At 44.7% G+C, this 144,179-nt stretch overlaps 1 protein-coding gene and 1 pseudogene across 1 annotated transcript; one reads left to right on the forward strand and one right to left on the reverse strand.

Moving 5' to 3' along the window:
* Positions 1-5,382: 5,382 nt before the first annotated feature.
* On the reverse strand, positions 5,383-106,716 carry FA2H (fatty acid 2-hydroxylase). The gene is made up of 7 exons (XM_061594259.1): positions 106,271-106,716; positions 62,976-63,068; positions 34,057-34,199; positions 32,578-32,684; positions 23,984-24,156; positions 19,729-19,981; positions 5,383-6,824 (listed from the first exon to the last, which is right to left on the reverse strand). Exons 1-7 carry the CDS (start codon positions 106,568-106,570, stop codon positions 6,745-6,747), a joined length of 1,149 nt encoding a protein of 382 aa, XP_061450243.1. The 5' UTR covers positions 106,571-106,716; the 3' UTR covers positions 5,383-6,744.
* On the forward strand, positions 35,849-35,967 carry LOC133369502 (5S ribosomal RNA; annotated as a pseudogene).
* Positions 106,717-144,179: the final 37,463 nt, after the last annotated feature.

Consider the following 144,179-nt stretch of genomic DNA (forward strand, 5'->3'; position numbering starts at 1 on the left):
TATACCACATCCTTACCTCTCCCAGCCAGCCTATTGGAGTAACAAACCACCAAAAATGCAGGCATAACTAAATTCACCCCATAAGAGTCAATGGAAGGGCAAAAAATAACTTGTACTCTGCTTCTTCAGCCAACCCCAGCCATACACACCCTGAGCAGAAGCAGTTTAGGATGAGCTTTACTTACACAGGAGACATGTGAGCATTACCTGCCCCTTAGCATATCAGCCTGTTAAGAATTGCTCTGCTCTTCCTCTGTGCATGAATCATAGAATTGTAGAATTGGAAAGGGCTTATATGGCTCAATGCAGGAAGTCAAGTTCAAGCATCCCGACAGGCTCACCATGAAAACCCATTAGTCAGGATCAACTTGAAGGCAGTCCATTTCCATTTTCGCTCACTAGTATGGAGTATTGGCACCTCTTTTGGGCTGCCCATGGCAGCCATTTTGTGTTGGCACCCACACCAGTCTTATCAAGGTACGAGTACCTCACTTTTTACCCCCCCCCCAAAAAAAGCACTGGAGATGCCTACCTTTCCCATGGGAGTGGTCTTAAGTGTCTGATATCAGCATGCTGTGAAGGGGGGTGTAACTGGGAGGAGCATTCTCTTTTGTCTTTCTACCCACGTTGTCCGTGCCCCCGCCGAGGTGAGGCTTCCTTGTGTGCCAGTGGCATGGCCTCATTGACCCCTGCTAGGAACCAGTCCGGGCTTGAGCTGGCTTTCCAATTCTTACTGGCAGAGCAGTTGCACTTGGTGACCACCCCCCAGTAAAATAAAATGGGGAGGGGATTCAGGGAAAGAAGATTTGCTAGACAAAGGAAATTTGAATGTGCTTAGATCACCAAGTGCCGTACATACGAGTTTTCCAGGACCTCAGAAAACTAGCAGCAAAATCCTAATAATGTCTACTGAGCTGTAAGTCCTACTGGATTCAGTTAGACTTATTCCCAGGTAAGTGAGGTTACCTACCCACTCAGGTAAATAAGAGTGAGCAATAACTGCTAGTTGTTAAGTAATAACAAATCTGTGTTCATCTCATTCTAACCTCATTTTCCTTCCGGATGTTCCAGGTAGCACCAGAATAAGACTAAAATGCGCCTCAAGCATGCCACAGATGTACCTGGACACTCAATGGCTGATTTTCATCATTGTTAACAAAATTGATAAAGGGCATCCAAACTCTTAAAGAAGTGTCTTTCTTGTCTTGTCTTCTTGCCACCCTCAGATTTTGGGGAGCTTCTCCAATAAGACAACCTGCCGAACTCTTTTACACAATTGTTCCAAAGTTACTTGTTTGAACTCCTTCCAATTCCATGCTATCACTGTTCTTACAGCTGAAAATAACTGATTCTGCAATTCCTTAAGCCCTACCTAACTCAGTGAGACTTACTTCTGAGTAGTCCTGTACAGGGTTATGCTTTCACACTTACTTGGAAGTAAGGTGACAGCTGCATGAAGATGATTTCTAGAAGGAGAGATGAAAGCTTCACAAATTGGAGTTCGGGGGGGGGGTTGGGGGAGGGGCAAGGAAATCAACCAGGCAATTTGCATCAGGTGAAGACATCCTTGACCCTTCCCTGACCGCTGGTGTAGGCAGACAGCAGGCGATATGGAAACAGATCAAAGCGAAGTGAACTGTACACTAAGGTGCAAGCTCAAATTGAAGTGGGGGGAAACTGACCTCACTGCATTTTAGGCTGGCAATGTGTATATTCACAGCCTAACTTAACCCAGCTTCTGACCAAGAGGAGGTGCAAAGCCAGATGTTGCAGCCACCTCCCCCTGTGGTCTCAGAGAAATGGGAGTTCCTAGGTGGGCCATGCTTTCATTTTGGGTTCCTCCTGCCATCTTTCCTTGGGGCACCAACTGCAGCCACTCCTGAGGGATGGTGATTGGCCACTGTGACACCTTCCCTGATGAAAGCCTCACGCTGGGCTGCTGCCATGTTCTTTTCCTCCGTGGTGTTGCTTGCGAAAAGTGGAACTGATCCACAATGAGGCAGCAAGATTGTCCTGCTCTCCCCTACACCTTCCCTCCCCTTCACCCAGAACAAAAGTCTCAGATATATCACTGTCACACACATACACATTTCAAAAGGTTTATTTTTCAAAATATACATTGTCTATGTACAATTATCTTATGTCTACAATTTTATATAACTTCATTCTTACTTTTTAAAAAATATTTCTGCAGTAAACATAGGGGGTGGAGATAAACCACAAGATCAAGCAAAACAAAACAAAAACCCCAGTGACATCTCTTTGCAGTTGCCTTTGTTGGAGATAAAAAACTCCAAGTTGGGGGGGGGGTTAGAAAAACCATTCAGGTAAGAATGTGGGTAGCAAAGAAAAGCCAATACAAGGTTAGAATTGACGTGACAAAACCCACAGGGCACCCCTACGCTTGGTTGGACTAGGGAAGGAGACAATGGGAAGCTCATTTGTTTTTGTGATGGGGAGCTGGAAAAGAGATTACCTGCTTCCTTCCCCAAACTAGCTCCTCAAGATTCCACCCCATTAGAAATGAAATCCCAAAGACCGAAAGAAAGGAGTATAATCAGCAGAAGCTTTGGAAGGACTTCAAATGCCTTGTGGCTGCATGTTGCCTTGAAAAAAAATCATGGCGCAGCTGATGCTGCTGGGTTTGAAATTAACCCGTTTATGCAGCTGGTGGAAACTCACCAAAGGAGTGGGGATCTAGAGGGATCTTATATGGCTCAGGACCTCTAATACCTAAATGGCTGCCTTTCCCCTTATGAATTTGGTATTGTCATCTGAGGCCTTTCTCTGTGTGCCACCTCCAAGGGAGGTTTGGGATCTTGAGCCTTTTTTCTGTAGTAGCTCCACATCAATGGCATGCTCTCCGCAGGGAGGCCCCTCCTGGCACCAACTTTGTCATCATTTCAGCACCAGGCAAAGATGTTTTTGTTTTGCACTTGGGCAGCAATGATGAGATGCTTTTGCTCTGTGCATGTTTTTAATATGTTTATGTATTTTTAATACTGTATTTTATTCATGTTGTAAATCACCTTGGGACTTTTTGCTGTGGGAAGCAATTCATACATTCAGCGAACCTACCTCTAACCTGGCTTAGAGGTATCACAGTTCACTGCAGATGCTATCGGACTGGGCATGAAGCCCTGTAAGGGAAACCAGCAGCAAAGCCAGCTTCCAGGAGATGTTAGATGATCCTGGAGGACTCATCAGGGACTTCCCCTGCTTTAGCAGGCTCTTGATGTAACTTTTATATTGCTCTGTCAATACTAGTGAGCATTTCTACACCACTGACCTGATCTGCTTTAATAGCAGGGAGACCAAATGCAAACGCAGATGGGGCTCCTGCACCTTTAATAGTTGTATACAGGAGAGAATCTCAGCAAGTGTAGCTTCTCCAGAACTATTGAAGGTGCAGGAGTCCTGGCCTCCTTGGTATCTGGTCACCCAATTTAAACAAGTGATTCCCTCTCCCCAGAGAACTGAAGTTCTGGGTGGGGTGGGATTCCAATAAGGCCCTCTAGCAGAGAGTTCATAGCATTGTCTCCAAATGACAATTCCTAGGATTCTTCTGGGAATACCACGGTATACGGTCATTGTCTAGTACAATATAAAATCAGCATTGTTTTGTAGCGTAGAGAGGCTCACAGATCAAAGTTAAAGCAAGGGGAGAGCAGGATTATCCTCTCCTCTTTAAAAAGTAGCACACTTATCTACAGGCATACCCCGCTTAACGTCGCTTCACTTAATGTCACCTTGCTATAACATACATGCTCCATACGTCCCGATACCCCGCTTAACGTTCGCGCGCTCCGCAATAACGTACACCTTATTGGCATGACGCCGCTGCCGTCTAGTGGTGATTGCGTGCAGTACAAGTGAAGACAATTGCTTCACTTAAAAGTTTATTTTCGCTTAAAGTATACTCTCCAGTCCCACTGCAAACGTTAAAGCGGGGCATGCCTATACTCTGAAATGCTTTTCCCTGCACATTAGGGCCTCCGCTCCACTCATTCGGGGGGGGGGGAAGAGAGGATGGGTGAGAAGACATCCCATCTGGGATAGCCCCATCATCCTCCTTTTTAGTGGGAACCAGAGGAAGAGCTTCTCTGACCTCATGCAGGCTGCAATCCAATACATGTCTACTCAGAAGTTCAGTGGGGCTTACTCCCAGGTATGTATTGCATTGCAGCCAGAGTGTGTGAATGGTACAGAATAAAGCCATTTACTCCCAACTAAGCCATACTGCCCCTGAATATGTCAATGCAGCCCCCAGAGGTAAAAAAAGAGGGAGGAAGAGCGGGGGCACAGCTTGGCAAACTATCTAGCAGGTGGCGGCCTTCATCCTACCCGTTTATCAGTACAAAGGACCACATTTGCCATGGGGCATAATTTGTTGTGCTTTGGCAGGGAAGAGAAAGGAAGAAAAGAATTCTGAACCGAAAGAGCGAAGGGGAAGAGAGTGTTGCCTCTTCCAGAGGAGCCAGAAGGCACCAGCAGTGACCTCCCCTCATTGCAGCTATTTGGCCCTTTCTGGCAGAAGAAGGGCCTTGGAGTCAGATGCAAGAGAGCATCCTAGCCCTGGCGGGTGCCTGCCAAGAACCCTGCCAGCTCTGCTCTCTTGCAATAGCTGCTCCACCCCGTCCTGAGAGGTCACAGCCCTCTGTCTCCTTGGCCTGGAGTCACCGGCAAAATAAGATGGGAACCGAAGGCCAAGCCCCCAAAGCATAGTTGAAGATGCTCCCCTTGCATGGAAAAGCCCAATGAGCAGGATCAGACCAGCTGCAGAGCAATTTGAGTTTTTAGGGGGACAATCTTGGAGGTCATCATCACATCTTAGGCCACTTCTAAGCTTGTTTATTGAGCATACGTGCTGATTTATTTGCAGGGATGTTAGACAACTTTGGCTCTTTATCGAATGTCCATTCTGGATTGTTTGTGGTAAGGTTATACAACTTTGTGTCGAGCAATTGTCACCCCACACTTCCCTGTGCATTTTCCCATTATTGTAAAAAAGTCCAGGGAGGGAGTTTATTGGGCAAGAGTGCCAAATCCACTTTACTTGAGCAACCTGAACTTTCTGCTTTGTGACTGAACTTCACTCACAAAGTAGTGTGAGTCCTGAAGCGCCCTTACTGATCTGAGACGGCAGGATGACATGCTGCTTACAAGTAAGAGTGGACTTGGGAACACAACCTATGTGGCTGATGCAGAGAAGACTCCAGCTAGGTCTTCTCCCACAAATGGTGGCAAAGAACCCCCATTTGGAAAGAAAGTACCACCCCCATTTAGAAAAAACAGCATACCAATTAGTGTTGCAAAAATAACATACTGTAGAATTAAACAATCCTGTTCATTGTTTTTGCAATTATTGCCTGTAATTGTCCCTAAGTGGACTAAGTCATTTTATTTTATTTTGTATTTCATGTGTAGCTGTTATGGACCACTGGCATTTTCTCAAATGTCATGATGATTAAGGCACATGCTAGAACAGGTTAAAGACTGTCACCCCATCAGAGGAAGAGAAGTAAGGCATGTAAGTGGACTCAGAATACAACTCATTAGCAGCCCAATGTGGATTTGCAAATTAACTGGAATGTGAAAGCTATGGAGTAATACAAACCAAAGCTGAATTAAGTTTACTCAATACAATCTTCTGAAGAGTTCTAGACAGTATCCTTTTGGAAAGATTAGAACTATTTGTATTTGACTTGAGTTAAATTGTTTTCTGCAATATATAATTTGTGCCACATTAATTTATCTGTTATTTTGCATAAAGGGACCCATTCTTCTTTCTGCCCATTCAAAACTTGGAATACCCTTTCTTTCTGCCATGGTTCTTCTTTAAACCCCTACCTCTGCCTTCGCTGACTGTGGTCTTTAACTCAGTCACTCCCCTAAACTCCCAGCAATTTTGAATCAGGCTGTATTATGTTTCCACTCCACCCCCAAATTCTGGGTTGAGAAATTGCATTGGGGTGGGAGGGGGACAAGTTAGGGCCTCTTTGGTGCCAGGTCCTCTGTCTTTGGACAGGTAGCTAGTCCTGATGGCCTCTTAGATCACGTCCAGCTCCAGCGACTCGTATCCAATAATTGCATAGCAAAATCCAGAATCCAGAGCTCTGCAGAGATCAGAATCTCACCCAGCATGAAAAGGGTAGCCACTCCATTCCCCTTATAGATCAGGGTTGCTGCCAGCTTCTGGGAAATCAATATCCCTTCACCCTAATAATTCCCTTGGGAGGTCAATCAAGTGGGTGGCATCATGCAATTTGAATGCATCATGCAAGAAGGATGCTGACACAGCTATATCTGGTACCAGTATATAACCCTCACCCACCACCCAAACATTCTGCTAAATACCAGGGACACTAACAGCCGGAGCAGTTTGCATGCCACTTTACACATCACAGGATATGAATCCTAGTCATTTGTTGCATATGCTCAAAAATAAGATTGTTACTTATGTGGATCGTGAGGCGTTTCAAATATAGCCCTCAGCTGAGCTGGGCAGTTTGCCTCTTGCAATCTCACCCTGGCTGTGATGCTCAATGGTGCCACTCTGCTGTTTTCCCTCCATTAGTGTCTGCAGAGTTCTAGGGTTCCTCCCAGAAGATGAGCTGCGCAGAGGTACCAAGTGTCCGGGTCCTAGGCTTCTTTCAGTTCTCCAAAGTCCCACTGGATGGCAGCAGAGGGCTGCAAGAAGAGTGCAACACAGGAGCCAAAGACCACACAGGGGAACAGCAGGTGCTAGTCTTCCTTCTCAAAGGTTTCCTCTGGGATTAGTGTCCGAAATGGATAGTCCCAGAATGTGCTTGTTATGCCAAAGCCTGAAACGGAGAAGAGATGAGGGAGAAAAGCAGAGCTCTTTATTCAGCATTCATCCCGATCTGCTTGTATACACCTTATACAGAGGTTAGCCACATTTATACTACACATTTAAAGCAGTATCATATAACTTTAAACAGTCATAGCTTCCCCCAAGGAATCCTGGGAAGGGTAGTTTGTGAAGGGTGCTGTCAAGTTCGACCGTCTTCTCGGCGCTCTGCCAGGGCCGTGGCTGACCCCGCTGGGGCCGATCCGAGGACCTCACTAAACCATCCAATCGGTAGTAGCGACGGGCGGTGTGTACAAAGGGCAGGGACTTAATCAACGCGAGCTTATGACCCACACTTACTGGGAATTCCTCGTTCATGGGGAAGAATTGCAATCCCCGATCCCCATCACGAATGGGGTTCAACGGGTTACCCGCACCTGTCGGCGTAGGGTAGACACACGCTGAGCCAGTCAGTGTAGCGCGCGTGCAGCCCCGGACATCTAAGGGCATCACAGACCTGTTATTGCTCAATCTCGGGTGGCTGAACGCCACTTGTTCCTCTAAGAAGGCTTATCCAACACCAGCGACTAAACAAAATAGCAACGGCAGAGCTAGTGGTGGTCTTTGTATCCTCATCTCTGATGATTTGCCAGCAGTGATTCATTTCTTATCATCTCCATGCGAATACTTTGCCCAAGGTTTGAGGATTGTTAGTGAACTGACGGGCCCACATTATTATAAATGTTTACTTTCCTCCTCATAAAGCTAGGACTTTAACCTTCAATAATATTTGGGACCAATTATCTGAATTCCTTGTTCGTGTGGAATGCCAATATCCTGAACATGGAATGATTATCTGTGGGGATTTTAACGCTCGGATGGGCTCTGGTAGCATGAATGAATTCTTATTAAATCATGGCCCAGTCACGTCATACCCTTTAGAACTTAGGAATTCCCGAGACAGAACGTCAAACAAACAAGGGTTGAGGTTAATGGAATTAATCTCTGCCCATCAGCTAATATGTTTACATGGCTCTCAGATAGATAAATCTAATGGTGCTTTCACTTATTTTTCCGGCCGGGGAGCCAGCATAGTAGATTATATGCTGGTGTCTGGTACATTACTCACGAGGGTGGATGGGTTTTTTCTATTGGATAGAATTGAAAGCGACCATTTCCCCCTGTTAACGATTTTAAATCTTTTGCATCCACTGATCTTACCGATACTACCAATCTCGGATGATCTTCAGATCGCAGACTGCAGAGTACGCTGGTCTATAAATTTACATTCCCTTATTTGTCAATTTTTTGAGTCATCTACCATTTCCGAAGTTAGGCAGGCAGTTTTGGAATCGAAAATAGATGTTGTCATAGCTTATGAACAAATTATATCTATACTTAAACCAATGCTAATTAAGAAAAATCGCCCTGGCACAACACAGCCCAGGGGCAAAAGCTGGTTTGATCAAGAGTGTAAAATAGCTAAGCGCCAATTAATTAAATTCACTCGTAATTTAATACGGGATCCTACTTCCTTTAAACATCACCAACTTAGCAAGCTGCGCTCTTCATACAAATCATTAATTAGGCATAAAAAAGAAATGTATGCTAGTTTACAGTGGCAGCGACTTTATCAAGCTTGGCTGGATGGCAACGATCGCCTTTTCTGGGAGCTGGTTGCTGCCGGATCTGGTGTCTACAGACATTTTGCATCTAATAATATTACCCCTTTAAAGTGGAAGGAACATTTTGGTAAGCTATATGCTGCCCCAGTCAAACCTGGTATTGCTTATCCAGTTTACTATGAGCCTGTTTCCACTAACTGGCCCCCGGTTACCCCAGCCCATGTTAGAACACTTATTTCTTCATTAAAAAAGGGTAAGGCGCCGGGGGAAGATATGGCCCCCTCTGAACTCTTTATAGAATTCCCAGATTGGTGGGCACCCATCCTGGCTAAACTTTTTACAAAGATCAACAACACAGGTATAATGCCAGATGGATGGAAACAGAGCATAGTTATACCTATTCACAAAAAAGGTAAGAAGGAGGATCCGAAAACTTTCATCCTATTAGTTTACTAGACATAGGGGCAAAGTTATATAGTAAGTTCCTTCTACAAAAATTGGAAGAATGGGAAGTGGAAAACCAGATTATCGCTCCGGAACAGGTGGGGTTCCGCAAAGGACAGAGCACATTAGATCATTGTGCCACTCTTTATTTCCTTGCAAGACAATCGGTGGCTGGCCCTACAAAACATCTATACGCCGCTTTTGTTGATCTTGCGGCGGCGTTTGACTCTGTTGATAGAGATCGTTTATGGGCCAAGCTGTTGGGTACTAATATCAACAAACGTCTACTATATCTAATCAAAGAATTATATTCTAATAACACCCTTAAAATTAGAGTGGGTAACAACCTGACTGACCCAATAGCAGTGGGGAAAGGTGTTAGACAAGGCTGCCTGCTGGCGCCTACTCTATTTAATCTATATCTGAATTATACAGTACATGAAATGGAGAGTTTAAAATTTTTTCCACCCTCTGCAGGTAATAGAAAGATCACCACTCTTTTATATGCAGATGATATGATCCTCCTTTCTAATACTCCTATAGGTTTGAGAAGGCTATTGTCAAAGTTAAACTGCTATTGTAACAACGAAGGCCTGCAAATCAATTATAGGAAAACAAAAATAATGGTTTTCGGCAAGAGATATCAAAAGCATAAATGGTCTATTGGGAACCATCCAATAGACCAATGCAGATCATTTAAGTATCTTGGAATTAACTTTCAAGACACCTTAGCTTGGAAAACTCATTTGTCGGCCATTAAATTGTCGGCCGCTAAAGCGATAGGTTCCTTACTAAAATTTTACAGGACGGAAGGGGGGCATATGGTGGCCCCAGCTCTAAAAAATTTTCAAAATAAGATTTTGTCCCAGATTACATATGGGGCGCCAATTTGGGGTTGGTCAGTACCTTCCTTTTCTGTGTTAGATGCTATTCAAAATAATTTCATTAGACATCTTTTAAATCTTCCGCCGGGTACCCCATCTGCGCTTTTAAGAGCCGAAACTGGTTTACTCCCAGTTAGCGCTTATATACACAAATCTTTATTACGCTACTGGGCTATCTTAGAAAACTCGTCTTTAAGGATATTGGTGAGATTTGTTTTGACGTGGCAGTAGTAAGTAACTACTGGTCCTCCAAATTTCGGTTTATCCTTTCACAATATCATATTCCCATACATACAATTTCTGAGCTTTACAGGTATAATATACATGACCATATAGTGAATCACTGTGTGTGGCTGGATGGCTTGTCAATTTTAAACTCGAAGTTTTCTAGATGGTACAGTTCATTTAAATTTGATCATAAACTGGCAAATTATTTAACATATCAATTCCCGGTAAAATTAAGAAAATTCATTTACTGCGTTGAGATTTCAAACTATGACAACTGCATGGTTAGAAGGGCGTTATCAACATACCTCATATGAACAACGCTTATGTATATGCCAAACTGGGAATGTGGAAGATCTATCTCATTATTTATTTGATTGCCTCATCTACTCCCATCCCAGATCTGTGTTCCTTAATATCTTAATAAACCGCCAAGGGCCTGGCTTGGATGATCATTTTATCCCATTTTATCCCCAGCTGATAGCCATCAGCCTCAAGTAACACATCATTGGCTGGCAGCAGTAGCTGGGAGGAACCAGCCACACATATAAAGTCAGAGCACCCTAGCGAGGGAGCCTGCTCCACGAGCTAGAGGGAGCCCCAGCTGACGAAGCGTCAAGGCCCCAGCTGACAAAGCGTCAAGGCGAGTTAAGCAGCAGAGCGAAAAGAGGGTAAGTAGCTCCCATTTAGTCCATTATTTAATTAAAGTAAAACAGCTCAGAGCAATAAGTAATAAGGGCAGCCCAAGGTCACCCTGAGCTAGGAGCCAAATCCTGAAAGAACCTATATCTTAGGAGACAGATCCTAGGAGAAGGAAGCCTATAGAAAGCTAGTTTTCAACACCACCCTAGCAGGAAAGCTTCAGGGGACACTGTAAACAAGGCTAAATTCCAGTCGGAGAGAAAGGGGAAAAGGAAACTCCACCGACACATACAGGGAGAGAGTCAGCTCAGTCCTTGCTAAAAAGGGCAGCTTCAGCCTTCCTGAAACACAACCACAAGCTCTGTTTCCCTAGGTTAAAGAAAGGTCAGGCTGTTCTAGGTGGGAAAACAACAAACAAAAAAGACTTGCCTGGAAGGCGCAGCCCCTTGATTAGATTAAAAGCAGCCAAAAGCTTAAACAGCCCCGCCCCTCCCTCAGGAAGGAAGCCTGCCTTCCTGCCTTCAAAGGAAGGAAGCCTGAGAGAATACTAAAGAGTTAAGCCCCAGCTGATAGCCATCAGCCTCAAGTAACACATCATTGGCTGGCAGCAGTAGCTGGGAGGAACCAGCCACACATATAAAGTCAGAGCACCCTAGCGAGGGAGCCTGCTCCACGAGCTAGAGGGAGCCCCAGCTGACAAAGCGTCAAGGCGAGTTAAGCAGCAGAGCGAGTTCGGCAGCAGGGCAAGGAGGCCAGGGCCCCCCACTCTGCCCGTCTGTTCCCTGACCTCAACTAAACCGCAGTCTCCAACCCATTGACGTAATAAACCTTAAACAAAACTATGCAGGTAAGAAGCCAGCAGGGGTGTGGGGGCTTTCCAGTGTTTTGCACCGCCTGCAGCATGTACGACTATCTGCCTGTTGGACAGCAGTCGTGGGTGTGCTCTCGGTGCAATGAGCTCCTGGCTCTCCGGGAACGACTTCATTTCCTTGAGGCCAAGGTGGCGGACCTGGAAAAGCTGAGAGAGGCAGAGAGGTGTGTGGAGGAGGCCTTCAGGGACGTTATAGCTGTGTCCCACTCCAACGATGATAGCTCTCCTGCTATCATGGAGAACGATGGTCTCGGGGAAGGAGAGCATCCAGCTGAGGAAGAGGGAAACGATCCCTTAGAAGGGACCCATTCCTTGGGGGATGAGCAGCTATCCTCTCGTGCCGAGGATATATCTCCAGGGGGTGGAGGGATCCTTGTAGTGGGTGATTCGATCATTAGGAACATAGACAGTGGGGTGTGTGATGGGCGTGTAGACCGCAAGGTGTTTTCTCTGCCCGGTGCAAAGGTTGCGGATATCGCCCGTCGTTTAGATAGTTTGGTAGACAGTGCTGGGAAGGAGTCAGTGGTCGTGGTGCACGTTGGCACCAACGACATGGGGAAATGCAGCCGTGAGGTCCTGGAAGCAAAATTTAGGTTGCTAGGTAGGATGCTGAAAGCCAGGACCTCCAAGGTGGCTTTCTCTGAAATGCTACCGGTTCCACACGCAGGACCAGCCAGACAGGCCCAGCTTCGCAGTCTCAATGCGTGGATGAGACGATGGTGTCGGGTGGAAGGGTTCGGATTTGTTAGGCACTGGGGAACATTTTGGGACAAGCCGGGCCTGTACAAAAGGGACGGGCTCCACTTGAACCAGAATGGAACCAGACTGCTGGCACTTAAAATTAAAAAGGTAGCAGAGCAGCTTTTAAACTGACTGAGGGGGGAAACCCGACAGGAGCTGAGAAAGGTCCGGTTCGGAATAAACCTCCCCCCTGGGATAAAAACCAAAGAAATGAGGAAATTTTAAAAGGGGTAGGCCTAGAAGTAGGCATTGTGAGAGCAGGGGCACAGGATATAAATTCAGAAGAGCAAAATTACCACAGGCCTAACCACAAGTGCCAAAGACACTTGAAGAGAGACACTGTTTACAAGTGCCTGTACGCTAATGCTAGGAGCCTCCGAACCAAGATGGGAGAACTGGAGTGCTTGGTCTTAGAGGAGAGCATTGATATAGTGAGCATAACGGAGACCTGGTGGAATGGAGAAAACCAGTGGGATACGGTTATCCCTGGATATAAACTATATCGGAAGGACAGGGAAGGACGTATTGGTGGCGGAGTCGCTCTATATGTGAAAGAAGGCATTGAATCCAGCAAGCTCGAAACCCCAAAAGAGGCAGACTCCTCCACAGAATCGTTGTGGGTGGTGATACCGTGCCCCAGGAGGGACTTAATACTGGGAACAATCTATCGTCCCCCCTGATCAAAATGCTCAGGGAAACCTTGAGATGAGATATGAAATTGAGGAAGCATCCAAACTAGGAAAGGTGGTAGTAATGGGTGACTTCAACTACCCGGACATAGACTGGCTGCATATGTGTTCCAGTCATGACAAAGAAGCAAAGTTTCTAGATATTCTAAATGACTATTCCTTAGATCAGTTGGTCATGGAACCGACCAGAGGGACGGCAACCCTGGACTTAATCCTCAGTGGGGACCGGGACCTGGTGCGAGATGTAAGTGTTGTTGAACCGATTGGGAGCAGTGACCACAGTGCTATTAAATTAAACATACATGTAACAGGCCAATTGCCACGAAAATCCAACACGGTCACATTTGACTTCAAAAGAGGAAACTTCACAAAAATGAGGGGATTGGTAAAAAGAAAGCTGAAAAACAAAGTCCAGAGGGCCACATCACTCGAAAATGCTTGGAACACTATATTAGAAGCTCAACTGGAGTGCATACCACAGATCAGAAAAGGTACCGCCAGGGCCAAGAAGATGCCAGCATGGTTAACGAGCAAAGTCAAGGAAGCTCTTAGAGGCAAAAAGTCTTCCTTCAGAAAATGGAAGTCTTGTCCGAATGAAGAAGATAAAAAAGAACACAAACTCTGGCAAAAGAAATGCAAGAAGACAATAAGGGATGCTAAAAAAGAATTTGAGGAGCACATTGCTAAGAACATAAAAACCAACAACAAAAAATTCTATAAATACATTCAAAGCAGACCATCTAGGGAGACGATTGGACCCTTGGATGATAAGGGAGTCAAAGGTGTACTAAAGAACGATAAGGAGATTGCAGAGAAGCTAAATGAATTCTTTGCATCTGTCTTCACAGTGGAAGATATAGGGCAGATCCCTGAACCTGAACTAACATTTGCAGGAAGGGATTCTGAGGAACTGAGACAAATAGTGGTAACGAGAGAGGAAGTTCTAAGCTTAATGGACAATATAAAAACTGACAAATCACCGGGCCCGGATGGCATCCACCCGAGAGTTCTCAAAGAACTCAAAGGTGAAATTGCTGATCTGCTAACTAAAATATGTAACTTGTCCCTTGGGTCCTCCTCCGTGCCTGAGGACTGGAAAGTGGCAAATGTAACGCCAATCTTCAAAAAGGGATCCAGAGGGGATCCCGGAAATTCCAGGCCAGTTAGCTTAACTTCTGTCCCTGGAAAACTGGTAGAAAGTATTATTAAAGCTAGATTAACTAAGCACATAGAAGAACAAGCCTTGCTGAAACACAGCCAGCATGGCTTCTGCAAGGGAAAGTCCTGTCTCAGTAACCTATTAGAATTCTTTGAGAGTGTCAACAAGCATATAGATAGAGGTGATCCAGTGGACATAGTGTACTTAGACTTTCAAAAAGCCTTTGACAAGGTACCTCACCAAAGGCTTCTGAGGAAGCTTAGCAGTCATGGAATAAGAGGAGAGGTCCTCTTGTGGATAAGGAATTGGTTAAGAAGCAGAAAGCAGAGAGTAGGAATAAACGGACAGTTCTCCCAATGGAGGGCTGTAGAAAGTGGAGTCCCTCAAGGATCAGTATTGGGACCTGTACTTTTCAACTTGTTCATTAATGACCTAGAATTAGGAGTGAGCAGTGAAGTGGCCAAGTTTGCTGACGACACTAAATTGTTCAGGGTTGTTAAAACAAAAAGGGATTGCGAAGAGCTCCAAAAAGACCTCTCCAAACTGAGTGAATGGGCGGAAAAATGGCAAATGCAATTCAATATAAACAAGTGTAAAATTATGCATATTGGAGCAAAAAATCTTAATTTCACATATACGCTCATGGGGTCTGAACTGGCGGTGACCGACCAGGAGAGAGACCTCGGGGTTGTAGTGGACAGCACGATGAAAATGTCGACCCAATCTGCAGCAGCTGTGAAAAAGGCAAATTCCATGCTAGCGATAATTAGGAAAGGTATTGAAAATAAAACAGCCGATATCATAATGCCGTTGTATAAATCTATGGTGCGGCCGCATTTGGAATACTGTGTACAGTTCTGGTCACCTCATCTCAGAAAGGATATTATAGAGTTGGAAAAGGTTCAGAAGAGGGCAACCAGAATGATCAAGGGGATGGAGCAACTCCCTTACGAGGAAAGGTTGCAGCATTTGGGGCTTTTTAGTTTGGAGAAGAGGCGGGTCAGAGGAGACATGATAGAAGTGTATAAAATTATGCATGGCATTGAGAAAGTGGATAGAGAAAAGTTCTTCTCCCTCTCTCATAATACTAGAACTCGTGGACATTCAAAGAAGCTGAATGTTGGAAGATTCAGGACAGACAAAAGGAAGTACTTCTTTACTCAGCGCATAGTTAAACTATGGAATTTGCTCCCACAAGATGCAGTAATGGCCACCAGCTTGGACGGCTTTAAAAGAAGATTAGACAAATTCATGGAGGACAGGGCTATCAATGGCTACTAGCCGTGATGGCTGTGCTGTGCCACCCTAGTCAGAGGCAGCATGCTTCTGAAAACCAGTTGCCGGAAGCCTCAGGAGGGGAGAGTGTTCTTGCACTCGGGTTCTGTTTGCGGGCTTCCACCAGGCACCTGGTTGGCCACTGTGAGAACAGGATGCTGGACTAGAAGGGCCACTGGCCTGATCCAGCAGGCTCTTCTTATGTTCTTATGTTCTTTTAGGAGATAATGATTATAGGATTTCTTATTATCTGGCTGGATTTGCCTTCGCTGCTCAAAACCTGAGGGCTAAATTCTTAACTACAATGGATTTACAGTCAGCTTAAGGCTTATTGGTTTTAATGTCCTATTTGGGTTTTATTTTTCATTGCAAATTTTAATTGTGTTGTTATTGCTCCGCTGATGTTTTAACTTTGTATGCACGTTGCGATGGCCTAAGGCCTGCAATAAAGTGATGATGATGATGATGATGGTGAAGGGTGCTGAGAGTTGTTAGGAGAGCCCTCTTCCCCTCACAGAGCTTTAGTTCCCAAATTTCTCTTGGAAGAGGGACTCAGTGTTAAACCACTCTGGGAGTGGTAGCTGTGTGAGGGGAACAGGGGTCTTCTGATCACTCTCAGAACCCATAACAAGTTACAGTTCCCAGGATGCTTTGGGGGCAGCCATGACTGTATAAAGTGGTATGATACTGTTTTAAATGTATAGCACTGATGGTGTCTAGATCCAGTCCTCATTAAGTATTCATTCTGATTTGAATGAATTCTTGATTTTAACAGAAGCAAAAGCTGAGAGTAGCCGTACGCGCACCCTGGACTTCAGGAAAGCTGATTTCAGTAAACTCAGAGCAATTGTAAGTATGGTTCCATGGCAAGCGACCCTAATGAGAAAAGGAGTCCAAAATGGGTGGGAGTTTCTAAAAAAGGAAATTCTAAAAGCGCAATGGCAAGCAATTCCAACAAGGAAAAAGGTGGGGAAACAGCAGAAGAAGCCAATGTGGCTTCACAAAAAGCTTAGAGCTGACCTGAAAACAAAAAAGGACACATACAGGAAGTGGAAAGAAGGCCAGACCACAAAGGAAGAGTACAGGCAGGTAGCACGGAATTGCAGGGATGGCATCAGGAAGGCTAAAGCTGAGAATGAGCTGAGGTTAGCGAGGGATGCTAAAAGCAACAAAAAAGCTTTCTTCAGGTAAAAGACAAAGAAGAGAAATGGTGGTTAAGCTACTCAATGAGGATGGCAAAATGATAACAGATGACAAAGAAAAGGCAGAAGTGCTCAATTCCTACTTTGGCTCAGTCTTCTCCCAAAAAAGGGTCTATGACCCTCCCGGGAAACATGAAGTAGAAGGGGCAGGATTGGAGCTTGAGCTTGACAGACAAATGGTCAAGGAATACCTAATCATTTTGAATGAGTTCAAATCAGCAGGGCCCGATAAACTGCATCCTAGAGTATTGAAGGAACTAGCTGAAGAACTCTCAGAACCGCTGTCTATTATCTTTGCAAAATCGTGGAGGACTGGTGAAGTGCCGGATGACTGGAGGAGAGCTAATGTTGTCCCTATCTTCAAAAAGGGCAAAAAGGAGGAACTGGGGAACTACAGACCAGTTAGCCTAACATCAATTCCTGGAAAAACTCTGGAGCAGATTATAAAGCAGTCAATCTGTAAGCACCTTGAAAACAATGCAGTGATTACTAGGAGCCAACATGGATTTATGAACAACAAATCCTGCCAAACTAATCTTATCTCATTTTTTGATCGGGTAACCTCCCTTGTAGACTATGGGAATGCTGTGGTCATAATATACCTCGACTTCAGCAAAGCTTTTGACAAAGTGCCCCATGATATTCTGATTAGCAAGCTAGCTAAATGTGGGCTGGATGATGGATCCACAGCTGGCTCCAGAATCGTACTCAAAGAGTGCTTATCAATGGTTCCTTCTCAAACCGGGCAGAAGTAACAAGTGCAGTCCTGGGTCCAGTGCTCTTCAACATTTTTATTAACAACTTGGATGAGGAGGTAGAGAACGCTTATTAAATTTGCAGATGATACAAAATTGGGGGACATAGCTAATACCATGGAAGACAGAAACAAAATGCAAAGGGACCTTGATAGGCTGGAGCATTGGGCTGAAAACAACAGAATGAAATTCAACAGGGATAAATACAAAGTTCTACACTTAGGAAAAATAAACTAAATGCACAGTTATAAAATGGGGGATACTTGGCTCAGCCATACAACATGTGAGAAGGATCTTGGAATTGTCGTTGATCACAAGCTGAATATGAGTCAGTGTGATGTGGCTGCAAAAAAGGCAAATGCTATATTAGGCTGCATTAACAGAAGTATAGTATCGTGTGAAGTATTAGTTCCCCTCTATTCAGCACTGGTTAGGCCTCATCTTGAATACTGCGTCCAGTTCCGGTCTCCGCACTTCAAGAAGGATGCAGACAAACTGAAACAGGTTCAGAGGAGGGCAACAAGGATGATCAAGGGACTAGAAACCAAGCCCTATGAGGAGAGACTGAAAGAACTGGAGAAGAGAAGACTGAGGGGAGATATGATAGCACTCTTCAAGTACATGAAAGGTTGTCACACAAAGGAGGGCTGGGATATCTTCTCAATTACTCCACAGTACAGGACACGGAATAATGGGCTCAAGTTGCAGGAAGCCAGATTTCGACTGCACATCAGGAAAAAATGTCTAACTGTTAGAGCAGTGGCGTCACTAGGGTTGGTGTCACCCAGTGCGGTAACTCATGGTGTCACCCCCATGGACCTCCTGCCGTACCAGACCATACAGAATCCTTAGTAATGTTTTTTGTACTAATGTTACTCGTAAATCGTACTTCCCGTATATCACTGAATGTAATGGCAATAGTAGTGACATAAACAACTAGCAAAATTAAAATTACACCTTTAAATTACAATATTATACGCACAGCCTAAATGTATTTACATTTATACATACTGCCTAATTGTTTTAAAAATAGGATTGGAGAGGAAGGGAAAGATTTACAACACAAACACAATTCTTTGTTATGTTTACTCAGAAGTCCCATTAATTTACAGCACAATCCTTACCATGTCTACTCAAAAGTAAGTCCTAATGAATTCAATGGGGTTTACTCCAGGTACATGGGATCAGCATTCCTTTACTCCCAGAAAAGCAAGTATTGGATTAAAGCTTTCATATTGGAAAGGTTTTCAAAGCACTGCCCTCTCCAACAGCCCAGGGTCTGACTGCGTGCTACACACAAGAGAAAAAAAACTTTAACCCATATTCTTACTTACTCAAACTGAAGACCTCAAAACCACCATTTTGACGTTGTAATGAAGCCTAAGCACTGCCTGGGTCAACAAATCACAAGCCTGGCTCCCCTTATTGGCTACAATCCTGAAAGGGTGGAATTAGAGGCCAGAGCTTGGAAAAGTTATTTTTGGGAACTATAACTCCCATCAGCCCAATCCAGTGGCCAGGCTGGCTGGGGCTGATGGGAGCTGTAGTTTAAAAAAGTAACTTTTCCAAGCTTTGGCGAAAAGCTGTTATACAGATCGGTTAAAAAACAGATTAAACAGTTGCAGGGGGGCTGATGTTTTGGTGTATATCTCGGGAACCAGAGGACCTAGAAACTTAGTGTTTTTTTAAAAATTGAAGCTGAAAGTCCGGAGATTAAGGTAAGTTAGCTGGAGACCCGGAGGGGACCCCCCACAACCTCTGTTAGAAGCGTACAATGGAACCAATTACCTAGAACGACACTGGAGGCCTTCAAGAGGCAGCTGGAGAGCCATCTGTCGGGAATGCTTTGGTTTGGATTCCTGCATTGAGCAGGGGGTTGGACTTGATGGCCTTATAGTCCCCTTCCAACTCTACTATTCTGTGATTGCAAGGCACTTATACAACAACGACCATTTGTTCATCCTGTACTTTTCAATGCATTTCGCCATCACTTTCCAAACCACAAAAAATCTGTTTCTTTTAGATTTCTTGTGCCAGAGTAACAGAGGACTTCAATCCACTTTAACTGCACAAACCTGAAGTTTTGGTATGTGCTCGAATCCCTCCTGCAAAATAGTGGCACCAGTTTTTGCACTGAGCAACCCTGAGAGAAGAGATCAGCAAGCAGGGGGTAAAAAGTGCATTCTGCTTTGGTTTTGCTAGATTTATTCTTTTCTTTTTTTTTAAGCAGAATTTTGTATATCGCTTAGATCAGAGCCCTCCAGATATTGTAGGACTTCAACTCTCACTAGCCTCAAGCCCAACGGTCAGGGATAATGGGAGCCACACTTCAACCACATCTGGAGGCGCACAGGACCCCTCTCCCTGTGGTAATGGCTATTCAGGAGGCAAGAGCCACCTATTACCTGCTTTCTGGTGTTCAAAATGGTGCTTCACATGGTAGGACTTCAGTTTGTACAGGTAGCTGCCTTTCTTTGGTGACCCGTAATGCAAGTAATAGTGCATCATGTCATAGACAACGTAGCCAAAGAGCCCCCCGGCCAAGAGGGAGAGCGCAAATGCTTCAGGGAATAAGATATAGGTAAGGACATAGAAAAAGGCCACAACCAGGGAAGCTGGGACAGGCGGAAAAACCAGGCGGGAGTCATCAAACGGAGACTGAAAGAGAATCACAAGGAACAGAATTAGTTATTGGCAGTTTAACTGACACCGGTGAGACTGAGGAACAGCCCATGGTTTGGAGACAAACTATTCATGATGCAGAAGAGCCCTCGGCTGTCCCAGTAAACCATGGTTTATTACTTGGACGGGAAACCTGTGGCCCTCCAGATGTTAAATTACAATTCCCATCATTCCCATGCTGGTTGGGGCTGATGGGAATTGGAGTTCAACAACATCTAGAGGGCCACAGATCCCTCAGTCCTAGTTTACTGTGATGGGACCAAGCCACAGTATGTCTCGAGCTCACACACTCCTTCCTCCCCTTCTGGCCAGCTTCAAGGAGGAGACCTGAAGCTTTTGCTCATTTTTGATTAACCACAGTTGAGAGTTACATCCAAACCCTAAACTGTGGTTAATCTTAACTATGGATAGTTCAAACAAACCAGCTTCATAACCCATGTGTTGAGGTTAGCTTGTTTCAGAGAAACCATAGTTAAGATTAACCAGAGTTTGTCAGGTTCAGGCAAAATGACAAGCAGTAGCTAATCAAAACAGAAATTTCTAGACCACTTGCAACCACACCACAGAAGAAGGAGAGAAGGGGCTACAGATCTTTCCCACAATGATAAACCATGTTTTATCATGGCATTTGAGTACATCCCTTGTTTTTACTAAAAAATAGTGGCAGTGTTGAGATTCTGTGAATTTGGCTGAGTGCATATCTTTTTCTCCACAGGACATTTTTCAAATCCAAGCGTCTCCCTCCTCTTTGCAGTTTTCCCAATTGTGGGGTGAAATAGATGGGTTGCCTTATTTTTCACCATGCATAAGTGCACACAGACACACACACCCCAAACCTTGTTGGGGTGGGGTGATTTTTAGCTGAAAAATAAGCGAGTTCAATAGCCTCTCTCCATATACAGTGCCTTGCAAAAGTAATCAGACCCCTGACCAATGCTCTCATATTACTGAATTACAAATGGTACATTGTAATTTCGTTCTGTATGATATTTTATTTTGAAACACTGAAACTCAAAATCAATTATTGTAAGGTGACATTGGTTTTATGTTGAGAAATGTCTGTAAGAAACAGAAAAAACTGAAACACGTTGCTTGCATAAATATTCAACCCCCACACATTAATATTTGGTAGAGCCACTTTTGCCGCAATAACAGCTTTAAGTCTTTTGGGGTAGGTATGTACCAGCTTTGCACAGTGTTGGGAGGGATTTTGGCCCATTTTTCTTGGTAGATTCGCTCCAGGTTATTCAGGTCGGTTGGATGTCGCTTGTGGACCGCAATTTTCAAAGAGCGCCACAGACCCTAAATGGGATTGAGATCAGGACTCTGACTGAGCCACTGCTGGACATTCACCTTTTTGTTCTTGAGCCACTCCAATGTTGCTCTGGCCTTGTGCTTGGGATCACTGTCTTGCTGAAAAGGGAATTTCCTCCCAAGCTTCAGTTTTTGAGCGGACTGAAGCAGGTTCTCTTGCAGTATTTCCCTGTATTTTGCTCCATCCATTCTTCCTTCGATTTTAGCAAGATGCCCAGTCCCTGCTGATGAGAAGCATCCCCACAGCATGATGCTGCCACCACCATACTTCACTGTAGAGATGGTGTGTCTTGAGGCATGGACAGTGTTAGGTTTGTGCCACACATCGCACTTTGAGCTTTGGCCAAAAAGCTCTCTCTTGGTCTCATCTGACCACAAAACCTTTTCCCATATCACAGCTGGGGCACTCTCCTGCTTTCTGGCAAACTCCATATGTGCTTTCAGATACTACTTTTTGAGTAACGGCTTCTTTCTTGCCACCCTCCCATACAGGCCAGTGTTATGCAGAGCTCTTGATATGGTTGTCTGGTGCACCATTACTCCACTCCCAGCCACTGAACTCTGTAGCTCCTTCAAAGTGATTGTTGGCCTCTCTGTGGCTTCTCTCACAAGTCTCCTTCTTGTTCGAGTGCAGAGTTTTGAGGGACAGCCCTTTCTTGGCAGTGCCTGGGTGGTGTGACGCAGCTTCCACTTCCTGATTACTGATCCAACTGTGCTCACTGGGATATCCAAACACTTGGATACGGTATTAGTTTGCACCCTTTCCCTAATCCATGCATTTGTATTACATTATTTCTCACGTCTGTAGAATGCTCTTCAGTCTTCATTTTCCTTGAGATCCACAGCCTGACCAATGATCCTTCAACAGTGGCGGTTTTATCCTGACAGTGTGACAGCAACTTTAATGGTTCACAGGTGTAGGCCAATGGTATGGTAATTGTGTCCTCGATAGAGCAGTTTCTTCCATCTGTGTAAACTGGGAGCTTCCACAGCACAGGGGTTGAATACACGTTTCAGTTTTTTTTGTTTCTTACCAACATCTCCCAACATAAAACCAATGTCACTTTATAATAATTGATTTTGAGTTTCAGTGTTTCAAAATAAAATATCATACAGAATGAAATTACAATGTACCATTTGTAATTCAGTAATATGAGAGCAATGGTCAGGGGTCTGATTACTTTTACAAGGCACTGTATGCCCTTCCTCCACCCCTAGCCAGTCCATAGTTTGGTCTTTTAGAATGATGGGGATACCCTAACCCCAGATCTCCATGTAATGTGTAGTTCAACCCCTAGTTCAGGTCATAGACCTTCAGCTGTCAGCAGCTACTCCAGATTTGGCTATTCCTGCTTTCACACAAGGAAGGGCACTTATTTTCTATGGGGTGACAGTGCAGCAACCCACAGGATGCATGTCCAAACGTCAGAGTGTGCGCATTCTTAGAATACTGCTCCTGACGTGTTCTTGCAAGCAGCATTGTCCTTCGGCTGCCTCCAAGACACAAACATAGAGAGCTTCCTGATCCAGATTCCAGAGTCAGGCCATTGGTCCAAATAAGCCCCATCTTTTCTGTACTGACTGGGAGTGGCTCACAAGCATTTCCGATAAGGATCTATCGTTACCCAACCTGGAGGTGGCGGGCATTGAACCTGGGACCTTTTGCACACAATGCATCTGCTCCACCACTGAACGATGCTCCTACCTCCAGATAGGAAGTTGCCTTATACAGAAGGAGATCACTGCCTTGTTCCGCACAGCCGTGTCTCTATACTGACTGGCACATTGGGGGCAAATTGGCAGGTTCTTTCCGCAGCCCTTCCTGGTGATGCCAGGGATTGAACCGGAGACCTTTGGCATGTAAAAAATGTCCTCTGCCCCTGAGCTAAGGCCCTTCTCCAAGTGAAGGATGGGAAATTGCATCAGGACAGTAGGCTGGATCCAGAAGTGGTTCAACTTCAAAAGGTGATTCAGCGTCTAATCAGGAGCTCGTGATTCTTTCCTTTGCAGTTCTGGCTTTCATTTAAGCCCAAAGCAGAACGTGTACTTGGGGCTGAATCTGATGCTGAATGCTGTCCCTGCTTTCATCAAGGGCAGGCTCCGCCCCACGCAGTTCCAGCTGGGAGCTCCTCATTAGAGCTGATCCCAGCAGGGTTTGCACTGGGCACCAGCCCTCCTCAAAGGCTTCCCTGTTGCTCCTCTGCTGCCATGGATTTACCTGCCCCACGCCTGATGATGTCACATGACATCAGGTGTGGGGCAGGTGGGCATGGCTGGAGGGAAACGAGGCCAAAGGTTTCCCATGCTTGCCACAGAAAGAGCCTAACGACAGCCTTGCAAATGCGAGAACCCTCGTTTGCACGTGGTAGCTCAGTTGAGCCTGGAGTCTGGGATCTCCAGACCTGCGAGGTGGGCTGAGTGCTCTCGGAGCTCAGAAAGGCTGCTGATCTCTTTCTTCGGCCTCCACCCGCCACGGTCTCCTCATGGTGTTTGCTTGCCAAATATCCCACCCTGCAAAGGGACCTCCATCTATCTAAGGCAGCCTTCCCAAACCTGGTGCCCTCTGGCTGTTCTGGACTATCCAGCGCGACGGGAACATGGCCGCTCCGGCTAAGGTTGATATGAGTTGTGGCTTCAGGTTGGTTCCCATTGTAGCTCATTTACCTTGTGATGCTGGCCATGCAGCAAGAAGTGCAGGGTGATCAGGTAATAGCTGTTCGCAGGCGGGTTCATGTGGAAGACGAAGCGGTGGATGATATATTCTAAGAAGGACCAGATACACATTCCCACAATAAAGAGCAACAGGAACCAGTATTTGTGAACACAGATGGAGTATGCTACACAGCAGGAAGGAAAACGGAGTGGTCAGCACACAATACACTCTGAACCTACTGCAAGGAAGGGCCGCATATAAATCTAATAAATAAATAAATAAAATAAATAAATAATACCACCTCAGTCCTTAAGGGGGAGGACTTGCTCGAAGGACATAAGCGCCAACACAGCTGGGACACGACACCACACAGCCCCGTCTGGCCCAGCCACCTGTTTCCAGCACTGGCTAGCCCAGGAGTCCCTGTTTAGATTTTTGAGCAAGTGCCCACAAGTGCCAACTTGTCATTTCTCTTTCCCTCCCTCACATCAGCCCCCCCTTCACGCACACTTCACTTTTCCAAGCGATCTCGGTAAAAGTTCGATACAGCAGAATTAATATGAGCTTTGAAAAGCACGTAGAGCGGAAAAAGAGGGAAAGAGTGTCCCCTCTTCCAACTTCCTCCTTCTGCTCCATGTACTTTTGAAGTGAGAAAAAGGTAGCCATCCTCATGACCAAGGGGAGGGTGAAAGGGTGGGTGGGCACCCAGGTGGGTGGGCACCCAGGTGGGTGGGCACCCAGAGAAGATCTTGGCACCACTGCACACACAGGTGCTATGGTGGCAACCCCTGAACTAGCCAGATGTCTCTTCTGCGATATCTAGAAGAAGGTTATGAAGCCAAGAGACCTTCACGATTTGTCTCCATCATCTGGTATTCACAGATATACTGCTTCTGAACAAGGAGGTTCCATTTAGCTGTCATGTTGTTGACAGGCCCCCATAACTCTCCCCCTTCCAAATCACTGTGAAAATTAGACCTGTGGCAGCACCCATGGGTGCTGCAAAATTATTAAAAGGCTTGAGCTACAGGCCCGTCACACAAATTTGCATAAGCTAATTTAGGAGGATTTAGGTCAATGTTCAGAAGGAAAGCTGTCCTGTAAGTAAACGTCTTTTAAAAAATAATTAAACGTTTTTAAAAAGGAGGGGGCAGGAAATCCTGAGCCTGGTGCAAAAAATCCTTCACCTTCACGAAAATACCCCTGGCAACACCAGTCCTCAAACATGCCCAGGATAGGATAGTTCTCTGGCTCTTTCCTCTGCCAGCATGCCTCAACCCGGGATACTTTCATCTCTGCCTTTTGTGTAAGAGAAATCCTCAGGCTAGAAGCTGGAGCTCTTTCATTCTGAAGCTGCAGCTCATGGCTGGCAACTGAAACTCACTCCATTCCTCAGCCAGAATTTTGCTTGCTTCCAGATATTATTCGTTTATGTAGAATCGCTTCCCACGCCAGGAAGCACCCCAAAGCAATTTACAATACAATAAAAACATACACAGAACAACTGCAAATATAAAAACAATTAAAAACAATTATAGATAGACAGATATAGATGTATACCATATAAAACAACAACAGCACCACAAATTTGAAATCAGTTCAAATGCAACTGGGATCTGTACTGGGAGATTCAGTGGAGATCACAGAACATGACAAGAGCCCTGATGCTGGATCAGGCCAATGGCCCATCTAGTCCAGAATCCTGCTCTTCTCACAGTGGCCAACCAGGTCCCTTTGGGAAGTCCAAAAGCAGGACCTGAGCAGGCCTGGCACCAGACCGCCATGGACCCCCGCTCTCCCCACACACGCGTGTGTGCTTTAATACACCTGGTCATGACACCTCTTGCATCAAGGTGGCAGCAGGGCATCAACATGTCAGCGCACGTGCCTGCAATCACCCAAGATGGCAGCAGGGCATCAACATGCTCTTGTTGCCATCTTGGGTACTGGCACGCGATGCAAGAGGTGATGCAACCAGGCCTATGTAAGTGCGCACCAGCTGCAGGTGCATGCAGGCGCGGTGTTGCCTTGGAGAGTGGAGCTCCCACTTAGTGATCTGCGCCACCATCCGGTCACGCTCCGTGACCCAATGCTGGTAAAGATCCTGGAGCAGGAGTCCCACCCCCCCAGCCTCAGCCAGAGGGGCCCTTGGCCAGTGCCCGACCTGGCCGCCCACAAGTGCCGGGCCTGGACTTGAGCATTCCCCCCCACTTATGATTCTCAGCAACTGACAGTGGAGGTAGCACATAGCCAGGTTGGGAAACCTCGGCCTCTGTGTAAGCTTCCATGCAGCAAGAGGGGAAGTTGCCATCTGAAGTTGGAAAAGGATGGGAGTACTGAACTCTGTCCCCTGCTTTCTCCCATAAATCCTCCCCCGTTACCTGAAACGAGGGTAGATTGGCCACTACTTGAATAAAATCTGAGTATGACGTCTCTGCCTAGATGCTAGTTTAGAAAGAATTGGTATAATTTGCATAAAGACCCAATGCATCTCACTCGAGCGGAACACGGGAAGCTGCCCTTACACCAAGCCAGACCATTGGTTCATCCAGCCCGGTGGTGTCGACACTGACTGGCAGCAGTGCCCCACAGTCTCAGGCAGAAGTCTTTGCTTCCAGCCTTGTCTGGATGGGCTGGGAACTGACCCTGGCACCTTCTGCAAAGCAGAGGCTGAGCTAGGGCCCCTTCCCCAAACCAAACACTCTGGGATGTAAAAATGGACATGGACTGCCTTCAAGTCGATCCCGGCTGATGGCGACCCTATGAACAGGGTTTTCATGGTAAGCGGTATTCAGAGGGGATTTACCATTGCCTTCCTCTGAGGCTGAGAGGCAGTGACTGGCCCAAGGTCACCCAGTCAGCTTCATGGCTGTGTGGGGATTCGAACCCCGGTCTCCCAGGTCCTAGTCCAGCACCTTAACCACTACACCACACGGGCTCTTCTGGGACATACGGAGCAGCCTTCAACCAAATCAGACTGTTGGCCCATCTAGCTCCCTCGTCATGGTTTCAGATGGGATATTCCCAGCCTGATACTCCCAAGGGATCCAGGCAGGAGGGTGCTAGCCTGCCAGTGTGGTGCTTGGCTGGGTGTGAGGAGGAACAGAGAACAGAAAGCTTCTCTGCAAGAGGAACTGCCCAGGAGCTGGTACTGAATGGCACCCCGGGCAAAGAAAAACAGCCCTGCAGAGAACAAGGGACAACGCGGAGTCTGACTCAGCGAGATGGAGGCTGCTGGCTCGGCACAAGCCCTTCTCTGTGCAGGGTCTGCTGAGGGTGGGGGTGAAGGGGAGCTGCTCAGACAATAGCAGCTTTCTCTGGTCCCGACTGAAGGACTCCTGATGATCATTGCTGCGGCCTGCTGAGACGCCCTACTCCTCTGACGGCAGATATTTTGAAGGGGTGGTGTGGGGAAGGACTCGCTAGGAAGGAAAGGCCAGAGCTTGGAAAAGTTACTTTTTTTGAACTACAACTCCCATCAGCCCACTCCAGTGGCCATGCTGGCTGGGGCTGATGGGAGTTGTAGTTCAAAAAAAGTAACTTTGCCAAGCTCTGGGAAAGGCACACTGCCTATGCTCAGGAGTACTCTCTTCAAGGCAAATCCCCATGCACCAAAGCTGAGCTCTGGCACAAAAGAGAAGCCCTGGGAGCTCCAGTTAAACAGTGAAGTGCCCTAGCTCGGTGGTGAAGCATCTGCTTTGCATGCAGAAAGTCCCAGGTTCAAATCCAGGTTGAACCCACTCTGAATCCCTGGAGAGCTGCTGCCTGTCAGTGTAGACAGCACTGAGTTAGTGGCCTGACAGCTTCCTATGGTCCTTCCTATGATATCACTGGGAGCAGGACCAGACCCCGAGTCCTAGTGGCTCAGTGGCACCCAAGGGTCTCACAGTGGCTATCAGCGGGATCCAACCGATGTCCCTTCACTGACAAAAGGAATTCGTCAACAGGACAGGGAGAAAAGCCATTTTCAAACATTTGCCCTGCAGCCCCTCCTCCCAAAACTCTGTTCCGGGGTGTTGGGGGACCCTCCAGAGCAGATCTTAAGGTGAGGTGAGCTGCTGGTGTGAAAGAAGAAACTGCCAAACATCACCTCCCTCTCCATCAGTGAAGAAGGGACACCAACTGGATGCTACCGTGAGCCACTCTGGCCTAGGAAGAGTTTCTTAGATGTTTGCACCCGGAAAAATGGAGAAAAAAGGAATTAAATATCTGGTCCAAAAATGGGGGTCATGCGTGAGAACACTTCACTTGCTGAAGTCTACTGAGGCCACATCCACACAGCACATTTAAGGCACTATGATACCACTTGGAACAGCCATGGCTTCCCCCAAAGAATCCTGGGTTTGTGAAGGGTGCTGAGATTAGGAGGCCCCTCTTCCCCCCACAGAGCTACAATTCCCAGAGTGGGTTAACAATCAAACTCTCTTCCCAGGGAACTCTGGGAACTGTCGCTCTGTGAGGGGAAGAGGGGTCTCCTCACAACTCTCAGCACCCTTCACAAAGTACAGTTCCCAGGATTCTTTGGGGGAAGCCATGGCTGTTTAAAGTGGTATCATAGCGCCTTAAATGGGTTCTGTGGATGTGGCCTCTAATACAGTTGCCATTTACACAGTACCCCTTTCTACTGGAAAGGAGGAAGAGATGATGGCATCTATTGGGTGGAGGGTGGGAAGGTTAGTAGGCTCTTTCTAGCAATGTATAAGGAAAGAATCTACTTTATTGGGGGGGAGGAAGCAGGCATCAAGGGGGTAAAAGGGCAAACTTAGCTGGCTTGGCTCCAAGCGGCTCCACCTGAGGTTCCCAAAAGTCAGCAGCACGGAGCTGAGCAGCTCACAGCCAAGCCAGGCATTGCCTCCAAAAGGGCGCCACATTTCCCCGCACACCATTTTTTAAAAAGCCACTTCCAGAGCGGCCGTTGGAAACAGGGGAATGGCAAAAGGCTTCTCCACCTACGGCTGGCTTGCTCCAAATTACCCCTACCGCCAATAAGGTAGGGATGGAAAAGAATTTTGTTCAATTCACATTAAAGGCATCAACCCTAATTCACACTTCCCAAACTAATACATGGATCAGAGCAAAATTATCCTTTGGATTTCACACTTTTTCCAATTTTCCTACTCAGTTCTTGGCTTAAAAAAAAAAGTAATACAGAAATAAGGTCTGTTTTTATGATGTTTTAAAGTGTTTTTAGCGCTTTTGTTTGCCACCTTGGGCTCCTGCTGGGAGGAAGGGCAGGATATAAATCAAATAAATAAATATACATGTTGAAATGAAATACATGATTAAATATGCCTTTTGTGATGAAATGTGTATTTAAATAAAAAGAGTGGTTATTCAATGCTATACTTACTTAGAATAGACTCATCGAAGTTAATGGACATGACCAAGTGAGGTTCATTAATTTCAGTGGGTCTACTTGGAATAGAGTTAGCAGAATACTACCCAAATTGTATACAGATTTTTTAAAAACACATAAATGGGGAAATAGGAAGGAGCAGACTGCTGAATGAACACATGCAAAACTGACACAGACCAGAAGCCATCTGATCCAGTCATCCCTACCCTCATCCCAGCTTCTGCCCCCCTCCAAATGCAAGAGCCAGTGTGGGATATATAGTGGTTAGAGTGCTGGACTAGGACCTGGGAGACCAGGGTTCAAATCCCCACTCAGCCATGAAGCTCTCTGGGTGACCTTGGGCCAATCACTGTCTCTCAGCCTAGCCCAACTCACAGGATTGTTGTGAATATAAAATGGGGAAGGGGAGAACTTTGAGCTCCTTGGAGGAGAAGTGGGATATAAATGCAATAATAAATAATAATAAATAAAAGCAAAGACGGATTTAGAAGCTGAGCTGATGTGGCTGCAAAAAAGGCAAATGCTATTTTAGGCTGCATCAACAGAAGTTTAGTTTCCAAATCACGTGAACTATTAGTTCCCCTCTATTCGGCACTGGTTAGGCCTCATCTTGAGTACTGCGTTCAATTCTGGACACCACAATTTAAGAAGGATGCAGACAAACTGGAACGGGTTCAGAGGAGGGCAACTAAGATGATCAGGAGACTTTGGAAAGAAAGCCCTATGAGAAGAGACTGAAAGAACTGGGCGTGTTAAGCCTGGAGAAGAGAAGACTGAGGGGAGATATGATAGCACTCTGCAAGTACATGAAAGGTTGTCACACAGAGGAGGGCCGGGATCTCTTCTCGATCGTCCCAGAGTGCAGGACACAGAATAATGGGTTCAAGTTGCAGGAAGCCAGATTTCAACTATCAGGAAAAAACTCTTAACTGTTAGAGTGGTATGACAACAGAATCAATGACCTAGGGAGGTGGTGGGCTGTCTGACACTGGATACATTTAAGAAGCAGCTGGACAGCCACCTGTCGGGTATGCTTTAAGATGGATTCCTGTATTGAGCAGAGGGTTGGACTCTATGGACTTATAGACCCCTTCCAATTCTACAATTCTATGATTCCATGAAAAGAGCAGATTGGGAAAGGGATATATGATTCGTTTTCTTCTCGCTCCTTCCAAAGACAAGAAGTGACTTTCCCCATTTTGAAAGAGGTGCTGGGCTAATATTACACCAGTACCTGAATGCACCATTTGGTTTGACCCCAAGGGTCACCTTTCACGCCACCTTTTCTCCATGGGAAAGTTAGAGATAGAGCTCAGCGCAGAGCTTCAAGGCAAGATTGCTCCTCTGACCCTCTTTCCCCACCATCTGAAAGCCACACATGCTGCTAATGCACCATGCGCCCACGTGTGAATATGCCTTTTATTTATTTCTTTATTATATTTATATCCAGGCCTGGTGCCAGAGGAAGGCCAGGTTGGGCATGGGCCCAAGGGCCCCTGTGGCTCATAGGGGTCGCTGCCTAAATCTATAGGCTGGGGCTGGGAGGGTGGAGCTCCGCAATCTGCACCAGAGTCAGGTCGCGGGGCATGATTTGCAGCCTGGCATAAATAATAATAAAATGTTATTTATGAGTCGCCTATCTGGCCGAATTAACGGTCACTCTAGGCGATGTACACTGACACAATAAAATACAATATAAAACAAGAAAACCACATTCAATAATTAAACTAAACAACATTAAAAACTAACCCATCCCAGAAATCCCATAGGCCTGCCTGAACAACCAGGTCTTCAAGGCCCGGCGGAAACCTATCAGGGAGGGGGCATGACGCAGATCGAAAGGAAGGGAATTCCAGAGGGCGGGGGCCACAACCGAGAAGGCCCTCTCTCTGGTCCGCACCAGCCTAGCTGTTTTAACTGGTGGGACCGAGAGAAGGTCTTGTGTGGCTGATCTTGTCAGGCAGCATAATTGGTGATGCTGGAGGCGCTCCTTTAAATAAACTGGGCCGAAACCGTATAGGGCTTTAAAGGTCAGCACCAACACCTTGAATTGGGCCCGGTAGATAACTGGTAGCCAGTGAAGATCTATTAACACTGGAGTGATATGATCACGTCGACGGCTATGCGTAATCAAATGCGCTGCCGCATTCTGTACCAGCTGTAACTTCCGGACCGTTTTCAAGGGTAACCCCACGTAGAGCGCATTACAGTAGTCTAAGCGGGAGGAGACCAGAGCATGTATCACCCGTGGGAGCAGATGGGCAGGAAGGTAGGGTTGCAGCCTCCGTATCAGATGAAGTTGATACCAAGCCGCCCGGCTCACTGCCGAAACCTGAGCCTCCATGGACAGCTGGGAGTCAAGAATGACCCCAAGGCTGCGGACCTGGTCTTTCAGGGGCAATTTTACCCCATTAAACACCAGGTCTATATCTCCCAACCTTCTCTTGTCCCCCAGGAGCAACACCTCAGTCTTGTCGGGGTTCAGTTTCAGCCTATTCCTTCCCATCCATTCACTTACGGAGTCCAGGCACTTGGAAATGGTCTCCACAGCCAACTCTGGTGAGGACTTAAACGAGAGATAGAGCTGAGTGTCATCTGCATATTGGTGACACTGCAGCCCAAATCTCCTGATGATGGCCCCCAGCGGCTTTACATAGATATTGAATAGCATGGGGGAAAGGATAGAACCCTGTGGCACTCCACAATTGAGAGTTGACGTGCACCACAAATCACGCTCCGCAACCCAACGCTGGTGCGGATTATGGAGCAGCAGCTCCGTCCTCATAGACAGTCCTCCCCCATGCAGCCAGCACAGCTTAAATAGGCCCAGCTGCCCCACTTCCCGTGTTGCCATGTCAGTGTGTGTGCACTAGTGCACTGACATGAAAACGCAAAAGGCTGGGCGGCTGGGCCTATTTAACCCCATGCCAGCTGCAGGGGTGGTAGTACTTGAGAGCGCACTCATGCCAGAAGCCAGCCCTGTTTATATCCCACCTTTCTCCAAGGAGCTCAAGGTGGTGTATAAACATGATTCCTCCGTTACCCATTTTATCCTCACAACCCTGTGAGGTAGGTGAGGCTGACAGACAGTGACTGGCCCAAGGGCACCCAGTGAGCTTCACAGCTGGGCAGGGATCTGAACCCTGGTCTCCCAGGTCCCAGTCCAAGCACTACACCACACTGGCCTTTCTGTCCCCTTAGTACACTGCTAAACAAAATGAGAGAGACTGACAGATTCAGCACAGCCACCTGTTGTGAATGTCGAAAACAGCCTGGTATCGCCCTGGGCAAGAGTTGTGTAGGAGTACCAGGTGAGATAAAGCACCACTGGAATCCAGACCACACAGACTACATACCTGGAAGGGGGGAAAAAAAACTGGTTTAGATTCATAATGTTAACTGCCTTCTGCTGGGTGAGGAAGAGCCTTTGTGATCTGAAGCCACAAATCTGGTGTGCAAATCTAAGCTGCAGAGTAGGCAGGCATTCCTCTCAAGACTGACCTTCATCTTCTGCTAAAGAGGCAGAACTAGCAAGAACGACTCTGCTTGATCCATGAGCTGCACCGAAGGAAGGAGCCCTTTCAGTGTCTCAGAAGAGTGCTGAGGTGCCTTTTGAGAAGATTTGGGCTCACTTTTGGGAATCACCATAGTATGAGGTCAGGAATGAGTTATCCCCACACCATCCCAAAGTCCAAACTGGTTGGGGGTCAGAGTTTTGATCACTTCCTGCCTTTCTTTTGATGTTGTATAGCCAGGGCTAGCACCAAGCATGACTGGGTCCTCGAGCACGAGACGTCCCTGGGCCCATGTTGTCATGTTCCCCCCTACCCCTTCCCAATGCAGGTGGTGGGGGCTTAAAGAGCCCCCGCCCACCTGCCCACCCCACCTACCTGCTGCACTGCCAGATTGCAGAGCAGGAGCTCCACCCTTCCAGCCTACGGATGGGCCTTTCAGGGGCCGTTTCGGGCGGCAGGGGACCTCGGCCAATGCCCAACCTGGCTGCCAGCTGGAGTCTGGCCTGTGTATAGAGGCCTTCCCAACCTGATGCCCTCCAGATGTTTTAGATTACAACTCTCATCAGCCCCAGCCAGCATGGCCGTATGATGCCAGGGCTGATGGGAACTTTAGTTCAATAAATCTGGGGGGCATGTGGTCAAGGAAAGTTGGTGTATAGCTGGACATGTTTACACAATTCACCAAAAACTATTTGCAGTGTGCCTATTCTCTGCAAATAATTAGCATACCTAGGTCCAAATGTAACACACATAGCTGTTTACTTGAAAATACTTACACAATTGTGTGAACAACATCACATCTAGCTTTGTCCCAAGATCCATACAGCCAACTGGGGTGATGAATGGATGATGATGATTCCTTAGTGGGGGTGGACAGTTAAGCCTGGACTAGAGCAGGGGTTGCCAATGTGGTGCCCTCCCGATGTTGTTGGACCTCAAACAGCACTGCTAAGTGTCAGAGATGATGGGACTTATTGCCTAAAATCTGGAAGGCGCCACTTTGGCTAATCCTCAGCTAGATGCCATTCTGCTCCCTTCAAAACCAGTGCTTCTGTGACAGCTGCACACCACCTACTGAGGTTTACCAAGTGACAGCCAAAAGGCAGCGTCACAGTTCAGAGCCACACAACCTAACACAACATCCTCCACCTGTCCAGACTGATGTGGATTTCCTAGCTGCTAGCGGCTGATGCCCCCTCCCCCCAAGACTCACCATGATGTTTTGGATAAAGTCTCAATGAAATCCGAGTGGAATAAGCGAATGGGCCGATCTACTGGCTGATGCACCCATTCCTCATACTTCTCCCCCAAGTGGCCCACTTGCCACAGCAAAGGCTTACTCCAGTCCACAAGGTCCTAGAGAAGAGAAAGAGAGCACAGCATTATAGCAAGAACCTGCTGCCTTTGCACCTGCCCCAGCTGGCTGGTCAGAGCCATCACCCAGGACCTTCCCATGAAGCATTTCCAGATGTCTTCCATCCTTGGAGGCACTGTCAGGCCTGTGTGCACATATCATGGGTTGTATTAGGTGAAGTTGTCCCGTTTGCACAAGGACCTCCACATGTGCAAATGGACTTTCTCTCCTTCTCCTCTTCCCATGAGCCCCTGTGGCCACACTAAATCTGCTCCAGAGAGTTGGGGAGGAACCCTGAACAGAGGGGGGGGAGGCACAGGGAGAGGAGAGGGAGGTTCTGTTGCGTAGGCACTAATGGGACAACATCATTGGGTACAAAAATAACAGAATATGATGGGGTTGCAGAATTCCATTTCTAGAGAGTCTCACTTTTCTTTTAGAAGAAACATCCCAGCTATCTAGCCACAATGGGAGGGGTGGCTAAGCCCCAGTTTGGGAACCTGATGCAGCCACCCAAGACTGTTCTGATCTTGGTGGTGGGATTTTAATTTTTTTTTAAGTACATACAACATTGGACCCAGTGCCCTCACAGAGATGTAATTTGCCCCCTACCCGGTCAGATGGATTATTTGATGAGCCGAAGGGGTGGGTGCACCTGTGTGTGTGTGTCTTTATGTATGCACGCAAGATTGTGCAAGGTAGCCACACCCACTTTTGGCCACACCCACTGCTGGCATGCACCCCCAGAGGGTTGGCCAAGTGTGAATGTGGCCCTTGATCCAGAAGAGGATACTCACCCTTGCCTTATGGCTACAAAGGTACAGTATATGGGCAATACTTTTAGAAATCGCAGAGTTCTGAGGGGAGGCAACTCTTTCCATTTCAGTTTCTCAGTTGCCCACATTTCCAAATCAGTATGTGATTTTAAAAAAAAGGCCTCATGAAGATTCATCAGCATTTGAGTGCAAATTTCTCCAAATCACACCTTTTTGTTTGCAATTTTGCCTAATATACATACTTTTGCAAAGCAGTTTTCCATAACGGAATGCATTTTTGTATGCTATTTTCACCAGAGTATGTATTTTTATGCACACTTTACCCCAGCATATGCATCTCTGTACACATTACTTAGCCAGAGAACTGCATTGCAAAATTTGAAAAAATGTGAATTTCGAAGGATGGCTGTGTTTTGGTTTGCATATTATTTTAGAAAGGGTGCATTAGGGGGCTTCACCTTTAAATGTGAACTGAATCAATTTTCTCCCCAATCTCTAGGAGAAGCTGAGTAACATTTCCTAGTCGAGGATGGAAGCTCAGTGTTATACAGTCCCAAGTATAACAAGGATTATGTAAAATACCTCACAGAGGAGATACCAAAACTAGTAGATAGATTAGTGGATAAAAAAAACAAGCTAGTAAGTAAAAAACTAGTAAATAAAACTGGTAATTAAAAATCTAGTAAGTAAAAATATCGCACAAAAGAATGTATCCCAGTTCAGTTAATTTGCCTAATCTATAACAGTACCTCCCAAACTCCCCCCCCATGGACCACTTGAAAAGACCACTAAATGATTTTTCTGCCTGTTATAGTAATTCCACAGAATTCATACTGTAATACAATGCATTAAAATAAAATACAGTATAAGAACTAACCTACAACCATACTACCCTGAACACACCCGATCTCATCTGATCTCGGAAGCTAAGCAGGGTCAGGTGTGGTCAGTACTTGGATGGGAGACTGCTTGGGAAAACCGGGCGCCATAGGCTTAGAGGAAGGCAATAGTAAGCCACCTCTGAATACCTCTTACCAGAAAAACCCTATGAATACATCCAAAAGATTCATAGGGTTGCCATAAATTGTCATTCACTTGAAGGCATATAAAAACAACATAAGAACTAACAGAAGCAATAACAATACAATTAAAAATCAAAATGAATATTCAATGTGATAGATGTGCTGTCTCCAATCTTCAACCACAAATCCACAGACACACTGAGGACCACCTGAATGATGCTCACGGACTACTGATAATCCACGGACCATAGTTTGGGAACCCCTGATAAATCCAGATTGCAGAATTCAACTTTCATTGGAGAAGAATTTCACTTAAAAAGCCCAAACATATATTATTAGTTATTGTTATCATTCATTTATATAGCGCCATCAAATGCACGTGGTACTCTACATAAAATAAAATAGTAAAAACAAGTCCCTGCCAAAAAAGACGTACAATCTATATAAAATAAAATGAGGGAAACAAAGGAGGGGAGGGGAAAGCCCTTAGTGTAGTTTTGCCATGATGTTTTATAGGAAATACCCAAGAAATAATTTGGATGTTGTTATAGGGCGACTATCCGATTGCTATGAAAGAGATTTGGTTTGGTCAAAAAAGGGTTCATGGGGCTAGAACGACTGTTTGAAGTTCCTTAACAGTGATCGACCAAGCTGCTAAGGAAATGACAGGCAAATGGCCCAGAATACCCATGTAATAGCTGGATCATCTTGGAGAGTTCTGAAAGGGGGTAGGGCTCATATCATCATCATCATCTGTTCATTACTTTCTATGTCACTTCTTAAAGCAACTTAATAATAATAATAATAATAATAATAATAATAAACAACTTTATTTTTACCCCGCCCTTTTCCCAAATAGGACTCAGAGCGGCTTACAACTAAAAACAAAATAATAAGATACAGAACAATTTATCAAACGTTTAAAATTTGTAACAGAATGAAATATAAGAACAGAAGTGTTCATCCATCAACAAGAATACACAGGACAAATCACCCTGCATCCCTGCTAAGGATGATGCCACCTGGGTTCTCCTTAGGCATAAACCAGCCTTCCCCAACCTGGTGCCCTCCTGGTGTCTTGACCTCTGACTCCCATCAGCCCCAGCCAACACAGCTCCCAGCTCCCAGGAAGAGTGCTGCCGTTGCTGCTGCCACCACCTCTGTTGACCCGCCCAACTTCATGCCCCACCTTAAGGCCTGCCAAAATGGGCCCCGTACTTAATTTTTTTTTCAAAATACAGAAACCCCTAACAAGAATCACAAAGACAGCCAATATTCCCCCCATCCCATCCCAACACACACAAAAACTACTTATAGTTTCTGTAACTGTATGGGTGTGTGTGGCTGTTATTTTATTACTTTGTTTTTATGGTATGATATATTTACTTTTTTTTCCACAGTGTTGTAAGTCACTTGAAACCTTTGGGTAACAAGCGACTAATAAATCTAATAAATAATAACACAACCAGAGCTTGGAATATTACTTTTAAAAAAGAATAAATTACAATTACCGCTGCATGGCCCCAAGAAGGAATAAATTACCATTACAATTACAATTGTTCTGAAAGGAATTGATTACTTTACTGTTACCCAAAAGCAATCACTACAATTACAGTTAAGTTACTTAAAAAAACAACCTAGAGTGCCTACAAAGTACTTGCCTTGGCTGCTGCAGACCTAAGTAGCCTAAAACAACATTAAAAATAAACAGAGAGAGAGGGGGGTAGTAGAATGGTCTCTCCACTGGTAAGGGAGGTGGGGAGGCAGGAGGAGGCCACCACTCAGATCCTTGTGCATCAAACCAAGTGCAACCCCCCCTCCCACATACACACACTCTCAGCCAGCAAGAGTCATCTCTCTTATTCAACTGCCTCCCAGACCCTGCCCTGCCACTAAGATGCACCCACCCAAGAAAACATTTTTCCCCGGGGGGGCAAAAAAGTTAAAACACTGCAAATGCAGCAAAGTAGCCAGGGTGGACAGCAGAGGCCACTTTGCACGCCAAGTGCAAAGACAGTATTAACACACACACACACACGTCATCGCCTCTCACCTCCACAGTTCTTTATCTCCATTCTGCTGCTGCCTCCTTCTCCTCCTTCATCCACGTCCTTGCCCTCCACTCCATTCTTCTCCACCACTGTCCATTTTTGAAACAATTTAAATTTTTCTCCCCACTCCAGCCCCATCTCGCTCTCCACCTCTTTCCTCACTGCATCCTCCCTACCCACAGAGTATGAGGGAAGAGCAACTCTGTGCAGAAGCCCAGTTTGAGGCATATTATTTTCATGCATGAATCAAGAGGAGCAGAAAACGTCTCCTGCCCCCCCCCCGCGGTAATGCCCAAAAGTAATGCTGGCAACACTACAATTACTCCTCAAAACTAATAAAATTACTCCTCATTCTATTACAATCAAAATGTAAAGAAATTACCCATTCGTTCCACAAAAAAGGAATAAATTACAAGTAATTCTTTTTTTAACTAGTTACTTCCAAGTTCTGACAATAACTCAACTATGCATACAACAGAGAAAGCTGGGGATGGCCAGGGCCGGTGCTATCATTAGGCCAACTAGGCAGCCGCCTAGGGCGCAGACCTCAGAGGGGCACAGTACTGACCTTTGAGGGGCACAGTTTTATACAGATTAGTTTTTTTAACCCTTGGAAAAAATGCAACTAAAATAAATTGAGCAGTTTCAAGTTTTGTGCTTTTCATTTTTTCTACAAGACATCTGTTTTTGAAAATTGAAGTTAGCAATTTTTGGGGGGGGGATGCAAGTAGTTAGCCTTGCCTAGGGTGCAAAATAGCCTGGCACCGGCACTGGGGATGGCTCTCAGTTTCCCCCTCCAAGAGTGGTTGGTGGTCAGCTTGCTTGACTGGGAACCTGAAGGGCGTCTGGCTGGGAAACATCAGATGAAACAGGTGGTGCCTCTAGTGCGGGTGCAGGTGATGAGGGTGGGTCTAACAGAGTAGTCTCCAAAGGGGCCATCTCTGACAGTTCTGGTTGCGCTTCAGTGCAGGGGGCCAGGATTGGGGAGAGTCGAGGTGTCAGCGACTGGGATTTGCGTGCTCTGTGAACTATCCCTGCTGCTTGTCTCCTCCCCAGCTCATCCTCACAGTCCTCAATGTCAGAGTCTGGCGCCTTGAAATCTCCCCTCCCAACCTGGGCCGCAACACCATCTCCCCTCTCATGCCAATCCCCCCCCCGATGGCTTTGGCTTGTCAGGGTAAGCATCATGAAACTCTCTCAGTAAGTCTGGCATGTGAACATTGGCCTCTGCCTCCCACAATCTCTCCTCTGGACCAAAACCGCTCCAATGTATCAGGTATTGCACCGGCGCGAGTCAAGGATCTGTTCCACCTCAAACTCCTCCTGACCACTGACCAACATGGGAGGAGGCAGAGACCTGGGTGCTTGGTGCGGGTCTGGCGGTTTCTCTGGTGTTAACAAGGAGTGATAAAAGACGGGATGGATCTTGAGAGAAGCATGTAGACATAGACGAAACGCCACTGGATTGATGTGAGCCTCCACTTCAAAGGGTCCCAGTCTTCGAGTCTCTCGTTTATGGCTGGGAACTCGGGTGGGCAAATAACGTGTGGAAAGCCACACCTTGTCTCCAACCTGTATCTCTGGGCCAGGCTGGCGATGTTGATTCGCTGCCTGCTTGTAGTCGGCTTTCGCCCTTGAAAGTTGCTCCTGTAATAACTGCTGTAATTCTTGCACAAACTCTGTCGCCGCTGGGACAGCTGGGATAGAGCCGGGGTGGCAAAAGTATGCAGGTGGAATCCAAAGTTGGCAAAGAATGGCATCTGCTAAGTAGACACGTGTACTGAGTTATTGTAGGCAAACTCTGCCAGGGGCAATAATGACACCACTTTCTCTCTCTGTCCATCAGTCTGGGGGTGGTGGGCTGATGACAACCTTAGCTCACTCTGTAACAACTGCCATAATGGGTGCCAGAATCGAGCTGTGAACTGGGCTCCTTGATCCGAAACTAAACTGGTGGGGAGACCATGTAGACAAAACATGTGCTCTACAAACAGTTGGGCGGTCTCTCGGGCAGTTGGCAGCCCAGCACAGGGGATGAATTGAGCCATTTTGCTAAAATAATAATCATAATAATCATAATAATCATAATTTTATTTGTTAGTCGCCCATCTGTCCGAATTAACGGACACAAAAGCATCCACGACCACCAAAATAGTCATCTTCCCCTGGGAAGCAGGCAAGTCTTTGATGAAGTCCAAAGTCACCATTCCCCAGGGTCCCTTGGGCGTGGGGAGAGGTTCCAGTAACCCCGTGGGTCGCTCTGGGGTGTGTTTTGCTCTTGTGCGCGTAGGACAGGATCAAATATACCTCTCTATGTCATGTTTAACCTTTGGCCACCACAAATCACATGTGAGAGCTTAAAAAACCCAAAATGTCCAGCAGTGGGGGTATCATGATACTTTCAGACCACCTTGGCGTGCAACTATCCCGGTGGCACATACAAAGTCTCATAGTGATAAAGCAGCCCAGCTCAATAGGAGAATCTCGGTGCACAGTCCTGCTGGAATGGCTCTATAGTTCCTGCACCTGCTCCTGACCATACGGGTCTTGTTCTTGGGCTCTGCACAGGTCCTCAAACCACGGGTCAGGGCAACTGGTGGCGACCATCTTTTCCAAGGGAATGATGTGATGTAATTGCGTGGTAGGCTGGGTGTCTTGGTACTCTGGCTTGCAGGATAATGCACCCACCTGGCAGTTCTGCACCTGGAGAAAGTAAGTTATGTGGAAGTGGAACCTGGCGAAGAACTGCATCCACCGAACCTGCTGCTGATTCTGCTTGCGGGTCATCTGTAAACAATCTAGGTTCCTGTGGTCAGTATGGACCTCCACTATGTGCTGCGCCCCCTCCAGTAGAAGATGCCAAGTCTCAAAAGCATCACGAATGGCCAACAATGTCTTCTGCCAGACTGTATAGTTCCTCTTGGCACTTGTTAACTTCCTGGAAAAGTGAGAGCAGGGTCGAAACCCCCTCCTTTTTGGCGGGTTGTAATAATATCACTCCGACAGCAAAGTCCGATGCATCACTTTCCACCACAAAGGGTTGCTGGGAAACAGCATGCTGGAGTATGGGCTCTGAGGAAAATAGTTGCTTCAGCTCCTCAAACACTTGCTGGGCCACCTCAGACCAGCGAAAGGGTCCAGAACCTTTTAGACAGTCAGTAAGAGGGGTGGTCAGATTCAAGAAGGCTGCAATGAAGTGGCTAGCAAGTAGTAGTAGTTAGCTAGTAGTTAGCAAATCACAATAAATGCTGAAAGTCCTCCTTGGTTCAGGGAGGGTACCAAGACAGCACACAGTGCACCTTCTCCAGGTCTCAACTCCTTCAGGAGAGATGCAGTAGCCCAGGAACTCCAAGGTGGTTAGGTCAAACCCATACTTCTCTAGCTTAGCATACAGGTGATGCTTTCTCAGTCTCCGCAATACCACCTTCACATGCACCTCGTGCTGCTCATGGGAGTCAGAGTAAATAAGAATGTTGTCTAAATAGACTATCATGAAGCTGTCCATGTAGTCCCGGAAGATGTCATTCATGACATCTTGAAAGACAACTGGAGCTTTCGACAAGCCAAACGGTATGACCAAAGTGTCCATAGTGGGTCTTGAAGGCAGTTTTCTACTCATCCCCCCTCCTTTATTCCGACCAAATTGTAAGCTCCATCTAAATCCATCTTGGTTTAGATTTTAGCCGACTGTAGGCACGGTAACATCTCACTGATAAGAGGCAGGGGTTATCTGTTGGGGATAGTGATTTTGTTCAACTCCCTGTAATCCTGTCATGAGCCGAGCAGAGAGGAGGCTGATAGTCGAGAGTGAATCAGGGATGAGTACCTGGACTGGGAACCTGGGGGGGGGTAGGTAATGGGATGGATTCACAGAGAGCCCCAGCCCTCAACCTGGACAGCTCAGCCCCTCTGCTCCTGGTCCCCCTGTGGAAATGCAGCACAGGCTGGCAGAGACTGCTATTAGGGACACACACCTTTTGCCCATGCCTGATATGCCACCTTGCCAATCTGCTGGTCCCCAGCCGGGCGCCCAGCCGTTTCCCATGCCTGAACAGACTGTTAGCCCCTACCCTTCAGAGAGGGAAGCCAAGATCACGGCCCCTTTGCCCATTCTCAAAGGCTTCTGAGGTCCAAAGAGGAACGGTTGGGGTTAAGGAGGAGCCAGAGACTTCACGTGAAAGTGAAGCCTTCTTCAGGAGCAGCGTGGGGGGTTTCTTTGCTGTGTCAACGTCTGAAGCCATGCTTAGTCAGAGCTGAAGCTGTGAAGCCATACTTAAGAATTAGTAAGGGAAGCCAGTTCCTAGAAAGCATAGTTAGATGAGTGAGTCGAAAAGCTTTTGTCAAGTCAAGTCAAGTCAAAAATGTTTATTGTGCTAGCCACAGGCCATGACAAATACTGTAAAAAAAAAACTTTAATATTGAATATAAACAAAGACATAGAAAATATACATAATAAAAATTAACAAGCAGAGTCTCCCTGGCAGTTAATTGCTATGTTGTCTAATTCTTTTTTTCTGATCTTTTTTGCCGCAAGGGCAAAAAGAGCCACCTTGTGGGTCACATAGCTGTTAACATCACTCAGGAGATATAAGGTCTCCTCCAGGGAGTTCCCATTTCCCTGGGACAACAAAGGTTTAATAAATCTCTCTCTTCGGTGATCGTATAGAGGGCATCTTAACATGTAATGCACAATATCCTCCACCTCTCCTAGATCACAAATACACAGTCTTCTTTCAAATGGCACTTTCTGATAACGACCATCCAGTACCGCTGTAGGCATAACTTGGAACCGGAGTTCCATGAAAGCAATTCTTAAGGGGGCTAGCCTTAATTTAGTCAGATAAGAAGCTCTAAAATGTTCTGTTTTCACTGATGCAAAGTAAGTAGAAAATCTGGATTTTTTGATTAGACACAAATCTCTTTTGGTGTCTATCCAAAGGAGCCAGTCCCTTAGGTGTCTTTTTTCTATGTCCACGAGATATTTTAGCTCGGGACGGTGGTAGCTATTTAAGAGGTTATGGGACATTAACTTCCAGTTATGGTTATTTTCTAACTCCTTATAACACAAAGTTGGTAAACGTTCCGTTATCAAAGAAGCAATTCGCTTAAAATAATTCAAGCGAAGCCACACAGCTTTTATCTTTATAGATGGCCAGCCAGTTTCTGTTCTCAAGAAAGCTGCAGGTGTTCCTGGGGGTAAGGAGTATAGTTTTCTAAAGAATTTATTCTGCACTATTTCCAGGGTTGTGATCACATTCGTATCTGCTCCCCATACCTCTACCCCATAGAGCATTTGTGTGACTACTTTACTGCCAAAGATCTTTAAGGCAGGTTCGATCAATTGTCCTCCCTTATTATAATAAAATTTCATTAAGGCTCCAATTGTTCTCTCTGCTTTCAGCTTAATCATCTCACTATGCCATTTCAACGAAAGGGACTCGCTGAAAACTATCCCTAAATATCTGAATGAGCGGACTTGTTCTATAGTTTCCAACTATATTGGCAGGATCCCAGATGGAAAATCCAGGTCACCAGTAATTAGCAAGAACCAGCTACGCCTCAGTCCTGCCTGCCTTCATGGGTAACAGAACCTGATGCCATATTGTCTTTTTTAAAATTTTATTATTTACTTTTTTTAATTGTTAGCTGTGAGGATATGACTTTTAAAAATGATTTTAGATTTTAATATTTAATTTTAATATTTTAATTTATTTTTTTTTACTTTAAGCAGCAAAGGTTGCATTCAACTCCTACTCACAGTAGACTTGTTGGAATGAATGAACCGAAGTTAGCCATGCCCATTAAAACTTTAATGGGTCTACTCTGAGTAGGAATAGTGAATTACCACCCAAGGTAAATCACATTTAGTGAAGGCAGAAGTCTTCACTCTTGGAAGCATTTTGAACAAACATTTCACACCAGATGCAAACACAGTTCTAGTTTTTTCAAGAATGAAATAAATGGCTTTGAGAGAATCTGTTATAATTCTGTATTTTTCTTTTCTTTCCAGTCTGTATATTCAGTCAATTTTGCTGCCACTGGAAATTTATGCAATTTGTTTTCACATTTGGCAACAGCAGGCAGGGGGTGGGTGGATGATGTTTTCCAAACTTGTGCAAAAAAAAAAAAAGAAGCATCTTGCCATGGTGATCATATTGTTGCGCGGCTCCCCAATCTCCAAGCGGTGAGATTTCAGAGGTCCCTGTGCTCATCCAGGGTTTGGTTTCCTTGGGAAGAAGGTCAGCAGAGACTGTGGTGTCTTTATGAAATATGAAACCTGAGCTTAGGATGGAGGGGTTCAAGGCATCAGCAGTCCAATATCCAGCTTTTCCATCAGTGTTACAGGAGGCATCCTAAACCCTCTCTGCCTGCCTCCAGTTCCCAGCCATTTCCAGACAGTTTAAAAACACTCAAATCACAAACCTCTGCTAGCGGCCAGGAGGGGGGGAAGGCTCTCATGCAGAGTTTAAATGACAAAAGGATCTTCCTGGCTCAATCACTAGTTGCTGGGCACCTGAAAGACCCATTAGCAACCTGGCCACACTATTAGCTTAACAAAAGAAATTCATCTGGCCAGCAGAGCCAGCCCCAAGGCATAGGATTCCAAAACAGAGGCTGGAAGGGGACTCAGAGGGATCATCCATTCCAATCCCTATACTCATAACAATATGTAAAATCATCCCTTGTTGATTTTTTTTTTTTTGCTGAGTTAGACAGCTGTCAGATTGAAGACAGAAGCTAGGAGTGCTGGGGCAGGCCTAGCAGCCTAGCAGGGTTCAGCCCAACCCAGATACCAGGGAAAGAGGCATAGGACCTCATGGAGAACCCCAGTAAAGCTGAGGACCCAGAGAAACCCCCAAGAATTCCCCCATCTCACGGATGCCTCACGTACCCACCCCCCATAACCCCTCCACCCACATCTGCAGCCCTGGCTGGACTCCCAATTCTTCCCCTGTACACCATGAGCTTCAAGAGCACAGGTGACAACAGAACAGGTGGGAAGCCCAGTCACAGTAGGATGACTCTGTTGTCACCATCAGGGGTCTCCCCAGGAGGAAAGGTTTAGGGAGGAGGAAGAAGTTGCAATAGATAAAAATGACGCAGCAGATGACTGGAAGAGAAGGAGCGAGGCAGTAAGGATATAAGCCTCTCAGGCTGCAATCCAACACACACTTACCTGGCAGCAAGTCCCATTGAACCCAATGGAGCTTACTTCTGAGTAGACGTGCACTGGATTGCAGCCTCAGTCTCCCCTGGACTCTCGCCTTGCCGGATTAACAGCTCTCTACAGCGCTCCTTAACGCCTGGTTCACTTGCTGGGCTCCGGATCCTACACTGGGGGGTGGTCATGGACTCAGGGTCTCACCAAGCTAGATCGTTTCACAGCTGGCTCCCTCATCTCTCTCTTCCAAAGGAGGCTGGCAGCAGAAAAGGAGAAGACATGGGTGCCCAGTCCTCTTCTCCAGCCTTGCAGGTGTTCTGGCTGCTAGTGCTGGCCTTTCTGCTACCTGCCAAATCCCTCTTTCATAGGAAGAAGCTCTTCCATGGCTTTCCCTCTCTGTTGGGGTCTCTCACTTGTACTCTGTCCTTGGCACTCCGCTAGTCTCCCTACATGCACTATTGGGGGCGTAAAATGAGACCAAAATCATGGTGATTTGAGAGTCTAAGATTCCTTCTACAAAAACATACCTCCCCTTCGCATCTATAAAATGCAGTTCTCCAACCAAGCAATCTGCAAAACAATGCATTTCCTAGCGTAAAATGTGCAACAACAAAAAAGAGACTATGTTGGTGAAAATAACAAAAATGTATTATATTAGGGGAAACTGCTTTGGAAAAATGTGTGTATTATGGGAAATGGCATACAAAAAGGTGTATATTAGGAGAAATTTGAACTATAAAGCTGATAAATTTTCATGACTTCTAAAAAATAACAATAATTGGAAACTGATGTGGAAATGCGGAGAACCAAACTGGGAAAATAAAAAACAGAGATTAAACAAACTGACAGTTTCACCCATCCCTAGGTAGTAAAGAACAAGACAAGAGGTCCAAGTCCAAAAAGAGGGCTAATCTACGTGGGAGCATTTCTTTGCAGCAAATACAATGGCTTTACCTTCATTATGGACTTGCACCGTCTGTACTTCTTGCTCAGTGTTAGCTGCCAATCACTTTTCCCCATTCAACAGAAGGAGGCGTTCCTCCAGGAAGGATTAGTCTCACTGTTTCCTTGTGGCCTAGCCCTCTAATTATACATTTCCACTCCCTCTGGTTGCTAGATGACTGGGCATGCTCAGTCTGTTCTACCAGCTGCACTAGATTCCTTTAAAAAAAAGTGGAAGAGCAAATATCTGTGTTTTCAATGCCTATGGCTGGTAGGATACAGCTGAAATACATAATTTTTAAGCAGTGTTACATTTTGTGCAGAAGTTAGGGGGGAAAGAAAACAAAGGCATCATTTGCAGCAATATAGAAAAGGCCAGCAGAACGGAGGACAGCAGCTGGAAGTTACTTGTCAGCCCACTAGGAAACAAAATGAAAGCAGGAAGGAAGGAGGCAGTGGGCATGGAGAGGGGAACGATCAACACACCCACCTAAAAGCATTGGAGCAAAGCGTCTGCAACCACTAGAGAAATTGAGACTTTTTTTCTCCCCTTTTTGTATTATCAGCAGATTGGGTTAGTACGGATTTACAGGGAGTAAATGTTGCAAATTTAAAGGAGATGTCAGTAGCACCAAACACACAGTAAACCACCGTGTAGATGACCCCAGAGAAACCCTTATCTCTCTTATTTTCCTGCAAAATTATCCTCAAATTTATAACCCACCGTACACGCCAAGGTCATATTTTCTAAAAACGAAAAGCTGCAGAGGCGAGTGGATTTCGAGGGGAGAAGCAGCAGTGGAAGAGGATGCTTTGCTTTTCAACACTCAGGCAATCTGGAGCACAGAAACAGCAGATGGGGAGCGACAGTAAAAGATCCCCTCCACCTGTGCTTTCTCTGCTTAAAATCCTCTCCTGCACACGTTCTTTTTTAAGAAGCCTGTGGCATCCTGAAAGAATAACAGATTAACTGTGGCAAAAAAGTTTACGTGTCATAATGCGTTCATTAGTCTTGGAGGCTAAAACAGAATCCGAGTCCTGCGGCACCTTAATTTACTTTAGCTTGCAAGGTATTGGCTTGGATCAAAGGGATAGAACTGGGCTCCTTCATGAGGAAGGGTGGGATATAAACTCAGTAAATAATAATTAATACTAATAACTCCCTTATGAGGAAAGGTTGCAGCATTTGGGGCTTTTTATGCATGGCATGGAGAAAGTGGCCATAACACTAGAACTCATGGACATCCAATGACGCTGAATGCTGGAAGATTCAGGGCAGACAAAAGAAAGTACTTCTTCACACAGTGCATAGTAAAATTTTAAAAGATTAGACGAATTCATGGAGGATAAGGCTATCACTGGTTCCTAACCCTGATGGCTATGCTCTGCCTCCATGGTCAGAGGCAGGATGCTTCTGAATACCAGTTGCTGGAAGCCACAGGAGGGGAGGGGGCTCTTGCTTTGCTTAGGTCCTGCTTGCGACCTTTCCAGAGGCATTTAGTTGGCCACAGTGAAAACAGAATGCTGGACTAGATGCGCCCCTTTGGGCCTGATCCAGCAGGCCCTTCTTGTGTTCTTATGGCTTAATCTGCCATGATTTTATAGAATCATAGAATAGTAGAGTTGGAAGGGGCCTATAAGGCCATCAAGTCCAACCCCCTGCTCAATGCAGGAATCCAAATCAAAGCATTGCCAACTGATGGCTGTCCAGCTGCCTCTTGAATGCCTCCAGTGTCGGAGAGCCCACTACCTCTCCAGGTAATTGGTTCCACTGTCGTATGGCTCTAACAGTTAGGAAGTTTTTCCTGATGTCCAGTCGAAATCTGGCTTATTCCCTTTGTATTTGTTTATTCCCTTTGTATTTAGACTCTCTATTTAAATCTGCACCTTTCTGTTTCTGCAGTATTCCCATTTGCACCCCCTGCACTGTTTATGTTAAGCCTTGTCACATGACACTTTCAAGTGGAGTTCTCTTTCAAGTTTGGAGAAGGTTCCCCTCTGAAGCTGTGGTTGTTTGAAGAGGAGTTTGTGGGGTGGAAGGGACAGTTCTTTCTGCCGGTCAAGCAGCCGTGTCATCCGACCTAACACTAAGCTTGCTCACACTGTGATAAATGAGATATATAGTTTGGGAACTATAGTATGTGTAGTGTTAATATGACACAGCAGAAAATGGATTAACCTGAATTAACTGAGAAGCAGAAAAGCAAAATTCCTCTATGGATACTAAAAGTGCCTGAGAAGGCCAAAATGCTTAGTTGCTGTTTGATGCTCAAAATGCTAGCTTACCAATGAAACGGGACACCTTCCAAGAAGATAGGGACTGAGTGAAGAATATGCTGTGCCTGGGGGAGGTAGGAACAGCAGAGGGAGCGTTCAGGATTAGAACACTGTAAATGCAGAAGGCAATGGAGCTCTCTTGACAAGAGTTGCTAACAAGGTGGGAGGGGCTGTGTGTAAGGAGAACTTGGGAGCCAATATATTAATGTATCTGTGTAGCTATGCCTCAGACGGGTTTTCAGACATGAGTCGGATACCTGATCTCTCTTTTGCAAAAGAAATTAATAAAGGTGTTGTCTTATATCTGGTTTCTCATCTGGTGATTATTGGAGCTTCCTCCAGATGCAAAGGGCCTTTTGGCGTAACAACACCTACACATGCTTCACAGCAGCATTTCCAGGCAAAACTGGTTGCTGACCTAGAGTGATAAGGATCGGTTTCAGACTGCTCCCTCCCATGCTTCAGGGAGAGATACCAGGACAACTGGTACAGTCAAGAACCAGGAACCAAAAGTGTCCCTCTTTAGAAAAGGGAGTCAAAGAATGCTATAAGTCTGGATCTGCAGTGTGGCCTGTTGAGGGATGAACTAGATCCTAGAAGAGATGTGTGACTGCTACAGAAAAAATCAGTCTGGTGACATGACTAACTATGCGCCCAAGCCTGGGATTTCTACTAAGTCAAGCCATGTCAAGTCCTTGCACTTGGAGCACGCCTGTCCCCAGAAGTCTGGAGCCAAAGACCTGGGGGCAGGAGGCATGAGATAGCATCACATTGCCAGAGTTTGGCTGGAGGGTAGGAGGCGTGAAAGGGTGGAGTCACCTTCAGGGAATGAGGCAACAGAAGCTGGAAGTTTAATCATCAGGACTGAGGTCTCTTATGAAAACTAAACAAAACCATTTTGTCATTCGATTACAACAGTTTCTAGTTTTGTTTCCTAACAGAAGGAACAACAGACATGCCATCACAGCCCTGAAGCCTTGTTCCATTTTTACATGCATATGCACGCATGCACACACACACAGTCCACTTATGCATCACCAAAAAGAGAGATTTGCAAAAAGTGTGCATATGCCCATTTATACATACAAATGCACATGTAGAAACAAATTGCTAGAGGGCCACAGGTTCCCCGCCCCCGATTTAAATACATCTCCCTACACAATGGAGAAGACGGTGAGCTGCTGTGTACCTGCTCGGTCCGCTGCTCACTGTTGATAAGCACCTTCAAGGGTCCTGTCGTCTCCCTTCTTAGGGGCCTTTCTGTCTTTTAGCCAGATCTGGCCCAAACAGCCCTTAAAACAAGACACTTTCAAACAGACGGCCGTCCTCCAACAGCCTTCTGAATAAAAGAATATCTTCAGAGGATACTTGACCACTCTACACACACACGCGCACTCACACACACACCAAAAACTCTTAAGATGAACTTCATGGGTTGCAGAATCCAAGGCTGTAAAGGTTAAAAAGCTTCACAAATTTTTGTACATCCATAAAAACACAAATAAATGACAAGCTGGCAGATACATCAGTGGATTAAAAAATACACTAAAAACAACTTTTTCAAATCTGAGCAAATGAACGGGCTTTGCCCAACTCCTAACAGCAAAGAATATTGCTGAAGGCAAGTCTTGCCAGGGGCGGGGGCACTCTGCTTCACCCAGGAGCCAAAGCTGAAAGAGCCTTCTGCTTCTATTTCCATGGCCACGACTAAAGCAGAGAAATGACACATGGTCTCTGATGAGTGCAGCATCTCACATCTCCTGTTCTGTAACTTCTGGTTCAGCCTTGGCCAACTTGGTGCCCTCAAGATGTTCTAGACTACAACTCTTCCTGGGGCTGATGTAGTTCAGAAAATCTGGAGGGCACCAGCCTGGCCAAAGCTGCTCTAATACAATGCATGTGGTGACTCATGATATTGCACTGAGAGAATTTCCACACACCCCTTGCAAGTGTCCGCTAATGCAGTAGACTGTGGAAACGCAAAACCTTGGGGGTGGGGGGCACAGCTGCTTCCAGCGACAGCCAGGAAGAAGAGGCTGGTCCACTGTGGCTAGTGGGCCACTCCCCTACCAACCTTAGCCAGCCCAGCGAGGGCTGGCGCCAGAGGGCAGTCAGGTTGGGCCCTGGCCAAGGGCCCCTCTTTAGGGTGGGAGGGTAGCACTCCCGTTCCACAATCCATCACGGTGTCGACTCCCGACACTGCTGCAGATCGCAGAGAGGGAGCTCCCAGGCACCCACACACAAAGAGACTATGCGGGCTTCAATAAGCCTGCCCACACACCCCACCTACCTCTCCTGGCGCTGGGAATGCTGTAGCATAGTGTAGTGTGCATGTGTACCATCAACTAAGATGGCGGCAGGGGCATCAGCCCCCTTAGGGAAGCCCCCACCACCATCTTGGTTGATGGCAGCCATGCACACACAGCACGCAAGTGGTTAACGTGAGGCAATAGGAGAGGTAGGAGAGGTAGGTGAGGTGGGTGGGTGGGCCCCACGGGCCCAGGGCAGCTGGTGCCCAAGTGCCCAGTCATGCCTGGTGCCGACCCTGCAGTCCACACCCCTGCTTGCCATTCTTACTTATAATCAGTCCTGCTCCTCCTTGGTCTCAGCGCTACCCTTGTACAACCCAGCAGGGAGGGGGAGGAGGGGAACGATGCCAGAGTTTGTTGGCTCAGCCTGCCATTGGCTCTGCCTCTGCCTAATGTTGGGCTTCGTGCCTTCCCACTCCACCAGTCCCAAAGGGCCCCAGTCCCAGCTGCAGCCATCCAGTCCTTGGAGTATCCCGTACCTGCCAAAGGCTGCATCCGGCCCAGCACAGTTCTCCAAATAAGCTCATGAAACTATCATCCAGAGCCATATCGAAGCCTTGCAAAAGGCAACAGGTATTCAAAGGATTTTCACACCTTGTTCACCTTGCCTAAAGGAGGCGTTAAATTGTCTGGGAATGGATTTAATTAGAGCTACTAATTCAAATTAAAGCTACTAATGACAGGCTGCTTTCTTCCACAAAATCAGCTGCTTTCTAACTTAGTATATAACAACATCCCCAGGGACAGAAAAGCAAGCAGACCTATGAGCGTCCAGGTGCTCCTCCTTGAAGATTGGGATCAGGCTGCTCTGCCGGAACGGATGGTTTTCTCCCACAGTGACTAGAAGCAGGGTGGGAATGAATCTCTTTTGCTTCAAGAGTTTTTTCTTCTAAAAAGGACAATCATCCAGTCAGGGCCATTGTAGACTATCTATCTAGGAGTACCCATCAGTTGTTTCCACAGGAAGCTATTCTCCCAGGACTGACACCACTCGTTCACTCATTTGTTCCCAGGAACTCAGATGCTGCTGCTCTCAACTCAGCACATTTCCATTCCCCCCCCCAAATTAGGGTGACCTTTTATGCATTGTCAAAAAAGAGGGCACAAGAGGACACATATTTGCATAAAATTAACATATGCTACTTTATAAGCATAGATGCAAATTTTTAAAAAATGACTATAACTTCAATAGAAAGACAGTAGCTGTCACCATAGTGGGAAAGAATGTGACCAGGCAACCCACTGGTGTGGGTGGGTGTGCCCACCCATATGTACATACTCTGTCTGGCATACAGGTGCTCAGTGCTGATGGGCAACTCCAAGGGCTCTGTAGCTCTCTCTTCTTAGGGTTCTTCATCTTTACTCTGCACTTAGACAGAGGAGTCCTTCAAACAGAGGGCTGGCTGTCTCCTCTGTAAAGTAAGACTCTGTTTCAGATATCTACTGGGTGTTTGTAATCCTGGGTTATCAGGAATATTTGGAGCTACCAAGAGAGTCGTAGCACAGTCAACAGAGGTGTGAATGACATAACCCTCTTATCTCGCCTGGTTTGGGACATGGGCAAGAACAGCATGCAAGTTGCCTGCTCTTCCACCAAGACGGCAGCGCTGCCCCCGGCTCCACTACGGTGACTCCAGATGGGTGTCTTATCATGGGCGCATGCACCAACAAATGTACACTGATCTTCTACCTGCAGGTAATTATTGCTGTTCCAGATTTGTCTATGCGTCATATGTATAACTATGTACTCAGGGTTGATCACACAAGGGCACATTATCTTGACTTACTGACTCTCTCACTGCTTTGCAGAGCTTCCACAGAGCTTAGGTTCCAGGAGATGCCCTCTGCATACCCTGAAGGGAAATGTCTTGGCATTTCAGTTACAGAACAGAAATGTGTGTTTGGTTGTGACATTAGTCATTATTTGCTGTTTGTATGTGGATCCTAGAGGGGAAAAATTGTCATCCATTCTTAAGTTGTATTCAGACTGAACACCACTAGAAGCTGTAGTAGGGTTGCTAGCCAATAACCAACTATATATTACCTATATGATAGCCCGATTCGCACTACTAGCAGCTAAGAAGCTGCATTCCTACTGAATTAAAAATCAAAATTCTTAAGATTCCAGGATTTTACTTTTCTATAGGTTGGTCTAAACTGGAATGCCTGAAAGCCAATCCATTGAGATGTTTATAATAATTTCATCTTTTAAATAATTTTATTGCATTGAATTCGTTTAACACATTGTAATGGCCTTTGGCTATAGGTGATAAAGTTGTATGACGGACTGATGAATGACTATGTACAGACTCTCACGTGCCACTAGCGGATGAGGCAGAAGAAGACAGAGTAGTTGGAACAAGACTGTTCAAGAATACTATCCAAGCCTACATAGAACAGTACTCTTGCAGCTTTCTGCACCTAATTCAAGAAGGAAACCAAAGGAGGATGTGCGCCACAGGAAGTGGGAGTGGTGCCACAGTGCTAAGTCATACAGCACCAGATTCAAGGCTGTATATTGCCAAGGCGCCTTCAGAGAAGGAGTAAAAAAAAACAAAAAACACCCCAAACAGCTATGGTTTGAAAAATTGTGGGATTTAAGCATGAAGCTATAGATCTCAAACAAATTGCTACAGATGCTGTGTGACCATCCAGAGGGCACTGAGGTGCATTTCAATCAATACTGAACAAGTCTGACTGCCATTCTCCCTAGACAGGGAGTCACGTAGACAATAGAGAATAGTGCTGTTGTAGTGAAAATATGCCAAGGACACTGATATTGCAGGAATGGAGGGAGGATGGATGGTACAGTAGGGCCCCGCTTACCGGCGCTTCACATTCCGGCATTCCGCTAATGCGGTGGCAGGAAATTCCCCCTTTTAAAGCCAATTTAGCGATTTTACAACATTTTACAACATTTTCGCGTCATTTTCGCACGACGGCCCCATTATAGTCTATGGGTCCCACTTTACGGCGATTTCCACTTTACGGCGGGGGCCTGGTCCCTAACCCGCCGTATAAGCGGGGCCTTACTGTACAGGGGGCAGAGCATCATTGTAGCATTGTAACATAGAATAAAGCAATGTAACTGTTGCCATGATTGTGACGGAGGTAAAGGTATATAACTGTCTGTAACTAACCACCATTTTAGGGAAGAGAGTTGAGTCCTGTACTCTACTCTGGCTAAGCGCTTAGCTAAATAAACAACCTTAAAACAGGCTTTGGCTTCATTATTAAGTCTCCTCAAAAAAAACTCAGTCGTAAATTCCACGACAGCACAAACTAACTTGAATGCGGGAGCGCGTTTGACCATCCCCTTACTGCAAACAAATCATCCCAAATGCACATTAAAAGATCCACCTGGAGGAGGCACGGTATGTCCTGCTAATGCCTCCCTTTTCATTTTAATCCACTCATTTCGGCACTCAGGAACACGTGCCCAAGCTGTCCATACAGATGTTAACACAGAGGCACAATTTTGCCATGACTATCCTCCCCAGCACCAAGACTACTTGCCCTCACCCCACCTTGCCACGCTTGATGGGGATGGGACATGGTGGCATTGGTTTTGATCCTTGCTAATGCTAATTTTAGCTCTTCTGTGTCTTTTTTGCTTCCTCTCTGGAAGCAGCTGTGAAAATGAAGGTAACTGTACTTCAGCAAGCATAGGTATCAAACAGGTACAACACTTGGCAAGCAGCTGCAATCACCTGCAGCTCCCTCTTCGGTTGTCACACTTGACGGCAAGCCCTACGTATTGTGTGACATGGCCATTAGAAGCCTTACCCAGAGCTGCCACTCCGTATTATGGAACTGGCTAAATTTCAAGTAAAACACTGGGGGGGGGGGAAGCCTCTCATAAAAGTTGGCTAACCTCTGCATTGGCATGGCTTGACTTTGCGAGTGTGAGTCAGGGAAAGCAGCAAAACGCTGACAGGCATATGCAAAACACCCCATTGCTTGAGTTGGGTTAAAGGCAGGGAAATTAACAATTGAAATGAACAATGTCAAAGACAAAAGCACTCAAGGAATGTGCAGAGCAAGACTGGTGAAGGTTTTGGCCTGGGACTAGAGGGCTAGACAGAGAAGTCTGGAGGGGCAGATATGGCCCTCAGGCCTGAGATTCTCCACCAAAGGTGAAGCTAGGCAGTTTTGGGCCCTGGACAATGGTTTTACGGGGGGAGGGGCTTCAGGTGGCCATGTGTGCAGACTCAGTTATGAATCACACAATTAATGTTTCTCTTCTTCTCCCACCCACCCCTCATTCCACACTTTACAACTGCTTCTACGTTCCTGATATGCAAAGCAAAAACAAACCCTGTGTCAACCTGACGATACCCCCCCAAAAAAGAAATTCTCCGAGGAGGAGCAGTTTTGCATTTTAAAATCACAGCACCATCATGGTTACAGAAATAAAACTGAGTTTGCTTTTGCTGCCTTGATGCTAAACACATTTACTTGAGATTAAGCACCATTTTGTTGTAAAAAAGGGTAATAAATTGTAAACATTAAAATAATACAGTGAGCATCTGTGAGCATGTGCATGCCTGGCCAGCCACCCCAATTATAACAGATTTTTAAATAAGTAGAATGAATGCTCTGGTGGCCAGCATCAGCCTTGTTGTGCCCAGGCCCAACCACGTACTTATTCAAAGCCTGCCTGCATCATAGCCTCTGACCCAACTGCAACACTAGATGTAACATTCCAATCAAATATGGTCTCAGACACGATGCAAAAATGACAGCAGCATAATAGAACTATATCAGAGGAAAATGTGCATAAAAATGAATATATTCATGAAAGTAACATAAAACTGCATCATACTAGGAGTAACTGCTTGCATAAATGTGTTTATTAAGAGTTCGTATGCTAACGAATTTTCATGAGGATTAAATTTTTCCCCCTGCAAAATACTGCAGAAATGTGGAGAACTGAACTTCAGACTGGAAAAATGAGGAATGGCAAGAACCAAAATGGATAGATCCTTCCCTCCCTAGGGATTGCTAAAATTTATATATTAAGAACAAACATAATATTTGACAAGAGGATGACCCTCTTGGGTGCATCTTTGATAGGGCCAGCACCAGCTTGCCCCGGGCCCCAGCATGTGCAAGCGCACACATGCACGAGCAGCCGTGCGCGTGCTACACCTACCTGTCTCCTGTCTTTTGCGGCTATGTGGGCTGCACGCACAGCACTACCAAGATGGCGGCCACGGTTTCCCTAAGGGTCTGAAGCTTCCGCAGTCTTGGCTGATGGCACTCATGCGTGCTACGTGCGCGCATCTCTGCCGTCAACCAAGATGGCGGCAGGGGCATCAACACCTTAGGGCAGCCTTTCCCAACCAGTGTGCCTCCAGATGTTGTTGGACCACAATTCCCATCGTTCCTGACCATTGGCAATGCTGGCTGAGGCTGATGGGAGTTGTGGTCCAACAACATCTGGAGGCACACTGGTTGGGAAAGGCTGCCTTAGGGAAACCTTGGCCGCCATCTTGGTTAATGATAGCACTGCACACGCACTGCACACAGCCACAAAAGAAGTCAGCAGAGAAAGGTAGGTGGAGCAAGGGAATGGCAAGTGGCTTGGAAGCTCTGTGGATTGTGGAAGGCGAGCGGCCTCAGCCAGGGCCCCACCTAGCCGCCCTTTGGAGCCGGCCCTGATCTTTGAAATCTGATTACCACCCCTGCACTTCCAATAACAGGTTATTTAATATTCTTGAGGTCAGGAAATTGTATAGCAAAGAGACCCATTATATAAACTTATCTCTGAGGCCAAATTTGTCGATCACGTATCTCCCCCCAACCCCCAGGAAAGGCCATTCAGCCTTGTCAAATGTCTCTGTGCATCTAAAAACATAAAGACCACTCTTTATTTTTTCCTTTATGGCCTTGATAATGTACAATTTACATATGTTGCATGAAAGTTTCCTGTTTTGAACAAAGTCTGTTCTTCAAAGAACTTATCATTAGTTATGATACCAACTCCGAGGTGGGAGGGGACAGAGGGTGCATTGGATGGTTGTATCTTTTTTCTGTATTTTGTTATATAATGCAATAACAGTTTTTAAAAAAACTAGTTGTGATACCATACTTGATGTTGATACCTTATAAACGGCATTTAAGAATGAAATCGGATGATACGACTTTTGTTAAAACAACAAAGCATTTTGTGACATCTTAAAGAGCAACAGAACTATTATGATTCAAGCTTTCATGGATGCACTTGTGTTTACTTCATCAGAGGCATGAAGTATAATCCTCATTTGACAGGTTTGTATATAGTTTATAATGTAAATAAATACAATGTAAAAGTTGGAGTTCAATAGCAAGGAAATGCAAAAAGTACAGCCGATGACAAGTACAAAAATCCATGATGGGTTGTAATAGACATTTTCCTTGTTTTGGAATCAAGACCACTGCAGCTTCTTTCCATGAGCTCAAAATCTGACTTATGAAGTCCCAAATGTTTTAACCTTTCATCCTAGGGGATGAAACTTTGTGCATGCTCAGGAACATGTTGCACCTTGAGCTAGAATGTGTCATCATGTGCCACTTCCTGCTCTGCCTCAAGCGGCAAAGTGTCTTGGGCTGGTCCTACACATCAGAGAGTTTCTCCAAACATGTAAAAAGAAAAGCTAGAGAGGACACCATCACCACCTTGAAAGCAACCCTTTCTGCAAGCTTCTTCCTAAGTAGGGATGGGGGGAAATTCGATTCAGTCCACTTTTAAAGCTGAATCTATGAAATCCATCGTTTCCAAAACAATACGAGACGGAAACACAGCCATCTTTCAAAATTTGCACTTATCCAAATTTTGTGATGCCAACCAAACAATGTTTACAAAATGGTTACAAAAATGCATATATTAGGGGAAACTGTGCATGGAATTGGATATATCGGTGAAAAGAGCATACAAAATGGATAGGATAATGTATATTAGGATAAATGGCTTGCAAAAATCTGTACGTTAGTCAAAACTGCCTACAAAAATGTGTTTATTAGAAGATTTTATTAAAATCTTAATCTTTATTAAAATGCTGAAGAATTTTCATGAGGATTAAAAAAAAAAGCAAAATGCAGAGAACTGAATTTTAAGATTGGAAAAGATGAGACATGGAGAGAAACAAAATGGACAGATCCTTCCCTCCCTACTCCTGAGTGGAAGAGAAGCCATCTCAGGGCTCATCCAGACGGAGCGGGATAATCCAGGTTTTCCATACCCGCTCTGTCAGCTGAGAGTCCTCACTTGCCCCTTTTCCCGCTCCTTTCCCGCTTTTTGCTGATATTAAAAACACGCTTTTTTACCGGCCGCACACGCAGCCCGAACATGCGGCATCTTCTCGCTTTTTTCCTATCCATGCCCACGACACATCTGATTCGTTGGGAAAATATGACGTCTGCTCCCCTCTCCCCTTCCACTGCTATCAGTTCTGCACATGCGTGCTTGAACGCGGAAGCACAAAAAGCTGGCGGTCATGGCCCAAACCGAATTTGGAGGTGGCGGCCACGAGTCCTCCCGTAGCCTGTGGGGCCCTGGGCAAAATCATAGGTGGCTGATGAAAGGGCGGCGGGCAGAACAAAGAACCCACTCAGGCAGGGGATTCGCACCTCCCCCCTAAAAGCCGTGAGCACGCCTGCTTCACAGCTGATGAGCTGGAATCGGGCAGCACAAGGAATTCACTCAGGGGATTCAAACCTCCCGCCAAAGTACCTCACACACAAAGTACCGATTCACAGCTGATGAGCAGAGAGGGGGGAAGCTGTCCAGCCACTCTTCTGGGGATGGGGGATGCCCCAAGAGCGGGAAGCGGCTTACAAGGCTGCACGGCTACAAAGGAGGAAAACATGCCACAGCCCACCAAGCTTCTCATCGCACACAAGCAACACCTACGGTTGTGGTGTCATACAACACCATGTCTGCTTGGCAAGTCTTGCAGAACTGCGCATTTGTGGTAAACCAGAATAGTTATTCCATTTGACAAGCGAGTTCTTGGATATTTCCCGTTTCAGCTTGCCAAACACTCCCTCTGGTTACAGTTAGCCATAAGTCAGGATCGCAGCTAATTCTGTTGCTATGGGCGAAAGGCTATAGCTCTGTGACAGAGCACCTATAGCAGCATATCTGCTTGGCAAGTCTCGCAGAAATGCGCATTTGTGGTAAAGCAGAAAAGTTACTCCATTTAGCAAGCGGCTTCTTGGATATTTCCCTTTTCGGCTTGCCAAACACTCCCTATTGCAGCCATTTATAGGCCCCAGCAAGTACATCATAATTGGGGCACAAAAGTGATTTGTGTTTCCCCTTCCAGTTTCCCCTTCCTTCTGCTGCTTTCACAAATATGCTTTCTTGCATTTCTGCAATCACGTTAATCCAAAACGGTTAAACAGCCCTGTTACACTCCTTTTTATATACACGAATGTCTCAATTCCCATATACTTTGGAAAGCAATGCAGCAGCGGTTCCCTTCACACAAAGAGTGTGCGCCGGGCTCTCTAGGAGGTCAGAGTGCCGGCCTCTACTTCCTGCTTCTGCGCAAACCTGCATTTCCACACCTGCGCAGTATATCCAACAGCACTGATTGGCCACGTTTTCCCGGGCAACGTTTCCACACAAGCGCAAACGTGCAAAGGACGGGATTGGCTGGAAAAGAGGAGGGGGACTGGGGAACCACCCCAGGACCGCCCATGCAACAGCGTCATCTCTTAAATCCGCGGTATTGCATCCGAGCGGCCAAAGGAACCGCGGATGATTCACGCTTTTAAAAAGTGTATCGCATTTTCCGCGGTTGTGCGAAAGTGGATTTAACCGCATGAAAATGCGCTTTTGCACTCGGTGTCATCAGGACGGCCGAAAAATAATGAGAACACAAAGCGGTCATGTCACACATTTTGCAGTCGTCTGGATGAGCCCTCAGACAGGCTCTGCATCACACTGAAAGGGGGAACACCCAAAAGAGAGAGGCTGGGACCAAATCAGCCACACCTCACTGGATGCCACACCTGGTGATAAAGCAAGCGCAGCCCTGCTGCCACTGCTGTTGGAGGGCCGACTGGGAAGGGACTTGATGGGATCTTAACAGAGCCTCCTGTGCCGTTAAACTACAGTGAACTCTCCAGAGCTCTGCCAGGAGGGAAGATAGGAATGCTGGAACAAGGTCAATAACTACACCCCCGTCAGTGGCCATACCCACAATGCCTGTGTTCCACCCTCCTTTTCAAAACAGCAGAAAGCACTGCAGAGCAAAACACCAGCCGGTTTGCTTCCTAGGTTGGCCCCGTGTAGGGCCCAGAGGCATAGTAGGAAAGAAAGGCTGCAGGTCCACTGTCTGCTCTGCAACACGCCCACTCTGTAAATATAGAGAAAAAAGAGATAGGGCAGGACTCTTCAAGTACTTGAAAGGTTGCCATACAGAGGATCTCTTCTTCACTGTCCCAGAGTGCAGGACATAGAATAATGGTCTCAAGTTGCAGGAAGCTAGATTTTGACGGAACATCTGAAAAAACCTCTGAACTGTTAGGGCAGCACAAAAATGCAACCAATGACCTAGGGAGGTAGTGGGTTCCCCAACACTGGAGGCCTTCAAGAGACAGCTGGACAGCCACCTGTTGGGGATGCTTTAATATGGATTCCTGCACTGAGCAGGGCACTGGATTGATGGCCTTATAGGCCCCTTCCAACTCTATGATTCTAGGATTCTACCCCCACCTGTAAGGGAAGAAGATGGGAAGCCCAATAGGGATGAGCAAATCTGTCTATTTTGGTTTCTCTCAGTTTCTCATTTTTCCAGTCTTAAATTAGCTACTGCTCAAAGGATCATGGGAGTTGTAGTCCAACCACAGTTCTACATCAGTCTGAGATTTTTTTTTACCCTCAAAGCTCCTTGCAAACAATTCAGAGTGGACTTATGAAGGGCTGAAAACTCCATTTCTTGGAGTTCATGTTAACAGACCCCTGACAACACAAAAAACCTCCAGTGGATGGCTACCTGAGGATATGACACAGTCAGAGAAGAGACCCTGCTTTGCCGCCCTCACCCTACTGTGCGGTACAATTATGATGTTTTACTTGTGCCTGATCAGCTTCACAGCACGGCTTTCGCCACTTGCGCTCTAGCCGTCATCCAGCCTGTTTCATTGCCATTAGCTCACTGGTATACCAAGGTGCAAACTGGGCTGCACAATGCCGGAGAGGGCACTCAGGGGCAACCTCATCAACAGCCCAATGCGCCTCGCTGTTCCAAGTGTGACAAGGGCTTCAACAGGGTCACCTGCTCTATCTACTGGGACTCCCCCAGGGCATTCAGGAATCCTGTGGGTTCCATTAGTCTCTGGGGGCGGACCATCTTAATCTGTCCACCACCCCTGCAGGGGAGGATCGGAGCCATAAGTCTAAACTTCACCCGGAAGTGGTCTGACCATGACAATGGGGTGACATCCACCCCCACCCATCTCCAGACCACCCCTCCATCTGGAGCAAGAAACAATTGAGGGTGTGCCCTGTGTGTTGAAGTTGAAGAACACTGTTGTAGACAATGCAACACAATACTCCATGCCTTCTAGGCAGGTGGCCACCCTGCTGCCCCTCCCATCCCACCTCTTCCCCTTGCAGCCCCCGTAGTGCCAGATGATGGCAATACACTTGCTAGTGCTGCTGTTCCTCTTTGCTCTCCTTCACCTTTATGAGGAAAACTTATCCCTTTCCCCCCCCCACTCCCTCACTGCACCCAACATCCAGGCAAAGACACAGATGTTATAGGAGGTTGGACCCAATGTCCTGTAGGACCCTGCAGAGCTGCGTTGCGGAACGGAGAGTTTTGAGCGAGCTTATGTGTGTGTGTTTGATTCTTTGCTAAGATTTTACCTTCCCTGCAAATTAGTCAGACAGAGACTTTAAGCTTTAAAATAAGAAATAACTACTGGAAGTACATGCTTGATAGGAAAGAGTCCTTACATCTAGCTAACTAACTATGTTGGAGCAGCCGGCACTGGTCCCAGTGCTAGCCCTTATGCTGGTTGAGAGGAGAGACAAAGGAAAGATGTCTGCTCCCCTCTCGAGAGAAAGAAAAACTGGTGGAAGGGGGGAAGGAACAGGGATCAACATCCTTTGCATATCAGTCTAGCAGGAAGGAAGAGACAGCCAGAGATCAAAGGACAGGTATAGCCTAGCAACCAAGAGGTCTCCTCTCTAGCTACGCCTTTAGCCCCATGCAGCCTCAACCCACAAGCTGGAGTTGAACCCCATATATTCCAACAGATGTAGACCCTGGAGGAAAGGGCAGAGAAGCTACCCAATGCCCACTGCTCACTTGTATCCTTACCCACTGGCAATATGCCCACTCGACCCTAGTTTCTCTCTCTCTCTCTCTCTCTCTCTCTCTCCACACACGCATGCACGCACGCATGCACTCACTCACACCTCGCCCTGGGTGTGCATGTATCCTCCGTTTGGGTCCCCTCCAATTTCATGCAAGCTCTCCTCCCTGAGCAATACGAAAACCTAACAGGCTCAACCAGCCACAAAGCTTCCCCCTGGCCCTCCTGACGCAAGCGAAGCTGTATTCACAGCTGGTGCCAAGCAGTGAAAGAGAAACCGAGCAGCAGCGTGGCAAATTCGACATATTACCAATGTGGCCTAGTGCTACAGCACATTAAAAGCAGGATTCTTTTTTTAAAAAAGGAAATTTCTGGTTGGAAAAGTTTCAGATTTTTGCAAGAAGCTATGGGCCATGCACAGATCACTAATGATGCTATGTGATCACCTTGAAAGTTTTGAGGACACAAATCATTTTGAATGCAGGAGCCTGTATGACACCACCAACAGCATCAAGAGCACAAATGATCCTGAATGCACATTAAAATAGCTTGTTTTATGATGTTTTTATGATGGCTTTAAATGTGATAATCAACTGGAGTTACTGTTGGATTGTTATGTTTTGAAATTATTTGAAACTATTGTTGTTTTTGAATTGATTGCTATTCATGTCATTTGCATTTTTGTGTTATTGTAAGCCACTTTGAGCATATTTATATGGAAAAATGGCATATAAATTCAAGTACCAAATAACAAATAACATTAAAATACCCACTTGGAGACACCCAAAAAGAGAATTAACAGCTCCAGTTGACTCCTGTGACACTCAATTGATTTGACACATTCTGTTTGAGATTACATTTTGGTTGCTTTCAGCCTTTTTCACCCTCATTAATTCCCATTTTATATATAGTTTCTACTCTCTTACCTGGTCTACATCCACTACTTTATATCTGGTATCCATCTCTTTGGCCTTTGTCACTTCCGGAGGACTGGCGGAGCTCCATTGTTTGAGACAGCTCTAGGGGACAAGAAGAAACAGAGACAATTGAGTGCAAAGTTCTACACCTAGGAAAAAAAACCCCAAATGCACAGTTATAAGATTGGGGATACTTAGCTCAGCAACACTACATGCAAGAAGGATCAGGATTGTTGTTGATCACAAGCTGAATATGAGCCAACAGTGTGGCTGCAAAAAAGGCCAATGCTATTTTAGGCTGCATTAACAAAAGTAGTTTCCAAATCACATGAAATATTGGTTCCCCTCTATTCAGTAATGGTTAGGCCTCATCTTGAGTACTGAGTCCAGTTCTGGACACCGCATTTTAAGAAGGATGCAGACAAGACTGAGGGGAAATATGACAGTACTCTTCAAGTACTTGGAAGGCTGCCACACAGAGGAAAGCCAGAATCTCTTCTCAGTCAGATTATTATTTCTGATATTCTCTATCTTTGTGGAATTTTGAAGTAGCCACTCTCCGCACCTGATTTCCGATTAATTCTTCTTCTTTTTTCCAGTTTGTTTTTTAAAAAATATTTGCTTTGAAATCATTGATAGTGTGAGTGATACTTTTATTGATCTGTTTTCTATGTGAGCTCTGCAAATGTGTATTCCCTTTCACTGATGTCAATGAAGTGTTGATTGTAATTGACAGACAGAAGGCAGCGGAGGGGGGGGAATGAGGTGTTGATTGTAAGCAGCAGGGGGGAAGACACCGACTTGATTATCTGCCTTAATTTGTTCTGCTATGCACTTGAAAAGGAATGTAAACAGGCAAGAATTACAGAAGTTCAGAATAAAGATCAATACCAGTGGAGGCTTCTGAATAAATATATATATTTACGGCTCCATCATATGCAAATCTCTTTATGGGTAAACTGGAACAGGAGATCCTCAAAAAGGCCATCAACAAACCACTTATATGGTGGCAATACATTGACAACATCTTTATGGTCTGGACAAATGGTAAAGAGCATTTAGAACAATTTAAAAAGTACATCAACTCTATCCATCCCTCTATTAAGTTTACATTTAATAGTTCAAATGACAATCTGCACATCCCTTTTCTGGATGTCCTTCTCACCATTGAAAACAACAAAATAGCCACTGATCTCTACAGCAAACCCACTGTTGCCCACACCTATTTAAACTGGAAATCCTGCCACCCTAAGCATATAAAGAAAAACAATGTGTATAGCTTAGCTCTGAGAATTAAACTTATTTGCAACACTGAAAATAAATACCAGAGAAGGATCAGTGAACTTAAAGAACAACTTCTTCTAAGAGGATATTCTCCACATATTATCAATTGCAACATCCACCGAGCCTCCATTCTGTCCAGAGAAAACCCCCTCCATCATACAGGGAGCAGAAAGCAACAGATTCCATTTGTGGTAGATTTCCATCCAGCATCTCCTAACTATCACTGAGCAACCAGGAAGACCTACCCATTGCTGGCAAACACTGAACATCTTACTAGAGCCATCAGCAGGCCTCCTGTTATAGCATTTTGCCAACCTTCTAATTTGCGCAGACTGTTGGTGAGAGCTGTGCTTAAGCCACCCACCACCAATCCAGGGTCTCATCCTTGTCACTCCAAATGCTGTATCAGCTGTGTGTACCTCAGGGAGACAGCTACTTTTATAAGCACTAGGACAGGCAGGACATATTACATCAAACAGAACATTATCTGCAGGTCCTGCAATATAATTTACATCATCGAACGCAAAAGACCAGGATGTCATATCCAATACGTAGGAAAAACCTACGCACGTGCTTCAGGAACCACAAGTTGGCAATCTTGACAAAAAAAGTGGAGCAACCAGTTGCAAAGCATTTTAACATTGAGGGTCACCGCCTGTTGGACTTTTCCATCACAGCAATAGAGATGCCAGCAGATCCAGCAGCATTGACTAAAAGGGAGAACTTTTGGATTTACTACTCTCTGGACACATTGGCACCACATGGCCTGAACCTGGAGGACAGTACCAGCATCACTTAGCTTCTGCTAATGAAGCCCCTCTGAGCAGTCCATCCTCAAAGCTCTATAACTGCCACCTTGGTAACAGCATTTGTATGTTGGCAGCTGATGAAGGCGGAAGCTGAAACGTTTTGTTAATATAATAAAAACCTCTGTTTGGTTAATCACAATTACGTTCATATATATATATGAAAAAATATCAGAGAGAAAAAGAATCCGATCATTAACGACCACTAGAGGCCAAACTTAAAAATGTAAAAAAGGAGAGGATTCCATCCCTACAAACACATGCTTTCTGCAGTCATTTCACACTAACTTATTAACTAACTGAGCATGGCCAATAGCTCTGTGAAGCATGCTTTGCTCCATTAACTTAAGAGCAGGGTGACCACTGAGGCCAGGAAGAAAAGGATATGAGCTTGCCGGCACGTTCAGATCATCATCTGACGCCCTACATCATGTTCCATGTCCAGGGACAATATTAGAAGCTATCACCACAAAAACTGCATGATACTTTGCCAGTAACATCATGGGAACCATGCAAATTAAAAAGAGATGTGAGTAACACCAAACATACAATAAACCACCGTGTAAATGAGCCCATGGTGTCTCTTCAGCTGGCCAGCGTCAGGTTTGGACTTAACAAACAGCAGAATCTGGCGGTGGTACCAAGGGTCTGTACCATCTCAGAGGACAGACGGAAGGATAGCCTTTTACAATCCTCCCACATCTAAAAAGAATCCCTACAAGAAGAGACCAGCTCATCACAGAAAGCAGATGTAGACCAACTGCCTTGCCACTGGGCAACTGCCTTTAGAAGGAAAGAGTATTCTACCTTCCAGGGAGTTTTTAGACAAGGAAACGTTGAAAAAGGTGTCACAGAGATTGAAAGTCAGCCTTCCTCAATCTGGTGCCCCTCCAGATGTTCCGGACTCCAACTTGCATCAGCCCCCAGCCACCCACCACACATAAACGTTAAAGTGAGAGGAGAGAATGCACACTTAAATCCATTTGGTGAGATGTCTCAGGTTTTCACAATCTGGCCTTCCGGAAGGAAGCTTTGCAGGAATGGAGCATGATATACATCAATATCCAGGGCTGGTGCCAGACATGCTGGGGCCATTGGGCACCACCTTGCCCCGGGCCCCAGCATGTGCGTACACACACACAAGCACGTGCCTACCTGTCTCCCGCAGGAAGGGAGCTTCTTCCACCTGCCCATTTGCTGTCTCTGTCTCTCCCGTCTTTTGCGGCTGTGCAGGCTGTTACGTGTGCGCATCGCTGCCATCAAGCAAGATGGTGCTGGAGGCTTCAGCCCCTTAGAGAAACCTAGGCTGCCATCTTGGTTAATGGCAGTCCTGCGTGCGCAGCCCGCGCAGCTGCAAAGGACAGCAGAGACGGGTAGGTGGAGCCAGCAAACGGGTGGGCGGAAGAAGCTCCCTCCCTGCAATCTGTGGCAGCTACTCTGCCATGGATCACTGAAAAGGAGTGCTACTCCTCCCCCACCCTATCAAGAGGCCCTCAGCCAGGGCCTCACCTGGCTGCCCTTTGGGACCGGCCCTGTCAATATCATATATAATATCAAATGCACCATGTACATGGAGGGTGTGAGAGAGTGCCAAAATACAACAAACCACAATATGTGTGACATTATGGGAACAAATCTCTGAGAATTTTCTCTATATGAAGAATCTGCAAAGCCACAAAACCAGGTACTCGGCATTATTGTGGGCACTTCTGGGTAACAGCAGCTGCCCTTGATCCAAATAGGACAGGGTGAGGGAACCAGTGGGCTTCTGGATGTCGCTGGACTCCAACTCCCGTCATCCTGGGGCTAATAGTCCCACAGCATCTGGAGGCCCACGGGCTTCCTTAGCCCTGCAATATGATAATCGTGGTACCCAGTGATGAAAGACTGGGGCCCCTGAGATACAGACACACACCTGCTCACTATGAGAAGGCAAATACCAGAATGGTTCCATCCATCCCCACTCAGTCCATGGGCCAGCAGTCTGCTCTACAGGCTGAGGCAGCCCATCAGCTGGCAATACAGCAACCAGAAGTACTCGGATGACTGGGCCAACCCCATAAATTAAAGCGCCTGGCCAGCTCCAGCACAGCACAGCCAGAATTTAACTAGAACTATCAACCAGCAGGGATTTTACTGGCGTGCATGGCATGTCACCACCTCGGCCAGCTCTCCCCAACCTTCAGCAGCCAGCTGTGCTGAGGAGACTTGTAGCCCAAAATATCTGCAGGGCAACAGGTTGGGGAAGGGTGACTGTGGCTGTTGCCAGGGCAGAAGGATAAACAGGCCAGAATGCGGTGGGGGAAGACACTTTGGTGTCTTCATTATATGCCTGCTCTCAGTAAGTTACTTAAAACAAAGAGATGCTAACCTTCAGATGAGAAGTAAGGGCTCTTCTGTACATGCTCAGAGCCACTCTGTCCTTGCACACAATACTGGCTCCTGTTTGCAGGGGAAGCAACGCTGCACATTTGCAAGGCAGACTTTGTCGTCGGGCCCTTCTCTGGGGGGGGGGGGAATCCAAAAAGTTTTGTGTCCCTCTTAGGGTGCGGAGGGACCAGAGTCTTTTGAAAACAGAACTTGGGAGGACACAAAATGTATTTGTTCCAGTTATGCAACCACAAGCTACAGGGTGCAGAACTGGTTGGCGTGACCTACATGGCGCAGTTGCTGATATGGAGACAATACAAAGATGGAAGAATAATCCTAGTTAGGCCCAGCTACGTCATCCCCTGCTGCTCGTGGGTCTCTCTGCATTACTCAGATTCTTCACCTACATAACTCCAGATCAAACTTGCATAAGTTTTATAAGGGCTCTTTGCAGGCAGACACACACACCCTCAGTCCATAATAAGAACACAAAGGCTCTCCCAGTTTGCACCCAGCCGAGGCTGATTAGACTGCCTTTTCAGAAACCCACGCCTTGATTTGGCATGAGTGATAAAAAGAGAGGCAGCGCCAGCTTTCAGTCGGCCTATTGTTCAGAAGTTGGAAGCCCTCATTTGCCAGGGCACAAATCCCCTTTCAGGCCCACTGGCGTTGGTGGCATTTCTAGGGTAAAGCTGCAGCTGCAGGCAGATGGAACAGATTCCTTTTGTGGGCTTACCCAGAGGAATGGGAGCCCACACCATTTGGCTTCTCCAGGGTCTGAACAACAAAGCCGAATCACAGAAGGATGAGCAGGACGGGGATGGGTTCCTTCTGCTCCTGTGGAGAGGGATCTCCCCCGGGCCAGTTTGCAAGTACTAGTTAAGGCAAACCAACAAAGTGGACTTGCAAGGCGCTGTGTTCAGGGCACAGCCTCATTGCTTCAAATTTTGAAGCATTTTGACAAAGAGCTTCTAATTTGGGGAAAAGGCTGTAGCTCAGTGGCAGAGCAACCCCTTGCATGCAAAAGGTCCCAAGTCCAATCCCCAAAGGCATTTCCAGAGAAGGTTGTCTGAAATCCAAGAGAGCTGCTGCCAGTCAGGGCAGACAACACAGAGCTAGAGGGGCCAATAGTCTGACTCAGCAGCTCCCTCGGTGCCAACGACCTGGCAAAGCAACACAGCTAAGCTGGTCTTATGGCACCACCAATTGAGGCAGATGCTTTTGGGGTGCTTTTTGTTGAGGAGGAATCAATAAAGCATCAATCAGAGAGGACACTGAGGCACATCTGCATGTGATGTGAGAGTTGTGTCCCAAGATTCCCCAGGACATTGGGAAGGATCAGGGAAGGGGTTGCCAAGAGGGAACCAAACCCTTTTGGGCCAGGCCCCAGATCTTATTTTAAATTCTACTTAATTAAAAAAAACACCTCAATGCTAGTAAGGCACCCATCAACTTAATTTGCCCAGAGAGATGCAATCTATACATCTATGCAAATTTGCACCTTATTGTTCTAAGTCCTTTAAACACCTAGCAATCCCGCTGGATCACTGGGATCCATTTTTCAAATGAAGAGAGCAGGAGCTGGGAAGTGCCCTGGAATATACAGAGCTGCAGGGGTAGAAGGCTCTGTCCGTTTTGATTCTCGCACTTTCTCATTTTTCCAATCTTAAATTCAGTTCTCCACATTTCTGCAGAAATTTGCTATATTTTTTTAAATTCCTCATGAAAATTCTTTAGCATTTTAATGTGAATTTCTCCTAACAATTATATTTTTGTATGCAGTTTTGACTAATGTAGACATTTTTGCAAGCAATTTCTCCTAATAGAATCCATTCTGGTATGTTGTTTTCACTGTTGTTATTAATTTTTATGCACACTTTTCCCCTTGCATACACATTTTTGTATGCTATTTTCATTAATATATTCATTTTTATGCACACTGTCCCCTAATATATGTATTTTTGTAAACTTTGGTTGAAGAACTGCATTACAAAATTTGGATAAATGCAAATTTTGAAGGATGGCTTATGTTTCAGTTCTCATATTGTTTTGAAAAGTGCAAATTTGATCAATTCAGTTTTAAATGTGAACTAAATCAAATTCCCCCTCCATCTCTACACACAGCACACTCTGCATGGTGCCCCCACAGTGGGAAAGCAGATGTCTTGACTTGGCCCAGTCCAAGACATTTCGCTGCCTGAGGCAAAGGCTAAGATGGAGCCTCCTCACTGTATTCCACATATGATCCACTGACTGGGCTGGCAACGGAATCTGATTCCAGCACCCTTCCCCACACTTGAGGACAACAGGCTAGCTTAGCAGGCACAGGACAGGCTGCATAGTGTTGCCCACATAGAGCTGTCCTCCATGCCCTGACCATCCTCCTCCTCCCCCATGCCCTCCATCATCTGCTGCATCATGGTAGGGCTGCAGGACTACCATGCTGGTCCTAACCAGAGCTTGGAAAAGTTACTTTTTTGAACTGCAACTCCCATCAGCCCCAGCCGGCATGGCCACTGGATTGGGCTGATGGGAGTTGTAGTTCAAAAAAGTAACTTTTCCAAACTCTGGTCCTAACATGTCCCGTGGACTATCAACAAGAGCGCCTGAAAGGTCCCCGAACAGCACTGACCAGACATCGGCTTATCAGTTGCATCCAGTATTCTCAGAGAATAAGGATTTACTTTTAACAACCATCATTCATGCTTTCCCAACTTTATGATCTATTCCTGCAATGTACACTTCATGCGGCTGCTCTGGAAGTAAGTGCAACAGGTCACTTTCCAAAAGAAGAAAGCGTATGCAATAATTTTGGGAACCAGCACAGCCATCAGAACTTCCCTGAGCCTACATCAAAGTGCTTGTTAGTTGAAACCTTGAAGGCAGGCCATGTTTATGTTAACAAGCGTCTCTCTTTTGAACCTTCACTTTGGCACAGGGATCAGCACTAGCCTTGCAGTTCTGCTTTCCATGCTGTCTAGCCATGAAACTAAGGCCTGGCACACTGGCTTAATTTCTGTATAGACAGAAATATAAAACAATTTCAAGCAAGCAGAAATAAAGCAAATTATTTTTCTAAATAGTCACGCTACTCTAATGCAGCCTTCATCAAGCCTGTGCCCTCCAGGATGTTTGGACAACAACTCCCATGAAGTCCCATGACGTCCAAAACATCTGAAAGGCACCAGGTTGGAATGACATCCAGCCAAGGCAGCTTTCTGAATCTGTTCTGGGAGGGTATTCTAGAGAACTGGTGCTACAAAGATTGATCTGGCCTGTAGGAGGGGAGGCAGTCTGCTAGGTATCCTAGTTCCAGCCTGTTTAGGACTTTATATGTCATAATAAAACCTTGAACTTGGCTCAGTAGCAATAGGAGTTGTAGTCCAGCAGCACCTGAAGGGCACTAGCTTGGGGAAGGCTGTGCTGTTGTTTCATGTGGATCTCTCTGCTCAGGGTTAAAATTCAAGGGTCATTTCTGGACAGGTCAAACAACTTGCCACTTCCAGTCCATTCCTACAGGTCTCCGATGAAGTAGGTTGCTGCACCTACAAAACATGGGTCACTATAAGGCAGTTTGTCTCTTAAGGTCATGATGTAGTTGCAGCCTTCCTTCTGCAGCCTACAGAATTTTGAATTTTGCAGCAGATCAGAATTTTAGCAGAGCCCCTTCACAGCAGATATACCCAAGCTTCCCCTAGATTCAGAATTTGGCTTCGTTAAGCTGATTTTTAGTTTAGTTCCAAAATATGTAATAAGAGTATTTTGAAATGGTTTGATGCCTAAGGTGTTCTAGTAACAGAACTCAGAGTAGCTTTTGATAATTTGAGCATTATCTTCTCACTCCACCCAAAACCCAATCTTCTTTGTTTCTTTCCTAAGCCTGGCTGTTTCCTCAGGCCTTTCCTGATGTTTAGGTGGATTATTCTGTCCAGTTGCTGATTGTTGCTGCTTCTGACATTTTATAAGTATGTATTTGTATTTGTCATCTTCTGGTTTTTATTTGTAATACTGTACTTATAGAACCCGTAGAGACATTTTCTAAAGATGTTAAGCAATATATACATTTTATGGATGGTGTTCAATAGTAGTCTTATTCAGAGTAAACTCATTGAAGTTAATGGACATGACTAATTTAGGTTCATTCATTTCAATGGGTCTACTCTGAGTAGGACTTAGCTGACTGCAACCCTATCATTGGCGATCACTTGTGGCCGAGTAAGATTGTCTTCCAGGGTAAGGTCTTTCACAGTGGGTCTGTAAGTGACTGTGGAGGCCAATTCTGGATCCACACAGCCTCCCACAGTGAGGACATAGGTTTCCAGATGGAAGATGGTCACGATGAGGATTTGCTTGATGTGCCTTCCGCTTAGCCTTTCTTCTGTCAAGATTGTGTGTTGATCGTCGTGCACCTATCTCCCCACATAAAACAAATGCATTCACAGGCGTCTTCCAACCAAACCAAACCAAAAGTCCCATGGCGATTGGCGATTGGCAACGAGGGCAGGACTGTGAAATCTGGAAGCCCCTAGTCATGGACCAGCACATGGGCGGTGGATACAGACTCAGTCGTCCTGGCTCAAGGACAGAGGCAGTTGGGTAGTTCGGCAGCTGTATCCACGACTGAGCAGTCCTATTCAGGATCCACTCTGCTCACCCCGTATGGTTATGAGGCTAGAAAAGGTGCCCTTAACATAGTCTGCCTCATCTCTCTCCCTGACTGGATCACCATGTCCAGTGGGGTCACCACTTAGCGGTCGCAAAAGACAAATGAACTTTGGAACATGGAAGATACGGACATTGCTGGACAATACAGATAGTGAACGTCCTGAACGAAGGACTGCCATCATTGAGAGGGAGTTGAGACGTTTTAATACTGACATAGCAGCACTCCAAGAAACTCAAAGAGCAGGAGAGGGACAATTGAAGGAAGAAAAAGGAGGTTACACCTTCTTCTGGAAAGGACTGCCTGAACAAGAATGATGAATACATGGAGTAGGCTTTGCTATTAAAAATAATCTTGTGAAGCTCTTATGAGAGGTCATACCGGCATTAATGAACGACTCTCAACTCTCCAGTTAAAACTTGCCAAAAACCAGCAGGCAACTATTCTAAGTGCTTACATACCAACATTAGATGCTGATGAAGACTTCAAGGAAATTTTTTATACCCAGCTGGACACCATCTTATCAGAGATACTTAAGGAGGATAAAATTATGCTCCTGGGTGATTTCAATGCAAGAGTTGGGCATGATTTCGATTTATGGCCAGAAACCATTGGGAAAGAAGGAGTTGGCAATAGCAATCTGAATGGAATTTTACTTCTGACTAAATGTGCAGAGCATAATCTTGTTATTACAAACAAACTCTTTCACCAGAAAGATAAATTTAAAACATCAGGGAAGCACTCTCGGTCGAAGCACTGGCATCTCCTGGATTACGTAATTGTCCGTGCCGGAGATCTTTGTGATGTACTCCTCAGCAGGGCCATGACGAGTGCCGATGACTGCTGGACAGATCACCAATGAATTCAATCCACTACGGCCATTAATATTGTTCCTCAACATAGGCTCCAAGGAAGAAAACTGAGGCGTAAAATGAACATCCACACCCTTCAAGATCCTATTAAGCGAGCTTGTTTTCAAACAACTCTCAAGAAACATCTACCAATGGAATTCCCTGAAAATGTTGAGGAACACTGGATTAAACTGAAGACTTCCATTATTGCAGCATGTGAACAAACTATTGGATACCAAACTAAGAAACATCAGGACTGGTTTGATGAGAATGATAGTGAGATTGAACATATCATTGACAAGAAAAGGAAAGCCTTCCAGATATGGCAAAAAGTCATTAACTGTGCTGCTAAGAAAAAAATCTATGCCAGTGCAAAGACTGAGGTCCAAAGAAGAACTAGAGAATTTAAGAACATATGGTGGATAAAGAAAGCTCAAGAAATCCAGCATTTTGCAGATGCTCATGATGCACAGGCCTTTTTTAATGCCACAAAGGCCATCTACGGACCAACAAATTATGGTACAAATCCCTTGAGTTCAACAGATGGTACCAAACTTCTAAAGGACAAAGAGTCTATTGCACTGCGTTGGAAACAGCATTACCATGACCTCCTTAATCGCAACTCTTATGTGGCTAGTGAGGTCTTCTCGCAAATCCCACAACAACAAATTAGAGATGAGCTTGCAGTATCTCCTAATTTAGATGAAGTCAGTGAAGCCATTAATCAAATGAAGAATAACAAAGATGGTGGACCTGATGGGATTCCTGCTGAAGTCTTTAAAGAAGGTGGGCCTGAACTGACACAACAACTTCATAAGCTCATCGAAAAAATCTGGATGAGGAAGGAGATCCCAGAAGACTTTAGGGATGCCATAATTATCACCCTTTTCAAGAAGGGTGATAGAACAGATTGTGGGGACTACCAAGGCATCTCTCTTCTAGCTACCACAGGTAAAATCCTTGCAAGGATCCTCGCAAATTACCTCCTACCTATCTCAGAAGACATCCTCCCTGAATCCCAAAATGGTTTCCGCCCTTCCAGGGGGACAGTGGACATGATCTTCACTGCATGACAGCTTCAAGAAAAATGCAGGGAGCAAAACCGACCTCTGTATATGGTGTTTAATAATCTGACTAAGGCCTTTGATACTGTAAATCGAACTGCTCTCTGGACCATCCTTCTGAAAAATGGATGCCCTGATAAATTTGTGAATATTTTGCGACTCCTCCATAACATGACGGCAACAATTATGGATAACAATGGCTCTCAAAGTGATCCATTCAAAGTGAGATCAGGCGTCAAACAGGGATGCGTCATTGCTCTGACCTTATTTGCTATTTTCATCGCCATGATTCTACACCTTGTTGAGGGGAAACTTCCCACTGGCGTGGAAATCACATATCGAACAGATGGAAAGCTTTTTCATCTCAGTAGGCTGAAAGCAAAAAGTAAGGTAATTACAACCTCTGTCACAGAACTTCAGTATGCCAATGATAATGTAGTCTCCGCACGTTCAGAGGAAGAACTTCAAACTATCCTAAATGTCTTTACAGAAGCATATGAAAAGCTTGGCCTCTCGCTTAACATCAAAAAACTGAAAGTGGTTCTTCATCAGCAAGCGCGAACAAATCCATCTGTAGTGCCATCAATTCATCTTAATGGTGCGACGCTGGAGAATGTGGATCACTTTTCTTATCTTAGCAGCCATCTCTCTGTAAAAGCTGACATCGATGCTGAAATTCAACATCATCTGAGTTCTGCGAGTGCCGCATTCTCCCGAATGAAATGTAGAGTGTTTGAGGATTGGGATATTCGGAGGGAGACCAAAATGCTTATTTACAACGCCATTGTACTACCGACCTTACTGTGTATGTGTTGCATATCAGTTTGGCACTCCAGCTGCTGCAGATTATTGGCATTCCCATTATCATTGTTTCTCAGCTGATCCTCAAGAGCACTTTAGTCCTTAAGAGCAGATTTAGACCCATTGCTGCCTATGTCTACTTCACACATTTGAAAAAATTGTTCTTGCTTGAGCACATTCTAGCATTATCTTGAAGGATTCCACACCACTCTGGATCTAATTAGGAATCCATAATGGGGCTGTTTTGTTCAGAAAACCAAAAGAACAGAAGAGCTACTTTAGGTTGCATTAACAGAACAAATATTTGGGGAGGATGCAACATTGCAGGATGCAATACTGCCACTCTGTTTGGTTAGCCTTTTGCATCCAGCTTTGGTGAACTTAAGTTCACTAATTTCAACGGATCTACTCTGAGTAAACTTTGGCTGAATACCACCCACAGAGTCAAAGTTCAGCAGAGTAGATTTCTGGTTGGCCAGACCCAGAGAAAAAGTTCTGAGCAAACACATGCACAGGACTGACAATGTGGGCCTTGCCCGGGGCAGGCAGCCCCCTCCTAAGCAATCGCCCTACCTTGTTTTCTGGCTACCCCTGAAGTAGCGATTTTCAGTCATCAGGAGACCGAAACTTTCTTGCCCTAACACAGAGAGCTTGTCTATGTGACAAACTTGAATTGGTTTAATAGCCATTTACCTTCCTACTATGAAGCTCTTGGCGCTGAAGTTCTGAAATGGAGACTTTAAGACCTGTACGTGGAAGCCATGGCCGCATGCTGCCCTGGGCTCCTGCTGGGAGGAAGGGCAGATATAAACCAAGTAATAAAAAAGTAAATAAAATGCCTGTTATGAAACTGATATATTTGCAGTGTAGATGTGCCCAGAGTCACTACAGCAGGGATGGGGAACTGTTGGCCCTCCAGCTGTTGCTGGACAGCAACTCCTTCCATCCCTGACCGCTGGCCATGCTGCCTGCAACAGGCTGTAGTTGGGAGTCCAAACCATCTGGAAGGCACTTTTAGGGCTCCTCCAGAACCCTGTTCACTGAGCATCTGTCCTGATTTGCTTGCACAAAACTTACATGTGGGGTGGATGATGTCTGGCCCTTACTGAGCATTCCTTCCAGTTAGTTTGTGGGGAAGTTATATGGCAACGACCGTTCGTCCTGATGGGGAGGGGGTGATATGTCTTTCCATTAATCAGTTCTTTATTCTGCCCTTTTTAGCGCATTCCTCTGGCACTTTCCTAATCGTGAAAAGTCCGTTGTTTTTTAAGTGGATTTATTACACCAGGGCACTTCAATTGCACAAACCTAAATTTCCAGTATGTGATGGAATCCCTCCTTCAAAAACTAACAATCGGGAAGCGACCCAGGTTGGAGGAAGCTGTGCTTTTTAACCAGGCACTGAAACCAAGCCCTACTTTGAGTACACAGCTTTCCAAAACACAGTCATTTGTGTTGCACAAACAGCTAACTGGAACCCTAGAAATACTTTTCCACAAGAACAGCTCTCTCCCAACAGCCAAAGATTCAAAATGGAAATCAAGTAAGCTTTTCCTATGGCAGCCTTTTTCTGTGACACTGCCAGGGGTGGGGTACCATGATGGCTCAGAGAACCACCTTCATTGCTACTGCCTTTAGAGCGGCTGGAGCATTATTTCCATAAACAGCTCAGGAGCCCACAGAATTGGGCAATGACTCCACTTGAGGGTGTAAGACAGGCAGAGAAGGGGCATGGATTGGAGAAGCTCCTCGTTCATCTGAAGTAAAGCCAAACTCCCCAAAAGGAATCCGGGAAGAGGAAACCTCAGGGTGATTATCCATCAATGTCCCATCTTCCCTTTCCTCACAAAGAGGGATGGGAGAATCTGTCAGCTTGCATGTCTCATTTTTCCCATCTTAAGTTCAGTTATTGACATTTCCATTTGTTTGTGATTTATTTTTTAAAAACTCATCATGAACATTTATCAGCATTTTAGAGTGAATTTCTCCTAAACTACATATTTTTGTAAGTAATTATGACTAACATACATATTTTTGTAATGCAGTTTCTCCTAATATAATGTATTTTTGTAGGTTTTAATGAATATGTGCATTTTTATGCACACTTTCCCTAATGTATGCATTTTTATACTTATTATGTGGCTGGAGAACTGCATTTCAAAATTTGGAAAAGAGCAAATTTCAAGGGACGGCTGTGTTTCGCTTCACATATTGTTTCAGAAAGTGCAAATTGGGTAGGTTTGCCTTTACCTGCAAACTGAATCAAATTCCTCTCCCACACCAACTCCCAAGTCATGAACGGGTTCAAGGTTTGGGGGTTTCTCCTGGCTCCGCTGCTGTAACTTGAGACACAGGGAGCTTCAGTGGTGTGGAGTGCCTTCCATTAGCTGAGGCTGGGGACCTAACTACAACCCAGTATGAATAAGGATAACCTTCCTGCAGCAGTCTAGATTTTGATGGCCTCCAGTTTGGATTATTGCCGTCTGCTTTACGTGGAGCTGCCGCCTTTGAGAATGGTTTGGAAGCTTCAATTAGTGCAGAATGTGGCTGCCCAACTGTTGACGGGTTCAAGGCGAACAGAGCCTATAACACCAAACTTGTGCCAGTTACACTGACTGCCTGTACGCTTCCGAGCCCAATTCAGAGTGCTAGTTTTGACCTATGAAGCTCTGGACCTGGACCCAATATCTCTGCTTCTCCCGATATGAACCTACCCGGACCCCTAGATCTTCTTCTGAGGTCCTAAAGTGACACTGTTTGTTATTGGAGTACTGCCAAAGCTGTCTGTGGCTTTGTGTGGGCTGCTGTGTTTGTCGCTTTTATGGTATGATATATTTATTTGTGTTTTCAAGAATTTTGTAAGTTACTTCGAGACCTTCAAGTAACAAGCAAATCTAATAATAATAATGTTTCTTCTGGCAACCTCATCACAGTACTAAGCAATAAAATACAAAACAAAATGGCATCATCCTGACCTTTATTCTTTCTGCCTCCTTCACCTCTCACCAGGTTCCTCATAAAAAAAGTGCATCAAATTACCTACACAGAGATCTTGACTCATAAACTCGTTTACAATGTTCCAGGGATGCTACTCACGCACACATGTAGCAATCTTCCAAGTTTTTCCTCCTCCTTCCTTTCTTGGACTCCGCCTCTGACTCATATTTCAGCAGATAAAAATTGGCTAATAAGTGCCAAAGTGGCATGACTGGAGACAACAAAAACCTCAGAAACAGTTTGGATAACTCTCATATTCACGCTCTCATTTATACATAATACCCCATTGCATTTTGAAAAATCTCTTTGCACTGGCATATTCCAGACCACAGAGAGAGAGAGAGAGAGAGAGAGAGACAAAGATAGATAGATAGATCTACATAAAACAAGATCTAAGATCACATCCACACCATACATTTAAAACATTTTTATGCAGTCATGCCTTACCTGCCAAAGAATCCTGGGAACTGTAGTTTGTTAAGAGTGCTGAGCATTGTTAGGAGACTCCTCACAGATTTACAATTCTCAGCACCCTTAACAAACTACAGTTCCCAAGATCCTTTGGGGGAAGCCTGTTGACCATTGAACCGCACTGTCACTGAGTTTGTTTTCCATCAAGTCTGAAAAACTGTAACTAGGGGGAGTTATGTCTTTGCCCAGTCTGGGAACGGACTGCCAAGGCCGTTGCTATGGTAGCCATCGTGATAAACTGGGAAAAGTTCTAGCAGCTATCTGTGTTAAGCTGATTCTTCTGTGTATTGCCTCTGAACTGAGAGGTTGTCTTCTGTGTTTACCTTTGAAGAGAGAGGTACCAGAAGGGGGGTGACTGAAGAAACTCTACATGTATTTACTCTTAAGCCTTTGGCCATAATGTCTTAATAAAGACTCTTAACATGCTCTAATGCTCTGAAGAAGTTTCTTGCTCAACTTAACTCCAACGTAATGTATGCTGTTTCACGCAACAACGCACACACGTCAACAGGGTTATGGGCCCAGATCCACAGCGCATTACACGGGAGTAAGTTGCTGGTCTGAACGGCAGACGGAGTTCCAGAGGGCAGCTTGATTGATTGTACCGGACAGAGGTGAGCAACATGGCTGTAAACCTGTCTGGGGGAGGCTTGCCAATGGAAAGATTGACGGAAAAGAATTATGGCAGCTGGAAGCCGAGGATGCGGGCTTTGCTGATAAAAGAGGATTTATGGGACACAATAGATGGACCCACTCCGGCGGTACTGACTGCGGCCTGGACGCGCAGAGATCAGAAGGCGCAGGCTTTTATACTTCTGGCTCTATCTGACTCTCAACTGCTACACGTGAGAGATGTTACAAACGCCAAACAGATGTGGGACGTGTTGGAGGCTCTTCATGTGCAACAGACTGCGGGATCTAGATTGTGTTTGGCACGGAAGCTTTATCAAATGCGCTTCACGGGTGAGTGCAAAATGTGTGAGCATCTCACGGAATTCAGACGCCTGTTTGCTGAGCTGACGGACCGAGGCGTCGAACACTCTGAACTTCAGAAGACCTATCTGATCCTGGCTTCGCTCGATGGGACTTGGAATAATATGGTCATGGCTTTCGAAGCCATGCCTGACGGAGGTCTGAACGTTGCGTTTATTGAGGAAAAGCTGACCCAGGAATGGCAGCGGAGACAAGAGGCGAAAAGTGCTGAGGAAAAGCAAAGAGCCAAGCTGAAAGAAGAAAGCAGCAGCAGACAGGAAAACAAGCAAGAGCATCAAAGGCTGAAGGCTTGTTATGCCTGTGGGGCTCGTGGGCATCTCCAGCGGGACTGCGCAGTCAAGCGAAACTCCAGGGACGGAGGCTTGAAGCAGGGAAGTGTGAACTTTGTTTGTAAACAGAAGCCACAAACTTTAGCACCTATTGACTGGCTTGTTGACAGCGGGGCAAGCCATATATTAATCAAAGACAGAAGTTTGTTTTATGCTTCAGAAGAAGTGCAGGATTTTGTGCAACTTGCGGATGGATCACAGAAACGGGTGGAAGCCCGAGGACTGGTGAGATTTGATAAACTTGGGATAATGTCAGAATGTTTGTTTGTTCCGGAATTGGCTCATAACATATTGTCAGTCAGAAAACTGGTGAGTTGTGATTTTACTGTATTGTTCCACAAAGGCCAATGTTATGTAATGAGGGGAGATCAAGGGTGTTTGCAGGGAAGCCTTAATGATTCACAGTTTGTAATAAAGAGCAGTCAAACAGGGTGTGCTGTGTTAAACGCTGAGGCACAGGTACATCAGGGCTGCGTTCATGAATGGCATCAAAGGCTGGGGCATGCAAACCTTGACACGATTAAGAAAAACCCCATGCATAGTGAAAACATGAAATTGAAGGATTGTGGACAGATAATGGATTGTGATTCTTGTCATAAAGCTAAAATGACTATTGCACCAATTAACCGGGAGGCTGAAAGAACCACAACAGCTCCCTACCAGCTAGTTCATGTTGATTTATCAGGGCCAATAAATGCTTCACGAGGAGCTGCGAAATTCTTTATGGTACTGGTTGATGATTTTACGAAATACACTCATGTTTATTTGCTTAAGCAGAAAAGTGAAGCTGAGCAGAAGCTGAAACTGTTCATTAAGAGAATCGAAACTCAACATGACGTCACTGTGAAAGCGATTCACTCAGATCAGGGGGGGGAATTCACAAGCAAAGCATCAAGTGACTTCCTTGAGAGTAAGGGAATACGCCAGACTTTCACAGCTCCTTTTAGCCCGTTTTCCAATGGATCTGCTGAGAGAAAAAATAGGGTGCTTCAGGAAGCAACGAGAGCCATGCTGATGGATTGCAGTTTAGGGAATTCCTTCTGGGGAGAAGCAATTCTTTATGCGAATTACATTCACAATAGGGTATTACACAGTGCACTTGGAATGTCTCCTTATGAGAAAATCACTGGCAGAAAACCGAAAATACAACACATTCAAAAATTCGGGGCAAGGTGCTGGATCCACATTCCACAGGGGAAAAGGAGGGGCAAGCTTGCGCCGAGGGCACAGCAAGGTTTTGTTTTGGGATTTCAGAATGCATATTTCAGAGTTTGGTGTCCAGAAACACAGCAGTTAATTCTCAGCAGAAGCATTAAAGTCTCAGAAAAACCTTGGGATCAAAGGGAAACAGTTGTTCTTACAGGGTCAGATGACACACAAGAACAATCATTTAAGCCAGATCTTGACATTAAAGTGGAAGGCACACAAATACCTCTCAGAGATGCTTTGAATGAGCTCATTTGTGCAAAACGCAGATCAAAGAAACGCAAGGCTGAGGAAATGGAAGCTCCTGCGCAGGCTGTGCCAAGCACAAGCACAGATGGGGGGGCCGAGAGAGCAGAGGCTCTGGTACCTTTCAGACGTTCTACAAGATCAAACATAGGGAAACCACCTGAAAAATTCACAGTGGGGTTGGTATCCAGTCCTGGAATGCATAAACTAGTGGAAATGGATTCTGACATTTTGTATTTGACATGTGTACAGCCAAAGTTTGATTGAATAAAGTTCTAGCTAAATGTACAGAGATGTTTTGAACTGTACTGAAATGTGAGCTGTATTGCAAGATGTATTGGAGAAATGTGTTGTTATTGTTGTAATGAGTTACAGACATGATGGGAAAAAGGGGGGATTGTTGACCATTGAACCGCACTGTCACTGAGTTTGTTTTCCATCAAGTCTGAAAAACTGTAACTAGGGGGAGTTATGTCTTTGCCCAGTCTGGGAACAGACTGCCAAGGCCGTTGCTATGGTAGCCATCGTGATAAACTGGGAAAAGTTCTAGCAGCTATCTGTGTTAAGCTGATTCTTCTGTGTATTGCCTCTGAACTGAGAGGTTGTCTTCTGTGTTTACCTTTGAAGAGAGAGGTACCAGAAGGGGGGTGACTGAAGAAACTCTACATGTATTTACTCTTAAGCCTTTGGCCATAATGTCTTAATAAAAACTCTTAACATGCTCTAATGCTCTGAAGAAGTTTCTTGCTCAACTTAACTCCAACGTAATGTATGCTGTTTCACACAACAACGCACACACGTCAACAAAGCCTTGACTGTTAAAATGGTGCAAGAATGATTTAGATGTATGGTGTAGATGTGACCCTAAGTCACACAACTTTCTGGCTGCCAGTCACCCTGTGTTGGGCTCCAGCAGTGCTTATGTCCATGCCATATGCTGAATTTGCCATATACCAGTTTCACCATTGCTGCCAAAGTCAGCAGGTGGAATCAGGGTGGCATCAGAATGTAGACATCTTGGGCTATGGCGTCACAGACTGAAAGTGGGCAGAGACCGTTATTGGCTGAAATGGCTGAATGGTCTGCCCACCCAGATTGCTGGCCCACCCAGCTTCGCCCTGGCAGTGGTTCCTCAAAGGAGCCCCTTAGGCACTGCCACACTTGTCCTGCTCATGGCTGAGCAGCAAGGCCAGCAGGGATCCTCCTCAGGGTAGTCAACCTCCCACTCATCATGCTTTGAGAAGCAAACATCAGCTCACAAACCGAACCAGTGTTTGCAGCTAGGGTGAAGCTGCCCATATATTCACAGCCAGAGGCAGAATTTCCCTGCCCTCACCCTAATTAGAGACTGGAAACAATTAGGATGAGTTAATGAAGTTACACAAAGAAGATACTTAACACTAATTGCAGATTGTTACTTAACTTACTGATAGGCAATAACCATTAGTTTCCCAATGGCAACTGTGAGAACAGGATGCTGGACTAGATAAGCCATTGGCCTGGCCCAGCAGGATTTTCTTGCGTTCTCACGTCCATCCAGCACAGATGAACCAATGGCCTAAAGCAGGTTCATATGCAGAGCTTGGAAAAGTTACTTTTTTGAACTACAACTTCCATCAGCCCCAGCCAGCATGGCCACTGGATTGGGTTGATGGGAGTTGTAGTTCAAAAAAGTAACTTTTCCAAGCTCTGTTCATATGACAGCATAGCAGGCTGATTTTACATCAATTTATCCTAGCTTTTTTTAAAAAAGCACTGAAGTTTAGTCCTGGTTATCTCTGGCATAAATGTTAAGCCAGTTTTATTCAGCTCCGACCTACAAGAAGGATTCTGAGATGGACCTGCTACTTACAGTGACAAAACTTTGACAGAAGAGCTGTGCTGGGCTGTAGCACTGATTGCTTCCCCCCTGAAATGAAATCGACCCAGTTCTTACAATGGGGACTGTCGCCCAACAGTTTCTGAAGGGCCAGATTCCCCACTGCTGCTTTAGAACTGCCTGGTGATGTTAAGTATCAGTCACTTCACAGGCTGATTCAGTGTCTTGAGCCATGGTGGAATAGTCCAGGCAAGGTTGGCACCCCAAAGCTTCTCTGATCTCCAATGCTATACCAAGGTACCAGAGCTGGATACTCTACACTGCTGGGACATTTACCCCAAAAGTCAGCTCCAAAACAATAGTAATTCTGCTCAAGGTGGCACTGAGATAGCTGGGCATTTAAAAAGAAAAAAGAAGAGCTGAAGGCATGGGGGAAGGTGGCACGGGGTGGCCACTGAGCTTGGGAGCCCACTGATTTGGCCAGAGATAAGGAGCTAACCAGAGTCTGACCCAGACAGAGCAGAGAATTTGTTTTACTACTTTGGTGTTTTCTGCCTTGCGCTCCTTTGAGAGGCTAGAATATTTAAATAATGAGATTCTGTGATAGTGATAAAGTGCATCTTACTGGAGGGAAGAGATTCAGGGGAGTAAGGAGATGGGACAGAGGAGGAGAAAGCATAACACTTGTATGAGGAGGAGGACGGTGATGTTCAGATCAGGGGGCTGGAAACAAAGCCCTATGAGGAGAGATGGAAAGAACTGGGTGCGCTTAGCCTGGAGAAGAGAAGACTGAGCGGAGAAATGACAGCACACTTCAAGTACATGGAAAGTTGTCACACAGAGGATGGACAGGATCTCTTCTTGATTGTCCCAGAGTGCAGGACATGGAATAATGGGCTCAAGTTACAGGGATCCAGATTTCGACTGGACATCAGGAAAAACTTCCTAACTGTTAGAGCCATACGACAATGGAATCAATTACCTAGAGAGGTAGTGGGCTCTCCGACGCTGGAGGCATTCAAGAGGCAGCTGGACAGCCATCTGTCCGGAATGCTTTGATTTGGATTCCTGCATTGAGCAGGGGGTTGGACTTGATGGCCTTATAGGCCCCGTCCAACTCTACTATTCTATGATCATAGGACACACACAACGGAAACATATACTGCTGGTTAAAAAGGTAGAGCCACACCAAAACTTCTCAGAAGATAATTTTCTGATAGAAATTCTGAGATTTCTCTTTTTCTTACCCAAATAGAAGAAAGAGGGTCACTTGGCAGAATTCTCTCTGAATATTTTCCACCATTCCCCGCCCCCAACAATGCCCCAGAATGATGCAAACTCTGGGGTGTTGTTGAGAAGGAAAAATGGTGGCCAGGCTGCCATAAGAAGAGCCTGCTGGATCAGGCCTGTAGCCCATCCAGTCCAGCATCCTGTTCTCACGGTGGCCAAACAGATGCCCATGGGAAGTCCACAAGCAAGACCCGAGTGCAAGAACACTCTCCCCTCCTGCAGTTTCCAGCAACTGGTTTTCAGAAGCTGTGCCTTCACTATGGAGGCAGAGCACAGCCATCATGGCCAGTAGCCACTGATACCTTATCCTCCATGAATTTGGCTAATCCTCTTTTAAAGACATCCAAGTTGGTGGCCATCGCTGCCTCTTGTGGGAGCGAATCCCATAGCTGAACTCTGCGCTGCTTGAATTATTATTATTTATTGAATTTCTTAGTCGCCCATCTGGCTGGCTATCCAGCCACTCTGGGCGACATACAAAATAAGCATACAAATATAATAGACATTAAAAATCTGAAAACAATGACGATAAAATCTTGAAGGACTTTCTTTTGTCTGCCCTGAATCTTCCAGCATTCAGCTTCTTTGGATGTGCACAACTTCTGAGAGAGGACGAAAAGCTTTTCTCTGTCCCCTTTCTCCATGCCATACATCATTTTATGCATTTCTATCATGCTGCCTCTGACTTGCCTTTAAACTAAAAAGCCCCAAATGCTGCAACTGTTCCTCGTAGGGGAGTCGCTCCACAGTCACACCATTGCTGCTATGTCATTTGCATTTCTTGGGGGGAAAGAAGGAAGCTGTGCTCCTGTCACTGCTGAGTGGGGAGTCCCACCCCCAAGAAAGTATAAGAGAATTTGGAGAAGTTCCGTCAAAAGGTCGTCCTCCCCCCCAATGTATCTGACCACAAATCAGAGTGGAACATTTCCAGAGGCTATTTGCATACAGCTCCGTTAAAAAGTGATGTTGCAGAAAGTTGTGGCTGTGTGCCCATCAGACGAAGAGACAAGACTGCTGAACGTAGAGATGACACATTTTGGGTGACTTGCAAGATAATGTGATATTTTACTATAAGCTACCCTATGGCTTTTTAAGTGCAAGATATATATTTATTTGTAAACTAATAAGTAGGTGTATACAAACAGACACAAGTCTAACTACATTGCATACAAGCATGGTCCTTCACCCATGGATGTCTTTAGAAGAAAGTAGCAACAGAGGGGAACATTTGGAGTGAAGAATGACCTGCCCTGTGGAACTCCCTCCCAGAAAAGGTTTGGCAGGAATCATCCCAGTCTTCTGACAACTGTGTCATCCAGACAGGCCTTTGAAACATGATTTTCTTTTTATCACAAACAGGCTAGTTTTAGAGCTGAACGTTCCACCATGGACCATGGCTTTGTCCTGTAACACCTGCTCGATAAGTATACAGCCAATCCTGGCGGAGCTCTTTACTCGGCTTTTATTGATCTCAAACTAGCCTTTGACTCGATATCCAGAGATAGACTATGGGAGAAACTCGAGGCGACAAACATCGATAAGCCCCTTTTATTACTAATACGTTGCTTATATGATAACACCTTTTTGCGTGTAAGATGTAACAGTGCGGGGCATTTATCTAATCCTATTCCCACCTTTAAGAGCGTTAAGCAGGGGTGTATTTTAGCCCCATTATTGTTCAATTTTTACATCAATTCTTTAGTTAATAGTCTGTTACCGAGTTGCCCACACCTGCCCAGATTATCTAAGAGCCCTCTGTCAATACTTTTATAAACTGATGACATCGCTCTTTTATCTTTGTCGTGTATCGGGTAAAGGCGTTCGTTAAGGGCGCTTGCCGATTATTGCAGAACAGAAGGCCTGATAATTAACTATGATAAATCAAACGTTCTAGTCTTTTCTAACAAAAGGCCAAAGCATAGTTGGTGGATAAATGAGCACCAAATAAGTAGCCTTCTTTAGATATCTAGGGATGACATTCCACTCATCGGGTTCGTGGCAACCCCAAATAAGGATTGCCACTGCTAATGGCAGAGAAGTGTGAAGGCGCTGCTCTCTTTTTACTTCACTAAAGGGGGACAATATGCTCCAGCAGCTATCCGTGTCTTTGTGACAAAAGTCATCCCTCAGCTACTGTATGGCGCAGAGGTGTGAGCCTATGATAATTTTTCCCCTCTGGAAGTAATTCAAACTAAATTTTCACATTCTATATTACCTGTCCCAAGCTGTGTGCCTAATTGCATCTTACGATTAGAAGCTGGACTTCCTTCCATATATGGATGGCTAGAATTAAATTATGGTTAAAAATGACATTTGCGCCCTTGGGTTTGGAGCCTTATACCCTATCCGACGCCTTCCAGTCTAAATGGGAAGTGACAATAAACAGCAAATTATTAAGTTTAGGGTTTTCTGTCCCTACGATTCTTAATATGGGCTATGTAAAAGCAAAAGATTATATCCTCCAACGAATCCTGTACACTGATTTTCAGAAGCACATGTTGAGGGCAATGAAAGCCAGATGTAATGCAAGGCCATTTATTCTCGCCCATTATTTAACATCGTTGACCATTCCTAAATTCAGAATAGCTTTTACGCTGGCGAGGTTTAATACCCTTCCTTTGGCTCTCTGAGAGAGCAGATTTTAAAAAATTCCCTATGGTAAGAGGTTATGCCCATGTGATGAGGGGGCAATAGGATCGGTGGGTCACGTACTGCTATATTGCTCATTCTATCGAGATCTTCGAACTGTACTAATTTTCCCAATTTTAAAAAAACATTCCAGGCAGAAATGAAGCTTTCTGTGTTAATTATCTCTTAGCTGACCAAATCCCACAGATAACAGCAAAGGTTGCCAGTTTCTGTGCGGCTGCTATGCGTTGCAGAAGAACTTTGTTAAACCAATAGCTAATTTGAGGGCGAGGATTCGATTTTAACATGAGTTTATGCTAACTGTGCTGTGATGTATTGCATCATCTCTGTTTTTTATCTTGTACATTTTTATCATTATTTTTATGCTGGTCTATGACTGTACTAATAAATTTCAATTCAATTCAACCAAAGTGGTTGATTGAGGCAGCAAATAAATAAAAACTAGTTTACTTAGAAATATCAAACAATTTTTAAAGTGCACTATAAAGTGTGGGATAACCCTTGCTTTGACACAACATCATCTAACCTCCCTGGAAACAAATCAGAATAAATGCTCAACAGACAACTGACATAGGCTATGGGCACACTAGTTGTTTCAAAAGCAATGAGAATGGTTTCTCTGGCTGCTTTTTGAAGCAACTCTGCCCTCAGCTGGACACACCTCCCTTCCGCACTGCTGACTTCAGGCCTTTCAGGACCACCCACAGCAAAGTGTAGGGCCAATCACTGTCTCTGACAGAGCCGACAGTTGCCAATCAGTTGCAAAATCTGTCTGAAGCTGAATTTAAAAAACAAACACTGGAGCTGATCTGACCAGGTTTTAGAGTAAAAACCCTAGTCAGAGGCAGCATGCTTCTGAAAACCAGTTGCCGGAAGCCTCAGGAGGGGAGAGTGTTCTTGCACTCGGGTCCTGCTTGCGGGCTTCCCCCAGGCACCTGGTTGGCCACTGTGAGAACAGGATGCTGGACTAGATGGGCCACTGGCCTGATCCAGCAGGCTCTTCTTATGTTCTTATGTTCTTATGACAGCAAAGTGTTTCCACTGGCCACAACGGGAGGGACAACGGGTTGATCTGCCAATCAGTTGCAAAATCTGTCTGAAGCTGAATTTAAAGAACAAACACTGGAGCTGATCTGACCAGGTTTTAGAGTAAAAAGCAGCAGAGTTTGACTAGTGTCGTGTGCCCCCGTTTTCAGAAAACAAAGGTGCCACCAGCATAACAGTGTGTCTCTACCCATAGGCTAGAATAGCAATAGAAAACTAGGTTTGTGTATCTGGGTCTAAAACATGTTAATAGCAAAGTTAATAAAATAAACAAAAATGACCAAGAGGCTTCTCTGATACAGTGCCAGGCCTCTAGAACTCCCTTTCCTGTGAATGCCACTTGGCACAGTCATTGCTGACACTCAGGAACCAATTACAGACTTTCCTACTTCGCTGTCCTTAAACTTCTCAGTTAGCTGCTTCTTAAATGGAAAAAGCAACAGAGTTTACTATTAATCCTATTGTTTAAAATGCTACTTTATTGCAATTGTTGCAAGCCACTTTGGACACACAGCATATGTTCATTTTATTATGTTTACGCTTATTTATTTATTAAAACATTTGACCAAAAATCTCCATTGGGTGCCCAGGGCATGATTAGAGTTGTAAAGTGATGGTCATAAAGTGGTGAGAGAAGCTAAAAGGGGGAATGGAAAGAAAAGAAATAAGCCGTATCCCAACCCAAATTACGTGTATTACATTTCTGTCCTACTTTTCTCTCATCAAGAAACTCACAATGGATGCCTCCTCCCATCCAGAAGCTGACCAGAGCCTGACCTGGTTATTTTCAGCAAGGTTGTTGCATCATGTGCCTTCAGACCAAAGGTCACCAATGTGGTGTCTGTGGACTAGAGATGGGCAAGAAATTTGATTCAGTTCACATTTCAAGCCAAAATGATCCAATCCACACTTTCCGAAACAATATGGGAACCGAAACACAGTCATACTTCAAAGTTTAAACTTATTCAAATAATGCAATGCAGTTCACTAACCAATTTTTACAAATATGCATATGTTAGGGGGAAATGCACATAAAAATGAACATATGAGTAAAAACAACATACAAAAATGCATTATATGATGAGATGTTGCTTGCAAAAATGCACACGAGTCACTGTCTACAAAAATGTGTTTATTAGGAAAACTTCACACTAGAATGCTGGAGAATTTTCATGGGGATTTTTTTAAAAAAATCTCACATTTCTGCAGAAATGTGGCAAACCAAATTTAAGATTGGAAGAAATGAGAAGCTGAGAGAACGAAAACTGACAGATCTTTCCATCCCTATGGTGGACACAGTGGTGCCCTCCAAAGCCTTCCATTCACTATTCCCTTAGTCATGAGGGGATGTGGGTGGTTACCCCCCTTCTTCTTTCAGCTCTATGTGCTTTACAATGCTAAGATGAATTCTACTGGATCTGACTTTTACTGAGATTGCTTGGAAAAGCTAAGTACGTGTGGGTGCACTTTCTCTCTTTCCATCTCTCTGTGGGATGGGGGAGAGAGGTGTTCACAGGGGATGGTTCTTGCTTAAAAATCCAAATGTGCCCATGGGCCCAAAAAGGTTGGCAACCTCTGCTTTAGATCATCCATCTCAACCTGATGTCTTCCAGATGTTTTGGGCTACATCTCCCATCAGCCCCAGCCAGCACTTAAGCAATGGGGGGTGCAGCAAGACCAGTTTTTTTTAAAAAGAGAGAGATTCTTGCTAGCAGCCTGGCCAGCCCAGTCTCCCTGCCTTCTGGCCTTTTCCACTGCCCCAAATGCAAGATCCTAGACGTTATATGAGAGCTCAGTACGAAAGGTGAACTTGAAAATCTCCTTCATTGAAGCTAGATATTGGTCTACTTCCAGTCTGTGCCAATCTCACATGTGCTCTGCACATTCAGATATCCTTATCCTGTGTTTCTGTGCAGAACTGCAAACACATATTTTAAACACAAAATGGCTTTAGAGCCATACATCAATGCACATATTTCTAAATGATTTTTACCCTAAGATGCACATTAAAGCATTGTGGTACATTTTTTGAATGGAGAATTGAATTGCAAAATTCAGAGACAGGTGAAATCCAAAAAGATAATTGTGTTCCATTCTGCACACCAGCCTGTGAGGTACAAGTCAAGTTCTACTGACATTCACAGAAACTGAATTCCTCAAGCATCCCTAGGTATAGGCATACCAGTCTATTTTCATTCACATTACACTTTTTATGTTTTCATAGTCTTAAGTATTTTATGTGTTATTTTCACATCTGCTGCTCGCTCATAAATTGGCTCCATTGCCATGTTCCTATCTGTGTGTGTTTTTTAAAAAGGCACACAAATATTCACATTTAAAAATGTGTTTTAAAATCTATTCTCTCAAAATATGCATTTCTAAATGTATTTGCAACAACAGAATATTACAGAAGTGAGAAAGCTGGCAGGTCACTAACTCATGATCTGCACTTTAGTCTGAGGGGTGCAGGTTAGGCGAGTTTGTATTGAAATTCTGACTGTCATGGCGGAAAATAGGTTCATTTTAGTCCCAGAAGCCTTTGCACTCTTGCGTGAGAATCCTCACTGTGGCATCCTGAGCTTTCCTGGTCTACAATGTTGCCTGCCTATCTCCCGTGAGAGCATGTGTTACAAAGATAGGATAGATTCATTCTCAGCTTTGCTGGATTCTCACGATCTTTGATTTCTGGCCTTTACACAGTTTTTAGCCAAGCAATGTCTCTCTCATTGTCAGAATTTTTGCTCACATACGATCATATCGCATTCCTACTACACACAGGAAAAAAATAATATACGGTTTGGATAAGGAATCTGAAGACCAGCTGATTAGCTAGTAATTCTGCATATGACGTCAAGGAGTGGAGTTGGGAAATGTTTAGACTAGTTCATGGTTAGGCCAGCCCAAAGACTATGGGTGATCCAGCTAAGTCATTCTTGGAGTGGATCTATTGAAATCAATGGAGCTCACTGAGTTAAACAGAGTAAATTCAGGGGGTCTACTGCTCTGTATATCACAATGGGTTACCAAGGAAAAGAATTCAACCACGACCTAATGTATCTTGTCTTGGAACTCAAAGGAAATCCATTTTTTGGAAGGAAAAAATATGATTCTCAAACAAGGCTTAATAGTTCATTGTCAATGAATGCTGAACTTGGTTCCCTTCTTTGCTATTTGTGATGCATAAGCCCATTAGAAATCTCTATAAATATGGAGACATTCATATAGTAAATTTGGTTCTTTCCACATAAACCTCCGTGGATTTTGGGTCAGGAAAAGCTCCTTACTATTGCAGCCTGGCTTCTTCTCCATTGGGACAGTTCGGAAATATCCACTCTGGTTAAGATTCTTCATGGAAAGGCAAAGCTCCTTTACTAAAGAAAGCTTTTTTTGCTTATTACAATAACTGTACAATGTTTTTGTATGTGCACTAGGCTCTCATAACATGTTTTGTTAATATGTAAATATTGTTTGATATTTCTAAGTACACTAGTTTTTATAAAAACATTTTCTCAAGTCTTTTTGATTTGAATATATCAGTCTAGATTCTGTCCAGGTCGCCGTAAGTCGTACTCAACTTGAAGGCACGTCACAACAACACAGATTCTGTCAGAACCCACAATGAAACTCAGGCAGGTACTTCCTACAGGGGGGGGAGGATTTTATATTGCCTCGTTAGCAAATAACTTAGTGTTGTTTAAATCCCGGGGGTATGATACTCTAAGAAGAGCAGAAACGTGACTATCTGCAAAGAGCAAAACTCTTCCATTCCTAACTGGAGCTTCAAAAAAATTGCTGCCCCTATCAACCACTTCGGTTCTTTCTATGCTCCATCTTAATTTGTCCTCTACATATTTCATTTACTGATTTAAAATTAAATTTGAATTGAATTAAAAATCACCTGAAGTCTGACCACAAAAAGAACTTCATTCACATTCAGTTCACTGAGAAATTACAGAAACTACTTTCAGGTGTAATTCAGAGGTTTTTTTAATTAGTTCAGTGATTTCATTAATCTGAATTAGTTCATTCCAAGCACTGGGAGATGCTGGCGATTAAACCTGGGACCTTCAGCATGCAAAGCAGGTCTTCTGCCACTGAGCTATATCCCCTCTCATCAGTCACTGAACTCTTGAGAAGAGAGAGGAGGGGGGGGGAATCCATTTTAGCAGCAATCTAACTATCCTAGTGCTACCCAGACAATAACTATTTTTGTAGAAAGCCAAAAATAACGGACCCACCCAACCCCATACTGCACAGACACATGTACACTTCAAACAGAGAGAGAATCACACTCAGTTCACATACTTGCTATTGAGAAATACTCAGAATTGTTAAATGGAGTGGTGTTCTGGATCCAACTAAAATTACTGAGAACTGACAGAGTGGTGTGCAACTGCAACCTACTCATTAGTGAACAAATCTATGAATGTTTGAGATAAACGAGAGGGTTGCAAGAATGACCAACAATTTGTCATCCCTGTTGCAAAAATGGACTATTAAGCAAGGCTCACCCCTCCCTCTATAGGTAGGTATGTACATCAGATGAGGCTGTGGCCTCTTCACTGACAAGTCTCTTATCTAAAATGTTATCTAAAATGAAATGCATGGCCAGATTGCAGTCCATCAAGTCTAGCAGGATGGACAAAAAAAAAACATGGTAGAGAACTGGATCAGCCAGCCGAGGATGAGGATTGCAAAACTCCCATTCTGCACTCCCAGGGTAATTGTGTAACCTGGAAATAGGTGAAGTTGCGTATGGTTTCTAGAAAGCCTCGCACTAGGAATGGCCAACTGGCATCTCATGGTCTGGATATGACACCTGACGGAGTTTTCTCTATAGGGTATGGGGTGACCACTCATACATCACAGAAAGAGACCATACACAGACCAACTTCCTTCCTTCCTTCCCTTTCCTTTCGATCCTGCCCTTCCTCCCAGTTGGAGCCCATAAGGGAGCAGCAGGAGCTCATGTAAGTAAACTGGGATATGCTGGTGATTTGCATAGGTTGGCAAAAGTCTCCTTACTACCACCACTTAGCTCTCTCTCCCTGACATGTTACTCACATGAAGTAAAAGGGCTGTACCATCTGAAATGGGGAAGCCTATGTGCACAGGTACCTGGATTCCACAGGCATTAGGGATCCAGGGACTTCTACCGGTATAGAATTCCCTGCCTCACACATCCAGGCTAATGCCCTGGAATCAGCAGGGGGACCCCACAGCCCTTTTCTACCTAAATTGCCCTTTATGTGAGTAATGTGAAGGTCAGTTCACATTAAGAATGGAATGATCTGTCAGTTTCGATTATCTGTTTCTCGTTTTTCTAATCTTAAATTTATTTATTTATTTTATTTATTTATTAAATTTATATACCGCCCGACTAGCAATAGCTCTCTGGGCAGTGAACATGAAATAGCATAAAAATACAATGAATAACAAAATAATACTAAAATACAATCATCAATCCAATACAATAAACATTTTAAAAAGTAAATCAGTGTAACTTAAAATGCTTCCGAGAATAGGAAGGTTTTGACCTGGCGCCGGAAGGAGAGCAGAGTCGGCGCCAGGCGTACTTCCTCAGGGAGACTGTTCCATAGTTCGGGGGCCACCACTGAGAAGGCCCTAGATCTTATCATCACCCTCCGGGCCTCCCTGTGAGTTGGAACCCGGAGGAGGGCCTTCGTAGCAGAATGTAGTGCACGGGCCGGTTCATATCGGAAGAGGTGTTCTCTTGAAATTGAGAAATTGAGTTCTCTACATTTCTGCAGCAATTTACGGATTTTTTTTTCTTCAATCCTCATGAATATTCTTCAGCCACCACTCACACTATGCTCAGAGGCATGTTACCAAATTCTTCCAAGCTACACAGAAAGAGGATTGGACTGTGAAAGACCAACTGAAATGGTGTTTGCATTTTGACCAATTTGTAGGGCAGTCCAACATCTCAGAGAGGACGTCAGGTCTCCTGCTCCCCTGGTGCATTCACTATAGCTGCTCAATTTCCCTGCTTTTTAAAGTTTGATAGAACTATCTGTGGGCTATAGCTACATTCTTAAACTGCAAGGTTTTTTGCCTATTAGTGAATAGTCATTTTGTGTACAGTTTCCCCTAATCTATGCATTTTTGTAAACTGATGCTTGGTTGGATAACTGCATTGCAAAATTCGGAGAAGGGCAAATTTCGAAGGATGGCTGTGTTTCAGTTCTCATATTGTTTCGGAAAGTGCAAATTTGATAGATTTGGCTTTATGATGTGGGTTTTGTGGGATACAGCACCTCAAAAGCAGAACTACCCCCCCAAAAAAAATTTGTGGTATGAAAAGTTAAGGGCTTTGGGACTTTGTCCTGCTTTTGTTGCCCTCTTCACCTGCCGCCACCACCACCACCACCACCACCTTTCCCCCCTCCACGGGTTCCAAAATGGGTGTTCCTTTGCAAACCTGCATTTGAAATCCTGAGGGTGGGACTGCTGGGGGTAACTTCACAGAGGGAAAAGGGTAGACAGAGAAAGGGTTAAATGTTTCCCACACCACAGTATTTTTCTACTCCAAAGCATCCAACCATAAATCATCTTTTCCTGGTCTAAAACTGGATGTTTCCCAAATTATACACTGAATCCACAGATATGTGGGTTTCCCCTGCTTTTTTCAGAACTGTCCTTACCTCCTCACCTTTAAAAAAAACCTGATAACTATTCTACTGCTTCCCGAACTTCCCCCCTCCCCCCACGGATCACTTGAAAATTGCTGCGGGTCTCAGTGGGACACTTCATTATTTTTTGGTGTCTTGCAGCATTTGTAATGCACTGTCCTAGATGCTGCATGATTTATAGTTATATTTTTATTGCTTCATATAAGAAATAAGTGATAAAAATGCAATCAAAAATCAATACGAATATTTAACATAGACATGCAGCGGACCACCTGAATGAACCTCGCAGACCAATGGTGGTCCACAGACCATGGTCTGGGAATCCCTGGACTATTCCATAGGTGGTTTTAGGGTTTGGGTTTTTTTTACACAATCCTTATTGGCTCCACTTACAGCAAGGGTGAGGAACATTCACCCCTCCAGATATTGCTAAACTGCAACCCCCATTAGCCCCAGCAAGCATGGCCAATGGCCAGAGATGATGGGAGTTGTAGTTCAGCAACATCAGGAGAGTCAAAAGGTTCCTCACACCTGACTTGCAGCCTACTCTTTGTGCAACCCTCTTGCACAAGTGAATGATCATGGAGCTTGCAGACACAATTCCAAGCAGAAGTCCCAGAACATGACGGCGCATGATGTAGCCACCTTTCTGAAGTTAAGCAGGTCTGGTTCTGGGCAGTGTCTGGATGGAAGATTATCTAGGAACTCTCCTGCATGCTATCTTGGGTTCCGTAATAGAAGACGTATTATAGAAGAGTGAAGTATAAGCTGTACGAGAAATAAAGTAATTCTCACCAGGTTCCATTGAATTTCCTGCCCGGTATGCATGCACAGAAATAGTTTCAGGCTGCAAGTTATACTTGCTTACCTGGAAGTAAGAGCCCCTCCAGACTGATTAGGGTTGCCTGGTCTCCAGTTTTCATCCGGAGACTCCAGTTTTGGGGGGTCCTCCCCAGCTATTTGGGTGAGTCACCTTAATCTCCGGGCTCTTACCTTCCATTTAAAAAAAATGAGTTTCTAGGTGGTCTGAATCAAAAGATATAAACCAAAATGTCAGCCTCCACCCCCCAGCTAGTACCAGCTGCTCTAATCCCTGCCCTTTCAGGTTTTTAGCCAATAAGTGAAGTCAAGAGTTGCGATTGGCAAGATTTGTTGACCCCCAGGCAATAGCTAAACTCCATTTCAAGTTCTGAAAACAGCTTCCTTTTCCTGCTTGTCTCACATCAGGAATTCAGTAAATATATTGGTTTCAGCAGCATAAAGAGTACTTTCTCTGTACAGGATTGGGACTTGCTTCTGAGTAAACATGCATAGGATTGCACTACAAGAGAAGATTACAGCAGGATCTTGGCAGATATATACAGTAAACAATTTTTTATAATTATAATGAAAGTGCACATGCAGATTTTTGGCAAAAGAATGGTTGCAAACAATGACATATTATACATTTTATCTTTCAAATAATTTTTGAAGAGAAACTTTTAAAAGTGTACACACTGCAGTGTAATACTTTTCTAATTAAGGAGTCAAACAAGTTTAAATGTTACTGAACTGTTGAGGAGGGCAGTTTATTTATTTATAACCTATTTTGAAAACCTTTCCAATATGAAGCTTTTCGGGGAATAAAGCTGTGATGCTAATTCCACATACCTAGGAGTTATCCCGACTGAATTCAGTAGGACTTACTTTTGAGTAGACATAGTTAGGATTGTGCTGAAAATCAGTGGCACTTTTGAGTAAACATAGAAAAGGGTTGTGTTGTAAGTCTTTCTCTCCCACTCTGATCCATATTTTTTTTAAAAAAAGAGCAGTTAGGCAGGGCTTACTTAGGTGTCACTGCTTTTATTTGGCAGGAAACTAATACTTATTTTTTTTAAAAAAATGTTCTGCAATGGCCAACTGGTTTTGACAATAAACTATTATACGCGTGTATGTATTTTTACATCTCCAATGTATGTATATGGTACATTTCCAACAACCCTGTGAGATAGGATTGGAAACCAAGGTAGCTCACAACAAAGCAATTGCAAGCGCAATTGGAGGAAGCGGATTATCTGGGTCCATTTCATTTGGGCTTCAGGCCTAAATATGGGACTGAAACACCCTTGGTCGCCTTGGTGAATGATATGGATAGGGGTGAGTGCACCTTCCTCGTCCTCCTGGACCTCTCAGCGGCTTTTGATACTGTTGACCACGGTATCCTTCTGGATCGCCTGGAGGGATTAGACATAGGGGGTACTGTATTGCAATGGTTCCATTCCTTCCTCTCTGATAGGCACCAAAGAGTAGCATTGGGGGATGAGGTTTCGGACCCTTGGCCTCTCACTTGTGGGGTGCCATAGGTCTCCATCCTCTCCCCGATGCTATTTAACATCTATATAAAGCCACCGGGGGCTGTCATCAGGAGATTTGGGCTGCAGTGTCACCAATATGCGGATGACATGCAGCTCTATCCCTCATTTAAATCTTCACCGAGGTTGGCTGTAGAAACCCTATCCAAGCGCCTGGAATCGGTGAGTGGCTGGATGGGAAGGAACAAGCTGAAGCTGAACCCTGACAAAACCAAGGTACTGTTCATGGGAGACAAGGGAAGGTTAGGGGATTTAGACCTGGTGCTCAATGGGGTACAATTGCCCCTGAAAACCAGGTCCGTAGCCTCAGGGTCATTCTTGACTCCCAACTTGGGGTTCCAACCCCTTGCCCCACTGCTGTGCAAATAAAAGGAGGAGAATCAGAGGGTGTTCCCAGGCTGCCATTATTATGCAGGTGGGATTCAAGCACATGCCAGCAAATTCAGGCTGCACAACCGAAGTGGGTTGGGCACTCCCATGCAACAAACCTGCCCACCCTCTTCCTCCCCCCCACCCCTACAGACTTTTTGTGATAAGGAAAATGAGGAAGGAAATGCATGGGAAAGTGAGAGATAACAATTGCTTGATGTTACATCCATATAATCTCCCCACAAAAAAATCAGGGTGAATGCTCAAACAGGTTGTCTGGAAGCAACCATAGATCAAAACAGATCGCCTGGCAAAACACAGCCCCAACACGGAGCCTGGAAGCAAGGGAAAAGGAGCGGCACCAGAAGCTCACTATTTGATCTGCCAAAAAGGAATCTTGGTTTGAATGGAGCACATCCACATTACTCAACCAGGGCAAGGCCATAGATTCAGAACAGCGGATGAAGCAGCACAACCTTCCCAGATTTTGTGTTACTCACCACACTGGTGCAGCCTCCTCCTCTTTGCTCCAAGGAGATTTCACCAAATCACACGACTATCTAGCGCAGCCTTCCCCAAACCTCCAGATGTTTTGGACTTCAAATCCCATCAGCCCTGGCTAGTATGCCCACGTTGGCTGGGGTTGATGGGAGCTATGGTCCAAAATATCTAGAAAGCACTAGGCTGGGGAAGGCTGATCTAGCCCACCACTGTCTGCTCTGGCTGGCAGCAGGATCTGAGATAGGAATATCCCCCCCCCAGAGTGCACCAGGGACTAAAGCTGGAGCCTTCTGCATACAAAGCTTATGCTCCATCACAGAGCAATGGCCTCTTCCCTTATTTTCCATTCATAACAACCCTGTGAGGTAGTTTAGCCCAAGAGGCAGCAAACAGGTCAAGTCTCAAAGCTGAGAAGGATTTCAACTCAGGACTGCCATCCCCAAGGGTGACACTCAAGTTTCCTCTTCACCACACAATAATCTCCTGGGCCATTTATTTATTTATTTATTTATTTTATTTATATACCGCCCTAAGCCAAAAAGGCTCTCTGGGCGGTGTACATTCAGCCTGGCTCCCACGCAGGAATCATTGTGCACTCCTTTCTTTGACGGCAAGGGGTGATCTGCATGATTGCAGGACTTCGCAACTCAGCATGAACAAAAAGAGCATAACAGCATCCTACAAAAGTGAGGTTGCCAAAGGCGCGTTGAAAAACGGACTGCCTTCAAGTCAATTCCGACTTCTGGCGACCCTATGAATAGGGTTTTCATGGTAAGAGGAATTCAGAGGGAGTTTTCCATTGCCTCCCTCTGAGGCTGAGAGGCAGTGACTGGCCCAAGGTCACCCAGTGAGCTTCATGGCTGTGTGGGGATTCGAACCCTGGTCTCCCGGGTCATAGTCCAACACCTTAACCACTACACCACACTGGCTCTCTAAAGGCGCTTAAGCAGCAGCAAAATTATTGCATGACTATTTCAACATAAGCCCAAGGTTGCCTAGGTATGCTCAATTCACACATGCCACCAAGCAAATTCTCAAGCTGGCAAGAGCAGGCAGAAAATTAATCTTGTGCCAGAGGGACAGGCTGTGATGGAAGCACCCAGGAGCACTGGAGAACAAAGGCTCTGTACTGCCAAGCCTAGATTTTGGGAGAAGACATTTCGTCAAGCCCTCTTGCCTCACAACGTACAACCCTTCATAAAGACCTTGGCCCCAGTTCCTATGCCATTGAAACCTGATCTTAATCAGGGTGAATAGAACCCAATGCAGGACTCAAAAGCACCTGTTCTGCCCACACATACAAGTTTCAGAAGACAAAAAACACATTGTTACCCACAAACCACTACCATCCCCATGTTATACTTTACGTTCCTTCAGGCAGATCATTTGTGGTATACTCAGGTCTCCAAAAAGCAGCATAGGGAGGCATCTTCGACTTTGAACGGTCAGTCACACAAGGCATCAGCAAGGAGGAAGAAAGGGACAAAGGTCTCCCAAATTCCAGCTTGGGCCCAAGCCCCAGGCAAGCTAATGGCCACACCTGACCTGGCTACAGACACCTCCAGCTCAGGGCTGGATTCTCGCTGGACCAGAAGTGTGCCCTCTATTCCTTGGGGACAGACCATTTGGCTCCCCCGATGCGGCTTTCCTCCAAGACACTACTTGGCCACTCCTGACCTCAACTCCTGCCCTCCTCCTCTTGGTGGCAGCATCAGGGCAGGACCTTGGAGTGGAGGTCAAGGGCCACACTCCACAGTATGAACAGGAGGGGCCGCAAATGCAGCAGGGCTGCCTTGCAGCATTTTGAAGTGAGCAAAGTAATGCACATTGCCTCCTAAAGACCACTGCCGCCCCCAGGAAGTCTTTTAAGCCCAGCATCTAGAGTTACCTGACTGCACACTAGTCACCCTGATCAGATGGCTCCCCCAGGTCCATGATCTGGCTCACCACTACTTCCATTTGAGTTCTGCCCTCCCCCCTAGACACGCCACTGCACTCCATCAGGCTCCAGTTCCTATTTGGCTAGAGCACATGCTTGAGTTCTGGTCAATGTTGCTGTCTATAAACCACGAAGACTGAGCAGCCCCACGCAAAGGAGGGACTGGCCCCAAACCCACTTGCAGGCAGCAAGGCACCACACAGCACTTTACCACAGGCCTTTCCAGACTCTGGCTCTTAACCAGCACAAGGAGGACAATACTCTGACAAGTGGGAAATGTAATCTCAACTCCCCGGGGCGGTGGGAGGGATCCCACACTCTTTGTAGGGCTGTGTGGAATGCAGTCACATACTGAGAGAGATGCCCTGTGACATCACAAGAGAGGAGCAATCCACTGCCTCATCATTCAGCCAGCCAGCCAGCCAGCCTAGACCACTTTGCAAACTTTCCCTTTGATTTTTTTGTTAATGTCAAGAGGTTGGCCGTTCCCTCCTCCCCCCACCACTCTAGATAGCTCATGTTCCTTCTTAGGAGGGGTGTCACTGTCAACACTGATAAGGTTATTCCCACACACACAGAGAACCATGCCCTCCCAACTTAAGACTCTTTTCCTTTCACTAGTTCCTCCAAGGGTCAACCTCTCCATACTTGTATGAGGAACATCACATCCTTCTATTCATTTATCTGCAAGGTACTCCTCACCAGCTGTAACAGCTCGAATAATTGCAAATAAATTATTCCTTGGAAATCATGGAATTTCCACCAAGAGACATTTCACCAATTTAGTTGAGCCTGTCCCCTTACTCACAAAGAGAATAATATCTTCGAAAAGAACTCCATTATATGTGAGTGAAAAATCTCCACCGAACAGAAAGAACAATCCGTCAAAACCCGGAATCTTAGATCCACCTTTGGACTGGCTTCCCCTCATTAGTCTGTCTAATTCAAACAGCCCTCAATCACGAACAAGACCGACTGTACAGACAAATAACTTAACTCCCTCAACTCCTCTTTTACAGAATGAACATAAACCTGAAACACTTAATACTGAAGTCCTTAACACTGCTTTGCTGCCGTCCTCCTCTAGTCTGGTAAATACTGAAGTAAATCAGGAAGCACCGTTTGACTTTACATGTGAAGGGGAAGAAGAATTAATCAACAGCTTCCACACATTCACAGATGCCGAACAGAGTGAAGTTATTAACAAAATGCAGAATCTTTTAACTAATCTCAGGGCAAAACGGACATGCTCTAGATTTCTGGAAGTTTCAGAACTAGGTTCACCTCCCACAATTCAAACATACCCTTCTTTAGTTCCCCTAAATAAATGGCCACTTTACCATCCAAATGTCTGTAGATCCAGTGTGCTTTGTGATGCAATAGTACATGAGGCACCTAACCCAGTTTGACAAGTTTCAACAATATTTAAGAACCCCTTTCCAACCATCAATTCACTTGAGAAAAGGGCAAATCTTTATTCCCACACAATAAATCACCCAAGCTCATTTGCAAGAGATTACCGACCTTAGTATAGTAAATTCTGATCCCTTTATAACGTCTGTACCCACTTTGACTTATGTAAATCGACAAAGGACACCAGACGTTAGGCCTATTCAAACACTGCTAGGAAAAGGGAAATATAAAGGATCAAACTCTGTTAAATCTCCTAAGGATACCATCTTCTCACGTTACCTAGTAACCCCCACTCGAGTTAACCAGCACAAGGGACAATTTACCCCAGAAGGAAAGACACGTATTGACTATTTAATATTACTTTTTAACGCCAGATCAGTCAATAATAAGACGACAATAATCTATGATCTTATTCTAGATGAACAGGCTGATATTGTCTGTATAACAGAAACCTGGCTTACCAATTTAGGTGGAGCCAATTTGACTGGGATCTGCCCCCCTAGTTACGCTGTCTACCAGCAACCTAGATTGGACCATCGTGGTGGTGGAGTAGCTCTAGTATACCGTAAATCTGTTCCCTTATCTAGAATTTTCCTTCAATCTTCCCCTGGTTTTGAATCTCTCTGCCTGAAGCTTGGTCACCAAAATTGCATTGTGTTTCTTGTCATCTATTGACCCCACAATCCACTAAGCCGTTCCTTGTCCGACCTGTCTAACCTAATTGCAGGTTTACTTCTGGATTCTCCTAGACTTTTAGTGTTGGGAGATTTCAATATTCATATAGAATCCCCCACCTCAAATGATGCTCTTGATTTTTTATCTTTAATGTCCACCTTAGGGCTACAACAGTTAATCTCAGTCCCAACTCACACTACAGGCCATACCCTAGATCTTATCTTCCAACCAGAAGCAGATACCTCAGACCTTTGAATAGAGAATATAACTTCTACCCCATTATCTTGGTCGGATCATTATTCAATTAGTTTTAACCTCCTTGTGTCTTCTGTACCTCTCAAAATTAGAACCCCCATTAAGTTATACCGTCCTAAGAGATTATTAGACCCTGACGTATTCCTATCAAAGTTTAAGGAATACCCATGCCCCCCTACCGGAACTCCAATTGATACTCTGATCTCCTCTTGGAATAACACCATGGCCGAAATTATGGATTCAATGGCCCCCCTTCGTCCGTTAAAAATTACAAGACTCAAATCTGCCCCCTGGTTCTCTAAAGAACTGCTAGAAATGAAGCGTACCTATCGTAAGCTGGAACGCCGATGGGAAAAAACTAGGAGCCTATTTGACCGCGCTCAAACCAAGAAATCTGTGAAAGCCTATTCCTTGGCTAGACATGCTGCCCAAAAAGCATATTATTCTGCTGCAATTACTTCAGCCGGAAATCAACCTAAACAACTCTTTCAGATAGTTAACAGTCTCCTCCGTCCCAAACACCCGGATTCAGATACAGTATATTCTCAAACCCGCTGCCAAGAATTTGCTGCATTCTTTGAAGGTAAGGTGGATCAGATTCACTCCTCCTTTGACTCTGCTAAAACGGTAGAATATAATGATAGTCCATCAGTTTTTGATGTAGCTAAATCACCAGAATCTAAAGACACTCTATCAGAAATCAGCCTGCTATCCCAATTTTCGTTTTTTCAACCTATCCAACCAGATGACATTCTTCAACTTCTCTCTAGAACGAAACCTACTAACTGCTCACTTGATCCCTGCCCTTCATGGCTCATAAAAACATCTAAAGCTGAACTTGCGAATTGGCTCACTGTGATAATCAATGCTTCACTCCAACAAGGTTATGTTCCCGAAACTCTGAAAGAAGCAATTGTAATTCCATTATTGAAGAAGCCCTCTCTTGACCCTACACTTCTCAGTAACTTTTGTCCAGTATCTAACTTATCCTTCATCAGTAAAGTCATCGAACGAGCTGTAGTCACACAACTTCAAACGTTTATAGATTCAAATAACTGTTATGATCCCTTTCAATCTGGCTTTAGGCCCAAACATGGGACCGAAACAGTGTTAACAGCACTGGTGGATGATCTGCAACTTGAATTAGATAGAGGAGAAATCTAACTTATTTAGTGTTGTTAGACTTGTCAGCCGCATTCGACACTATCGACCATACCATCCTTCTGCACCGCCTCTCTAATTTGGGATTCCGTGGAATGGTATTACAATGGCTTCGCTCCTTTTTGGAGGGCAGACTCCAGAGAGTTGTCCTTGAGAACTTTTCATCTAAGGTTTGGCCAATACGATGTGGTGTTTCCCAAGGCTCCGTATTATCCCCAATGTTATTCAATATTTATATGGAGCCCTTAGGAAGGATCATCCGTGAATTCGGAATACACTACCATCAATATGCAGATGATACCCAACTTTATTACTCTTTCCCGCCAGATGTTTCAGATGCGGTTCGTCCCTTAAACCAATGCTTGGCTGCAATACAGCAATGGACTAACAAGAACAAACTGAAACTTAACCCAGAGAAGACGGAGGTTCTACTAATTGGACATAAACCCTCTCATGAATTTAAAAACGTACTTATTTTAGATGGGGTTCCACTCCCTCTGAAGTCCCAAGTTCGGAGTTTGGGTATTCTTTTAGATTCTGCTTTGACCCTTGAACCCCAAATTGCAACAGTATCCAGAAGTGCTTTCACCCAATTAAAGCTAGTCCGCCAACTTCATCCGTTTTTAGGAACGTCGGACTTGAGGCAAGTGACACAGGCTCTTGTGACCTCAAGATTGGACTATTGTAACGCTCTTTATATAGGACTATCTGCTAGATCGCTTCGTCCGCTTAAGTTGGTTCAGAGAGCGGCGGCCAGAATGCTGACCGGAGCTGGTCCACAAATGCATACTACACCTCTTCTTTATCAACTTCATTGGCTACCGATTTTACTTTGACACCAGTTTAAAATTTTGGTATTAGCTTTCAAGGCCCTACATGGATTAGCACCAATGTATCTATCAAATCGTATTTTGGAATTTAAATCTCAACGACCGACAAGAGTACCCTTCGAACATTCTCTTATCATTCCATCTACCGCTCCAATACTAGGAACAAAGCTTTTTCGTGCATAGCTCCCATCTTATGGAATAACCTGCCACCAGAGATCCGATGTTCCTCCTCACTCACGGTCTTTCGCCGTCAGTTAAAAACATTTTTGTTTTTTCAAGCTTTTAATGTTAACATTTAACTTGTTATAACTATTGTATTATTGATTTTCTTAATTTTATCTTTTAATTGTATATTGTTTTGTATTAGACATTGTCTTATTTGTTCGCCGCTCTGAATTCTAAGAACTAGGGCGGGATATAAAATGTTTAAATAAATAAATAAATAATAAAAGCAAGACTCCTTCCTGGAGGAGCACTTTGATATTGCGATGTAACTACATTTAAAAAGAGCCAGAACAGAACAGACTCCAGAGAGAGAGGGAGAGGGAGAGAGAGAGAGAGAGAATTTTAAAGTCAGCAAGCTTGGTTTTACAAAGGATTTGCCACCACCAGCTGTGCAATGCTCTCCTGCACAAGAAAGCTGACAGGTCTGTAGAGGCAAACGTGCAGCTCTGCAGGGCAGCTCAGCCCAAGCAAAATCAATCTCATGGGTAATCATTAGACAGCGCTACTGGCTCAGGCAGGCCTGCCCCCTATTTGCTCTGGCACTGGGCTGGCAGGTTGCTCCCTCCACACAGCCCTACCTTTCACCTGTGCCCAAATGACAGTCAATTCCAAACAAAGCAATGAACAGGACAAGCCACCCAACCCACAGCAGCCCGCCACTGCCCCCCAAGGCTGCAGGGGGAAAAAGCCTGGCTGGGGTGAGAAAGGGACGCTGCTGAACCTCTGCCCCACCCAGGCCATTCACATCAAACTCAGACCTCAGGATGGTCGCCTAATGCTGTTTTATTTCTTTTGTAAAAAATAAAAAAGCTCTGGCAGCATGCTGTGCGTGTGTGTTTTAAAGCACCCCCAGGTGCATTTTCCCTTGGCAGAGGAGCAAGGTAAGAGGAAGGCGCTCTTTCCTTTACCCTCACTGAGAGACAAACAGCGTAGCCAGGAGCCGGGAAAGGCTGACTCGGGCCTTCCGCTCAGACGTGCAGCCCGGGTGGATAGCTGCCTCTCACTGACACACACTGTGGCAAAGTTTCGCACCACCACCTGTCACCGGCTGCTTTGCGCTAAGGGGCTGGCTACTCCGTTTATTTCAGCAAGGCCGAGGCAACAGGTGACGAAAAACAAGGCCCTTCCGTAAGCAGCAGCAGCAGGCCTTCCCAAGAGCAGGCAGGCCTTCTCAGGAGTTCGCCCAAGAACCCTAACGCACGCCTAGCCGATAGGAACACCATCTCCAAGGGCAGCACATCTCTGAGCTAGCCATGGCCTCTTCCCGGCAAGGAATCCCGCGCAGGCCTCCCATCCTCCTCTTCACCACCGCCCTAGGAAGAGGCCATCGGGACGCAGCCAAGCCAAGCCGCCTTTCAAGGCCCACCTTGAGCTACAGGTCAGGCTTGCCGCTCCTGGCCCGCGCGTGCGCACACCTCCCGTTTGTTGCCCCGGTGGCCCACATGTGGGTCAGGGGGCAGCCCCACCCACGCTCTCCCCTTTGCAAGGCGATCTGCTTGCTGCGGCGTCCAGCATAGGACGTTTGGCGGGTTGCAAAAGAGGCAAGCTCAGATTACGGGGGGGGGGGGCGCTGGCTCTGCCCAGCTCCCTGGCCTTCGGTGGTGGCCGCTCACTTAGCGATTGCTTCTACAAGTGGCCGGTGACTGGAGGGCGGGGAGAGCACAATTTGGCTAACACTGGAGAGAGGAGATCAGACGATGGGGACTGGGGGGTTCATTCCCCCCCCAGTTCAAGAAGACAGTTCATGCACCTGCTTCCTCTGCAAATCCTGGGATGTTGCAACCTGGGCGTGGCTGGCCCAGCAAACATTGCCACCCTGACAGAGCAAGGCACAAGCTATGATGATGGTTTCCCACGCTACCCAAGGGAGGATTAACCCCCGCTTTTTTCTTCACGTACTTCCTTGATTTACGCCTAGGACGTGTATTGCGCCCCCCATCTACAGATTTTTCTTTTTAAAGCAAAGAACCAGCTGCCTCGGTTGGATTCCTGCCTGTCTTCCTGCCCGGGGCTGCTAGCGGCGACAGGGCTGGATGGGGTACCAGTTACCTCCTGCTGCTGCTGGGGCGCGTCTTCCTCCTCGGGCTGGTCTTCGTCGAGCTCGCCCAGGTAGTACTGCTCAAGCCAGCGGCGCGCGTTCTCCGAGTGCCGGTGCGGCGGCCCGTCCAGCGCGGCGCTCACGTCGGTACCAGCCCGCTCCAGCAGCAGCTCCGGCCCGCCCGGGTGGAGCTGTACGAAGGCCGACACGTCGTAGAGGCGTCTGCCTGTGACTACCAGGCAGTCGCCCTTGGAGCAGCGCTGCCGCACCTCGCTGCGGCTGTAGGAGCGGGGCCGGCTGGGGAGAGCCATGGCAGGCGGCGGCTGAACGGTTCCTCGACGGCGCCGCAAAGGCTTCGGCCGCTCTACGCCACCAGGCACCTGCTGCTGCTGCTCCCCCTTCCCGGCGGGTACTTAAGCAGCGATCGCAGACACGCCCCGTCCCGTCCGCTCTGTCCCCCGGCATAGCGCGCGCTGGCAGGCGGTCTCCGCCCATCCACTTACTTACCAGCTGCGCCCAGAGAATAGCGAAACAAAGGCGCAAGATTACAATAGTTTGGAATTTTTTAGTTTAGGGGGAAAGGCCAGCAAGCGGGAGGGAGACGGATGTGATCGAGGTCGTAGGGCTCCGCAGGGTGTGGAGAAAGCCAGAGAGAGGGTCTCTCGCTCGCTCGCTCGCTCTCTCTCTCTCTCTCTCTCTCTCTCTCTCTCTCACACACACACACACACACACACACAGAGAGAGAGGGGGCACCAGAGCGAACAGGTCAGATTCAGTTTATTACGGTCATAGACCCAAAATACAAAACTTTACAAAACAACAACTCGATATATATTTCAAAACATTTAAAATCTCATATACTCTTAGATTTGCTAACTATTCTTACTTCAAACCAAATTTCAGCTGAAGCTTAGGCAACGTAACAATACCTTCTATCTATTGAACTAATCTTAAAAATAAGCAGTTTAAAGAGACCCATAAAACAAAATTTAAAATAGAATATATCAAGACTTTTAAATCAAGTGAATCAGTAACATAAAATTATAAAGCCTGCCTTTTAGGTATAGACTGAGCTATATAAAGAAATTTTGCCACATGTAAAGTAACAATTTTACATTTATCAGATAGAAGATAGTGTGTTTTCCAGATTAAAGATCTACCTGGAAGACCTATAAAAAGAGGTGAGATGAGGTTTTTTTCTTACATCAGAGTATAGTTCGCAAACAAGGAGGACATGACAGATAGTTTCAGGTAAATTCATCTTGCAGATACAAAAACGATTTTCCACAGGAATACCTTGAAAGTGACCCGTTAGGATAGCGGAAGGTAAGCAATTGAATCTAGCTCTGGAAAACAGGAATCTGTATTGCGCAAAGGTTAATTCTTCTAAATATGAAGCTTGATTTGGAAAACAAAAACTCAGGCCAAAATGAGATGGAGAACAAGAAGTTTTTACTTTTGACATTAGAAACTGACGATCTATATCTTTTATCCGTTGGCCAATTGTGTGCATTACAACCTGTGGGTCCCAGGAAGCCAGAAATTCTTTAGATAAACCTAAGTAATTTAACTTTTTATTTAAAATTTTGGACCAGGAGCTATCAAAATGGTCCCCCCATAGTAGATGGAGGTATCCCAGGGAAGGACCTGTGTATGCCATTTTAGTCCAAACACTAAAAGCTTGCAACCATGCTAAACATTCTACAGAATTAATTCCTGCTTCCAGACGAAGACCGGCTGGAGAGGCACAACAAGGAAACCAAAATATGGCCCTCAAGAAATCCGAGAGTACTTGTTCTACTTTGGAGTTGAAATTTGTAATCCAGATAGGTATGCCATAAACTAAATGCGGTAATATTTTGGCTTTAAAAATTTTTAGGGCTGCATGAATATACCTGCCACCTCTAGAATGGAAAAATCTAATAATGATTTTGGAAATGTTTTGTGCAGAGGAAGTAACCGCACAAATCTGAGGGGACCATGACAGGGAAGAACAAAAAATTATACCAAGATACTTGAATTTATTTACTTGGCTAATTTGTTGGTCTCTAATTTTCCAAAAAAGTTTCCGTTGATTTCGCGAGAAAACCATTATTTTAGATTTAGAAAAATGTATACTAAGGGAATTTTTTTTGCAATAGACCATAAAAATTCTCAAAAGACGCTTTAAACCTATTTCTGAAAAGGACAACAAGACAGAGTCGTCGGCATAAAGCAAGAGAGGACAACTTACCTCTGCTATTTTAGGGGAGTGTAACTTTCTTGAGCAAAAGTTTTCTTTTAAATCGTTAATAAAAAGGTTAAATAAAGTTGGTGCCAACACACACCCTTGACGCACACCTATTGTTACTGGGATGGAATTTGTCAAATTTCCATTTGGCTCATAACGTACCCGTATCGACGTAGATTGATATAGACGACTGATTAAAAATAGAAGACGTTTGTCGATCGAGGTTTTGTTTAATTTGGCCCATAAAAGTTTTCTAGGGACTGAATCAAAAGCCATCCTGAGATCCATGAAGGCTACATAAAGGCCCCTATTTAAGCCATTCCTATATTTTTCTGCTAGATGTCTGAGAACTAAGCAGTGAGCTAATGTAGAGCGAACAGGTCAACACCTTATAAGACCATCCAGTGAAGTTGAAGATTGGAAGATTCAAGACAGACACAAGAAAGGACTTCTTCACACAGCCAGTGGTGTAGTGGCAAATTCAGAAGTTCAGGGTCCTTTCTTGATAGTCACAGCCATACCCCCTTCTAAAATTATACAACCTTCTAAGATATAGAATTATCTGGCCAGGTTTGAATACTGCTTTCTGCTTCTGTATCAGGGTCACCATTTGACAGTCCTTTCTCACTGTCAGAAATACTGCTTGAATTACTGAATTCAGTGTCTACACATTTATCTCCTGCTGCTACCAAACCTCTTGATAATGTAAATGGGATGCTATCATCAGGATTCACTGTCTCTCCTGCAATTACAGAATTCTCACTCTACGCCACTTGGCTTTTTGAAGTAGAAACTAATAGGAATTCCTTTCGCTCTGATTGGCTCCAATCAGCAGGAAAGGACAAGGAAGCAAGTTAGAAGACTCTTCGCAGTGGCTAACACTTCCCTTTCATGCTGATTGGCTTGTAGGATGCTGGAGACATAGGGACTCTGCTGGGACCTGGCTCCCCAAAAAGTAAGGGGTCTAAGAACTCCCAAGACCCTGGATGACTACATCGCTGCACACAGCACTTAGAGGCAGTGATGGCCAACATGGAAGGCATTGAAAGGGAATTAGACAAATACTTGATGCTTCCAATGTCTATGTTCTATCTCCAGGTCCTCCCCATTGGAAGAACAGGATGCTGGACGAGATGTGTGAGGTTCCCCTTTGGCCTGGTTCAGCAGCAGGGCTCTTCTTAGGCCCTTAAGGACACATAGTGGTGTGTAGGGGCAAAGTATGGATCCCTTATTGGGCAGCTGTTCAGACATGCCTTATCAGGTTTTTTAAAGGATTAGTTTTGACACCAGGAGAAGTAGTTTCAAAGGCTGCATTAGCACATGTACAGTGCAATCTTGAGTAGTCAGATCCAGTAAGAACAAAAACAACAGAAGAGTGCCCCTGAGCACATGCAGAGTACTTGTCCCACATGCCCCATCTGGAACAGAGATCTGGAACGTGGGAAACAAGAATAAAGAGTGCACTTGACCTCACCTGCCTCTGGTCAGCAAGGATACAGAGTGGATACAGACAATTATTTTGTCCCCTTCTGTACCTGAGGGATGCTGAAATCCTCCATGGAGTAAGAGAGTTAGCTGCTCAGGTCACCAATGTACTAGCGTGGAGCTAGTAGAGCGAAGAGGGAAACATCCACCTTCTAAATGTCACTCCAAAGCAAAAGGAACCTTAACTCCTCAGCTTCACAGAGTGATACTGATGGAAACTCTTTCTTAGAAACATCTATTATATGAACACATCTTTCTGTATTAGCTTTATTAACGCTTTCCTCACAATTTCTTACCACAGCTACACTTGCTCCTTGCTATAGGGTTCTAGTCAGTGTCAATTTCCAATTTCCATCTTTAGCTCACCCTTGGGGCCGGCCTCTGTGGAGGTGTCCCAATGTCACACGTGGCCCGTTCCCCCTATGTTCATTAAGGGTATTTTTTGGTCTTTATTGTAGGATGCACCTCTTGTGCTCTGCACTTGGCAATGTTGGCTGTTTGGTTTTGGTTGTTTTTTTTTACTTGTGTACAGACATTAGCCCTATTCTTCCACGTTTTTATTCCCCCTTTTTATTATTTTTTTCCAGATAGTGTCACTTTTTTGTTATTATAAATATAGGCAGCTGGAAGTGCTTTGTTCCCTAACTCTGTAACAGGGATTCTGAAATTAGTCTCTTGGAATGTTAAAGGTCTGTGGACAGCCCATAAGCGCTCTCGTGTAGTGGCAGCACTTAGGGCTGAAACCCAGATATTGTTTGCCTACAGCAGACCCACCAAAAGATGGCTGTGAGAGCAATTTGGATCTTTTAAAGCAAGAGAGGTTTCTTGTTTTCCTCTTGTTGTGCTCTGTGCCCCAAACCAATAGGGTGAATTATCCCTATTGCTCGAATAACACAGAGTTGTATGTAAGTCCAAAGAGCCTGGCTAGCAAGACTGAAATATCTTAGCAGTCTGCAAGAAATCAAGTCCACACACAAAGGTTTTTGTGTAAGCAAACAATCTTTATCGGACACAGACCTCCAGAGATTCTCCACCAGCATATACTCCTTACTTCTCTCTCTCTCTCTCTCTCTCTCTCTCTCACTCACTCACTCACTCACTCACTCACTCTCTCACTCTCTCACTCACTCACTCACTCACTCACTCACTCACTCACACACACACACACACACACACACACACACACACACACTCTCTCTCTCTCTCTCTCTCTCTCTCTCTCTCTCTCTCTCTCTCTCTCTCTCTCTCTCTCTCTCTCTCTGAACTCAGTGCTCAGGCTTTATAGCCCAGCCCATTGATATGATACAGCTGTGTGACCTTCACATTAACAGTGCTTCGTTTAACCCTTTTCCAACTCGTGGAATGACTCAGCGTCTCAAGCCAACACCTCTGTCAATTGATAAAGTAAAAAGACAGACACCAGAGGGTGCTATTGTTTATTTGTGGCTTTTTGGAAGGGCAGCCAATTACACTGGGTTCTGTATAGACCTAATTCAGGCCAATACAAATATCTTTATGAGTCATTCACTGTGCAAATTGAAGCAAGGCAATGAGGAGATTTGAATGCAGTTGTGATCAAGGCAGTGGACAGAATTGGTCCCCTTCCTGTAGAGAATATTGACTTTACACTGTTGGGATCTCTGTTCCGAGATCAAGAGCTGGTGGATGCTTGGTGCTTGAGACACCAAGATGGAGATTTCATGTTTTTCTCATTTCACCATAAATAATACTCACAGATCGATTACATATTGCTGTCTCAAGATGCTAGCGATGTCATTTTGCTGGTCAACATGGGAGAGATTTCAACATCTGGCCATGCTCCAATAACTGCAGAACTTAATTTTGCTCAGTCTGTTCAGTCTTCCTTTTCATGGAGGCTTCCCCCACACCTTTTATTGAGATGTGAAATCAAAGATAGCTTATTAGAGGCTCTTATCTATACTTCACAAAAAGCTCCACTCCAGGTGTTGATCCAGTCACAACTTGGGATGCTGGTGTGAGGGTTACTGCATCCAAGAAGCAGTGCACCTTAGGAAAAAATGCAACTAGAGAAGGCTAAGTTGCTGACGGGTGGCGCTTCTTGAACAAAAACATAAACAAGGAGATAGCGACAAGATTTATAGACAATTGATTAAAAATGGGGTGAATTGGAAGCCTTAGAAATTAAATTCTTTCTTGTTCCACTTCAGCATGTCCTGTTGTAAATTTGGGAATGGCAAATATGTTTACTTGCCTGGGAGTTAAACAAGAAACTTAATCGTAATAGGGTTAATCATGCTGCACTTCCACCAACATCAGTAGGGCGTTTGCAGATTTTTGTATGTCATTAGGCCATCCGGAAGAGAGGATATTGGCATTGCTAAAGTCAAATTGTGTCCTGTGATTAAAGCTCATAGAGATAGGCTGAATCAGCCTGTTACCTCTTCTGAGATTCTGGATGCTATTAAGAAACTTAAATGGGGCAAAGCACCTGGCATAGATAGTTTTGGCAGTGACTTTTACAAAGACTTTGCAGACTGCTTGATTCTGCAGGTGACTGAACTGTTTAATAGTTTTTTGGAGGGCGAATACCAGATACATGGAAAGAGAACATCTGTCATTGCAAAGCCTGGGAGACATCCAGACTTGCTGGGATTGTATCAACCTATTGCTCCACTCAACCAAGATGCTAAAGTCCTCTCAGCTGTTCATGTTGCCACATTGGGCAGAGTGATAGGATGGTATGTTCACGGAGACCAATCTAGTTTTATCCCTAACAGGTTTCTGTGGCAATCAGACAAGCTTTAAATATTGGAAATATTAATATTTTAATATTGGAAATAGTTTAATTTTATTTTAATGTAGACTTTGTATGTTTTTAATTATATGTATTTTTATCTGGAAGCCGCCGTGAGTTCCAGTTTTGGAAAAATGGCGGGGTATAAATAAAGACAATAACAATAATAATAATAATAACAATATGTGAAATAGTTCTTCTCTCAAAATCCCAACCACTTTAATCTCACTTAATATAGGCCCTGTTCACACATTTCATTCAACGAGTGTACAGTCTATATACCTGGATACACAAGTAGTTGAGCTGTACACTCGTACAGTTATTCACGTAACATTCAACGAGTGTACAATTTCCATTGTATACACATTTGATGCTAGGAAAAGAAAATGGATTCAATGACACTTATTATATATACCATTGAAGCAATTCCCTTTTACTGGCAACAAGGCAACGCATGCTGGGTCTGTTATACTTCCTGAAACTCTTTCCTGTCGAGGTTTACATTCAATAGAAAGAGTTTTGTCAGAAAGGGGAATGTAGTTTTACTTTTTTCATTTTTCCTGCAGATTCGTAAGCTTTAAAATCAAAACACCAGTTTTTAAAAAGAAAATACAAACTTCTGTAGCTATCATAATTATAGCTGTTAAAATATTGCATTTTCCATTGCCTGTTCTTAAAAACAAATTCCTGTGTTACACAAGGGGTTCGTTTACACCTGGTGGGAGTCCAATTCACCAGACAGGAGACCAGCGTTGATCCAATCACCTTTTATTGATTACCATAAGCTTTTGCAAAATGAGACTGACCCTTGACTCACGCCTGAAGGTTCAAGTCTGCCGCATGGTTACCCAGGCATAGGTTATATAGGTTTCTTAACACACTCTTCGCTCCCCCTCCCATCGACAGTACTTCCCATTTCTTTACCATAGAACTGCATTGAGCCACTGCCCTTTGGCCATCTGCCATCTGCTGTCAGGATGCAGGATTGGGGCCCTGATGTTTCAGAAGATGAGGAGAGGGAGGGGGTCATTTGGCCAGAGCCGTGTGAAGAAGAAGCAGAGGAGGGGGAGGGAATCTCAGAGATAGAACTGTCTGGCAGCAAAGACCTTGAATGTCCAACAGACACATATCCTTCCCGTGAGCTTCCCACGCCTCCTCCCCCTTCGAGCTTAGAGCAGTTGGAGAAGGAGGGAGGGCAAGGAGGAATCCAACCTCCTCCTGATCCAGGGAAAAGCAAGGAGAAGCAGCCAGATTGTTTAGGCCTTGCCCCCCCCGCTTTCCCCATACCTGAATCAGAGTCCTCGGAAGGGGAGGGGGCAGTGGCACCCCCTTCACCACGTACAAGGAGACAGCAAAAGAGGCAACAAAAGAAGGGGGAGAGGAGGGGTGTGGATGAGAGCACTTTGAGGCGGAGTGAGAGAATTCGCGCTCGATTGCCCCCTTCTTAAGGGACAGGGGGAATAGTGATTCCTTGTTCTGTCAACTCTCTTCCAAGTCGCAGGTTATGTTTTGTAGTGAAACTTCATGAGAAGGCGTAGTCTTTGTCTGGATATTACCTTAATAAAAACTGAATTGCTTTCACCAACTGGTCTGGTTCCTGAGTCCCAACCTGGACACGACAGTTTGACAGAACCAACTACCCCACCCTCGATGCTTCTACCACTTGAACACGACAAGATGGAACGGGGAGCAGCAGGGGGGACAAATCTCACTTCTCAGGCGGAGGAAGTGCAACAGCTGAGGACTAATGTTGCAGATTTACAGGCAGATGTCCAAACCTTGTTGGCATTAGTAAGGACATTGAAAACTGACAACCAAACCTTGAAATCCACGATAGCCCAAATGCGGACAGCCCCTTCAGCCGCTGTGGTTAAGATCCCTATCGGATTACCACCTAAATATGCGGGACAGAGTGATCAACTCTCCACCTTCATGGCTCAATGCAAGATGTATCTGGACATTAGGAATGCAGAATTTCCTAGTGATGCGGCCAAAGTGGCCTTCATGATCAGTCTATTGGAAGGGGAAGCTGCCAAGTGGGTCACTCCCTATCTGGTAAGAAAGGATGCCATTCTAGGAAGATATTGAGGATTTATGCAAGCCATGACCGAGATGTTTCAGGACCCTCAAAGAGCTGAGACTGTGGCGAGGCAATTAAGCGCTTTGAAGCAAGGGAAATGAACTGTTTCAGAGTATACTAATGCCTTTAAAATTCTAGCTCAGGAAACTGGTTATAATGACTTAGCCTTGATGTTTATGTACCAAAGTGGACTGAATGCCGAGATCTTGGATGATCTGGCCAGAACTACACCCCCAACTGACCTGCCTGGGCTGATTAGGCTGTGCCTGCAAATTGATCACCGTTTGGAAGGAAGACGCCTGGAAAAGAAACAGGACGTCCACAGATACTCAGCTTCAGCATCCCGCAGTAAAATCCCTTCCACTCCAGGGATGTCAGGTAACACTGGAGAAGGACAGGGAGGGGCTCGTCCGAAGCTGTCGGAAGAGGAAAAAGAAAGGTGTCGTCAGAAACGTCTCTGTTTTTACTGTTCAAAGCCGGGCCACGTAGCTAGGAAATGCGAGCTAAAAGGCGATAAAACAGGGCCGTCGGGAAACTAAAGTACCCAGCTCTCGTAAAGGCCGGAGGGCTGGGGGCCGCTCTGTACAAAGGGCCTCCGGTAGGGGTACTGGTGTTGCCTATTAGGATTACAACTTCCACAGGAGTAATGTTTAACTCTACAGCGCTGATTGACAGTGGAGCCTCTACCAATTTCATTGATGCAGAACTGCGTTCTGTGGGGCTTACTCATAAGAGCAAGCATAGGACTAAAGCCTTTTGTAGTGCCTTCTAAATGTGGGTTTCCAGCCACTCACTCACTTTGTGTATGTGTTTTAAATAGGATTGGGAGAGCATTACTGAATCAGCAAAGATTTAGGTTTCTGTTCACTCCTGAGGAGGTATGAACGAGTAAGCATACGACTAAAGCTCTGTTAAGTGCTCGGCATTATTAAAACGGTAATGTTTAAGTGTCTGCCATTTCTTTAAGAAGGAGAAGGATAGGGAAAGAACCAGAACAGGTGAAGGCCTCACAACTTTCCTCCCACCTGTGAAGCTACTGTGACAGCAGGAACCCCTTCTGAGCCAAAGTAAGACGCTTAACAGTTTAGTTAGGTGCTGTTTGTAAAGTATGCACAATATGTTTGCAAGGGAGGAGGGTGAGGAGAGAACCAGAAATTGGCCATGACCTCATTGGCCACACCCCCATGACATGCCAGCAGCCCTACCAGGTCTAGTGGGCACCAGGTGCCATTGAGCAGCAGCTGGACATGCAGGACCAGGGAGGGAGTTTGCTGGTTACATCTGCACTCCACATTCTTGCTACTCCACATCTAGATTGGCCCCAACTCCCGGGAAAGTGTGCAGCCACCACTATTTGTGTTTATCCAGTGGAGAATGAAACGTTCACAGGTACGCAGCTGAGGGAACATCCATGTGGGAATCTAAGTCCAAATCATATCGGTTGAAATTACGGCCAGCAAATTTCCTTACAATGTTTCCTGATCAGTGGTGACTTCAAAGCACCATGTCTTTGCATGTGAAGAAAGTGCTTAACCTGATGTCAGGGTGATGTCAGGAGACTGACAGGCAGGGCCGGTGCTAACATTAGGCCAAGTAGGCAGCCGCCTAGGGCGCAGACCTCAGAGGGGCACAGTACTGACCTTTGAGGGGCACAGTTTTATACAGATTAGTTTTTTTAACCCTTGGAAAAAATGCAACTAAAATAAATTTAGAAGTTTCAAGTTTTGTGCTTTTCATTTTTTCTACAAGACATCTGTTTTTGAAAATTGAAGTTAGCAATTTGGGGGGTGTGCAAGTAGTTAGCCTTGCCTAGGGCGCAAAATAGCCTGGCACCAGCACTGCTGACAGGTAGGCAGTCCCATCCACCTGTCAAAATACCCAAAGATGTGGAACTTTGGTCTTCTAACTCCCACGTACTAGGAGTGCATGCTTTCTACCATAACTTTGAACAGAAGCTAATCACTGTCGTAGGAGATAACAAATAGAATTATAATAGACAGACAAAAGGGCTCTTCCGTTGCTAAGGAAAGATGCAGCAAACCGCCACCTCCATGACGAAAGCTCAAACAAAAATTACCAATTTCTTTCCAACTCAGTCTACGAAACAAATCTCCTACTTACAACAGCTTCATGAAAACAACACAGATATTCCAGATATGGCTTTTCATCACGAATGGTCTCTTGACTGTGGGAGATTTGCAGCTGACTCCCTGATGACCCAGACAACAAAATCTTTAGCTGAGGAATTATTAGATGCCGGCTTCAATTCGAACATGATTCCTACCAAACATTGGAGGAACAAATACCGCCATCTAGTGACAGAAATTCAAAACTGACCAGCTCACCTTTGGTAGCTTTGGAAGACGTGGAAGATTCCGACTTCCCAGGAGGAATCGCTCCACCTGTGCAGCCTCTGAGACGAGCTCCCGTCTCAGAGGAAGCTTTTTCAGTTATAAAACTAGTCAGATTTTTTTTTTTGACTGGAAATAACTTTCTCCCAGGTAAGGGAGAAACGAAGAGATTATCCACAGAAAGCTTCGTTTTGCTTGCTGGACTGGAAGGCAGCCAGCAACGTGGAACGGAGCCAGGGAATACCAACAGGCTCTAACTGATTAAGCAAGCCGTTTTTTTTTCTTTGAAGAAAAACGGAAATTAACAGGCAAGCATCCTCCTGTCAATTATAATCATTTTGTTATCGTCATTGCAAAAGAGATTTGTCAAAGAGTTAGCAACAAAGAAGTCCTGGGTGAGTTATAACTTTCTGTTTTACATACGGAATTAAGGAGGAGAAAATCGAAATAGCCTATCTTTGTCTTTATTGCAAAAAGCTGGCATGGAATTGAGCATTTTAAAGATATAAACGGATGAGAGGCTGCTGATTAGAAGAGAACATCTGATTTATTTGACATTTGTGTATTATATGTCTGGGACTATTTTTCTGGTCTACTTTTTTTTTTGGTGAATCTGCTTATTCTTTATGCTACTAGCCATTTGGACGCTGTGAACTAAATTTGTTTTGGACATATAAGAGATAAGGCCATTCGTGCTGTCTACAGGGTGATGTCATCTGGCTTGCAAGATTAACTCATTGGTGACTGGAAAAAGAAACAAACTGTTCTTTGCTTGAGTACAGTGACTATATTGGAAGGGGTTTTGTTCTTTTGGTTTCAAGAATGACAATCAAGAAGGTCACTGAGACCCTGGATGTTCAGGAAGGGTTTCTCTCTCTAAATATGTTTCAGAAAATAATGAATGAGATCAAGCTAACGAAACAGGTGCTGGGACAGACTAGGCAAGAGATGAAAATTGAAATTGGCAAAATAAGACAGGAAATGAAAGAAATTCAGGATTTTATAACTGGACAAGAAAAAGAAGATGAAAGAAAGATCATAGAGAAGGCTCAAGACTTGGAGATTGGAATAGATTTACTAAATATGGACCTGGAAAAAGATTTTAATTTTTTGGCTATGATGGATCCTATAAACAAATATTGCTATTTGGAATCTAGTGCTGTCCCTGAAGGAATTGGTGAAGAGATTAGAGATAAAGATATTAATGGCTCGAAAAAATTACTGGATTGGAAGGATTTGATGGAACTTGAAATAGAGAAAGCGTATAGAATTAATTCCAGATATGTGACAATGGAAAAACTCATAAGAGATGTGCTGGTGTATTCTGTAAAAAAGAGGAACAGAGACACAACTTTACAACAACATTTCAGTAACACATTCAGGATTGATGGCAAGGACATATTTGTGATCAAAGAAATTCCTATCAGACTCTTATTATATGACTATGGCAGCAGGATTATTGGGTGTGCAAAGATGGAAGATGGAAGATGGACTCAATATTGATAATGGGAGAAGAGCTATTGAAATTATTGGACAGTAGACCTGATGAGATAGATTAATTGACATGTTTATTTGGAGAAAATTGATGGATATATATCTCAAGGATTAGTAACTTCTCTTTGACTTTTTGGGGAAAGAATAAAATGATGTTAATGAGATTTGATACCAATCAAGATAAACACTGGAGGAAGTGATTGTATACTTTTATTAAGAGACAGGTTTGTTATATATCATAGACCTATAGCTAATCTACGACAAATCGGAAGTCAATAGTTTTTATTGTAATAGTTATTAATTTGTTTTGTTTGTTTTGCTTTGTCTTTGAAAAATTTGAATAAAAATGAATTAAAAAAAAAGGAAGACGTGGAAGATTCCAATTTATCAAGACATCTGGCATTGCTTGATGAAGTCAAGCTGATCAAAACTTATATAACAGAGACTAACAAATTACTTACGACCCTGGTACAAGCCTTTGGAGCCAAACTAAGTAACAACAATGATGCACCGAACCTTTCCAGGGAGGCAAATGCTGGCTCCAAAAGAAATGATAGCCTTACAAAGACTTCCTCTTCATCTCATTCTGTCAGTAAGTCACTTAAAAAATCCAAAAACATTAAGAAGACTCAATCAAACCAATCTAAACCATCGAAGCAAGCCAAGAACTTTAATTTTAAACCTCTATTTCAAGCCCTAGATTCACAAACAAGATCAAATCACTCCAAACGCAAACGAAAAGGCAAGTCGGTCAAACATATTACCAAGCAACCTAATATAACACCTGATATAAAGAACAAAGGATGTGATACTGACCTTAATACAACTGATGCAACTGATACATCATCTCTGACATCTATGACTGCAATCACTAAACCTAATATTCATTCAGGTCACTTCAAATTTCCCTCTTCTCAATGGAATTTACTTCTCCAAACTCCAAAGCTGATCATATCCTACAATCGGCCATCTCGAAGTATGAATCCTCATTTTCCAAGCATCCCTTTATTGGACACATGCTTTGGCAAAGTACTGCAAAAGAGTACCAGAGTGAACTATATTAAATTGATGAAGAACATTTCCTCCAACCTTCATACGTGGTGCCTTATAGTGTCTCTTCACTCGCATCAACATGTCACACAACTCTTTGCAGTAAAAAATGCTCTTTTGAAGAACTACGGTATTTCCATACAAAGATACTACATCAATATGGCCCCTCCAGGACCATTAATCATTAATTTTGCGTCTACCAAGTGCGGGAAAGCCCATACTACAGAAGATCCTGCTACAGTTTCAAGGTCTCCTCAATCTATTCAATTACCAATAGACTTGACAACACTCTTCTCCGGTATTGGAGCAGTCCCTGAAACATTACCATGCTCCATGATAGAGTTGGAACCAGAGGAGACTCAGCTCACACAACTCTATACACAGCTCCCTGAGTTACAACGATTGACTCTCATTAAAAAGTTTTACAAACTGATCGAACATCTAAAAGAATCAGCGTCCGAAGCGGATCATCTAAAGGAATTCACAGATTCTAGTTCATATGGTGAGGAGCAACATAACACCTCCCTACCAGACTCAAAAAACTCCTCACCACATTTCAACTTCAATCTCAACACATCCCAAAATTTAATCAAGGTGGGTGATAAATGGGATAACGCGCGATTTCTTTACCCGAAAGAACTGGGCTCTCCCTCCTGCCCAATGGAGACAACCCGATGGAAGTTTGATACTGGAAGCTCCAAAGCAAATGGACGACCACTCCTAGCTGAAGTAGATACCAATAAGGATTACAATTGACACCAGAGTACCAGTATAAATACAGAACAAGGAATTAGATCCTCTGCACTGACTACAGCGCCGACACATACCTTACCCTATTCCTCAACAAAAACACCTTTCCGACTAATTTCATGGAATATCTCTGGCTGGAATTCAAAACTCAGCGGTCCACAATTCTTTGCCTGCATCACTCAATATGACATAATAGCTCTACAAGAAACCTGGTCCAATTCCATTTTGTCACTAAATGGGTACTCCTTCTATCATCTTCCAGCTCTGACATCCTGCAACAAGAAAGGTAGATTGAGCGGTGGCTTGGCAATTTTTATCTCCACTTCATTAGCGGCACATCAAAAGGAACTACCACCATTACGAAATATTGCTATGGCTGTACTTTTATCATTTAACACGATGGACATCTTGATCATTAACATCTATATCCCTCCATCTAATACAAACAATCAACTGGATACAGTATGGGGTGATCTGGATCAGTACATATCAAGCCTTGAATGTTCCTATCCTAAAGCGGAAATAATTTTGAATGGTGACTTCAACGCCAGAACAGGAGCTACTCTTGACTCCCTTTTCACATCCAAATTGTGGAAAGACGAAGAAAATGACCATTATTTCCCTCCCTATGGCAGGATCTCGAAGGATGCTAAGATCAATTACGGGGGGATTTGTTTGACGCGTTTTGTGGGTAGTCACGACATGCTGATTTTAAATGGCTGTAGTTATTTAGCTGACATTGGGGAATATACTTTCATCTCAAACCATGGAAGTAGTGTAATCGACTATGTCATAATAACTACTCGATTACTGAGGGCAATTACACAATTTGAAGTCGGCACCAGTCAACTAAGTGATCATCTCCCTCTCACTGTAATATGTCATTTTTCCGATCAGCTTCATCTCTCCTCTGAATATAACCCAATTTTTAATAATACTTATTTTATGCATAGAACAACTATCTGGACAGAACATTTAGCATCCAAAATTGCAATCTTTCTCAGATCCCCAAGGGTAATGAACATCCGGGACATGTTACTAGAAGAATGTAACGTACATACCGGTCTTTCCCATTTCGATCTGTTACTTTCTCATATAACATCTATCCTGACCCCCAAAACAACCAGAGGTAGACACCCAACATTTCCAAAGGCCAAATGGTTCGATAATGAATGCTTAGTTCTTAAACGACAGCTTAGGAATATATACTTATGTTACCGGAATGCCAATAATAATTTCCTTCCTTCAGAATACTATGTCACGAAAAGGAAATATAAGGAGACACTGTGCAATAAGAAAAGGCAGGCCATTCAGGATGATTGGAAATCCCTTATCACCGCGGCTAGATTTAAAAATAACAAAAAAATTTGGGCCATTATTTCAGCCCCCTGGAGATCTATTCCTTTCTCCACTTGTAATATCTCTCCCCAAAGATGGGAACAGTACTTTATGGAACTCTATGCTGTTAATCATCAGAATTCCACTGTTACTATCTCTTTTTCCAATCTACCACAATGGCCACCACCCACCATCACGGAAATAACTGATCTGATCACAACTTTAAAACCCTCTAAGGCCCCGGGTCCAGATTTGATCCCACCTGAACTCTTGAAAAATTTCCCTGACTGGTGGGCACCAATTCTAGTTAACATCTTTACTAAAATAAATGATACTGGTCATTTTCCTGAGGCCTGGAAGGAAGCCATTGTTGTTCCGATATATAAAAAAGGAAACAGAGAGAATCTGATGAATTACAGGCCAATCAGCCTCCTCTCTATAATCGGCAAACTATATACTTCCTATTTGAAAATTAAGCTAAATAATTGGATGGAAGAAGAAAAAATACTAGGAAATGAACAGGCCGGCTTCAGAAAAAGCAGTTCCGTATTAGACCATTGTCTTCTCTTTAGACATCTTGCTGAGAAATATATGAAAGTCAGGGGTAATGGTTTATATGTTGCTTTCGTCGATTTGAAATCCACTTTCGACACTATTCCTAGAGATCTACTCTGGAATAAACTTGCACATACCTCTATAGACAAAAGATTACTATTTTTAATCTATAATCTGCATCAAAATACTTCACTCCGAGTGCGCTGTGGAAGAGAGGGTGGTCTAACGAATTCAATTAACACGGGGATGGGGGTTAGACAGGGATGCACTCTGGCCCCACTTCTGTTTAATCTTTTTCTAAATGATCTTAATCCCAACTGTCTTTCAAGTGACTTCCATCTGCCAAAAATTGGAAATCAACCCTGCCCTCTTCTGCTGTATGCCGACGATGCGGCTTTCCTCTCTCTTTCAAAGGTCGGCCTTAAAAGGTTAATTCGTACATTTATGAACTATTGCTCCCAGAACCATCTTACAATCAATTATGAAAAGACTAAAATTCTAATTTTTTCCAGACGTCGTAATGTGGGTTACTGGTCTATAAACGGTCATCATATTGCCTTAGTTTCCCAGTATGTACCTTGGCATTACCTTTCAATCATCCCTGAATTGGTCTAAGCACATTAAAAATGCCACTAATCTGGCACGTATTAATGTCAATAAACTACTCCGTTTCTTTTATTATAAAGGAGGGAGATATCTCCCGGCAGCAATCCATGTTTTCAAAATAAAAATTATCCCACAACTATTATTTGGAATTCCAATCTGGGTTCAGGCAGTCAACCATACAATAGAATCCATCCTTTCTGCTTTCCTACGTCGACTCATGGGTTTGCCAAGATGCGCCCCAGCGGCTGCGCTTAGGCTAGAAGCCGGTTTTTCCTCCTTGACATGCCAAGCGTGGCAGATGTCCCTAAATTACTGGGCTAAAATAGCTTATAATCCACCAACTGGATATTTATCCAATTTTTGGGATGACTCTTTTATTTCAACCTGGAGTAACAGCATTAAAATATACATTTTATCGATTGGCCTATCATTTGAATATTTATCAACTCAAACCTTATCTGCGGCCAAACGTGCTATTCGTTCCCGCTTAGCTGATATTGATTTTCAATCGGCAAATATGGAGGCCACAAAAACCTGTTCACCTTTATATTTTAGACTTTCATTCAAATTTTCTAATCAGGCCCCCTACCTAGATTTTCTAGTCAATCCCAACCTCCGTCTGGCCTTTACTAGGGCCAGATTTAACTCCTTATATTCCGCATTATTGGTGGGCAGATATAAGAGGATCCCTTATGATCAGCGCTTTTGTCCCTGTGCTCGTAAAATTATAGAAACACTTGCCCATGTTTTTTTATTCTGTTCTCTTTATGACTCTTTACATTTTAAATTCCTATCCAATATATTGGTAAGCATCTCTTCGATGTCGACTGATAACCAGATTAGCTACTTCATCTCAGGATCTAACAGTGAAATAACCCTGAGTGTGGCCAAATTCTTATATGCTGCACAATGTTTGCGCGTTAAAGATTTTACTATGTAATTTTTATTCGCTACTTGATTGTTAAATGCCGTTTTAATCTAATTTTCATTGATTTCTTTTGTATTACATGTATTATCTTACCAGACGGGTCTATGACTGTAAATAAACCTTGCTTGCTTGCAGAAGAGATGTGGAACTTTTTTCAACCTGAAGGCCACATTACTTCATAGACCACCTGCTGGGGGCCGCATGCCAGTGCTGCCGACTAGAGGCAAAAAGTGGGTGGGCAATAGATGCAGCTGTTAGCTTTGTACCGAGGGCTACATTCCAGCCACACAAGAAGCAGGGCTTCCTACACACACACGTCTCTCTGCTCCTTTCAGGCATGCATAGTTCAAGGCCACAGAGCAGGGCCAGTGAGGGGTTTGGCCCAGGAAAGGAGGTGTGGCTGAAGGAAAAGTCCTGAAGGCCAAATAGAAAGGCCTCGAGGGCCACATTTGGCCACCAGTCCCCCAACCCTACTTTAGACATTGCCTTCTGAAGGCTATTGGCCCAGAAGACAGTTTATGAATCTTTTAGTAGAATAAAATAAAAATTAAATATAAATAGAACACCCACAGCATGTATAGACTTTATTGGTGGCCCCATTTGCAGAGTGTTGGCTCAACATATTGCCATATTCCAGTTCCACAAATCCGGGCAAGCTAATTTGCATATTATGCACATTGTTTGCATATTATTTGCATATTGTGCAAATATTTGCATATTAATATTTGGATTGTCCAGTTGTTTTGTTTTTGTGCCTAGGATTTACCACCAAAAACTGGGGAAAGATGTGAGAAATCTTTTTTTAAAAAAAACTTAACATTTTCAGCCTTAAATGCCTAGACTCTACTTTCCAACACTATGGAATGTTGATTGATTGATTAAGAGGATTTATATCCTGCCCTTCTGCTGTTAAAAACAGAGCTCAGCACAGCTTACAAATATAATAAAAACAATAAAAATACACAATAAATATAAAAACAATAAAAACACAAAATAGCAACAAACATAAAGTAAGTCAGGGCAGCAGTACGGTTAACCATTACATATACGATATATTTCAGAGATGTGGTGGGTGGAGAAAAACAAGAAGACAAAATGTTAGGAAAAGGAGTCTTTCACACCACATGCTCAGTTGTAAATACTGTTGCAGCAAGTTTTACAAGTTCCTCCAGTATTCCACTGGTGCAGGCACTCAGACATTCAAAGTATCTGTATGTTTCTTAGGTTTTATAAAAGCAGAGCTTTGCTTAACTCAAAATTTCTTCTCCCTTTGATCAACCACATCTACACAGGTTCCACCTCCATACTCAAAATGAAATTGGACCTGGAAGTGTGCAACAACCCCACACATGCCTTGCTAATTAGATTACCAATGCCAGGATGTCTGTCTTATCGACTACTCTCCTGTTTCCCCCCCCTGCCCCCCGGGCATCATGAAAGACCCAGTCCTGGGCTCAGAAAGAAAATAATTATCTGGTCCTCTTCAAAGTACTGATAAGCCTCTTGTTTTAATTAAAATAATAATTATAAGTTCTTGCTCTTATCACTAATGGGAGTTAATTATCTTGCATATGCTGCTGTTGCTTCTGTGGATGTAACAGAGTGAGGTTAAATATAAGTGAAATGCAAATAGGAAAAAAAAACAGAAGGCAGTAACACTTTCCTAAATGTAATACCATACCAACCACAACAAGTTTCTATGAGTAAGGCAGAAAACTAAGCACCTCACAACCTAACCAAAAACCAAAAATAGGATAAATGAAGAAATATTTATATAAGCATGACTATCAAATATATTTATTATTTACACAAACTGTAAAGATATTTATAGTGCAATCCTAGGTTTATTTATTCAGAAGCAAGTCCCAGTGTATTCAGTGGAACTTACTCAAACAGGGACAGAACTGTAACCTCAAGTGATAAGCAACTTCACACAACCCAAAATTCTGAATCATGCCACTTTACGCTGTTTTGCAACTGTTTATACTTGTTTTTATGGTTATTGGATTTTAAATGGGTTTATTTCTTGTTGTGAGCTGCTTTGGTTTCCAGGGTTGTTGGAAACACTACACACACATACACACACACTGCAGATGTATAAATACATACAGCCCAGAGCTTGGAAGATTACTTTTAAAAAGTAATCAGTTACAGTTACAGTTACATGGCCCAAAAAAGTAGTAATTACCGTTACATTTACAATTGCTCTGAAAGTAACTGATTACTTTACTTTTTCTCAAAAGTAATCACTACAGTTACATTTCAGTTACTTTTTTAAAAAAAGTCTACAAAGTGCTGGCCTTGGCTGCTGCACATCTAAATAGCCTAAAACAACATTAAAAATAAACACACACACATACAGACAGAGTAGAATAATTCTTTTTATAACAATGGTGGTCTCTCCACTGGTAAGGGAAGGAGGCAGAGGCCACTGCTCAGATCTTTGCATGTAAAATCAAGTGCAACCCCCCCCCTCAGCCAGCAAGCATAAACTCTCTCACTTAACCACCTCCTGGACCCTGCCCTGCCACCAACTAAGGGACACTCACCCAAGCAAACATTTTCCCCTGAGATGCAAAAAAGTTAAAATACTGCAAATGCAGCACAGTAACCAGAGGCCACTTTATGTGCCAAGTGCAAACACACACACAGACACAATGTCATCTTTCACCTCCACAATTCTTTATCTCCATTCTGCTTCTGCCTCTTTCTCCTCCTTTATCCATGTTCTTGACCTCTGGCTCCTTTTCCCTTCCACTCCATTTTTTAAAACAATTGTTTTCTCCACTCCACCCTGTCTCACTCTCCACCACCTCCCTTGTTGCCTCCTACCCACCCACAGATAATGGTGATAATGAAAGTTGAAGAGGAAAGCACAAAAGCAGGACTACAGCTGAACATCAAAAAGACTAAAATAATGACAACAAAAGATTTATGTAACTTTAAAGTTGACAATGAGGACATTGAACTTGTCAAGGATTATCAATACCTTGGCACAGTCATTAACCAAAATGGAGACAATAGTCAAGACATTAGAAGAAGGCTAGGACTGGGGAGGGCAGATATGAGAGAACTAGAAAAGTCCTCAAATGCAAAGATGTATCACTGAACACTAAAGTCAGGATCATTCAGACCATGGTATTCCCGATCTCTATGTATCATACTTTGGACACATCATGAGAAGACATGATTCACTAGAAAAGACAATAATGCTGGGAAAAACAGAAGGGAGTAGAAAAAGATGAAGGCCAAACAAGAGATGGATTGATTCCATAAAGGAAGCCACAGGCCTGAACCAGAGCTTGGAAGTAACTCGTTATTTTTAACGAGTTACTTTTAATTCGTTACAATTTTAAATAACGAGTGGGTAATTCCATTACATTTGGCAAGTAACGGAACGAATAGTAATTTCCCTACTTTTCAGCTTCAACTTTAACGTTTCCACGTTAGGTTGGACGTTACTTGGGGGCGGGAACAAGGGGAAGTCAGCTCCTGGCTGTGATTGGTTAACACAAGACATGTGCCTCACACTGATTGGACCTCTGCGCAGACTGTCTCTTCCCTCGTGATCTGTGTTAGGAGGCACGATAGAAGAGATGAATAGGCAGGGGGAGCCTGCTAGCATCTGACTCTGAGAGGAAAAAATGGACGCCGGAGGAAAAAGCCAGGGCAAGGAAGGCAGAATGGCGAAGAGCTGTGGAGGTGAGTGACGATGATTTGTGTGTGTGTGTGCCCCGGTGTGTGTGTTTTCGGCTGGAGTCTCTGGTTTTTTTGGGGGGGGGGCTCCGGCTCTCTGGCTACCACCCCTTACTCTCTGGACTCTCCGCTTCAATTTTTTTTAAAAAAAAGTTTCTAGGTGGTCTAATTCCCGAGATATACACCAAAACGTAACCCCCCCCTGCACAACTGTTTTTTAAACAGATCATGCTCTAGCTACAACTCCCATCAGACCAATCCAGTGGCCATGCTGGCTGGGGCTGATGGGAGTTGTAGTTTAAAGTAACTTTTCAAAGCTCTGGCTGCAACCCCGCCCTTTCATGATTGTGAGTAAAGTGCAGACTTGTGTTTGTGCTGTAAATCTCTCTCCCTCCAACCCTATTTTTAAAGAAATTAGGCAGGGTTTATCACAGTTTTTATTATGTAGGAAACTAATACTCATTTTTTAAAAAAAATGAATGAAGTTTATTTATTTATTTTTATTATTTTATTTATATCCCACCCTTCCAGTAGGAGCCCAGGGCAGCAAACAAAAGCACTAAAAACACTTTAAAAATCATAAAAACAGACTTTAAAATATATTAAAACAAAACATCTTTAAAAACATTTTTAAAAGCTTTAAAAACATTTTTTTTAAGAAAAAATTTAAAAACATATTAAAAAGCAATTTCAACACAGACGCAGACTGGGATAAGCTCTCAACTTAAAGGTCTTGTTAAAAGAACAAGTTCCTTATCACTTGAGGCTGCAGTTTTCCCTGGTTGAGTAAGCCCCATTGAATACATTGGGACTTGCTTCTGAGTAAACAAACATAGGATTGCACTATAAATATCTTTACAGGTTATATAAATAAACATATTTGATAGTCATGCTTATATAAATATTTTCATAGAATCATAGAATAGTAGAGTTGGAAGGGGCCTATAAGGCCATCAAGTCCAACCCCCTGCTCAATGCAGGAATCCAAATCAAAGCATTCCCGACAGATGGCTGTCCAGCTGCCTCTTGAATGCCTCCAGTGTCGGAGATCCCATTACCTCTCTAGTAATTAGTTCCATTGTTGTATGGCTCTAACAGTTAGGAAGCTTTTCCTGATGTCCAGTCGAAATCTGGCTTCTTGCAACTTGAGCCCATTATTCTGTGTCCTGCACTCTGGGATCATTGAGAAGAGATCCCGGCCCTCCTCTGTGTGGCAACCTTTCAAATACTTGAAGAGTGCTATCATATCTCCCCTGTCTTCTCTTCTCCAGGTTAAATATGCCCAGTTCCTTCAGTCTCTCCTCATAGGGCGTTGTTTCCAGTCCCCTGATCATCCTTGTTGCCCTCTTTTGAACCTGTTCCAGTTTGTCTGCATCCTTCTTGAAGTGCAGAGACCAGAACTGGACACAGCACTCAAGATGAGGCCTAACCAGTGCTGAATAGAGGGGAACTAATACTTCACATGATTTGGAAACTATACTTCTGTTAATGCAGCCTGATATAGCATTTGCCTTTTTTGCAGCCACATCACACTGTTGGCTCATATTCAGCTTGTGATCAACAACAATTCCAAGATCCTTCTTGCATGTCGTACTGCTGAGCCAAGTATCCCCCATCTTATAACTGTGCATTTGGTTTCTTTTTCCTAAGTGTAGAACTTTTACTTCCACCCAGTTTTGTCATGCTGTGTCCCTATAAGTATCCAATTGCATACTATGGTTGTACAATACTTCCTTTACATTTTAAGTATGCCTTGGGGTAGTCATGGTTCTCCATTGTTTTCATCCTGAGGGGCAGATAGGCTGAGAAATGGTGAGTAGCCCATGGTCACCCACTACACTTTATAGCTTATTTTCATTTTGAAAAATTAATTAGAACAATTTACATGCAGGCAAAATTTATTAAGCGGATTCACACAATATGTGTAAAGCACATCCAACTCGCATTTAAAGCGCATGACTTCCCCTAAAGAATTCTGGGAAGTGTCATTTCCCCCTCACAGTTATAGTTCTCACCACTCTTAACAAACTGCAGTTCCCATGATTCTGTGGTGGGATTCATGTGCTTCAAATGGGTGTTGAATGTGCTTTAAAGGAATGGTGTGGATCTGCCCTAGGTATGATGTTCATTCAAGAGTGAATTGAAAAGAACAATTTTAAAAGATACTTCTTACTCTTACTCATTTTTCAGACCTCTTTCTGAAGTAAAGGGTCAAATCTGTAAAAACATTTGGAGCAGCCACATTAAAAGATAAGGGCAGGGTATTCCAGGCAGGGGGTTGCCAACCCTGCTTGGATATGGATGTCTTTGCAGAAGAACCCTAGTCAAGGTTTACCAACAGCACAGTCCAAACTATATCTACTTAGAAGTCAGTCCTGTTGAGTTCTATGGGGCTTAATCCCTTAGTAAGTGTGTTTAGAATTGCAGCCTTCAGAAGCCTCCATCTTTACTCCCCAAAGCTCCCATCTAACATCTCCACAACACTAGGCTCCTTTGTCTCTGCTGTGGCCTTCTGGTGACTGCCCTAGCCTGAAGGCACTTAACCCTTCTTGCTGAAAGCAAGTAGGCTAGATTAAATGTTCCCTACCCAGGCTCATATATATAAAATATAAACAGCATTTTGTCAAAAGTATTTTTGTCTACATTTTATACCTCATCCTTGGTTTTCCAAGCTTGGCATGGAATGCTTCTCATACAGAATTAATTTGAAATGCTGCATATTTATTATCATAATCATCATATTCAAAATAAAAAATATATGTACCGCCTTCAAGTTGATTCCAACTTATGGTGACCCTATGAATAGGGTTTTCATGAGGCTGAGAGGCAGTGACTGGCCCAAGGTCACTCAGTGAGCTTCATGGCTATGTGGGGATTTGAACCCTAGTCTCATTTTGTTCTCACAACAACCCTGTGAGATAGTAGGTTAGACTGGCCCAGGCAGGGTTATTCAGTGAGCAAATAGGATCTCTTTTAATTGTGCTATCGACCTGCTTACTTCCACTCTGACTGGGGGATCTTGCAGCATGGGGAAGAGATGGGGGCACATCACAGCTGAAGTTCACCCATATAGGAGCATTATCTCTTGTTTATTACAGAGACTCCTGTTGCAGGTTTTGCTGCTGAGAGCAGCAGTCAGTTAGTGCGGCCACTTGAGTCACAGCTTGTTGATCCTGAGGAGGCAAAACTAGAAAGTGAGGTTCAGAAAGGAGGCCCTGTGCACGAGGAGGAGGAGGGCATGAAGCAGTGCCAGTTGCCCACAGCCACATCTGCAGAACAGCAAGTACCATGGTTTGGCTTTGAGAAAGCTTGTACATTTGTGAGCCAGAGTGGGAAAAATGTTGTTGTACGATGCAATTACTGCCTTCCAAGGATCAAAAATCTGAGATCAGCTGTTTCCCCCTCATCCGATGTGAAGAAACATTTTGAGGTAAGCCTTTGTCATGCTGGTCCTCAAAGAGTGTCCATTGTCTATTTATGTTTAAATTGTGAAGTTCCTCTTCCATTTTTTCTTGGATTCATGCTTTGTTCTTCTTCCTCAGAGGGCACACCCTGAGAAGCTGAGAGCAATTGAAGAAGCAATAAAGGCAAGGAGACGTGGCCTTCCTGAACCAATGCATGACACCCCTCCTCCCAAAATGCTGAAGCAGCAGCAGACAACCCTTGAGAGGTAGGGATCTGGCAGGGATCTGCTTCTTCTGGCAGCCTGCGTACACCCTCGCTTCAAACTAGATTGGCTGGAATCGTGTCAGGCCGCCACCCATACCAACAAGTAAGAACATTAGGGAAGCCCTTTGGGTGGATTACTCCAAGGGAAATGTTGTCTCAAGGGAGGCATCAGAGGGCTTAAGGTGGTAGGCAGGGGCTGGGCCTTTTCTTCCTGGGGCTCCTCATCACAACCTTGGGTTGCTGCAGGTAATCCTTAAGTGTCTGCTGTGCTGCCCCATGAGTGTGGTGACTTGGTCACCTTCCTACCTTCCATGTCATCATCCACAGGCTCAGGCTGGACCCTGAACCAGGGGACATGACAAGCATCAGGAAATGAAGAGCAGATGATGGTTTCCTAACATATATGTGTTAACATATCCTCTCTCTTTCTTAGATACACAATGGAAGCCTTGTTGAAAGCTGAAATAAAGATGGGTGTACTTAATGAGGACAGTGATCAGTCTTCAGATAAAGACCAGGAAGGAGATGACTTAGAAGATGACTTCTTTAACTTTCTGCCCCAGGGCAAGAAGTCAGCAGTGGACACTGCTGAGGAGGAACTGGTGAGGAACCTGAGGTCTCCCAGCAGGGAAGTGTCATCACTCCATGGCTTTCCACGTGTGCTGCGGTGTTTTTTGCAGCACAACACAGGCATGCCTTCAAGCGCCGCAGTAGAACGCCTGTCCAGTACTGGTGGCAACGTAATGACTGTAAAAAGACATTCCTTGTCTGACATGCTGTTTGAGCATCTTGTTCTTTTGAGACATAACAGAAACATATTATAAAAGCATTTCAAGTGTAAAATTTGATTTCAAGAGTTGGGGTATCTTCATTGCTTGGGGGGATGTGAGATTCTGTTATGCCATTATGTTAATCTTATGGATAATTTTTTTTATTCTACTACCCCCTGTGTGTGTGTGTTTATTTTTAATATTGTTTTAGGCTTCTTAGATGTGCAGCAGCCAAGGCCAGCACCTTGTAGGAGTTTTTTTAAAAAAGTAACTGAAATGTAATTGTAGTGATTACTTTTGAGAAAAAGTAAAGTAATCAGTTACTTTCAGAGCAATTGCAATTGTAACGGTAATTACTACTTTTTTGGGCCAAGTAATTGTAACTGTAATTTATTACTTTTTAAAAGTAATCTTCCAAGCTCTGGCCTGAACTAACAAGATCTGAACAGCGTGGTTCATGACAGATGCTCTTGGAGGTCACTGATTCATAGGGTCACCATAAGTCGTAATCGACTTGAAGGCAAATAACAACAACAACAGGATAAAATGCTTCCTGGATTACTTCCTGCTTGGAAACACGCCTGAAACTATTTAAGCATTTGGTTACAAACAGACCTATGGTACAGGTGAATGAGGAACACAGGCAAAAGAGCAACTTGAACAGCAAGGCTACTGAATAAGCTATCTTTAAAAACATTCAGTAGTATTGGTATGCAGTACCGAGTTTTTTTGGCCTGAAGAGTGCTGTATTGATCAAAAGCTTGCTTTCTGGCATTTTAAGCGTTTGATACAGTAAAAGCACAATCTTGGTTGCTCTTTTCTTTGTAGCAACACAGCTACTAAGTCTATCATTCTTGTTTCTTTTTGCAAGTTTTAATACTTTGCTAGTCTAGATCAATCTGACTTGGATCTTGATAATAGTTTTGTTTTTTGTGTCTTTCCTTAATGTCACTACTCCAATCCAGACCAAGTAGCTCATCATGTCAGCTTATCATAACAAGTAATCTTAAGACTATGGTACGATAGAGTCAATAGCCAGCCTTCCTGGTAGCACAGAATGGGATTGCAAAAGCATTGTTCAAACCAACCAGTGTGCAAGGCACTAACTTGGAAAAAATAGCTGAAAGATACCAAGAAGACTGTAAGTACAACTTTACCATACACATAAATGTTATAGGACACAAGGGAGAGGCTGTGAGAATGTATGCATGTATGGGGCCCAAGTCTCAACCCTCATTATCTGCAGCTAGGAGGCTTCAGGAGACAGGGCTGGGAAAGGTAACTTTTTGGAGTCACAAGCAGAGTTCTTATGGAGACACATGTACTTAGTTGGTCCACTGAACTGACTCAGCTTGCTCCACAGTCAGTTGCTCCTACTTCATTCTGTAGTCACACTGTATAGTTTCTGCAGGTAGCTGGCCTATTATACACTAAGGATCTAGACCCTTTGGAATGGTAGACTAGCATGTAGGCCACCAAACTGTTTCCTAGTAAGCTCCCTAAAGTCAAGGCAGCCAGCGCAGGAACTCACCAAGATAAAGTTAATTTGGGAAGTGGCATTCAGTTTTGTTCCCAACAGAAAGAAAACTAAGGCACTGGTATGTATTCAACAAGCAAGAGTCCAGAGACATGCACAACCAGTTTTAAAAAATTTAACATCAAAACATAAATTTGCCTATCACATTGTATTCTTGTGTTTACACAGTGTCTCAGGAGCCAATTACTAACACTGCTGATACATATGAAAGTTTTATGAAGTCATGAGATCCAGTTCTTACCCCAGACATGAACTGGTAAAGACATGCTAGTCTACCAACTCCTACTTCCATCAAAACACACGCAAAAACTGAGCTATAAAGGGCCCCTAACCTCAGCTTATAGCTCCTGAAGGAGAGTTTTTTCACATTTCAAAGACTACAGATCTAATGTATAAAGTAGAGAGAAGCAAGCGAACAATCAACGTCTCTACATTGTCTGGATCACTTCAGGGGCCAGGTCTGTTTCCCTAGAACTACCCTATGTGGCAAGTAGGAGTTCCTCTTGGTACCTTCCTTCTCCCAGGCTGACAGTTGAGCTCGGTCCCGGGTCACACTCCCTAGCACTTCATGTGGCACAGGTTCCATTTTGGCATCCATAATCTCCTGCCCTGGTAAATGGCTGCTGTCCTTCATGGCTTTCTGGAAAGCCTGACCCAGCTCCTCCAGGTCCAGGCCTTTCACTTCCATATGCAGTTCTTGCTGCTTTGACACACACAGTTCCTCCCAGAACCGAAGCAGATGGCTCTGTCCTGCCTCAGCCAAGAGTCTGCTGAGCCCCATCGCGGCCGCTGCCGCCCAGCGGCACCCACAGCAGGAGGGGTGAAGCCGCCGGCCATCCTTTCCGGAGCAGGAGAACCGGCTCCGGGGCTAAGAAGGAGCCGCCCGGCCTGCCCTCCACGGCTCCTGCTGAGGCTGACAGCAGGCCGCGTGGGCCCCGTCTCGGCAGTGGTTGCTAGGAGACGGGGCCTACGCAGCCTATCAGCCTCAGCAGGAGCCGTGGAGGGCAGGCCGGGCCGGCTCCTTAGCCCCGGAGCCGATTCCCCTGCTCCAAAAAGGACGGCCGGCAGCTTCACCCCTCCTGCTGTGGGTGCTGCTGGGCGGCAGCGGCCGCGATTTGCCCCCCAGCCAGAGTCTGCTGAGCCCCATCACGGCCGCTGCCGCCCAGCGGCGCCCACAGCAGGAGGGGTGAAGCCGCCAGCCGTCCTTTCCGGAGCAGGAGAACCGGCTCCGGGGCTAAGAAGGAGCCGCCCGGCCTGCCCTCCGCGGCTCCTGCTGAGGCTGACAGCAGGCCGCGTGGGCCCCGTCTCGGCAGCGGTTGCTAGGAGACGGGGCCTACGCAGCCTATCAGCCTCAGCAGGAGCTGTGGAGGGCAGGCCGGGCCGGCTCCTTATTTATTTATTTATTATTTATTTATTTCATTTTTAAACCGCCCATAGCTGGTAGCTCTCTGGGCGGTGTACAAAACAGAGTTAAAATACAATGTTACAATAAAATCCATTTCAAATAACAGGAGAATTTAAAACATTCACATGAACATTAAACATGAACATTAAACATTAAAATGCCTGGAAAATACCGTAGGCGCCAGGCGTATCTCCTCTGGTAAGCTGTTCCACAATTCGGGGGCCACCACATCTCTCTATAGATACATATACATGATGAAGAGAGAGTCAAAAGACCTTTATGGACTCCCACCCCCCAATTTACATGCATTTGATTATCGATGGATAAAAAAGTGCATATGTATATATGTGTCTTGGGGGGAAAGAGTGAAGTATTGTAGTGGCAGGCTTAACTCTCCCCTACATATGTTCATTCCAACCAATGCACACAGATTATAACATCTGAAAATTGCATATATTTCTCTGCTTTGGAAAGAGATTTAAGAGAACAAACTTTGGTGCTGATTTAAAGCCAGTAATCTCTTAGTCTTTCAGTTGGAAAAAGTCTGGGTGTAGATGTCATGCCACCAGTGCAAGACGTCTAGTCAGTTCTTTCAGAGGCTTAATAAGGCCTTCTAGTGAATTACATATAGCTGAAGAAAAACATGTAAGAAAAGAGTTCTCTTCATTTTCCTCTTCTCACTTTGTGTAATATTCATCACATTAGATCCCCCCCAGCCAGAGTCTGCTGAGCCCCATCACGGCCGCTGCTGCCCAGCGGCGCCCACAGCAGGAGGGGTGAAGCCACCAACCGTCCTTTCCGGAGCAGGAGAACCGGCTCCGGGGCTAAGAAGGAGCCGGCCCGGCCTGCCCTCCACGGCTCCTGCTGAGGCTGACAGCAGGCCGCGTGGGCCCCGTCTCGGCAGCGGTTGCTAGGAGACGGGGACTACGCAGCCTATCAACCTCAGCAGCAGCCGTGGAGGGCAGGCTGGGCCGGCTCCTTAGCCCCGGAGCCGGTACCCGTGCTCCGAAAAGGACAGCCAGTGGCTTCACCCCTCCTGTTGTGGGCGCCGCTGGGCAGTGGCAATGGCAGCGATGGGCCCCCCCAACCAGAGACTGCTGAGCCCCAGGGGAACTGGCTCCGGGCCGGGGCTATGAGGGAGCCGGCCCAGCCTGGCCTCCACTGCCACAGCTCGCCTCCACCCATCACCCTCACGCCTCACCTGTACTTCTGTGGGTGGAGGTAGTGGGCAGGGGCTGCTGCTGGAGGGATCCCTCACTGCAGGGGCGGCGGCTGCTCAAGTCCTCTCTCTGCAGTCCTGGACCCTGCCTGCCTGCAGCCTGACTGATAAAGGGCGGGAAGGCGGCCAGCCACAGCCCAACGTATGCATGTGTGAATCACGCATGCATGGCTGAGGGGGCCAATGAAAAACCGGAGATCCACCAGTTTAAATAAAGTCTAGCCAGAGGCCGGAGACCTGGCAACCCTACTCACCAATCACAGGAGCAGACTTCCTGTCCCCCCCCCCAGTAACGTCCAAATGTAACGCGGGAAAGTTATAGTTACAGTTGAAAAGTAATAAAATTACCACTCGTTCTGTTACAAGTAAAATGTAACTAAGTTACCCACTCGTTACGCAAAAAAGTAACTAATTAAAAGTAACTCGTTATTTCTAACGAGTTACTTCCAAGCTCTGATACAGCCCACATAATAGTTTATTGTCAAACCAGTTGGTCATTGGAGAAAAATCAGTATTAGTTTTTTAAAAATCAGTATTAGTTTCCTACAGAATAAAAACTGTAATACCTAAGTAAGCCCTGCCTACTTGCTTTAAAATAGGACTGGAGGGGGGGGGGACAGAAAGAGAACACAAACACAATTCTTTTTTTACATTCACTCCAAAGTCCCATTGATTTTCAGCACATTCATAACCATGTCCACTCAAAAGTAAATCCCACTCTGGACATATGGGATTAGCAATGCTTTTACCCCCACAAAAGCAAGTACAGGGAAGGTTTTCAAAACACTGCCCAGGATCTGACTCCTACACACAAGAGGGGGGAAAACTGAAATGTATATACTCACCCAATTTATGAGATTTTCAGATAAATGGGGGGGAAACCACCATTTTCTGGCCTTGCAATGAGGTTTACTAGACACTGCCACAGGTCAAACAAACACTTCACTGATTGGCTGCAATCCTGAACGGGCGGGGTTAAAGCTACGAAGTGCTATACAGTAGTTTTAAAAAAAAGATTTAATGGGGGGGCTGACGTTTTTATGTATATCTTGAGAACCGGACCACCTAGAAACTTAATCTGTTTTTTAAATTAAAGCTGAGAATCCGGGCCAGCTAAGGGGCTAAACGGGCGCTGGGTGGCATGCAAAGAATCCAGGTAAAACCCGGCTAACTGGGTAATATGGCAACCCTAGCTCAACAGTGCTTTGGATAATACAGACTAGCAATTTTCCTTCTGCATGGAGGGTGCTCAAAGGTTTGTGTCTACTCAGGACTTTAAAATCATAGGTGAGGTTTTCTGTAGAGCCGTGTGCAAATGACCTCTTGAAATTCACACTGCTTATGGGCAGAGAAACTGAAGGGACCACTTCACTAAATGTCTCCAGTAGGAAGATAAATTCTCCAACAGTTCTCTTGGGAGGGCACATCATTAGCAGAGGCAGTAGCACAGCTCCTTTCCGTTTACCCAAGTTGTTTTTGCCTGTGTGTGTGTAGTTGCATGTTTGTGCATGCATGTGTTGGACACCTGGACACCATTTTACATCCTCCACAATGCCTTAGACCAGGAGTGGGGAATCTTTGGCCTTCCAGATGTTACTGAGCTACAACTCCCATGAGCCCCAGCAAGCATGGCCAATGGCAAGGGATGATGGGAGCTGTAGTTCAGCAACAGCTGGAGGGCCAAGGATTCCCCACACCTGCCCTAGACACAACATGGTTCCAAGGTATCGGGGGGTTGGGGTGGCTGACATACTGAGAAAAATGGTGGATAATATTCAGAGAAAATTCTGCAAAGTGGTCTTGTTTTTCTGGAGTGGGGTGGGAGGATGACACAAGAAAACATTCAGAAATTTTCTCAGAAAAAAAAATATCTTTGAGAAATTTTGATTCAGCTTTAGTTTTATGTACCTTCCCAAGATAGCTTTCATCTTTGCTAGGACAACAGCTATGAGGTGGTCACCTACATTTTCTAGCCTTCCCTTTCAGGAAGAAATGGACTGGCTGAGAGAATCCATCTCTTTACCAAGACCTTTGCCTGTGTTCAAGCAATAATGGCATTCTTTCCCTTTGCTTTGTTTGCACTGGCCTCTGCCAGAGGGCAAATGCTGTAGAGAGCTTGTGTAAAAATAGCTCAGGTGCTTTTCAAAGTAATACCTTGGAACCCTGGGGTTAAAATAACCCAAGACTTGATTGGAACACTGGTTCCATGACTGGCTGAGGCAAGCAGCTGTTAAGGCAGAACTCCCCATAAAGATCCACTTTTCTTTATATATGTTGCCTTCCCCTTTCTATTTTCACAATAGGATGTATACAGAAATAAACTCAGGGTCTATCCATACCTAACCTCAAAATCCACGTTTTCTGTATTCAGTTGGTGGCCTCAAGATCCATACATGTCCTGTTTGTGCTTGGATTTATTTTTTAAAACCCTAATTTTCAGACATCATGTGGGCTTTTTATTTATTTATTTATTTGTTTATTTGTCTGTTTCACTTTTGTGTTTTGTCATGCCTCTAAGTCCACCCCTTTAAGGTGATCAGTCCTTAAAGGTCCTTTGCTTTTCGCGTATTTTTCTGTTCTGGCACAAGGGGCTTATGGACATCAGTGAATTAACATCTTATGGACATCAGTGAATTAATGGAAATACAAGGGGCTTAGACTGCAGATTAAAAGGAGGCATGGATTGGCCCTCAGATGTTCCAGAGTTATCACACAATTTATAAGCAACCAATCCATAGAAAAAAGAGGGGGAGTTCTTAGAACAATGCAAATAAGCTACATTCTTTGTTTTGCTCAACTGCTATCAGGACTACGACTCCAAAGATGGAGAATTTTCATCCAGTTGATATGTACCACTGGTTCCCATCTGCCAGCAAGTTTCTGTGTTCCTCAAGGACTTAAGTTAGGTACTAAAATGCAATCCCCAGGTTCAGTTTTTGATCTTATAACTTTAGCATCTCATCTCATTTTATTAGCTTGCTGGTGCTTTTCATTTTCTTTAGTGGCTAACTCATAGGCATAACGCAATCTGCACTTTAAGTCCTTCACATATTCCTGATGACTCACTTCATTTTGGCCTCTGGGTTTTATTCCAAAGCATAATCAATGGGAAGCAATGGTTGCCTTCCAAACATTAGAAAATAAGGGGATACTCCCGTGGTGTCGTTCCTTGTACAATTATATGCATGCACCAATGGTTTTATGTATCTTTTCCATGTGGTCTTATCCGTTTCTAGAGTGCCTGGCATATCTAATAAGGTCCGATTGAACCTTTCAACTGGGTTCCCTCGAGGATGGTAAGGTGTGGTGCGAGATTTACTCCCAGCAATCCTGCTCAGTTCAATAACTAGCTCTGACTCAAAACGTGCACCTTGGTCACTGTGAAATCTTCTGGGGAAACCATAATGACTTATAAAATTCTCCCACAGTGTTGAAGCCACAGTTCTTGCTGTCTGATCTCATGTGGGATAGGCCTGTGCATACTTAGTGAAGTGATCGGTAACCACCAAAATGTTTTTAGTGCCTGTGGAATCAAGTTCAAGAGTCAAAAAGTCTATGCATAGTAGTTCCAGAGGAGCATAAGCTTTTATGTTTACTAATTCAGCAGCTCTCTCCACTTTAGCTTTTCTCCTCACACAGCATCCACAACTTCTACATTTTTGTTCTACAGCTTGCGTCATTTTAGGCCAAAAGAACCTGTCCCTAGCCAGGTCTACTGTCCTTTCTATCCAAAATAACCCATTTCATCATGGATTCCTTCCAAAGCCTTCTTCCTATGAGTATAGGGTACCACGAGCTGGTCTACTTCCTCTCCTCTCCGCTGCACTCTCCGATATAAAACACCATCTGATAGGAAAAGCTTAGGCCACACTCTCAAATACAATCGGCTACCAGATGCTTCTGCCTTTTCCTCCTCCAAAGTGGGTTTATGACCTCTCTCCAAATACTGTATTATGCAAGCTCTGGATTTGTCCCTCCTCTGCAACCTTTTCCCGTCTGGATGACTCTCGTCTGGGTCACAGAAAGTCTCACTTCCAGTGTTGGGATTTTCAAACTCGGATGGAATACTCTGCTCAGAAGATGGTAGTGTCTCTATTAGGCCACTACCTTGATCTAAAAATCCCTCTAATGAAGAACCATCCGGCAACAAAGTCTGGACATGAATAGCTGCTTTGCAGATTTCATTATTCCATCTGTTCCATGCTATAGGGTCCTGCTGAATTTTGGGCAGCATTTTAGCAATTTTCTCTACCTGTGTTACTGCTTCCTCGTCCTCTACTAGAGTACCGTCCTGCTGCCTTGATAAAGCATCCGCACCTATATTTGCTCTGCCTGACCAGTATATGATCTCGAAGCTGTACAAAGACAAAGCGGCTGCCCATCGATGTCCAGCTGCATCTAATTTTGCGGTTGTTAGTACTTATGTGAGTGGGTTGTTGTCAGTCATCACTTTAAACTCAGCACCATATAGGAAATCATGAAACTTGTCACAGACCGCCCACTTCAAAGCCAGAGATTCTAACTTATGAGCTGGGTAATTGTATTCACTGCGAGTCAGACCTCTACTGGCATATGCTATGACACGAAATGTTCCATTCTGCTCTTGATATAAGGCCGCACCTAGTCCACTGTTGTTAGCATCTGCATGCAAAATATATGGTAACTTCCAATCAGCAAAACCCAACACAGGTGCAGTGGTTAATTTTCGTTTCAGAACTTCAAAAGCCTCTTGACATGCTGCATCCCACTTTCCTTCAAAGGACTGTGTTCCATTCCTCCTGCTCTCTTTAGGATTGCCAGACAGAAGGGTGTTCAGAGGTTTTGCAATAACGGAATAATTCTTCACAAACCTCCTATAATGTCCTGCAAATCCTGAAAACCTGTGAAGCTCTTTTATAGTAGTAGGGATTGGCCAACTGTTAATTACTTCTGTTTTCTCTTTATCAGGCTGTATTCCTTCTGCTGATATTACATGCCCAAGATATTTCACCGATGTTTGAAATAGCCTGCATTTTGAGGGTGCTAATTTTAATCCATAGCTCTGGAACCTTTTTAAAACTTTGAGGAGATGCTCCTCATGCTTTTCTTTGGTAGATGAAAAAATATTCAAATCATCCAAAAAAGCAACTACTTCTGTTAAGTTTAAGCCATGCATGACCTTCTCCATCATCCTCTGAAAGGTGGCTGGAGCATTAGTTAAGCCCTGTGACATCATTTTAAATTGCCAACTTCCAAATGGAGTGGTGAAGGCTTTCTTTGGGTGATCTGCAGGTTCCATAGGCACTTGATAATAACCGCTCTTCAAATCTAATACAGAGAACCATTTAGATCCTGCAAGAAGTGGAAACATTTCTTCTATTCTAGATAGGGGGTATGCATCTTTCTTGGTTAAATTGTTCAATTTTCTATAATCCACTACCATCTTAAGAGCTCCAGTCTTTTTCCGTACAAGAACCACTCGAGAGGCATAGGGACTAGTGGCTTCCTCAATTACACCCAGTGCTGCGAACTCACAGAAGTGCTGTCTCAAATCTTCAAAATCTGCAGGTGAAATTCTCCTAGTCCTTTCTTTGAATGGCACATCGCTAAGCAATTCAATATGGTGGGTTACACCCAGGGCCGGCTCCAGGCATGCTGGGGCCCTTGGGCATCAGCTTGCCCTGCCCCCCCCATGCATGCGTGCAGCCCCCCCACCTACCTGTCTGCTGTCTTTTACCATTGCCCTTAACGAAGATGGCAGCTGCAGTTTCCCTAAGGGGATGACACCTCCACCACCATCTTTGTCGATGGCACGCATGCATGCTACACGCGCGCATCTCTGCCATCAACTAAGATGGTGGCAGGGGCTTCAGTACCTTAGGGAAACCGCGGCCGCCATCTTCGTTAAGGGCAATGGTAAAAGACAGCAGACAGGTAGGTGGGGGGCTTGGGGGGTGTGGATCGCAGAAGGGGAGCAGAGGGGTGGTGGAGGGGGCCCCTGTAGCTCCAGGGGCCCCCTGTAGCTCCAGGGGCCACCAGGCCAATGCCCCACCTGGCTGCCCTTTAGAACTGGCCCTGGTTACACCTGAAACCTTGCCAAAATATAAATCATGCCCTGCAAATGCTTGTAATGCTTCCTTAATTATAATTTGGGAAAATCTTCTTTGTTCAGCTTCACTCAAAGGGGATGCTTCAAAATTAAGAGATAAGGATTTATCATCTTTGATCGTTGCATCTAATGTCATCATAGGAAATGCCTTTACCCACTCTCCTTCATGTGCCTTAGCAATCTCAGTGTGGAGGTTTATTGTAATGTCCCTTTTTGTCAAATTCTTAACTTGAACTCCTATTCTCATTAAATGCAGTTGTTGTTGTTGTTATGTGCCTTCAAGTCGATTACGACTTATGGTGACCCTATGAATTCGTGACCTCCAGCAGCATCTGTCATGATTAAATGCAGTAGGTTTTACCATTCGTGGGAAAACAGCTAACCCCCCTGGTCCAGCTTTTAGTCTTCAAGGTACCATAAGACTCTCTGTGGTTCTCATAAAAGCCATCAATATTCATTATAAATGGTCATTTCATCCACCTGTGAGTTCATGTAAAATGGAGTTGAAATAGGCAGGAGGGATATTTATGTTGCTTTCATGTTTTTCTTTTGTTGATACTATTTTAATTTTGAAGGTTATTTTTTTGCACAATTTCTCTCTTTCTCCTGAGGTTTTGCCCTATGTTGTTCAATTTAATTAAAAAATAGTATTTTTTAGAAATGCTTCCGTAAGTCTCTCTTCTTATTATGGGAATGAGTCTCTTTTCCTGGATGCTGAATTGCTGAGAACCTGATGCTCTGCCTTCAACCACATCTCTGCCTGACATCCTGATGATGGAGGGAATCTGCCACCGCAATATTTGCTGGCGCAATGAATGGGTATCACAATTAAAGGCACAATGGAGCCAGTCCCTTCCTGGGGCTCTTCTTCCTTGCTCACAGGCCCCTCTGTTGATGCCTTCTGTCCACAGTTGTATTTGTTGCAAGTCTCTGCATAAAAATAACCCCCTCTGGAGTGCCCACCAGAACACAAATACCCTTTGCAAGGTAGCTCTTCTGTGCCCAGTAGCTTACCAGGGCCATTTTCATCCAAGCTGCAGAGTGAGGTGTAACATGCTGAAGATGATTAACAGATGGGTAGGACTAGATTTATTTCACCACAGAGCATAAAATATCTGCACACTGAAAAGCATATTTATCCCTATTGTTAAGTGTTAGTATTCTGGCACTCTACAGCTCTCAGAAATATCCCACAGAATTGTTATCTAAAGCAGCTTGCCCCAACACGATGCCCTCCAGATCTTTTGGACTACAACTCACATCAACACCATGAGCATGATCTAAAGCAATTATGGACACAGTCCTACAAAAGCTAATTGTGACTGAGGCTACAGTCCTATGCACACTTACCTGGGAGTTACGCTTAGGATTTTATTTATTTATTCCTTTAAAATATGTGTGTCCTGCTTTCCACCTACCTCCGTGTTTATTGCCTCTGAATCCAGAAGAACCCTTGCTAGTTGGCAAGAAAATTGACGTCACGAACAGGACCAGAGGCAATGCCAGGTAGGAGAAGAAATCTGCTAAGCAGGATATTGGCCAGAGTCGCATCCCAGGGTGACCAGGCACTGGTGCCTGGGCTCCAGTAGCTCAAATACTGAATTGAGTGATCCCGCCAGTGCCATGGGATGCTGAGATGGCTGAACATGGGGCCCTGCTCCCAGTTGCTGTGCTAAAATGTTTGCAGACACTGAGGGTGGGGGAGAATGGCGGGCTGGAAGCAGTGGCAGGAATAGGATGGGTCCTTCTCACTGCGCCACGCAAAGTGTGGGAGAATTAGGAAGCCACTCAGAAGCAAGTTCAACAGCAAATTGATGACATTACCGCACTTAAGGAACAGCAAGCTCTCCTGCAGTAAACACTGGAAGATGCACAAGGGAGAAGGGAATTAGC

Source organism: Rhineura floridana, chromosome 13 (genome assembly GCF_030035675.1).
Source record: "Rhineura floridana isolate rRhiFlo1 chromosome 13, rRhiFlo1.hap2, whole genome shotgun sequence".
In the NCBI taxonomy this organism is placed as follows: Eukaryota; Metazoa; Chordata; class Lepidosauria; order Squamata; family Rhineuridae; genus Rhineura; species Rhineura floridana.

Coding starts and splice junctions, on each gene's coding strand:
- FA2H (XM_061594259.1), bottom strand. CDS start 106,570: ATGGCTCTCCCCAGCCGGCCCCGCTCCTACAGCCGCAGCGAGGTGCGG. Junction 63,069..106,270: donor CGCCCCAGCAGCAGCAGGAG/GTAACTGGTACC, acceptor CTTGTCCCCTAG/AGCTGTCTCAAACAATGGAG. Junction 6,825..19,728: donor TTTTGAACACCAGAAAGCAG/GTAATAGGTGGC, acceptor TCTCCGTTTCAG/GCTTTGGCATAACAAGCACA.